This window comes from Canis lupus, chromosome 21, assembly GCF_048164855.1.
Source record: "Canis lupus baileyi chromosome 21, mCanLup2.hap1, whole genome shotgun sequence".
Lineage (NCBI taxonomy): Eukaryota > Metazoa > Chordata > Mammalia > Carnivora > Canidae > Canis > Canis lupus.
In genome coordinates this window covers 46,365,514-46,477,610 of record NC_132858.1, presented here as the reverse complement: position 1 = coordinate 46,477,610, position 112,097 = coordinate 46,365,514, and the positions used below count along the sequence as shown (strand labels likewise).

General features: G+C 42.4%; 1 protein-coding gene, 1 non-coding gene and 2 pseudogenes across 6 annotated transcripts; 2 read left to right on the top strand and 2 right to left on the bottom strand.

The window, feature by feature from the left end:
- Positions 1 to 22,698: 22,698 nt before the first annotated feature.
- Positions 22,699 to 22,802, top strand: LOC140613689 (U6 spliceosomal RNA). Its single transcript, XR_012014578.1, has one exon. It is a non-coding gene; the product is annotated as a U6 spliceosomal RNA (small nuclear RNA).
- Positions 22,803 to 32,722: 9,920 nt separating this feature from the next.
- LOC140613143 (AP-3 complex subunit sigma-1 pseudogene) lies at positions 32,723 to 41,670 on the top strand (annotated as a pseudogene).
- Positions 38,259 to 111,434, bottom strand: RALA (RAS like proto-oncogene A). 5 transcript variants are annotated; one of them, XM_072791635.1, is made up of 6 exons: positions 111,185 to 111,416; positions 90,549 to 90,610; positions 54,795 to 54,950; positions 52,521 to 52,729; positions 46,806 to 46,980; positions 38,259 to 40,265 (listed from the first exon to the last, which is right to left on the bottom strand). In XM_072791635.1, exons 3-6 carry the CDS (start codon positions 54,906 to 54,908, stop codon positions 40,143 to 40,145), a joined length of 621 nt encoding a protein of 206 aa, XP_072647736.1. In that variant the 5' UTR covers positions 54,909 to 54,950; positions 90,549 to 90,610; positions 111,185 to 111,416; the 3' UTR covers positions 38,259 to 40,142. The 5 variants fall into 5 exon arrangements, with proteins under 5 accessions (XP_072647736.1, XP_072647735.1, XP_072647734.1 ...); XM_072791634.1 differs by lacking the exon at positions 90,549 to 90,610 and adding an exon at positions 63,214 to 63,367; XM_072791633.1 differs by lacking the exon at positions 90,549 to 90,610 and having other exon boundaries at positions 111,185 to 111,434.
- Positions 73,585 to 75,673, bottom strand: LOC140613532 (aspartate aminotransferase, mitochondrial pseudogene; annotated as a pseudogene).
- Positions 111,435 to 112,097: the final 663 nt, after the last annotated feature.

Below are 112,097 nucleotides of genomic sequence, written 5' to 3'. Positions count from 1 at the left end.
AACTCCATTTAGGAATGAACACATGATCCAAAGGGGCAGTTTGAGCTTAGATACTTTTGTCTCCATCAACAACCATGTTTAATTTAAGTAAAAAATGCCCCCCTGCCAAAAATTACACTGCATCATCCTCATGCTTTATTTCAATGTTTTTAAGCTTTAGCAAAAGAACTATTCGTGGGCATGACTGGTACTTTTTAAAGGATGAAATAGATTAAGAAAGAGAAGAAAACATCAGGGTGCATCACAATAACATCAGGAAACTATTGTTCTGTGAGACTTTTCTTTCAGTTTTATACATATAATGCCAGTGATTCTCAGAATCTCTTCAATAGCCTTAAAAAATAGATAGGACCTCCCAAAGTTTTTGCTTATGTGGAATATATCTGTTGATATTTGCTGTATTAGAAATTAAAACTGAAGGCAGCTCGGTTGGCTCAGTAGTTTAGCACCACCTTCAGCCCAAGGCATGATCCTTTGAGACCCAGGATTGAATCCCACATCAGGCTCCCTGCATGGAGCTTGCTTCTCCCTCTGCCTGTGTCTCTGCCTCTCTCGCTCTCTCTTTCTCTCTCACTCTTTTCTGTATCTCTCATGAATAAATGAGTGGAGTCTTAAAAAAAAAAGAAATTAGAACTGAGGATTTAAAAAATTATATAAAATGAAATAATTATTAAATTATTTTAATAATAAATAAATATATAAAGTAAAAATAAATAGATGTATATATGAATAAAATATAAATATATAAAATAAAATAATAAATAAATATAAAATAAAATAAAAAATTATATCTATCTATATCTAGTGTAGTGAGAGGGAGGAAAGAGTAGAACAAAAAGTTCAATCTGTAACTGACAGTGAACAATCATCTGAGATAACTCACTACCTTCGGGCCAGCCTGGAATATATTAGCTTATTGGAACGCCTGGGTGGCTCAGTGGTTGAGTGTCTGCCTTTGACCCAGGGCGTGATCCTGGAGTCTGGGGATTGAGTCCCACATTGGGCTCCCTGCATGGAGCCTTTTTCTCTCTCTGCTATGTCTCTGCCTCTCCCTCTGTGTCTCTCATGAATAAATAAATAAAAATAAAAATATATATTAGTTTATTAATTTTTATATTAATAGCTGTTGTGGTCACTCCAAGGAAGAAGGATGAGCCCAACAGTTGTCACAATGAATGGGGTGTTTAGGTGGTGACTACCATTGAGAGTCTCTCTTCTCTTGCTTTGGCTTGCAAGCTGGCTCTGCCGCCCACTGCCCAGCACGTATTTTGAGCTGCTGCCAGCTGAGGAGATTGCCCTTTGAACTGTGCTACTTTGTGCTGCATTTGCTTGTCCTATCAAGCCTCTGTTATATAGATGTGACCAACCCAAGTGGAAAGTTTTGATAATTAGTGTTTAGGGCCTGGATTGAGGCCCTCTTTGAAGTAGGCCCGGATCATATGTCTCACCCTTTGCCAGTCTTTACCATGCTGGAGGACCCCTTGACTACCTGGGGAGCCGCTGGGGATCAATAGAGGGAAGAGCAATGGGAGTTTGAACACTTTCCAGACAATATCATCATCATTATACAGGAAGGAGCTTGCTGGAGAGTTGCTGTTTTCCATCCCTTTACTGGGACATCCTTATTAAGGATGGACACAAGGAATTGGCACAATTAGCTATACTACAGGCAGTCAGCTTAGCGCTGGTCCCTGGCCAACAACAGACCCCATCTGCACATTTTAACAGGTACTCGGGCTATTTGTTGCCAGTGGTCAGCCATCTGGTCCAGTCAATGGCAGCAACGATTCCTTATCCAAGGCTACATCCCTATGGATAAAGACCTTTGGAAATCTATTGCTAACAGACACCCAAATTATAAACCAAGGTCACACATATCTCTGTACATACTAAAACCACAATATGAGGGTTCACCAAAACACTTCTTTGCAGTTCCAAACTTTACTGATAGTGACCAAGGCACACATGTCACTTTGCCAAATACACGTGCCTTGAATGAGGTCTTCAACTGAGCTCCCTACCGGACTCAGGCTACAGGTTGCACAGAGCATAATAGTAGCTTAGCTGTTATGAGTTCAAATTCAATTAAAGGAATTGTGGCATTTTCAGTCATCAGTCAAATATCAGGGGTGAATTTTAATAATCAGTCCAACCGGAGCACCTGGGTGGCTCAGTGGATGAGCAACTGCCTTTGCTCAAGTCGTGATCCCAGGGTCCTGGGATCGAGTTCTGCATTGGGCTCCCTGCATGGAGCCTGCTTCTCCTACCTATGTCTCTGCCTCTCTGTGCCTCTCATGAATAAATAAAATCTTAAATTAAAAATAATCAGTCCAACTTCATTTTTGATATTTGAGTTCTGACATCTTTCAATCTCTCCTCCTCATGTTTCCATCTTGCCCACATCTGGGAAGGCAGTAAGAAAGCTCATGAGCTCCTTCCCTTGGTGTCAACAAAAAATTCAGACCACATAAGATCTGGCCCATATGAGGGAATGCTTGCTCCAACCCCTCCTCCTAACCATCATAAAACTCCAAGCCAGTCACCTCTCCCTGATTTCTCAAGCCATTTATAAAATATCTTGAGAATCTGCCCTGCTTTTCCCAGAAAGCCTCATTATGTGAGTAATAAATTGCTTTATGCCCTTTTGGTATAAGTGTGATGCTGAGCCAAATTTTGGGTGTGGGATCTATATATCTCCAAGGGGTGACCACAGCAATACAATAATAAACCCATTACATGTTAAGTAAATTAAAAATTAAAAAATTAAATATTTTTAAAAGCAGGAAAACATTCAGTGAGGAGAATTGCTTTTTTTTTTTACTTTTCTTCTTTTTGCAAATCTCTTTGATGTCTAGTTTAATAGAAGACACTTTGATTCTCATATTCTTCATTCAGTTTATTGCAGTGCTTCTGCTCACCTTTCTTTAAAGTATTTAAAGAAAATTCATCCTCACTGTTAAACAGTTGGAAAGAGGAAGAGAATTTTAATAATGCCTTTAGATAATCATAGCTATTTTTGACACTGCCCCAAACTTGACAAGTGATAGTCTCCTAGGTTGCAACGTGGAACCTGAAACCATATTATTGTACTTTTCATACTCTGCTACATTAAAATCCATCCTGAATTTTTAAAAGATTTTATTTATTTATTTGACAGAGAGAGGGAGCAAACACAAGTAGAGGGAGTGGCAGAGAGCGAGGGAGAAACAAACTCCCTGCTGAATAGGGAGCCCAATACGGAGCTCAATCTCAGGACCCTGAGATCATGACCTGTGCAGAAAACAGACAACTGACTATGTGCCTCTCCATCTTGCATTTTGAATGGATCTTTTACCCATGCATTTTTTGCAACATCATGCATTGATCATTTGGAAAATATTGATTAACTGAGTTATACAAATCTTACAAAAGGTGACACATTTCATTATGTAGTATAAAAAAATCCTCTTTGTTAATATGACTACAGGTCTTATCAGAAAAATCTTTAAATGTTGGGAAACTATCAAGTTCACACTGGTGGGTACAAGTTTTCCAAAACTTTAATTTTTACTTGCAAATTCAAATTGTATCACTGCCAACAAATACTGTCAATCATTGTCCTTAAAATGACAGGCTCACTTCATTCATTTTGGAGGAAATGCCTGCCAAATATTCAAGTGTGAAAAATGTAGTTTGTCTGTTAGGTGTTCTTTCAGAAAGTAAAAAGGGTGCTCCATGAAAAGTGCAGCTAGTACAGTCTGCAATTCAAACAGTGGTTCAAATTCTCTTCTTGGACAACCATTGGATGCAGGATGCAGCAGAATGCTTTATGCATACTTATTTCATACATAGGATATTAAAAAGACGTGTATACAAGAAATAAGATTTGACATAATGAGTGACTTTTTACTGCGTTATCAAGAATATTCCTTTTTTAAGATTATTTATTTATTTATTTATTCATAGAGACAGACAGAGAGAGAGAGAGAGAGAGGCAGAGACACAGGCAGAGGGAGAAGCAGGCTCCATGCAGGGAGCCCGACGTGGGACTCGATCTCGGGACCCCAGGATCACACCCCGGGCCAAACGTGGTGCTAAACCACTGAGCCACCCAGGCTGCCCCAAGAATATTCTTACATGATATTGGCTTTTAACAACCGCTAGTGCATGGAGATGAAGAATGCCACCATGACATACAGTTTGGTGCCTCTGCCTTTACTGATACGGAGGCACCAACAAATTTACTGCCACTGTTTTTCACCATAAGTCAACACAGTATTTAAAAAAAAAGTCAGGGATCCCTGGGTGGCGCAGCGGTTTGGCGCCTGCCCTTGGCCCAGGGCGCGATCCTGGAGACCCGGGATCGAATCCCACATCGGGCTCCCGGTGCATGGAGCCTGCTTCTCCCTCTGCCTGTGTCTCTGCCTCTCTCTCTCTCTGTATGACTATCATAAATAAAAAAAAAAAAAAAAAAAAAAGTCAACACAGTACAAAGGCAAATAACATCTGATGTTCAGAGGCAGGTGATAAGAGGTTGTAAGCTGAAACAGTATTCTGGGTTTTGTTGTTTTTAAAAGATTTATTTATTTTAGAGAGAGAGAGCATGAGTAGAGGGAGTGGGAGAGGGAAAGAGTCCCCTCTGAGTGCAGAGCTTGATGTGGATCCCATGAACCATGAGATCATGACCTGAACTGAAATCAAGAGTCATATGCTTAACCAACTGAGCCACCCTGGCACCCCTGATATAGCATTTTTATTTTTTTAAGATTTTACTTACTTATTCATGAGAGACATAGAGAGGCAGAGACATAGGCAGAGGGAAAAAAGCAGGTTCCCTGTGGGGACCCCGATGCGGAACTCGATCCTGGGCCCCGGGGTCACGACCTCAGCCCAAGGTGTACAGTCTCCTACATTTGGAAGGTACAAGTGGGCACAAGTGGTAAAACCCTAAAGGATGCTCCCCTATGTGTGTGCATTTCTGTAGGGGAGCAGAGCACATGGAGACCTTGCTGTGCCAATTCCACCTGCGGAGGAATATAATTTTCTGTTCTTTTTAAACTGCTGTCAGATGGTCGGCAACATCCATTAAAATCTTTACACAAGACTCCAGTTCATTTGGAGCTAGGGGGAGCTAGTGAATCCAAGTCAAATGAAAAACCAAGAGGTATACAACTGAATCGAGAAAGCATCTGTTCTGGGTTGAATAGGGTCCCTACCCTGCCAAATCCACGTCTGTCAGAAACCTATGAATGTGACTTTATATGGAAGTCAAGTCTTTGCAGATGGAATCAAGTTGAGATAAAGTCATAGTAGATCTAGGTAGGCCCTAAATTCAGTGGCTGGTGTCCTTCTAAGGAGGGATATTTGGAGACAAAGATGCAGAGACCCAGACACAGAGAGAGGAAGGCCATGTGGCCATGGAGGCAGAGACTGGAGGGACGGAGTGCCCCAGCCGCCAGGAACTAGAAGAAGCAAGGAAGGTTTACCTACAGGTTTCAGAGGCAGCACGACTCTGCTGCAACCTTGGTTTCAGACTTCCAGCCCCTAAACTGAGGCAATTGTACAAATCACCTTTGTGGACCTTGGTTACAGCAGCCCTTGGAAACTAAGACAGGATCTTACAAACCTTCCGTTTGAGAAAATTTAACGTCAGTAATTGTGAAGAGTTCTTGGACATCTTTAGGCCTAAAGGTGTGCATTCGCTGGGGCTTGGGGCTGTGACTGGTAATTAAAGATAGCAGTTTTAAAAAGGTAACAGTGAAAACCCATGTCATTTAAACCAGGAGGCCTTAGAGGTGTGACCTGTGTTTTTCGGATGCAGGCCACTGGTTCCCTCTCCCTAGGAAGACACAATTTTCCCACACAATTTTAGGAGACCCCAGAGCAGGACCCTGACTGGGGTGAGGCAAAGGGGTGACATGCGTGTTTCCCTCAATGCTGCACCCCAGGGCTGGCTCTTACACCACCTTCAGCTGTGCCCCAGTGTGCCCACAGTGCGCACAAACAGAAGGACATATGGTGAAACCATATCGAAGACACCCTGGGTAAGACTTCCCTGGTGGACAGGTGGACTCTGCATTTCATGAAACTCTCCAGGTGACTCTAAGGATGCTCCAGGTGGTGCTGGTGGAAGGGGTCACAGCCAGGCCCAGGAATATGATTTAAAAAAAAAAAAAATATATATATATATATATATATATATATTTGCTTTTTGCCTTATGCCTGCTATGTTCATATGGGTTTAAAATGCAAAGACTCCAAGGGATGTTAACACAGTCTCACACTTTGCAGAGGAAAGTGCTGAGAAGCTAGAGAAGTTGGACATGGCAAATGAATTAAAGACCAGAAAGTCAGGACAGTAAAGGATGATTACATTTGAATAGGCAGATCCATAGAGACCAAAGGTAGATCAGCAGTGGCCAGCGGTCGGTCGGGGAGAGAAGCATGGGGAGCGAGTGTTTAGTGGATACGGAGTTTCCTTTTGAGGAGATGAGAAGCTTCTGGAATCTTTAATAGGTGAATGGATAAATAACCCCTCGTTACAACATATGGTGTTACTTAGTGCTAAAAAGAAGTGAACCATCAAGCCATGGAAAGACGTGTTGGAAATTTAATTGCAAAGTGAAAAAGCTCATCTGGGTGGGCTCATCTGTGGGATTCAAGCTCTACAACGATGTTCCAGTTGCCGGGGAGGAGGGAGGCGGGAGTGATGGCCCTGAGCGAAGCCCAGAGGATTTTTAGGGCAGTTAAACTGCTCAGCTGGATACTGTAAGTGCGGATGTAGATCCTTATAAACACGTCAAACCCACGGAGTGACGGCGGCCAGAGTGGACCCCAGTGTAAGCCATGGACCGAGGTGGCTCTAATGCCTTGGTAGTCTACGTGAATAACCCCAAACCTAAGCCAGAGTCAGTGCACCCAGAATCCCAGAAAACCAAATTTAAGGACAAACAGCCAACTCATCTATCCCAAATAAGGCAACTACTCAAGCTACCTCTCATCAAATCACTGCTTTGCTCTGCTCGCCTGTCTTCTCCAGAAGGACCTTTCCGCCGCCTCCTGCCCACGGAGTGCTCCTGCCCACGGAGTGCTCCCGGCCACTCTCTGCTGGTACTGCCTGATTCAAATGATGCCTGCTCAGATAATCCCCGGCCTCAGTCTATCTTTTACTGGTCACCGCGGGCAGGTGTGCGCACCGCAGGGGCAGGATGCTGTGATGGGGCCACCCAGCTCGGCTCGGCGGAGCTTAGACGAAGTCTCGGGTTGGTCTGTCCGTCCTGAGCCCACAGACACTTTCTCTGCCCACCTAGGGTGTTGTGGCGCTTTATTTTCCTGCACCTTGCAGCGTATCACTTGACACTTAATTTTAGAGGCGTTTCCGCATCAGCACATCCTTCCCGACTGCGGTAGAGTCTTATAGCAGGACACACAGGTTTGCTACAAAAAGCGCCCAATTTAGCCCGTGCAATTGATACCGCAGGGAACTCTCGGAGCATAATGGGAATTTCACACGTGCTTATGCGTGATTTCCTTTTCAAGAAATGCCAGGTGACGCAGAAAGCTGCTGGCTGCTGCACGGAGCCACGACAGGACCCGTGAGCTGCAGGCAGGTGCATACCTCGGGCCCCCTCTGCGGGCAGGTGCACACCTCAGGCCCCCTCAGGGCCCCCTCAGGCTCGGGGGCTCGGGGGTGTGGCCCTTGCAGGGAAATGTCACGCCCCAGCCAGAAGAGAGCCACCCAATCTGCATTTCACTTTTGCAAACCAAACGCCCCGAGCCTCTGTGTCTGGCTAGCTCCTGCCGAACCACCAGAACGGTGAAGTCACAAGTGGTTGAGACATTTAAAGAGACACTGAAACTTCTCGGATGCAAGAGAACCACATTCCCTTCTGACACTAAAAGGGCGTGGGAGGACCTGATTAACACAATGGGGAGAAAAGTAACAAAATTGTGAGGCCAGGAGGTGGCGCCTGGCACACAGCCGGTGGGCAGCCCAGATGTGGCCTCCTGGAGAAGTGAGGCTCCCCCAGCCACGGGGATGGGGCGGCCTGGAAGCAGGGCCCAGCACAAGGGGGAGGATCTTAATGACCCAACAGTCCAGACCAGAAACCGGCAGAATGACTTTTTGCCTCTCCCACTCACCCCCCACCCAACAAATGCTAGAGATTCACAGATGCCTTGGGCTGTCCAAGGAAATGGACCCAACCCAAGATTCAGACCAACAAAACCTGCCTTATAAGCAGCATCGTGGAGATCCTGGTGTGGGCGTGACCCTGAGGTCGGGGCTATAATGATTTTTGATGAAACCAGCACATTTTACAATTTCAGGTTTGAGCACATTAATAACTAGAATCGAATCTCAGCTCTCCAGTTCACACAAGGCTTTCAGTCAAAGGGGGGTTTTTTGGAGACTCAGAATTACCTTTATAAAAAGGAGGAGGAGTCAGGCCAGCCCACCACCAGAGCCTTCCCTTTGCAAAGCACAAGAAACAATGTTTGCAAGGAACAAAGTTTCTTCCTGGGCTCCAGGCAGCCCCTCCTCCTAGTGCCCCGGGTCAGGGCCAGACCAGGTCTGGGTTACCTGGATAGTTCTCCCAACTTGAGAACCAGATCACCTGGGAACCTGCTGCAAGTGGAGTTTTGTGGGCTCCCACCCAGACCTATGGGTTGGGAGACTCTGGGGTGGGGTCCAGCAATCTGTGTTTTAACAGGGGCTGCTGACATTGAGAACCACTGAGCTACCTCGACCAGGCCCTAAAACCTGATGGCATCCTCAGTGTCCAGCGTCTCCATCACGCAGCTGAGTGAAGGAGGGAGGGATCACAGATGATGGGGGGTCGGGGGGTGGGGTGGGCAGGCCTGTTTCTAACCTTTCCCTCCAGGCCCGCATAACCTGGTCCTTGGGGCTTGCCTATCCGTTTCCTGCTTCTCTAAATAGCCACCCCCCACACCCCCACCCCCACCCCACTCCCCAGGAAGTTTATCTGAGATCAGATAAACTGCATCAGGGCCCTCTCTGCCAAGTAAATACATCAAATCTTAAATAAAATAAACAGAATGCTTATCACTAACTCACTGCATCAAATTAGAGGGGGAAGTTATTCCCATCACAAAGGGATTCCCCATTTTTCAAAAAGGTCCTTTTTTTTTTTTTGGTGTTCAATTTGCCAACATATAGAATAACACCCAGTGCTCATCCCATCAAGTGCCCCCCTCAGTGCCCATCACCCAGTCATCCCCACCCCTCGCCCACCTCCCTTTCTACCACCCCTTGTTCGTTTCCCAGAGTTAGGAGTCTCTCATGTTCTGTCTCCCTTTCTGGTATTTCCCACTCATTTTTTTTCTTCTTTCCCTCAAAAGGGTCCTTTTAAGAAGCAGCTTCTCCCCGCACCCTCGCAGACTAACATGCCTAACAGAGGGAGAAACCAAAGGCTGAAGTGTTCCCGCTTGCTGCCTATTAAATAAAATTAGGCATGGCGATCAGTGTAATCTGCCATTATGATGCTTAAAAAAGTATTTTTTTAGAAAGATTGTATTTATTTATTCATGAGAGACACACACGGAGAGAGAGGCAGAGACACAGGCAGAGGGAGGAGCAGGCTCCATGCAGGGAGCCCGATGCAGGACTCAATCCCGGGACCCCGAGGTCATGACCTGAGCCAAAGGCAGACGCTCAGCCACTGGGCCACCCAGGTGCCCCTGAAAGAGTATTTTTATGTGTTTCTCCCTCAATGGTCCTTTCACCAGTTATGTGTTTTACTTCACTGGGAAGGAAGCTAAAGCGCCAGATTGTTCTGCTCGATTTTGGCCGCAGAGAGAGGCAGGCGACTGGCAGAAGGGGCAGACCCGGGACTCTGACTCAGTCTCCCCAGGCCCACCCACCTCCAGCCAGGACCACCTGCCCACCCACCTCCAGCCTCCAGCCCTCCGCCACCCCCCGGGTCCCTCAGGTCAGCCGAGTGGGGAGGGCACTGCCTCCACGTGATCCTGCAGGACTGGGCCTCATCTCAGGACAGCCCCTTGCCCACTGCATCCGGGCCGCCAGCATCATTCCCCCTGAGTGCACTCAGCCTCTTCCCACCTCAGGGCCACTTCCCAGGTGGTGGCTGGTCTGGAAGGTTCTCACCTTCACTGGATCACCTCCGGAATCTCTCCCCCTCCCCCTGTGGAAACTGAAAGCTCTGTACGTGCGTTTGACATCATCTGTCTGGTTTATGGCCTTCCTCAGCCTTAGTTCCTGCATGTAGGGAGTATGGGTGAAACGACCCCGTCTTTAGACCTCCCCCGTCAGCTGGAGTAGAAATTCTGCAGCAACTCCCCAACTGGGAAAGCTTCCAACACCACCAAGCAATTTCAGATTTCTCTGGAATTTTATGTTATCTTTTACCACCATGCAATTAAAAGCCAAGGGGACATGTTATTAAGTCCCTGTGAGCATTCTAAATGGTTGTTTACAAACAAAAGAGACAAGTAAAATTTCTGTAAGATAACTGAGTTTCTAAGCAGTACTCATTTATTTCTTTGGCACAGTGTCCTTGAAAGACCTCCCTGGGAGAAGCTCCTATTTACAAAGGCAACCAAAGATTTAAGGTACCGGGGCATAAACTTGAAAAATAAATGCATCAAATGATGTGAAGGAAATTATAAAAACTTCACCAAGAGACATAAAGATCTTAATAAATAAACACTAAATGAGGGGTGCCTGGCTGGCTCAGTCGGTGGAGCGCACAACTCTTGATCTCACGGTTGTGAGTTTGAGCTCCATTTTGGGTGTAGGGATTGCTTAAAAATAAAATCTTTAAATAAAATGAGTACTGAATGAGAATTCTCAAAATTATGATACTAAATTAACCCTGTGCTCTGCGTTATCCAGATCAAAACACTAACAGTTAACTTTTCTGAGGTTTTTTACCAAATGGTAGGAAAGAATATATCTACATGGTATAATGACACACAAAGCCCAAGAATTCTGAAAAGGAAAACTACTGAAGAGGGACATTTCCCCTCCAAATGTTAGAGACATGTACAAGAATGTTCATGTAGCGTTATTGATAATAACCAGAAATTAGACATAATCCAAGAGCCCAGCAGCAGTAGAATGGGTAAATAAATCATTGTATATTCATGAAATTATACAGCAATAGAGAAAGAAGTCCTGCTGTACCCAACAATGTGGTGCATTGGAGAGAAATAACGATGAGGGAATTAAGGCAGTCATCAAAGAGTACACATACTATATGATCTATTTATATATAAAGTTCAAAAATAGACAAAACAAATCAAGCATGATCAAAACCAGAAGAAGGGTTACCTCGGGGAAAACATTGACGGGTAGAGGGCACAAGAGAGGCTCCTGGCATGATGGTTACACATGAATACACACTTTTTATTTGTTTAGTATAATTATTATTAAATATTTTGTTAAGCAATCTCTATACCCAATGTGGGACTTGAACTCACAACCTCGTGATCAAGAGTCACATGCTTCATTGACCGAGCCAGCCAGGCGCCTCGAATATACATTTTTTAAAACTGCACTATTAGAATATACCAAAAAATACATCAGTAAAAATGAATGAACTGCTGCTGAACCAACAACATGAATAAATTCACAAAGATAATAATGAGTGAAAGAGATCAGACACAAATGAGTGCACACTTGTATGAGTCCATTTATGCAAAGCTAGAAGAGCCAAAATCAATCTTTGATGTTAAATGTCAAGAGTGGTTATAGGCCGCCTGGTGACTCAGTTGGTTAAGTGTCTGCCTTCAGCTTGGGTCATGATCTCAGGGTCCTGGGATTGAGCTCCACATCTGGCTCCCTGCTCCGTGGGGAGCCTACCTCTCCCTCTCCCTCTGCCCCTTCCCCTCCACTTGTGCTCTCCTTCTCTCTCTCTCTCTCAAATAAATGAATAAAATCTTTAAAAAAAAAAAAAAAAGGTTACATCCAGAAAGGTGAGAACAGGAAAAGGTGGGGGGAGGGATGAGAGCTGTACTGGTTGTTCATATTTTTCTGTTTCTTGATTTGGGTGGTATTTTTTTTTAAGATTTTATTTATTTATTCATGAGACACACACACACACACACACACACACACAGAGAGAGAGAGAGAGAGAGAGGCAGAGACACAGGCAGAGGGAGAAACTGGCTCCACGCAGGGACCAGGGTCTCCAGGATCACGCCCTCGGCTGAAGGCAGCGTTAAACCGCTGAGCCACCCAGGCTGCCCTGTTTGGGTGGAATTTGCACAAGTATGTTCTCTTTGAGATTATTATTTTTTGTATATTTTTAAATTGGAATTCAATTTGCCAACATATAGCATAACACCCAGTGCTCATCCCGTCAAGTGCCCCCCTCAGTGCCTGTCACCCAGTCACCCCATCCCCCGACTCCCCTTCCCTTCCACTTGAGTTTAGATCAAACTATCCACTGATGATGTGTGCCCTTTCTGTCTACAAGATATACTTTAATCTGTAAGTTTGTCTTTTATGAAGTATGTGCATTCCCTTTGACCTTGCAATTTCCCTTTTATGATTTTCTTTCCTAAGGAAAGAATAATAAAATCATCCAGATGTACAAAGAAATGTATCAAAGCACTGCTTCTAAAGTATAAAAATAAGAAATAATCTAAATGTCTAATGATAGGGGAATCAGATGAATAATTTAGGAAACATGCATACACTGAGATACTATCCAGTCAACCATAGGTGACACAGATCTACATTTATTGACCTAGAAAAAGTGTCACTACAAAGGCTCAGATGGCGAAAGCTGGTAGATATACTGATGTTTTCAGATATAACACTAAAATGTTTTCTGTGGTAACTTTGGACAAGGGATGATTATTTGATTGCGTTTGTATTTGCCTCAATCTATTTTCTGCCTTTCCTATAAAACCCATCTCTTTTCTTTTTAAAAATTTGTTTATTTAAGTAGGTCTTATACCCAGCATGGAGCCCAACGTGGGGCTTGAACTCACCACCCTGAGACCAAGACCTGAGCTGAGCTCAAGAGCCAGGCACTTACCTGACTGAGCTGCCCAGGTGCCCCGAAAAACCCATATCTTTAAAAAGACCTTTAGTCATTTTATTTACGTCAAGATGGCCCAGCCATTAGCAAACAGATGACTTGCCTCCCTTAAGAACATAGACTCTGTGGATAGATCCAGAATGGCGTTCCCGGCTCAACCACTTATGAACCACGCTACCTTGGAGGTATTGCCTCAATTTCAGAGCTTCCTTTTTTAGGCCAACAAAACTGAAGATAATTGTATTTAGAGGATTTTAAATATTTCAGTATCTGTAAGGCATTTATCAATGGGTGACACACAAAGACACTAATAAATGTCACTGCCTTGCCCATAGTCAGGGCTCTTAATTTCAGAATTTGGATTTCAGATACAAGGATCCTTTCAACAGACGCTCAGTTTCCAGGGAAATAAGAAATAGCCTACAGTCTCTTCTGTTCTTGTGAAGTTGTTTTTTGACTTGTGTTAGCAGCTTTTGATCAAAACTGTTGACAGTTCCCGGACCCCTTTCCTTTGGGAAGGCAAAAGAAATGACATGACCGGGCCAGAGCAGAATATTCTTGTTCACCCGTGTCAACAGGTGCAGTTACTGCACTTGCGCTCCGAGTTTGATATCTGAAGGGTCAGCAGCCCAAAGGGCTGGGGAGGACCTCTGGTGACACAGCAGACCCAAGGTGGCAGAGAGGTCAGGATCCCGGAGCAGAGCTGCTGGCTCCTTGACGGTGTCTCTCCATCCAGGACCCATAACCCAGGGACTTCACGCGGACAGGGCATGGCACGCCCAACGGTCCCTGCCTCTAAAGTGTCAGCCTCGGGCGCCTGGGTGGCTCAATTGGTTAAGCGGCTGCCTTTGGCTCAGGTCATGATCCCAGGTCCCCGGGATTGAGCCCCATGTCAGGCTTCCTGCTTAGCTGGGGGTCTGCTTCTCCCTCCCTCTCTCTCTCTCCCTCCCTCTGCCCAATCCCACTGCTCTATCTCTCTCTCTCTCTGATAAATAAATAAAACCTTTAAAAAAATTGGGAAGATAATTTCTGATGTTGAAACCTGGCTTTAACTTTTCTTTATTTTTTTCTTTATTTTTTAAAAAAGATTTTATTTATTTATTCATGAGAGAGCAAGGCCGAGACACAGGCAGAGGGAGAAGCAGGCTCCATGCAGGGAGCCCGACGTGGGACTGATCCCGGGTCTCCAGGATCACACCCTGGGCTGAAGGTGGTGCTAAACTCCTGAGCCACCCGGGCTGCCCTAACTTTTCTTTAAAGGCAGTTTGGTTTATATACAATAAAATCACCCTTTCAAAATAAAGTCTTAAGAAAAAAAGAGAGAAAGAATGAAATGCCCTCTCAAACATGGCAAGTCCTAGTGTAAACCCCAGCGTCTTGCTGATGTTCCAAGGGAGGAAAATGCGATGATCGAAGCTCCCCAGAACACGAAGCACGTTAGTAAAAGACAGCTACATGCCGTAGAAACCGAAGTTCACCTAGGCTGCGTAAACACTGCCGAGTTCTCATTACGAGGAACTAGAGACAAAGTCGCTGTGAACAGCTTCCTGTGAGGAGACCCCACGGGTAGGGGCAGGGGGCTCCTATTTTATCCACTGAATCAGGTCCCCCACTTGCTCACCCCTCCACGCAGCAGTAATCGTAGCTAAGGCTTACATCCCACTTGGTGCCACTTCACTGCACACACTCGTTTATTCCCCATCGCGACCTGTGAGGCAGACGACCTTCCAGGTGTCAACCCTTTAGACTGGGCAACGCAGCCTTGCTACGTCTCTTCATCATCCAGCTCTTTCAGCCACTTTCGGGCTCTGGCTAATGACCAGTCTCCCCGAGCCAGGCCTCTTGGTGATAAGCTCAGAGCTGCCAGACCTTGAAACACCCAGAGATGGCTCCCTGCCATCCGTCGACATTGGTGACACTGGGTTGGGTGTAGTTGTCTAGGGCTGCCAGTACTGAGACTGCTGGTCACACTGCCAATCCCAGGGATGTGCCACCCAAGTGGAGTCTGACTCCATTGTCCCACTAGGCCGCTTCCACCACTTGAGCAGAAGGGAATCCTGATGATGCCTCGGATCTAACAGTGATTCTCAATTTGAGGGCTGCACATTGGAATCACTTGGGGGAACTTTAAAGAATCCATTGGCCAGGGACAACTGGGTGGCTCAGCGGTTGAATGTCTGCCTTTGGCTTAAGTCATGACCCTGGGGTCCTGGGATAGAGTCCCACATCAGGCTCCCCACAGGGACCCTGCTTCTCCCTCTGTGTATGTCTCTGCCTCTCTCTGTGTGTCTCTTATGAATAAATAAATAGAATCTTTAAAAACAACAACAACAAAAATAATCCATTGGCCAGCTGCACGCTAGGCTAATTGCACCAGAATCTTTGGGGGTGGGGACCAGGCATCAGTATTTTTTAAAACTGCAGGTGAGCCCCAGCTGAAATCCACTGTCAGCTGTTACTGACCTCAGTGAAAACAGTCTTGGAAAAGACTAGAAAGTCTAGAAAACCCAATACAGAACTGTGATCTGGCCCTCCCTTCTTTTCAATTTATTAAAAGTATAAAACTTCTAAATGGGCTAGATTTCATTTTCTTATTACAGAGAACAGAAAGATAAGCCTTCTGTAGTAAACATATGGACCCATTATTTCCCCAAACTAGGAAGGCCTGAAGAGAAGAACCCTCTTGGCTAGACCAGAAAGAACAGTCAAAGAATGGCCACTTTCAACAAACAGCTCTTGAGCAGCTACTCTATGCCAGGTATTGTGCTTGACGCTGGGGAAGACAGGCGGGCAGACAGACAGACAGACAGGCGATCACAGTTCAGCACAATATCTATGATGCAGAGGAATACTATGAAACTGTAGAACAGACAAGATAAACTTTTGTCAGTCAGTCAACTGCATTAGGGACGGCTCCCGGGACCGGAAGGTCAGAGTGTGTAGGCAGGGCGGTTCGCCTTAGACTTCTGCAGGGGGAAGGAGACAGGTTGCAGGGGTGGGGGACTTAACAGTGGGGCTGTTTGGCAGTTAGGGGAAGTCTCCAGCTAACTGGGGAATGTTCATCTCTGTGTCTATCTAGTTTCAAGGGGACAAACAGTTCAAACTAATCACTCATGAGACACAGAACAGGACATTGGCCAAAGGCAAAAGGGTCTATGTCTGGCCTTGTCACTCCTACCCAAGACTTTGTGTATTAGTGTATGTGTGCTTTTCTTCTCTCTCTCTCTTTCTCCCTCTCTCTTTTAGTTGGTAACCTTTCAAATATATGCAAAGGAAGAGAGAATAGTATAATGAATCCTCATACAATAATCCCCCAATTTAAGTATCAAAAATTGGCCACTCTTGGTCATTTAGCCCTCTTTACTTTTTTCAACGTATTTTAAGACAAATCCTAGACAAAGTGTCACTTCACTTTGATATGCATCCGTCAGTTATCTTTAGCCAATTTTTTGACGTTTGGGAAGTTTTCCTGGACGAAGTGACGTCTAAGTTGAGATCAGAAGGACAAGCTGCAAAGAGCCTGGTGAAGATGTAGGTGGCGGGGCGGGACAGAGGAGCAGGAATGTTCTACTCATTCATTCTACCCAAGAGCATGTGCTAGGACTTCATGGTAATTTTGAAGAGAAGGGGATCCGTGGGAGATGGGTGCACATAGGTAAGCTGCGGCCCTTTCATACAAGGTTTTGTGAGCCTCAAGTTCTGGAAGGTCTAAGTTAACTAGAGGAGGAGGAGGAAACAGCACGTCCAAAGATTTCCCTACCCCACTAGCTCTCTCCAGCTTTGTTCCTCTGGGGTCCGCTTTCAGTTTTTTTTTTTTTTAAGATATTTATTTATTTATTTATTCATGAGAAACACAGAAGCAGAGACACAGGCAGAAGGAGAAGCAGGCTCCCCATGGGAGCCCGATGTGGGACTCAATCAGGGTACCCTAGAATCATACCCTGAGCCAAAGGCAGTTGCTCAACCACTGAGCCACCCAGGCGCCCCGTCTACTTTCAGTTCTTGCCTGAGGTGGGGACCATGGAATCTAGTGGGTCTCAAGGCATCCGACTAAGCAAAATGCACAGAGGGGGCTTCAGTTCTCTCCCTTATCATCCCTCATTCCTGCCTGCCGAGGCAGGTGGGCTCTGGCCTGGTCCACCCCCTCCCAGGCTGTTAGGTCAGAATGGGGGCTTGTCTTTCACTGACTTGATGCTCCTGAGCCCCACTCAGAGAAGTGGGGAGCTCCATGTTCTTGAATGAAAGATTGAGGACGTTGCACAGTACACAGCTGAGTCCACATGTCAGGAGAGACCTGAGCTGGCAACAGAGATTTGGGTACCGTCTGCACAGATGTGCTGGAGGTGGAAAGGGAGCCTAGGCCCGTGACCAGAGCGAGGCCAATATTTAAGTGCCCAGCAGAGCAGTCACATGACATCTTGGCATAATTTTCTTAAGCTGCATAAGTGCATTGGTTCATTATTTCTCTTGTAATGTGTTCCTGTGTGAAAAACAAAACTATGAATTAGGGTCACCTGGGTGGCTCAGTGGTTGAGCATCTGCCTTCAGCTCAGGATGAGATCCCAGGGTCCTGGGATCAAGTCCCACATCGGGCTCCCTGCATGGAGCCTGCTTCTCCCTCTGCCTGTGTCTCTGCCTCTTTCTCTGTGTCTCTCATGAATAAATAAACAAAATCTTTAAAACCCCCAAAACTATGAATTATGGCAAAGTCTATGCCTTTTCTTTGGAACCAGTAAATCTATGAGATGGCAGCAAGTTGGGGTACAGCTGGGGGTGGTGGAGGGGATAATGAAATGATTAGGAGGAGAGAGAAGCAAGCTGAGTCCCTGGGAATAATACGTGAGGGTTGGGGGATCCCTGGGTGGCGCAGCGGTTTGGCGCCTGCCTTTGGCCCAGGGCGCGATCCTGGAGACCCAGGATCGAATCCCACGTCAGGCTCCCGGTGCATGGAGCCTGCTTCTCCCTCTGCCTGTGTCTCTGCCTCTCTCTCTCTCCCTCTGTGACTGTCATAAATAAATAAAAAAAAAAATATTAAAAAAAAAAAAAAAAAAAGACGTGAGGGTTGGGGGAGGCAAAAGCACCGGAAGCCACACCCGCCAAAGGGGCAAACAGTTAACAGAATGAGCCTGGGGACCCCACGCAGAATACACATTTAACAAAAATCCATTTTCTTTACTAAAAATTAGACATCATAATGACCATTTCTTAAGAGCCAGGGGCTTGGCATCTTCTCTCCGTGGTTTCACAGTCTCCGCGACACCCCACCGCGGAGGGATTCACCGTCCTGTCTGCAAATGAGGCGCCGCAGGGGGTGCCTTGCTGGCGAGAAGCGCTGGAAATGACCCGTGTTCTGACTCAGCCACTCGTCCAGCTGTGCCAGCCGGGGCAAGTCGCTTCATCTCGAACCCCTTAAAGACACCTGGCAGGTGAGAGACCCCCGCTGGAAGCGCCAAGCCGCAAGGGCTCCAATGCCCCTGCACCCCGAAGCCGCGGCCCGGACCCCAACATCCCCATTTTACAGATGCGGCCACGGAGGCCAGAGGCAGAGCTGGGTCTGGGATGCCCGCCTCCCGGTTAGTGGGAAGCTCTCGTCGTGAAGCTGCAGGTGCCCGCGCAGCGGCGCGGACAGCCAGTCCCTTCTCTCTGGGGTCCTGGGATCGAGTCCCGCTCGGGATCTCCCGCTGCCTGTGTCTCGGCCTCTCCCTCTGGTTCCACATAAGGAAAAAATGCGCAGAGGACGTGCCACAGCGAGAACAAAGCTGGCGGGGCGCACTCGCAGCGGGGCTGCAGGCTGGGGACCCCCGCCCCCACCCGGTCCCCGCCCCCACTCCTAGCCCCACCCCACCCCCATCTCCACCCCGCCCCCACCCCGCGGCCGAGCCCGAGCCCGAGCCGGGGGGATCCGGCTTCCGGCTTCCAGGCCCTACGGACGCAGCCGCCTCTGCCCCGGGGACCCCGTCTCCTGGAGCCGGGGGAGGCCCAGGTCGGCCCTGGCTCGCGGCCCGGCGGCAGTCGCCATGGAAACCGCCGCCCGCGTCACCCGGGACCACAGCTCCCCTCCTTCCCACGCAAGGGGGAGAGAAATTTCGACCAATGAGATGGCGAGAGCCTCGTGACGTCAACAGTCGCTGGGTGGGCGGTCGGGGCTGGCGCCTCGGGCTGGGGGTTGGGCAGGAGGGCGGGCGCGGGGCGAGGAGGAAGGGGGCGCGGGGCGGCAGGGCTCCCGGTCCCCCGGACGTCCTGCAGGCACCTCCTCTCGGGTTCTCCCGACTCACCGCCCCCCCCCATCGCATCCCTCCTGCTCCTCCCCGGGAGCAGGGCCGGAGAGGTCTGGGCGGGGAGTCGGGTCGCTGACTTGCGGGGAAGGTGGGGCTCAGGCGCAGGGGGAGTGGGGAGAGGGGAGGGGAGGGGGGGAGGGGGGGAGGGGAGGGGAGGGGGGGAGGGGAGGGCGGGGCGGGGGACGCCTGGGGGCCGGGGGCGCCCGCCAGCCCCGCGGTGAAGGACGGAGCCTGAATGCCCGCCGTCTCCTTCCTCTGCCGCAGACCCCGAAAGAACCTGGGTCTCTAAGCCGCGGAGGCCGGCGTGCGCCTTCCTCGTGGCAGGCATCTCCTCCCTGGTATTTGTGGCTGGGGTGAGGAAGGCGGTGTCCCTGTCAAGGGTTCCTCGGCCCAGAAGGTACCTTAGCAGGCCACAGAACCCGGCTCAACCCAGCCCCAGAGGCTCCCTGCAGGGAAGCCCCTCCTTCCTCCCTGCGTCCCTTGCTCAGCGCGTGCAAGGGCCACCTGTGAGCCAGGCCCAGCTCCAAGGACTGCAGGTGCGGCCGTGCGGGAGACAGGAGGCTCCTGCCCTCCGGGGGATGGCACTCGGGGCGGCCTTCGAACCTGCATTCTCCACTCGAGACCAGGACTGCGCTGAAAGTGGCCCTTTGTGCTGAAGGCAGTGAAGAGATCATGGCCAGACATGGCCCTAAAAGAGGGTAACCCTCCCCTTAAAAAAAAAAAATTAGCTTTGTTGAGGTATAATCGGCACCTACAATTATAAGATATTTGAAGTGTACATCGCAGAGATTTGATATACATACACGTTGTGGAAGGATTCCCCCCACGTAGTTAGTTAACACATTCATCACCTCACATGCTTGTCTGTCTTCTCTCTCTCTCTCTCTTTTTTATGTGAGAACATTTACAGTCTACTCTCTTAGCAAACTTCAGTAACACAATACAGTGTTTTCAATGTGGTCACCATGTTTTACATTTTTTAAAAAGATTTTATTTATTCATGAGAGACACAGAGAGAGAGAGGCAGGCTCCATGCAGGGAACCCAATTCGAGACTTGATCCCAGGGCTCCAGGATCACACCTTGGGCCTAAGGCCACGCCAAACTGCTGAGCCACCCAGGGATCCCCATGTTTTACACTATAATGCTCCTCAGATCCTATTCATCTTAGAGCTGAAAGTTTATATCTCTTTACCAACTCTCCCTATCTCCTCCTACACCCCAGCTCCTGCAGCCACTTTTCTACTCTGTGTTTCTATGCATTTGGCTTTTTTTTTTTTTTAAGATTTTTTAAGATAAGAGGGGTGTCTGGGTTCATTAAGCATCTACCTTTGGCTCAGGTCATGATCCCAGGGTCCTGGGATGGAGCTGGCATCAGGCTCTCTGCTCAGCGGGAACTCTGCTTCTTCCCCTCTGCCCCTCCCCGCGCCTCTCTCTCTCTCTCTCTCTCTCTCAAATAAATAAATAAAATCTGAGGGACCTGGGTGGCTCAGTTAAGCATCTACCTTGGGGTCAGGTCATAACCCAGGGTCCTGAGATTGAGCCCCACATTGGGCTCCCAGTTCAGCAGGGAGCCTGCTTCTCCCCTTTCTCTGGGCTTATTCTCTCTCTCACTATCTCTTTCTCTCAAATAAATAATAACATCATTTTTTAAGAAATCTGATAGCAAGTGTGTGTGTCTGGCTTTTCACTAACAAGTGTATCCTTTCTTGATGACATCCTGACCATATCCCCCACACTGCCCTTCCCTGGTACTAGGTAGGGACTGAGGCCTCAGGGCCAACTCTCCGGGCCCCTGTGTAGTGTCCATCCTCTCTGCCCCAGAACAGTCTCTCCCCTTTGGCCTCAGATGGGAAGATTCACCCAGGAAGAATGAGGCCTCAGTTCGAGCCTCAGCCCTATCCTGAGCCGCCGTCTCAGGAAGGAGTAAGAGGGGTATGGTGTCGAGGTTCAAGGAGTTTGGGGGCTGGCCCAGGGAAAACATGACCATGAGGGGCAGTAACACACAAGATTTAACAAGTTTGCCCTCGGGAGGCGGGGCAGGTGGGGGGCGGTGACCCTCTCATAGCATGAAACCAGCAGAAGCTCTAAGTGAGCTCAATGAGCCACCATCCAGCAGAGGCAGGCAGGGGAGCCCCCAGGGATGTGGGACTCACAGAGGGGGCTTCCTTGTCTAGCTACTGGTGCTCAGCAGCAGGGTGGAGAGTGCCTGGGTCAAAGGGCAGCTTGGGGTCTTATAACTATCAGACTGTCCTCTCTCTGGCTCGCAGATATGGGGTGAGCTGTGTCTTGCAAAGTGTGCAAAAGCAGGCCAGCTTTAAATGGTTTCTTTGAGCTATTTTTGAAGTAAGTGGATGTGTAAAAAATTTGAGTTTTGCCCCAGGGAGGGGGTGGGCTTTGGAGCTGATGGGTCTCAGCCCACAGCCAAGGAACAGCAGCCTAGGGACTGACCTGTGGAGGCCGTCTTTGGCCCATTTGTGTAACACACAAGCGGAAGGAGCCTAGAAAGATCTGCTGATGGTGAGGGCATCTCATTGTGGGTATTTCCCACCCTCAGAGGACTCGAGAGCCTGCTATTCAGGGTGCTTCAAGATCCAGCCCTCACTGGCTTCTACACCAGCCGCTAAGTATTGTAATGGTACAGGGGGAGACGGTCTCCGTAGAACCACCCTCCTCACATCATTTTCCCCTCGAAAGCCACCGTGGCCTCCCTATTGTCCACTTTGTCCCACAGGCTGGGTGGCTTGAAACAACCAGATTTATTGTGTTAGAGTTCTGGAGGCTAGAGGTCTGAAATCAAGGTGTCGCAGGACCCCATCCTCTCTGTGGAGGTGCTAGGAGAGGAATCCTTTCTTGCCTCATCCAGCTTCTGATGCTTGCTGGCATTCCGTGAGTTCCTCGGCTTGGGGGGGAAAGTCTGCCTCCAGCATCACATGCTGTCTTCTCCCTACGTGTCTCCCACTGTCTGTGTCTCTCTTCTTACAGGGCCATCGATCACATGGGGTTAGGGTCCACCCTTAATGACCTCATCTTAACCTGATTACATCTGCAAAGATCTTATTTCCAAATGAAGTCATACTCACAGGTGTGGGGATTAGGACTTCAACGTATCCTTTTGAGGGATACGATTCAACCCATGATACCAGGTGACTTACGTCCTGTTGAGTGGCCGTGCTGGAGATATGCAGGTGCTTCCAGAGACCTTTCTTAGGTGACAGCCTGTGGGTTCCCTTTGCTTTGTCACTGTCTCTTCCTCCATCCTGCCACCCAGCACTTGGACTCTGATGTCGAGGCCACGGGAGACGAAGCAGCAACATAGGGGAGCCTGGGTGCTACGTGGCGTGGAGTACGCTTCCAGCCCTGGACAGCCAACCTGGACTTTTACTTTTAAGGGGAAATAAATTTCAGGCTTTGCTTTGCTACACTAAAAGTTAGAACTATATTGGGAATGATGCAGAGAAGATTAGCACGGACCCTGAGCCAGGATGATGCGCAAATTTGTGGGGTTCCATATTTTATGGATGTACCTAGAGAGTTTCATGCTAAATGAAATATGCCAGTCAAAGAAAGACAAATACTGTATGATTTCACTCATATGTGGGACTTAAGAAGCAAAACAAATGAGCAAAGGGGGAAAAAAATACCAACAGAGAGACAAACCCAGAAAAAGACTCTTAACTCTAGAGAAGAGACTCATGGTTCCCTAAGGGGAGATGGGTGGGGGTGTGGGGTCCCAGGGGAAGGGGCCTAAGGGGTGCACTTGTCAGTGGGGAACACCGGGCGGTGCGGGGAAATGCTGGATCACTATGTTGTACACCTGAAACTAACGGAACACTGTATGTTAACTACATGGGAATTAAATTTAAAAAAATTTTTTTCAAAGCATGTAAATCCCTTATTGGGGAGAAACCCATTGCAGCAGAATCCTGTTCCAGCGAATACACTTTGTGCCACCCTGGACTTGGGGCTTGGCCGTGGGGTTTGGGTTCCCCTCGGAGTTCCCAAGGGGGAGATGAGCCTGGGTCCTTTCGCTTCTAGATTTCCACACTTGCATGGGGAGTCCAGCCCGTACCACTCCCCTTCTCGGGGCCACTCAGCTGTGCCCCGTCTCCCTTTGTGCTTCTTTTTGATCCCTTCCTCAGTGCAGAGGGTCTCCCGGGGCAGGGAAGAAATTACTCCCTTGCATTCACCCAAATCTCTGGTTTCTGCCATAAGCTGCCTGCCCTGAGTCCCTTGGGGCTTTGGCTTTTGAAACTCAAAACCTTTATCTCTCGTCCTGTTGCCTCCAAGATGTAATCTGCGAGCCAGAAATACAGGATGGATATTTTTGTGTTGCTGCTGGCCTCCTCCTTTCTCTGGGGTTCTGAGCCCAGGAGGCTACAGCTTATGCTCTAATAGGGGAAAGGTCACGATGGCCTAGGAATGGCCAGGAATGAGGACACGCTGGCTAATTTATCAACTATGACCCTGCTGGCATGAGCCTTTGCCTATATGCGGTGTCAGAAACTGCCAGTACTAGAAGATGCCTTTACGGGTCCTCCTCAAGGGCGCCTGGGAGGCTCAGTCGGTTAAGCATCTGCCTTCGGCTCAGGTCATGATCCCAGAGTCCTGGGATTGAGTCCCGTGTTGGGCTCCCTGCTCTCTGGGCCTCTGAGCCTCCCCCCTGCTTGTGCTCTCACTCATACATGTGCACTCTCTCTCAAGTGAATAAATAAAAATTTTTTTAAAAGAAGGAATCTCTGAACACCAATAAAAAATTTATAAAAATAAAAAATAAGGTAAAAAAAATAAAAAGGAATCTCCCCCAAAAGAGCAGTTCTGGGTTCAAATAAGTTTGAGAAACGGAGCTTTTACTATGCAAATACACACTGTGCAGTAGACACAGTGCAGTATATCCTAAATTTATCCTCTTTTCCAGAACCATACACAACACACCAAAGCACACGAGAGTTCTGTCTTCTAAAAATGCATCTCCACTAGGAATATAGGCGTGTGCTGTCCAGGAGGGAACATAAGCTGGGACCAAGGGTGGCCTCTGGGGATCCAAGGTGGGAAGTAGATTTCCTGTTCACCGTACAACTTTTGCTCTTTGGGGTTTATGCTTTCCGTGTGTCTCTGTTACCAACGGTCTATAAGGGGCACTAACTCAGGACGTGAGCGGGTGAGCCCTGGCACTGCCAAGGCGAACTGCCCTGTCCTGGAGAATCCCGGGAGCTGGACAGATCCAAGCTTAGCTCCTGGCTGGGTTTGCCAACATTGTGGCTGACCAAACTCAGATAAGCTTGTTGCAAGAGAAGCCAATAACTCAAGAGACAACAGTTTGGAAAAGAGAAAGGGAGAGACCTATTTGGGGTGCTGGCATCTGGGACAGGTGCGACAGAGAGGGCAGAGAGCAAGGAATCCCAGGTGAGGGTGGGGGGTATGTGTTCAGCATGCGATGGAGGGCAGGGCAGGGGACGTGTGGGGTGTGGTCTTCCAGGCATTCCGTTGCTACTGGGGCTTTCCTGAGCTGGCCATTGGAATGTTCGGGTCATTGCAAAACATCTTCGGTGCCTCAAGAAGGTGCAATGAGACATAGGAACACGTGCGGGCAAGCCCCCTTGCTCTCCTATAGACCCCAACCATTGAAATCAGAAACAGACGAGACCGCTTAACTCATGCTTTACCTGAAACCCATGGCTCTCTTTCTCTTTCAAATAAATAAATAAATATATAAAATCTTGAAAAAGTAAAATAGATGGAATAAATTGATGGAAGCTTAGGTAAGCCGAAAACTGGTTATTGAGTTGACATCAATCACATTTAACCAAATCCTCCTGGGGATTGATAGCTGCTGCCTTTTGTCATTGTGGGAAGCATCCTTCAGATGCTCACCACTGGGGCTGAGTGATGTCAGAATGACATTGAGGATGCCGGGAAATAGGAAAGCAAGAAAAACAAGAACAAAATCTATTTTGACTGCTCTGGTGTGGAACTGGAAATAGCAAATGTTTTCAAAGCTGGAATGTGTAGCAGAGTTGAGACCCATTGGGGTCTGAGAGTAAAATTAAGAGGTCTTCTTCCAGAAGCCATTTCTCTTGTTCTGGATAAGGCAATGGGGTGAATTTATTTATTTATTTATTTATTTATTTATTTATTTATTTATTTATTTATTTATTTTTATTTTTAATGGGGTAAAATTTAAAAAGTGAGTAAAACTTGGCCACTATCTTCAAATGGCTCCTGGAGCTGGAAGTTGCTCTGTGTCTTATCAGAGATGTTTCTGGAAAGAGCCTCTCCCCGGCTCCCTGTCTACCCCCAGCTTCATTACGTAAGAGCTGAGGTTGGGGCTGGGTTTGCTCAGAGAGAGCTGACCTGGGGGGTTGTGTCTGCCTTGGGAGACAGCGAGCTTTGGGACCTGGAGCACTGAGGGCAGCTGGTCCTTCCAGGAACTTCTGGGAGAATTCCACATTCCAGGTCACGTGCGCAGGCCAGGAAATCCAGGCCGGGTCCCTTGGCTTGTAGAGAGACAGATCCAAACTTTGCTCTAGAAAAGCCTTTCTGATAGCCAGCCCTAGGACGAACTAATGATATTTCTTACCAGCCTGGTACAGAGTCACACAACCTTTTTCCAACTCTAGCAATGGAGAAATCATCATTTCTCAGGAGAGAGCATTCCAATTTCGGAAAATTCTATTTTATTTTAAAATTCTTACCTCAACATAATTATAGGCTCGCAGGACACGGCACAATTAGTACAGAGAGTCCTGTGTGCCCTTCACCTCACCCCCCTCCCCCACCAGTGGCATCTTATTGGGTGTGACACAGTTTCAAAGCCAGGGGATTGGCATTGCCTGTTACCGTTCTATAGGCCTTACTCACTTTTCGTCACTTTTTAAATTAAAAAAAAAAAAAAACACCCTGCATTCACTTGTGTTTGCAGCTTGTATAGATCCTGTATAGAAATTCCTGTATTTGAGATATAGATTTGTTTCATCACTAAAAAAGAACTCCCTCCCGCTACCTCTTTGTGTTCACACCCACCCATTTCTAGACGGGGAATGTTCTATAAATGGACTTGTACAGTACACAGTCTTTATTTTAACTGTAACAGTGTGGGTGATATATAATTCACAAACCACTCATTTAAAGTGTACAGTTCAGCGGCTCTGAAGATACTAAGAGTTCTGCAACCATCACCATCGTCAAGTTAGAGCCCTTACGTCACCCTGAAAGGAAACTTCCCACCAATCAGCAGTTGGTCTCTATTTCTCCCAAAGCCTCAGCCCCAGGCAACCACTAATCTGCTTTTTGTCTGTGTGGATTTGCCTGTTCTGGACAATGCATTCAAATGGAATATATAAATATATATACATAAATTATATTTATAAATATATATAAATAATAAATAAATATGTAAATAATATATTTATAATCATGTATTTGTAGTCCTTTGTACCTGGCTTTTTTCACCGAGGATGATGTCATCAAGGTTCATCCATTTATCGGTTGTTTCCACTTTTGGCTCTGATGAATTGATTGAACTGATTGGCTATTTTATGGATCGAACTGATTGACAATTATGAATTAACTATTTCCGCTTTGGGCTATTGTGAATAGTGTTACTATGAACATTTACATACAAGTTTTTGTGTGGATGTAGGTTTCTATTTTTTTTAGGTATATACCCAGGAATGGAATTGCCAGATTATATCATAACTCTGTTTAACCGTTTCAGACACTGCTAATGAAGGATAGTTGGAAGAAAGGCAGGCAGGGACAAGGGGCCCCCAGGCACCCCGAGAGGAAACCACCCTTAAAAGGGTTTTACTTCACCCTGGCAGGAGCCATCCACCTTTGCCCACGTGATAGGTAGATGACAAAACCTGATGGGGTGACACGCTTGGAAAGGGTTGATGAGATTAAACCAGCCTGCTCCCAAGCCCGTAAAAACCCCGAGACTTAGGAACTCTGGGGACAACCCTCTTGGGTCTCCTCCCTCTTTGGGAGCTTTGTACTATCGCTCAATAAACTTTGCATTGCTGCCCACCAATCTTCATCTGGTCGGCCTCTTCACTCTTCCTGTGACCAAGAAGCCCTGGCACTGAAGGAGAAGGAACCCTGTAACATTGCCAAACTGTTTTCCTAAGCAGCTGTGCTATTTTCCATTCTCAGTGGATGAGGGTTCTTACTTCTCCAAATCCTCACCAACACTTGCTATTGTCTGTCTTTTTGCTTCTAGCCATCCGGGTGGGTGACGAGTCGGACCTCACTGTGGACTTCTTCAAAAAAGATTTTGTTTTGGGGGTGCCTGGGTTGCTCAGTTGGTTAAGTGTCTGACTTTAGCTCAGGCCATGATCCCAGAGTGCTCATGTTGGGCTTCTTGCTCTGCGGGGAGACTGCTTCTCCTCTCCCTCTGTCCCTCCCCTTGCTCTTGCTCTCTCTCTCTCTCAAATAAATAATTAAAATATTTTTAAAAAGTAAAATGAAAGACTTGACTTTAAATAATCTCTACACCCAACATGGGGCTCGAACTCACAACCCCGAGATCAAGAATCACACACTCCTACCGACTGTGCGGGCACAGTGCCCTTCACTGTGGTTTTGATTTGAATTTCTCTAATGACTAGAGACATTGGGCATCTTTTCCTGTGCTTGATGGCCTTTGCAAATCTTCTTTGGAAAAAATGTCTACTTGCATCCTTTGTCCGTTTTTAAATTGGATTATGTCTTTTTATTGTGACTGTTCTCATATAATCTAGATACAAGTCCCTTAGATTTATGACTTGCGAATGTTTTCTTCCATTCTTTATGCTTTCTTGATGGTATTATTTGAAGCACAAAATATTTTAATTTTGAGGAAGTCCAATTTATCTATACATTTTTCTTATTTTTTTTTTTTTTTTGTCTTATAGCCTAGAAGCCTTTGCCTAGTCTAAGGCTATGAAGGTTTATCTCTGTATTTTCTTCTAGAAAAGAAGGACTCTTCTAGAAAAGAGATTTGTAGTTGTAGCTACGTCATTTGATCCATTTTGAGTTAAAGTTTATGTATGGTATGAATAAGAAGTCTGATTTCTTTTGTACATGGATACCCAGTTGTCCCAGCACCATTTTATTGAACAACCATTCTTTCCCATTGAATTGTCTTAGCACCCTTTTCCAAGATAGATTGACGGTAAGTGTAAATAAAGGTTTGTTTCTGGACTCTTGATTCTATTCCATTGATCTATTTGTCTATTCTTATGACAACACTACACAGTCTGGATTGCACCAGCTTTGTAGTACATTTTAAAATCAGGACTGTTCTTTTGCAACAGTGTTTTGGCTACTCTGAATTTCTTGGCTTTACATATGAAGAATCAGTCAGTTCCTGCAAAAAAAAAAAAAATCAGTAGGAATTTTGATAAGGATTACATCAACTATGTAGATCATTCTAGAAAGTATGGCCGTCTTAGCAATATTAAGTCTTCCACTCCATGAGCACAGGGTGTCTTTCCATTTATTTAGGTCATATTTAATTTCTTTCAACAATTTTTAAAAATTTTTCAGACCATACATGTTATATTGCTTTTGTTAAATTTTTCCTAAGTGTTTTACTCTTTTGACACTATTGTAAATGCTTTTTTTTTTCTTGGAATTGTTTTTCTTAATTCCAGTTTCAGGTTATTCATTGCTAGTATATTGATTGATTTTTGTATATTGATGTTGTACTCCCTAATCTTGCTGAACTTATCGGTTGTAATCATTTTCAGTGGATTCCTTAGGATTTTTTATATACAAAATGTCGTCTGCCGGTAAAAACTTTTCTTCTCACGCATTTTTATTTATTTATTTATTTTAGAACGAGAGAGAGAGCGAGCATGCGCAAGAGCAGTGAGAGCAGAGGGAGAGACAGAGAGACAGAGAGAATCTCAAGCACACTCAGTGCTGACCATGGAGCTGGACACGGGGCTTGATCTCCTGACCCTGAGATCACCAGCTAAGCTGGAATCAAGAGTTGGAGGCTTAACTGACTTCACCACCCAAGCGTCCCTCCGCGTGTTTTTAAAATAGACTTTATTTTTTAGAGCAGTTTCAAGTTCACACTAAAATTAAGAGACATATACCCTCTGCCCCTATACACATAGGCTCCTTCATTTTCAACATTCCCCACAAAAGTGGTGCATTTACTACAATGGGTGAAGCTACACTGGTGCATCATTAGCACCCAGAATCCACAGTTTACATTAGGGTTCACCCTTGGTGTTGTACCTTCCATGGGTTTTAACAAATGTATAAGGACATGAATCCATCATTATGGCATCACACAGAATCTTTTCACTGCCCTAAAAATCCTCTGTGCTCTGCATGTTCATTCATCACTCCTCTTGAAACCCTGGCAACCATTGGTCTTAACTATTCCCATAATCTTGCCTTTTCCGGAATGTCATTTAGTTGGAATTATGTAATATGTAGTCTTTTCAGGCTGGCTTCCCTCAGTTAGTGGCATGCATTTAGCTCTTTAGAGCCGAACAATATTCCATTATTGGATGGATTACAATTTATTTATCCATCCCCCACCAAAGGACATCAAGGCTGCTTCCAAGTTTTGGCAATTAAAAATAAAGCTGCTATAAACATCCAAGTCCAGGTTTTGTGTAGAGGTAAGTTTTCAACTTCTCTGGGTAAATACCAAGGAACACGATTGTTGGATTGTATGGCAAGAGGATACCTAGTTTTCTAAGAACCACCAAATTGCCTTGCAAAGCGGCTGTTCCATTTTGCACTCCCACCAGCAACAAACGAGGATTCTTTTTGCTCCACATCCTCTGCAGCATTTAATATGGGCAGTGTTTTGGGTCTTGGCCATTCTAATAGGTGGGTAGTGGGATCTCATTTTAATTTCCTTGATGACTTATGATGTGCAGCATCTTTTCATATGCTTATTTGCCCTTTGCATGTATCTGTTAAGCTCTTTGGCCCATTTTTAAATTGAGTTGCTTGCTTATTGTTAAATTTTAAGTGTTCTTTGAGTAGTTTTGGATAATAGTCTTTTAACAGCTGTGTCTTTTGCAAATATTTCTCCCAGTCTGTGACTTGTCTGTTCATTATCTTGACAGTGCCTTTAATTTGCATTTTTCTAATGGCTAATGGTGCTGAACATCTTTTCATGTGTTCATTTGGCAGTTAGTGTAATACCTGTTTATGCCTTTTCTCTGTTTCTTAATTGGAGTTTGTTTGTAACTGTTGAGTTTTGAGAGTTCCTTACGTATTCTTGACATAAGGCCTTTGTTGGATATGTGCAATCATATACTGTAAAAAATTAGTTTCAACCATGTAAGTAGTACATGAATGCATTCTTTTTTTTTTTAAAAGTAGGCTCCACGCTCAACACGGAGTTTGAACTCATGACCCTGAGATCAAGACCTGAGCTGAGATCAAGAGTCAGACACTCAACCAAATGAGCCACCCTGGTGCCGCCCATGAATGCGTTCTTTATTTAAAAATAGTAAAACAGGTTTGATAAAGTTTAAACCCCCAAATCCTTTCCTTTTCCGCCATCCTCCCAGGGATGACCATTATTATGGATTTGAGGCATATCGCATCTAGGTTTTTTAAAAATACTTTTCTCAAGATACACAAACTCACAGAATGTATATGGTGCTGTTTTGTATCTCAGTTTGACAAAAAGGTTGTACTGTTTGTATCACAGTGCAACAGATGCATTTTTGAATTAAGGATATTTTAGAGACTTTCTTAGTGTTGATACATATCTCCAGTCTGTTCCTTCACATTATTGTAAAAGCCCTGCATTGTAGGACTATGTTATGTTTAGCCACAACTCTGCTCCTCGACTTCCAAGTGGTTCCCAGTGCCTCTCCAGCAAACAGTGCTGCAGTGAACCACCTCATACAGGCCTCTGGGCATGCGTGGGAGTGTTTCTTTAGCAAGATATAGAGAAAGGGAATGTTGTGAACATTAAGGTATGTGCTCTATCTTTTTATGTAGTATATATATATATATATATTTTTTTTTTAAGGATTTTATTTATTTATTTTAGAGAGGAAGGGACAGAGAGAAAGAGATGGGGCAGAAGGAGGAGAGAGTCTCAAGTAGACTCTGCGCTGAGCATGGAGCCAATGTGGGGCTGGATCCCACAACCCTGAGATCATGACCTAAGCTGAAATCAAGAGTCTGGATGCTTAGCCGACTGAGCCACCCAGGTGCCCCATGCTTTTTGTATTTTCATAGATCCTGCCAAATCGCCCTCCAAGATGTGCATTTTCCCCACACCTTGGCCAACAACCAAGAAAACCACATCTTCTGAATGTAAGGCACACTATTTTGTAGGCCAATTGCCTACCAGCTGCAATGAAGAAGGCAGTCCGAGGGTGGGGGAGAGGAGTGGGGTTCAGAAACGCTGCCGCCGAGGGTAAGGGGGCAGCTCTCACTGGGCCTTCTGTGCCACGGGGCCTGCGCCCACACACTTCCAGCTCCTCTCTACGAGGAATTGTCATTGAGCAGAGGAGACAGAGGAGACATGAGGACTAAGTTCAGTGCGGATTCTGGATTAGAACGTGAAATAGGAGAAGTGAGAACACTGGTGCGACCCCACAAAGTCTGCAGTTTAACTGTTGTGCACCAGTGTCAATTTATTCGCTGTGACCAGCGTGCCCTGGTGATATTAGCATCAGGAGAGGCTGAGAGAATGAAAAACAGGATGTCAGATCTTGGCAACAGGCCTGTAAATCTAAAATTATTGTAACATAAAAATTTGTAAAAGAAAAGACTTGAACGTGCAATAAAATACAATGTGTGGACTGTACTTGGATCCCAATGGAAACAAACCAAAAAGAGACTTTTAGGGGGAGGAAACAGCCAATATTTGAATATAGACTGGGTATTAGACAGTATTAAGTAATCATTATTAATTTTGTCAGGTGTGATATCATGTTTTATGAACAAAAATTACCTACTGAAGGTGCATGCTGAAGTGTTTATAGGTAAAATGATATAATAGCTGGAACTTGTTCTAAAATATTCAGAAATGATGGGGGTGCCTGGCTAGCTCATTCGGTGGAATATATGAGTCTTGATCTCAGGGCCATGAGTTTGAGCCATGTTGGGTGCAGAGATTACTTAAAAACATAAATAAAATATAAATGGATAACTCTTTTTTTAAAAAGTGAAAATATTCAGAAACAAAAGAGAAGTACTTTTGGGTAAAGTGGTATAATCTCTTGGGGTTACTTTAAAATAGCCCAGAAAAATGGGGCACCTGGGTAGCTCACTGGTTGAGCATCTGCCTTCGGCTCAGGATGAGATCCTGGGGTCCTGGGATCGAGTTCCGCATTGGGCTCCCTGCAGGGAGCCTGCTTCTCCCTCTGCCTGTGTCTCTGCCTCTCTCTCTCTCTGTCTCTCCTGAATAAATAAATAAAATCTTAGAGAAAAATAGTCCAGAAAAGAAAGTGTAGTTGGGAAAAAAGATGAAAACCGGTTGGTAAAATGTTGCTACTTATTGAACCCGGATGGAAGATGACAGCCTGTGGGTGGGTGTCTATTGGCCTCTTCGCTCTGCTCTTACGAATGACTCAGGTTTTCTGCAAGAAAAGGCTAAGTAGACAACACTGCCCCAGGATAGCAGTGACTTAGGGACACTCCACTTTTTCTTCTCACCAGACTTTTTCACACTTCCATAGCGCTTCCCACGTTGTTTGACTTCGTCCATAGAACTTGTCTCCTCTCCAGTCTGAGGGATCCTCGTGGCTGTTTCCTCTCTGCACCAACCGCATCCGCCCCGACAAGTGCTTGCTGAACATTAATCTGTACCAGGCCCTCTGCTGCCCTGGGGGGTGCGGGCGGGCAGGATGATAAGGAAAAGTAACTGTTGCCAACTCATTGAATCTATCATCCAGGGTGGCTCATGTCCAGGGGCCAGGGCCCTGAGTCACTTGGCTCTCAGCTTGTTGTCCTACTCGTTTTCTCACTTTGACTTTTCTGCCTCCAGCTTCTAAGGACCCTTGTGGTAACACTGGGTCCACTGAGATAATCCAGGATGATGCCCCGTCTCGAGAGCCTTTACTTAATCACATCTGCCAAGTCTGCTTTGCCAGGTAAGGTAGTGATGTATTCACAGGTTCTGCGGGTGAGGACGTGGACATCTTGGGAGGGGTGTGTTTCCAGCCTGCTACATCTTTTTTTGGAATTCTATGTTTAAAAAAGACTTGAAGTCAATGAGATGGTTTAAGTGAAGGGAGGACCTGATGGGATCTGACCTCTGCTCTGACTATTGTATCCAGGATGGACTGGGTGGGGGGTAGCAGGGGAACAGGGGTGGGAACAGTGTTAGGAGGCTGTCGGGATAGCTTAGGTCAAATCATCCAGCTTGGATGAGAATGGAAGGGTAAGGATGGGGAAGAATGAAGAATCATGTTTGATGGATGGAAGGAAGGATGGATGGAAGGATGGATGGATGAGCCAACAGCCTGTCTTGGAACAAAAGGGACCTGCTTCCTGGCTTTCAGTTTCCACTCTAGAAGCACAGTGCGCTCCTCTGCTGCTGGGACGTGCAGCCCTTGACCATCACAGGATGGCCCTCTGAGGCCCACGTGGCTGATGACCTCAGAAGGCTCCTCGTGCCTTCTTTCCTGGAAACTTTTATCTTTGGCTTCAGAACCATGACCCAGCTGAGGCCTCTCCCAGCAGGGGAGCAAAGACACCCAAGCAGTTGCTCGTAGTCGTGTTTCCACCTCCGTTCGAGCTGAGCTGCCTTCCCAGGTCCTGCGCTGGAAACAGCCCCTGAGTGTTAACCTCAGTTTCAGAATAAACAACCATGACTCCGGTTTCACAATTTATTTAACTGATCTGTTCGTGTACTGAGAGGTCCGGCACTTTCCTTCTGGAACTTCAGGCGTGTTGTAGGCCGGCGGCCAGAGCAGCCAGAGGCAAGGTGTGATGTGTGTACAGTGGGGCATGTGCCCATTCCACCCCTTCCCTCATGTGTGGGCCCCTCCAAAGACTGCCTTTGTGACTGCAAGGTGACCCCGAAATGGAGGGTCAAGGTGGAGGCAGGTCATTCTATTTTGGTGTCTGAGTCAATGAGCCAGCCCCCACTTCCCAAAAGGCCACCTGACTCAGTCTATGAAGTGGGGCCGGCTCGTTCTACCCCACGAACTCTTGGAGCTGGTTCCTCGGATTGCTTTACAAAAATTCTTGGGGCGGGCAGTGGTGCCCGGCGGGCTGCGGCGGTGATCGTGCAACTCTTGATCTCCGGGTTTTAAGTTTGAGCCCTGTGATGAGTGTAGCGATTACTTAAAAACCAAAAACTTAAAAAAAAAACTCTTTGGGAATGAGACTCTTCAGCTGTGCTCAGCTGTAGCTTCCCGCAAACCAGACGTCAAAATGTGGCATGTTTGGACGGCCCCAGGCTCAGCCAAGGAGGAAGGGGGGGCTCGCGCAGGCCCCTGCTAAGGACCCGGCCTTTGCCCCCCGCGGTGCTCCAGGGGGGCCGAGGAACCAGCAGCCCTGTGACCTGTCCTTCCCCCGGGGCCCTCCGACCTCCCGGGGAGGAATTCCTGACCCTCGAGGTCGGGAGCCCAGGCCAGGGCCCAGCCCGCCCGGCAGGCTGCTCTGGTCCCGCCCCCCCGCGACCCCAGCCGCCCCCCCACCGTGACCTCGGCCACTCCCCCCGTGACCTCGGCCGCTCCCCGCGACCTCAGCCGCCCCCCCCCCCCGTAACCTCGGCCCCTCCCCCCCCGCGACCTCGGCCGCTCCCCGCGACCTCAGCCGCCCCCCCACGTGACCTCGGCCCCTCCCCCCCGCGACCTCGGCTGCTCCCCGCGACCTCGGCCGACCCCCTCCCAGGCCCTGCGGCTCCCCCTCGGCCGCCCCCCCCCCCCGTGACCTCGGCTGCTCCCCGCGACCTCGGCCGCCCCCCTCCCAGCCCCTGCGGCTCCCCCTCGGAGGCCCCTCCCGGCTCCCGGCTTCCGGGGCTGCAGCCCGGGGCTCCCCGAACCCCGCCCTCCCGCAGGCCCCCCAGTTCCTCGCACACGGCCGGGGAGGGGGTGTTTGCCCGCTTCGATCCGGGCCGAACAGGACGTGGCCCGGGCCGGCGAGGACCTTCCTCGCGTCTCGAAGTCCATCCTGGGCAGCGGGGTCGGCGCCGCCCTCGGCCCGGGGCGTGACCCTGGGTCCCGGGATCGAGTCCCGCGGCGGGCGCCCTGCAGGAGCCCGCTGGGTCTCTGCCCCCCCCCGGGTCTCCATGAATAAATAAATAAAATCTTAAAAAATATATAAAAGAAAGAACGCGTGGCGCCCCGCGTGCGGCCCCGGCAGGCAGCCCGGGGACCTGGGGACCCGCCCGCGCCCGCGTTCCCCGGAGCACCCCCGGCGGCGCCCGGAAGGGGGCGCAGTGCCCGAGCCGTGACCCGGGGCCTGGCGGGGTCCCACGCGCAAGTCGCTGCCCGTCCCGGCGGGTGAAACCCACGGAGCGCGGGACCCGGAAAGGACACGGACGAGCCACCGCGCCCGGGGCCGGGGTCCTGCACCCTCCCCCAGGGGCGAGCTCGGCGGGCGCCCCGGAGGCGGTGGCTCCCACCCCCCTCCCCTCCGGTTCACCCCACTCGTGTTCCTCGGCCTGGGGGAGGGAGCGTCGGTGCTGGGTGCTTGCGAGCACCTGAACACCTCGGCCCTTTCTGTTGGGGCTTTTGAGCTTTTATTTTTAGATTGTATTTATTTATTCATGAGAGACCGAGAGAGAGAGAGAGAGAGAGAGAGAGAGAGAGAGAGAGAGAGGCAGAGACACAGGCAGAGGGAGCAGCAGGCTCCATGCGGGGAGCCGACGCGGGACTCGATCCCGGGACCCGGGGTCACGGCCTGGGCCCAAGGCAGCCGCTCAGCCGCGAGGCCCCGCCCCCAGAGGGGCGCCGCTCCTTCCTGAGGTTCCAGTCGCCCGGGAGGCCGCCCCCAGGGTTGAGGGGCGCCTGTCTCTGGCAACCAGGCTGCGCCCCAGCGCCCGGCCGGCTCACAGGCAGCCCGAGCGGTCCCGTCCAGGACGCTCGTCAATCAGCACGCGTGGCCCCGGCCCGGGAAGCCTGGGGGTGGGGGTGGGGGTGGGGGGCTCCCACCTTCGTGCGGCCGCCGAGCCTGCCCTCTGCTCCTCACCCTGCCCCCCTTCCGCCCCCTGCGCCCCAGGGCCGCCACCTGGGGCTTTGGGGCCCCGACACGGGACCTCACTGCTCTTTGGCGGTTCCTTCGTCTGCAAAGTAGGGGGTAATGATGGCACCGGCCTCATGGGAGGAATATGAAATTCCAACACGTATAGCCGGTGTCTGGCATAGAGGATGCGCGGTTTGCTATCATAACATTATTTTTTTAAGTAGGCTCCATACCCAACGCGGGGCTCGAACCCACGACCCTGAGACCAAGACCTGAGCTTCGGTCAAGAGTCGGATGCTCCAGAGTCAGATGCTCCACCAACAGAGCCACCCAGGCGCCCCTTATTGTTGTGATTGTTTTACCTGTTGACAATCAAGAAATAGGGGGTGTAGCCCAGAGTAAGGAGCCCTGATCTTTTTTTTTTTTTTTTTTTTTTTTGACTTCCCCTCCTTCCGCAAGGGGCAGAGCTCCTTTCTGCAGCATGGGTCTCCGGAATGGCACTGGTGCCTGTCCCTCCCCTGCTGCGTTCCCAGCAGCGCCCGTGCCCACGAGGTGGACACACTATGTACGAAAAGCACGCAGGAAACCCTCTATTTACCCGCCGATCCTGACTTCCCAAGTCAGCGGCTAAAGGAGGCTTCAACCACTGGATTCAATCCAAAGGATTACCTCGACTACCTCGACAACCTCGCAGGCGCTTTTGGTAAACACTTCGAGGCTTTTATTCTACAGGTAGTGATACAAGGTTGCCAAATACATTTTACGTTCTTGTTGCACAATTTTGAGACATGACGCTCTGATTTAGGACCGGAACTTAACCTGACCTTTATTTGGTGTACATTTAGCATCATGCCCCATACTGGTGTTAAAAGTGGGCCCAGGGGCTCAGTCGGCTAAGCGTTCAACTCTTCTTGGTTTGGGCTCAGGCCATGATCTAGGGTTGTCGGATTGAGCCCCATGTTGGGCTCCAGGCTTAGCGGGGAGTCTGCTTCTCTCCCTTTGCCCCCCATCCCACTCGTGTGCTTGTGCTCTCTCCCCCCCGCCAAAGAAATACTTTAAAAAAGATGGGTCCAGCGAGGGAGGTTAAAACTACATCAGTTATAACTTACATGTGCTTATGAATTAAGAAATTAAGATCAACTGGATTTTGCAAGGCAGTGCTGGGTCAGTACGGGGCCAATCGGTTCTAACCCAGGCTGGCTGACAGCTTATATACCATTTCCCACCGGACATGCGACGCCAGACAGAATGAATGATTTGAAGCTTGATGAAATGACAGCAGGGTGGGGACTCCTGCCACAATCTGGAAATTAAATGATACATGAGGATCATTCTGATTAGAAGGTGCATATAAAACCGTCACCTAGCCATTCGGGACTTTGGGAGTATTCTGAAAGTACAGCACACACCGTGACCTTCGGGACCACCCAGGGTATCTCCCACGTAATTGTGCAATAGGATTTGCCTGCTTCTGAGCCTGGGCTGCCGCTGACCAATGATGCTGCTGTCTAGGAAATCTGGGGTTACACAAAAGCAAACCCTAAACTGAGAGCTCGAGATTTAGTGTTTGTTTGTTTGTTTTTTAAGATTTTATTTATTTGACAGAGACAGAGAAAGCGCACAAGCAGAGGCAGAGGGAGAGGGAGAAGCAGACTCCCTGCTGAGCGGGGAGCCGGATACGGGGCTCGATCCCAGGACCCCGAGATCATGCCCTGAGCCGAAGGCAGATGCATAACTGACTGAGCCACCAGGAGCCCTGAGATTTAGCAGTTTTAAGACCTCTGGTCAGGGTGCCCAGGTTGATAAAGCTGAACGCTACATGTTATATATATTATAGACATCAAGTAACACCACAAGCATTTAAAAAAAAGGAAGTTTATTGGTCTTTAAATGGCTCAAATTGCAAATAAACCAATCGGGTAGTGGCATCAGCCTAAGACATGTGATGCATCTTTGTCAGTTGGCTTCATAGCACCTCAGTACCCAGGAGAGGAAAGGTCTCAGAGCGAAGTCACAATGTTAGTGGTTAGGACCCCTGGTTAAATAAGACTGCAATGAGTACACGTGGAGATCGCTGGGCCCGCCGGGCCAGTGTTACATCGGCAACTTTAATTCTGCACATGGCATAGCCTATGAAAAAATACGAAATGAAAGATGTACATCTCAAACCCTTTAAGGACAAATATTTAACATGACAAGTCAGATGTAATATCTAAAGAGCTGAGAGTTCCTAAAAAGCCTATTTTTGTTAACTTTACGTACACACCTGTTACCTGGAATGCCTGAACACACCTTTGACTTGTGGAAATTAGGACTGAGCGAAAAGAAAGACGAACTTTGTTGAATCAACTGCCTTAGTCCCAGTCCGAAGAAGAAAAGAAACCTCTTGACAGTGGTGTATTTCCCATTGAAACTACGTCCCCGAATAGCATGCTAGAATTTTCCCAGTGGGCACACCACACAATAGCGACACAAGCTAACTTCTGGCCTGCGTGTGCCACACGTGCTTTCCGCACTACACTCAGGCTGCCCGCCGGCTGTTAACTCTAGGGAACCGTGCTCTGGCGTTCTTCATTATGAACGCGGACCAGAGAGACTCCCGAGCACTCCCCGAGCCCAACTGCAGCCTCCTGAGCGCACACTGAGAAATGGCCAGGTGGCAAGCACCCAGGCTTTCCCCAAGTGTTCCAGTGCAAAGGGCCTCGGCTCTAGTGACGTTCTCCGTGTGCCCCGTTCCGGAGAGACCAACGACCTCACACAGGCTCACCACTTGTGGAAGGGATTTCCAGGGACCGGCGTCTTAAAGAAAAACGGGCTCACTGAAACAGAACTGTGCTGAATCCTCACAGTCTAAAATTATCTTACAAGTAGATGCTGGCCCTTCATTTCACACTACCTTACAGTTAATTAAAAGCAATCAAGGAGCTCTGGAACATTACTTTCAAGAACCAGAGTATGGCACACATTTTAAATTTTGGACAGACTCCTAGCAGACAGGTTATTTTTCAAGAATCTTCTATACAAAAGTTGTACTTCATACCAAGCAAGCATTCTCTCACCAGGACACACGCGGCGACAGGCCCCCGGCACCAGTGAGGACACACCCAGAATGATGTCACCGGGTATTTTTCGGTTTCTAAATTAAGGCATATTCAAAAATTTCCATGTACAAGTTTACACCACTTTTCTACGTTAATCACCAGGTAATTAATGCAGGTTCACAGATGAATTACTCTCAATTTAACTATATGCAACAATCATGCCAATAACTTTTCTTCTATGTTTTGCATAACAATGGTTAAAAAAAGTGGTACAGTTTAACTACCATGTTCACAATTGTCATTTTTCAAGGCAGTAGAAGACCAAGACATTTTAAAATGATATAAAATTTAAGCTTTATAATAAACCAGAGGAAGTAGCCTTTCCTCCCATTCCCCCCACCCCGTCTCAGCTCTAACAGTTCCAGAAAGACTGCCCGCAAAACACAAGCCCACACGCTACATTCGGGACTGCAATAAATGTAGGCAATTATGAAAGAAGTTGAACTTTGCTTCTTGGTGAAGCCACATTAATTTCTTTTTTAAGTGAATTTGACTTTCAGTGCAGTTCCAATTCATGCTTTTAGTGATACATAACAATTTCCAAATTGTTAAAGTAATTTCAGTCAATTGAGCCTTCGATGGCAATGCTTATAAATTATATTTATTAGTATGGTCAAGATAAGAAAGGAGTTTGGGCTTTGATTATAAAATGCAACATCTTTCTCTGATTCTCTTGGCTAAACTTTTCCTCTTCTTTTTTCCATTCTTTTCTTTGCTGTCTTCCATCTTTCTGGCTCGAATTTCTCTCATTAAATCAAAAAATACCTAGAAAGAAGAAAACAGGGTAAATAAAACCAACATATCAAATGAGCTTGGTACTTCTTGGAACCAAAGCAGCAAACCTTGGAAATAAGCTAAGAATGACGACTTAAGGGTTCCTGTTTGGGGAGCACAAGGAGAAGATGACACAAAACCAGAGAGACTCGGTGGGAGGGGGCCGGCGGGGAAGGATCGCCGTTGAGATCCCGCCCGGCCCCCACTCAGTCCCACCCGGTCCGCCCGGCTCAGCCATGATCAAGGCGATCCTCAGCTTCAACAACCACGGGAAGCCACGGCTCTCCAAGTCCTACCAGCCGACAGTGAAGATACACAACAGCACATCAGCAGGGAGACATTCCATTTGGTAGCTAAGAGGGATGGAAATGTTTGTAATTTCCTAGACGGAGGACTGTTAATCGGAGGATCTGACAACAAACTGATGTATAGACATTATGCAACATTGTATTTTGTCTTCTGTGTGGATTATTCAGAAAGTGAACTTGGCATTTTAGATCTAATTCAAGTCTTTGTGGAAATATTAGACAAGTGTTTTGAAAATGTGAACTGGATTTAATTTTCCATGTGATAAGGTTCACAATATTATTGCAGAAATGGTGATGGGGGGAAATGGTATTGGAGACCAACATGAATGAGACTGTTACACAAATTGATGCACAAAATAAACTGGAGAAATCTGAGGCTGGCTTAGCGGGAGCTCCAGCAGTGCTGTATCAGCTGTAAAGAATATGAATCTTCCTGAGATCCCAAGAAATATTAACATTGGTGACATCAGTATAAAAGCGCCAAACCTGGCCTCTTTTAAATAAAACATTAAAAAGGCCACTCCCAGGTAAAATCCAGGGGGAAAAGTCATCTAAGTTTACCATGCACTTGTTTACCAAAAATAAGAGGAAGAGAGTCTTAACTTTTGCTCTGGATTTAAGTCAAGGTACTGTATAAAAGTTGTGTAAAATCAGTATGGAAGTTCAATGTTGCTTTTCTTGCTCAGTGATTTTGAAGAAATTGAGTAGTTCCAGTGTGATATTTCTCTTTCTTTTCTAAACCGCATTCCTGTGCCCACCTGAAAGCATGCCTCTATGTATTGGCTATTACAGTATTTCAAACAGTGCTTGAGACATTTCTTTAAATTATGTACAATCTACAATATTGGTGTATTCTATGGATCACAAGTGCAGCATCCCATAATCCTTTTGTTGTCACGGTTGTCACAACCAAATATGTATTGCATGAAAACATTATGACCTTTCCTCCTAGTTTAAATAAACTCCAAGGTAACTGGACTTCTAAAGTACCTTTCTACTATTTGCCTGATATCTACTTTAGCAATAATTTTTTTACGACCCTCTGACTCAAGAAAGTAAATAAAAGTATATTTTATCACTGTTAAAAACAAACAAACAAACAAACAAGCAAACAAACAAACCCCAGAGACTCCTTCCCCAAGGTACTGGGAAAACTGGGAACTTCCCTGTATTGCACTTTTCGGTAAAATTGTTCCCATCATTAACCTAATCTTCCCATTCCAATTTTCAGGGGGAAAAAAAAAAAAAAAAAGACCAAAGCCCTACAAATGATGATAGCTCCAAAGTTAAAGCTCAGTGGATTCCATCTGAGTAACTTACAACGAATGAATGTATTTTACTAATTCACATTTAAAAGTAATTAATTTAATAAAATTTATAGTTAATAACTATAGTTTACATATAGATATACATATAATATCTAGTTAATAACTTGACTTGCTTTTCTTCAGCTCCATTTTTAGAAACAAAGCTAAGGAAAACAAGTGCTTCCTTTATCATTTTGATACCAGATGCGAAGAAAACAATTTCTTTCAACATATCTGAGAATTTATCAATTCTGATGCCTAGAAACTGGCAAATGAGAGATATTCGCATAATCATTTAAAAATTACTAGTGTAACAACTCAAAAGTTAAATGTCAGTAACAAATGTCTGAGGGCAGACAGGTCTACAGGGACGTGGGCTCACACTGCTCAGTCATGAGTGTGTGTGTGTGCGATGCCTGGAAGAGTGACTTTCATGGGTTACACTCTAAAATTCTGAATTTAAAAAAATTGTTATAATTTCTATTTTATTTTTCTCATAAGCATGAAATAAGATGTGACATCACACCGATGTATTAAGAACTCACTCAACTGAAATCAGAGATTTAAAAAACTCTAGTTAGCTTGTGCATTGTTGAGTGTTGTAAGTAAGCAAACGTATGCTATGGAACGGCTGCTGGGCCTTTTCAAACATTCCTCCAGCTGTCTAAAGGAAACACTAACTGGAAAAGAGAGGTGCTATCAAGGATAGCAGAGAACTACCTGCATGTGTGCTGAACAGGAGTTATGTGGATTTGCCTGCATTTGAAATGGAAACAATGAAATGATAAACCAAACACCAATATTATTTTCAGGATGAAGAGAACAGGGGACACGGAACAATGAGGCATCTCTGAATATACCTCGTCATACAACTTCTACTTTGGAAATGTAAATGTTTTACAGCTTAAAAAACGAAAATAAACACAAAAAAGCAGCTGCCCAAAACTGAAAGTCAAACTAAAACAAGACTAACTACATGTTCGTAGTTATATACAAGATATATACAAGTATATATACAAGAATAAAAAATAAAACCTCAACAAAAAAACAAAACAAGAAAAATCTTAAACTTCACTTTGTAATTTAGTGGTTGATAGTAACAGTGGTATTACTCTTTTGGAAGAATTTTATATATACGCTGCAGGATAGTGTATGAGCAATTATGTGGGTTAGGAATGACGATTTTCAGTGTAAGAGAGAAGATACATCTTTCTTATATCTAAGTAAGATATAAAGTCAAAGAGGTAGAGAATCCTGAATGCTAAAACTGAATTAGCAGTAACAGTATGATCTCATGATTTGTTTTCTTTCAATCATACGCATTTCCCAGCACTTCACTGAAAGGCCATGAAGCAATGACAACCCAACAGCAGTAAGCACATTAGTCCTCAGGCTGTTGCTGCTAAACACCATTCCTCCCAAGAGAACCAGTGTTCCTTAGATAAACGGCTGATTCCTGATCTGAAGCAAGAAACAGAAAGTAAATCAGAAGGCAAGGAAACTATTGGGGGGGAAAAAAGGCAAGGAAGCAACCAGAGACTAATGGCTTAAGTCAAACGGACACAGGACCAACACACAAAGGGGTGTGAATGGTTAGAACAGGGAAAAACTGAGCAAAGCAAGCCCACAGAGAGTGCAGGAGACTGAAACACATGGGTAACACGACCCCTGGGGTCTCTGCCCTCACTCCTTGCATCTTGGCTTCCCTGAGGCGATTTTAGAATGTCTGTGCTTGGAGTGCACAGCTGGCCAGCTCGGGCGGAAAGCTTCCAAACTAGCTACATATAGTATCAGAGGACTTGCTTGTGGCTTCCTGATGCACACAGATCACTATGGAGTGAACTTCAGAAGGTTTTTTTTAAAGTAGGCTCCACACCCAGGATGGAGCCCATCACTGGGCTTGATCTCATGACCCTGAGATCACGACCTGAGCTGAAATCAAGAGTTGGACGCCCGAACAACTGCACCACCCAAGCGCCTGTTATAAAATTTAAAAAGCAAACTACAGAAATGGATGATCTTCATACACAGAAATATTTTATATATATACAACATATATGTGTGTATTTATATAAATAAATGTACTATATATAAAAATCCTATTTATACAGGGAAACACAAGCAAACACAAACTTTCCCTTAGACTCTATATATTGGTCTTTAAATGCAGATAAACGTCTGGAAAGACATACTTAAGTTAGTAGTGGTTACCTTAAAGGAAGGGGAGTGGAGTGGAATTTGGGTGAAGAGTGACTCACATTTTCTCCTTGCTACGAATTTCTCTTATACAATAAGCAGGTGTTCACATTTTTAATGACAAAAAAAATTAAAAATACAGTACATTTCTTCTAAAATTCTTTTCCCAACATAAAATTGGCTCTTTATGTAATAAATCATATTCTCGTTTTTGACATCTACTTGTTCAATGTCTTTCCATTCCTCCAAGGTGTTCCTTAAAAATTAAGAGCAATCTTGGAGTTATGCATTAAAGAGCCAGGACATTTAGCCAGAAGGCCACTAACAAGGTCATGAAGTGAACCTGGCACCCAGTGAGTCTAAAAGCAGGTTTGCCAGGTGGACCCTTGCTTCTGGGTGACTCCCCTGTGACAGGCATGGCCTCTGAGACAGGCGAGGCCCTGGCTGGACCACTCAGATGATCATGAAGCTTTTTACAGGGTGGACTCAAAATCTGCCTCTGAAACTTCGATGTGATGGTCTATTTGGAATCCAGATGAGGACACGGCATGAGCCCTTAATGTCTCGTAGGGGAGTTGAGCATTTATTTTCTGTGACAAAACAAGATACTACCCAATATAATAGAAGGAGACAATATTAACACTCACTACCCCAGAAAACTTGTACCAGGCTTTCATAGTGGGTGACGTACGCCCTGGGAGATACCACAGGTACTCCAACTGTTGTGTGTTGTAAATAGTCGGGAGATGACACAGGCACTTGAGTCGGCCACACCCAGAACCAGCAGATGCCATCACAGGCCTTTTGAACTTGAATTGGGTATGTAATCTCTCTGCATCTCAGTTTCCTCATCTAAAAAAGTGAGCATGGGAAGAGTACTTACACCTTACGGGGCTAAAGATACCTGGTTAGTGCTGGCTACAGTGCCTGCATCTTATAAACACAAATGAGTATGTGCTCTTCTAACTATTAACATTATTTCCTTAGCAAGAAACCAAATATAACCTAATTCTAGAAACTGGATAATTGCTGTAAGTTACTTTTATTTAGCCACTGAGGTATTTTATCTGGCATTTACACTCTTCGGGCTGTTGTGGTACGTGAAATGACAGTATTTATAAGCCGCCACATTTAATGTTATTTTGCTTTGGAGAGGTGACCCCTGACTACAGTCTACATTTCCCCAAACTGGCCACAGCAACAACCCCCTTCCCGCTTTTCCAGCACCTTGCCACCCTCATCAGGAAGTGGAGTGGATTCCCCTTCCTCCTGAACCTGGGCGGGACTCTGTGACCACTGCAGTTAACAGGACAACGTGGAAATAATGCTGCATAACTTCCGAGGCTAAGTCATAAAAGGTGATGTGGTTTCTGCCTGGTTCTTCCCTTGTGACGCTTGCCCCTGGCGCTCACCGTGCCACCCTGCTACAGGGACGGGTTTTTGTTTGTTTTTGTTTTTTAAAGATTTTATTTATTTATTAATGACAGACAGAGAAAGAGAGAGAGGCAGAGACACAGGCAGAGGGAGAAGCAGGCTCCATGCAGGGAGCCCAACATGGGACTCGATCCCGGGTCCCCAGGATCACGCCCTGGGCTGAAGGCAGCGCTAAACTGCTGAGCCACCTGGGCTCAGCATGACGCCTAAAGCACGACACGTGGAGAAGGTCCCATGGTGAGGAACGGAGGAGTCCCTGGACAACAGCCAGCATCAACTGGCTGACTCAGACACGTGTGAACAGTCTTGTGAACCTAAGCGGAGACGCTTCCAGCTGAGGCACCAGATACTGTGGAGCAGAGACAAGCCACCTCCACTGGGACCCGTCCAAATTCTTGGCCCAGTGGTTCTCAGAGCATAGTAAACGGTGGTCTGCTCGTGACACAGCCAGAGTAACCAAAATAGCCTATACCCAGCCCTGCCCTCGCCAGGGCCGCAGTCTGCACCACTGGGGAGCTTGCAGAAAATGCAAATTCTCAGCTCCCACTCATAGCACATGAATCAAAATCTCTGCGGGTAAGACCCAGGAATCCGTGTCCGTGAAGTCTCAGAGACAATTCTACAGCTAGAGTTGAGAGGCACTCGGCACAGCCTAGATGCCGGGGGCTGGCAAAGGCCCCATTGCAGGGCTCAGGGAGCCTGCCCCTGCCTCAGCTGATGGGCAGTCTTCTGGAAGATGTGCGTCTCCGACAGGAGGATGAAATAACGCACCTGGGCTGGCTCCTAGAGAGGAGGCAGGACTCAGGGAAGGGCCACCTGAATGAAGGCGGAAGATGGGATAGAGGAAAAAACAGGGTGGGGAGTGGAAGCGTAGTAATAGATTTCGAAGCCCTCTTCTCTGGGGCTCCTGTCTTGGGAGGCACCTTTACTTCGGAGAACCGGCATGGGGTTGGGCAGGTGTTAGCTCAGAGGACTTCTACCACGCCTTTTAAATTATCCAGCCGATCAGGATTAAGAAAAAAATTTTTAAAAAGGCAGGGATTCAGGTCAGAATCCTGTCAGCACGAGGAAAAAAGTCTCATGTTTCGGTGTCTCTCGGGAACCTGAGGACAAGGTGAAGTAGGAAATTCCTCACGTGCTGCACTGGAGCATTCAGGGCGGATACAAATCAGCACATGCTAAATCACCATTTGCAAGTTTCACAAATCTCTAGACACAGTGGAGCTGAGACAAAGCGAATCAACTTATTGTTAACATGATGTGCAGTAAGGAGGGCCACCCTTTACCTTGTCAACATTAGCTCGGGTTTTCGCAGATGTTTCCACATAGTTAACATTCCACTGGTCAGCTCTGGTTTTTGCCTCTTCTACAGAAACCTGCCTTTTATCTTCTAAGTCTGATTTGTTACCAACCAGCAGAAATGGAACATTCTCATCTTCTTTTACTCTTAAAATCTGCTCCCTGGACAAGAGAAAATAAGAAAGAAATATTAAAATTACCCCATGTTATACTAACAAAATAACAAAACCCATCTGCAATTAGCATTTGTTTACATGTTTCTTTACAATAGCAACTAGCTCATGCATGGTAGGAAATGAGCCACGCTTCCTCCTTATTCCACCATCGATCACCTGAATTACATACTCACTTCACAGATGAAGGAAATATGCACTAGCGAGGAGAACATAAATACGGCAGTAGAGGCACAAAACCCAGTGTCAAATGCAACTTTCTCTGAATGCTTCTTAAAAATCAACTTCTACTGGAAGGATGGTTTTAGATGTGTAGGACAGTCGCAAAGACGCTAGAGTTCCCATACCCTCGCACCCAAGTTCCCCTTACAGGCAACATCTTACGTTAGTGTGGTACATTTATCACAACTAATGAGCCACTCTTGAGACGTCTTTATTAATTGAAGTTCGAATTTTATTCCAATGTTCTTAGTTTTTACCTAATGTCCTCTCCCTGTTCCAGGATCCTGTCCAGGATCCCGCATGACATTTAGTCATCACATCTCCTCAGATTCCACGTGGTTCTGACAGTTCCCAGACCTCCTTTGTTTCTGATGACCTTGACAGTTTTGAGACATGCTGGGCAGCTACTTTGTAGAAAACCTCTCAGTTGGGATTTGGCTGATGTTTCTCTCATGATTAAACTGGGGTCACAGGATTGGGGGAGGATTGCCTCATATCACCGGTCCCACTAAATGTTTCTAAAAACTCCACACAGGCCAGACATCTCTCGAGTACAGATGTTGTTTATTATTATTATTATTATTATTATTATTATTTAAGATTTTATTTACTTATTCATGAGAGACAGAGAGACAGGGAGAGGCAGAGACACAGGCAGAGGGAGAAGCAGGCTCCATGCAGGGAGCTCAATATGGGACTCGATCCCGGGACTCCAGGATCAGGCCCTGGGCTGAAGGCAGCACTAAACTGCTGAGTCACCCGGGCTGCCCAGATGTTGTGTTTAGAGAGAAGTTATGGGCCATCACCAGTTTTAAAGGTGTCATGGTTCTCGGCCCTTCCCAGTCATGTGACTCTGGGCAAAAATGCTTCTTTGCCCTGGTCTCCTCACATGGAAAATGGGGCTAACCACAGAACCTTCTTCAGCCAGGTGCTATGAGGATGAAATGTAAAGTACCTAGACTTGTGTCTGGCACACAGTGAATCCTCAACGAATGATAGTTGCTCTTAGTGATTGCTGGAAAAAGACCTTTTCTTCCAAAATCAACACTCTCTGGCTATCTTACTGACGCCCCTCCTTTGAAATTATTAAGGGATTTGAAACTACAGGAACAATATTTTAGACTAAGAGAAAAGGAGATGAGTAATGGGGTTATTAGCATGACAGATTAGCAGAGGACACGGACTTTGCAGCGATCTCTCGTGATGTTTGAGACGGAATACGAATCTTTGCCAAGCCTTAATCTCACATTTGTCTATTCTGTGCTTCCTTGACAGCATTGCCTGAATACCACCACCACCTCCACTGCTGCTAGCATTTTACTGAGTGCTCGCAATGGCCATGGGCTTTAAATGTCACTAACTGCACGCGTTATGTTATGCACCACTAAGAAAAACTGCTGCCAGTCATAATGAAAGATGTTCTACTAGAAGACATGGGCCTGATTTTAAGAGATGATAAGATGTAAAAGAATGTGTGTTTTAGAATCTATGAAATTCGCTAGTATCCAGCTCGTCTTGTTTATCTTGTTCACTGAGAGCAGCGCCTGGTGCGTGGTGAGCACTGTGTATTAGGCAGTGTTATTTTTAGTATTCCTTCATTCACCTGGTTACCAATGTTGTCGTAAACATTCCAACAGACTCAGCGCTTATAGGCAGCTGTCTGGACCTGAATTCCTAGTTTTCTAGCATGAGCAGATTATGGACCACACAGTCACCTCCATCTTTCACTGATCTGTACTTACCTTAACCACCCTATGAGGAAGGAACCAGGTCAGCTGGGCCCAGGAACTGGGGGACGTGTGCTAAGCTGTACAGGACAGGAGGGCTGTGATGTTTTCCTCCACTCATGTGACCTCTTGCAAAGACCATGGCCACACCACCATTACTCCTATTAAATTTACGTGTTTGTGAAGAGGACATTGGCCAGTCATAATCTTTTTCCAGTGTTGGTGACAACAATGTGCTGTTACCTTCTTTTTTTTTTTTTTTTTTTAATTTTTATTTATTTATGATAGTCACAGAGAGAGAGAGAGAGAGAGGCAGAGACACAGGCAGAGGGAGAAGCAGGCTCCATGCACTCCATGCACCGGGAGCCTGATGTGGGATTCGATCCCGGGTCTCCAGGATCGTGCCCTGGGCCAAAGGCAGGTGCCAAACCGCTGCGCCACCCAGGGATCCCTGTGCTGTTACCTTCTTAACCAGGTTCCTTTGTGATCAACAGCCTCAACGAAGATGTCAACAATAGACTTACGACTTGATCTCACTAACTACCAGAGACTGACTGGTTTCTTTGACTCTAGTACTTCTGGTCATATGTATACATAGTCATTAATTTATTTCTTAGTAAATACCTACTAGGTTTTCTGCATCAGGGGCTTCAGGAAGACCAATACTTCCTGTTACTGTGTGATGAATGCTACCACAAATATGGCCGTGGAAAGCCCATGGACTTCCTAGGTTCAGGGATGAGAAGACATTATTTCTTAGAGTGAATTAGTTGGTTTTAATTAGCTACCTTTCTGGATGTCAGAGAAAGGCAATGCTAGTCTTCATTCACATTTTACTTAATGTGATGCTCCCTTTAAATAGAATTTAAAGGTAACTATAGAATTTTAGAATAGGAAAGTACCTTTACAAACTGGTCCAACTTCTTCATTTTTGACATGCGAACTAAAAAAAATAAGAGAGTTTTCTAACATTTCTTTCTTTCTTTTTTTTTTTTAATTTTATTTACTTATTTGAGAGAGAGCCAGCGTGAGAGAGTACAAAAGCAGGGTGAGGGGCAGAGGGAGAAGCAGGCTCCCCGCTGAGCAGGGAGCCTGATGTGGGGCCCCATCTCAGTATCCTGGGATCATGACCTGAGCCGAAGGCCAATGTTTAACCTACTGAGCCACCTAGGTGTGCCTCTAATGTTTCTATCAAACGTTTTTATCAAATGTTTACTAAGCATGCCCTGTATGATACATGCCAGGAACTGTGCCAAATATGGGTACTAGAGATACTTGGCTAAGAAACAGGTCCTGCTCTCAAGAGTTTTCCCCTTGTCAGAAAAAGCACACAAATCAAGGTGATTCTGAGAGGGTAGTAAGTGTGCTAGTGGTGCTGTTGCAAGCGTACCGCTCACGCAGATGAGGAAACGGGGGCTCTGCCTCGGTGATGGGAGGCCCAGGAAGGCTCAAGAGAGGCCCTGCCACTGGTGCTACACCCTGTGGGCGAGACCGCATGGTGTGTAACCATTCAGATGGTCTCAAAAATGTTTTCCTGTTGCTGCTGAGTCACTGGGACTATTTTTATTTATGGGAAGGGGAACACGTCGGAGGTACAATAGAAGAGTAATGAATGATTCATTTATTTTCTGTCACAGCAGTGCCTAAGATTCTTACTCTTGGTGGAAAAATATTCCCTTGAGATACCACTTTGTCTTTGGCAACTATGGTGACAACATTTATCCCATTACCTAGACCAGGACTTGCTGCATAACAAACACTCAGTTATTTGCTAAATGAGTGAATAAGCACCGACATTTAAATTAACTTTCAACATGTCTCCCAAGATTATAAGTTACCAGGGCCTGCCACCCTTTGCACTTTATCATATATGAAACTCTTTCCTTAGAGAAACCAACAAAATTAATTTTATAAATTAATCTGCATTTTAAAAGTTTCTCAATGACTTTTGTTTTTTCTACAAAGAATGCTCTTTTAAATTCCTTCAGTTCTGGGACTTTCAAGTATATGTGAAAAAGAAGCTTTATATAAAGCCAGGTTCAGTTTTTGCTCAACCTCCAGAAAACTTCTTTCCTTGTCTGTGGAAATCCTTCTTATCCTTCCGGCTCACCTATGTTACAAAAGCCTCCTGGATCCCTGTAATGAGCACTGTCTACATCTCCTACTCTGTTACTACCTTGCTCTTGGTTTTATGGTTTTTACAGCTAGGCTGTATCAATCTTTAAAAGATACACTACAGGGGTGCCTGGGTGGCTCAGTGGTTGAGCGCCTGCCTTTGGCCCACGGTGTGATCCTAGGGTCCTGAGATCAAGTCCCACATCCGGCTCCCTGCATGGAGGAGCCTGCTTCTCCCTCTGCTTATGTCTCTGCCTCTCTCTCTCCCTGTCTTTCATGAATAAATAAATAAAATCTTTAAAAAAAGAAAAAGATACACTACATGCTCGCTTCTTTTGCATCCCTCATACCAAGGCAAACTTGAAACAAACAAACAAACAAATATATATATAATTAAAAAATACTTTTTTGGGGGGGGGACCTGGGTGACTTGGTCAGTTGAGTGTCCAACTTGGTTTCAGCTCAGATCATGATCTCAGAGTTGTCAAATCAAGCCCCGCACTGGGCTCCATGCTTAGTGCAGTCTGCTTGGGAGTCTCCCTCTGCCCCTCCCCCTGCTCACACTCTCTCTAAAATAAGTAAATAAAATCTTAAAAAAAAGGGATACTTTTGATTACACACGTAATATTTGAGACTATTCAAGAACTTATTTTTGCTGTATTTCTCTTAGAACCTCTCTCCCCTTTACCAACTGCACCCCTGCAAACCACATGGATGACAGATTTTGATTAAGCAAATGGTAAGATATAAAAAATACTATATAACACAACCTCGTGTGCCAATCTATGGTATTATTTCTATTAAAAGAAATCAGGGGTGCCTGGGTGGCTCAGTTGGTTAAGTGGCTGCTTTGGGCTCAGGTCACGGTCTCAGGGTCCTGGGATTGAGTCCTGCATCCAGCTCCCTGCTCAGAAGGGAGTCTGCTTCTCCCTCTTCCTCTGCCCCTTCCCCTGCTTGTGCTCTCCCTCACTCTCAAATAAATAAATAAAATCTTAAAGGAAAAATCAGTGTGTGCTGTCAGGGGATCTGTGTTGTGAGGAGGATGGCGATGTGCCTGCTGAACATTACACAGGGGCTGTGAAACTGGTGACTAACACAGAAAGATCTACAATCTGGGTCAGAGCTCTATGATGTGATCCAAATGTCAACCATTACGGCAGCAGTAGTATTATACTGCAAAGAGAAATACTTCAGAAATGTATAAGAGACCTTTGGTACTGAGGCTCACAAACTCACGCTCCAATACAGCTGGCATTGCGACAGCTATAAGATTACTCGAGGTATTCCGAGTATCTGAGTCTAAGTACACCGTGGGTGGAGTCACAGACTGCCATCAAAGACGGAATAAGCACAACTACACACAGGGTGAAAGACTAACAAGTAACAAGCTCTAGTTGTCCACTTGTTTCTGGGGACGACACCACTGCATGGTATGCTGGTGCAAAGGCATGAGTCCCTGCCATACCTGAAGTCGGCTGTGGCTGCAAAGGATTCCATTTCTGTAATAGAGAAGACACAGAGGAAACCCTCCCCACTCCGAAAGTAGTTGTCTCTAATTGCAGCATAATCCTCCTGCCCAGCTGTATCCAAGATATCGATCTGTACTTCCTCCCCATCCAGCACTACCTTCTTCCGATAGCTGTCTGCTTTGGTAGGCTCATAGTCCTCCACAAACTAGAAGAGAGGAAATATAGATTCATGTGAAGTTGCCAAAACAGTACAGAGAGGTCCCATGTACTCTTCCTTCAGCTTTCCCCAATGGTAAAAATTACACTATTCTATATTTCATTTTAGATAATTTGGTGGCTTCCACTTTTATAAAAAGCAAGGGTTGAATGATGAAGTCTAGATTGTTTACAGCTTGAAAACTGTGCCTTTCCCTTCCTGAAAACACCACACCTGCAAAAGTGATTATTTGTGTATTTAATCAAATATATAACAACTCCTTTCAATGTGATTCTCTATATAAATTTTCATGCCAGAATTGTAGAAATAACTTGAAAGTGAGTCAATTGAAAGCTGCTGTGAAATCTCTTCTCTAAAATGAACCAATTCAATAAAGTGGCTTATGCTACTTACTTAGTAGAACAGCAAATCACAAACCTTGAGGTCGCTCTCTACATGCCTCATTTTTTAAACAGTACTATTAAACAACTTTACATTCCTCCATCTATCTTCAACTCTGTAAATCTCACCTTGATATTTTTGATCAGTGTATCATTGCTACCATGTGTGTATGTATACATACTTTTGCATGTTTTTAAAATTAGTTCCTATAAATATTTTCATTTTCCTTATCTGATATTTTCTTATTTATTTGCTCAATGTCCATATCCCCCTACTAGAACATAACCCCTGGGAGCAGGGACCTTGACTATTTTACTCATCACTCTAGCTCCCCGATCTACCTGGTACAGGGAGGATACTCAATATGTAATTATTTAAAAAAAAAAACGAACACAGTGTATTTGTAACCATAAAGGCTACAGAACAGTCTACCCATATTTACATACTAATTTTATAAGTATTACACATGATGATTTAACAAAGACACATATTTTGATACCAGATACTACTGTGAATATTAATATTTATGAATACTAAGTGAGAGCTTAGCCATTTATCACTCATCAGGTATGTGAATAGTCTTACTTTTGACCTCTTCCTTATTGTTAAGAAGGGGCCTGACTAAGCGATTACTTTGAAAGACTATCTATTAAAATGAGTAGTATGGAAAACAGATTGAACACTTAAATCAGCAATTTCATTTCAAGTATCATTTCAATCTTCTTTCTTTCCAAATGTTTTATTATAGTCACCATTGAGCAAGAGAGCTGATTAGATTTAGGCTTTTTTTGTGTGTGCCAAAAATGCTGATGAACAGGCAATGGAAGGAGACAATGGGTGGTAAGATCTGCAGGATTTGTTATCAGGAGACCAGGCTTTGGTTACTCATTAGAGATCACTCCTCTTGGGCAGGCTGAGAAAACTCTCTGAGGTCCTGTTTTCTCATCTGTAAAATGGGGATATCACCTACCATGCAGGATTGTTTGGAGGATTAAGTAAAAAAGAGTAACCATAAAACCTTGCTTCTCTATTGGAAGGAAGAATTGAGAATAAATGCTTAAACCAGATTATCAACTCTTAAATTATTTAGGCTTGACAAAAGTCTTCTGGGGAAAGAATATATTGCTGTATATAGGCTATGACCTTAACTCTGGGCGGTAAAGTCTGATATAAATACAGGCACACAAATCTGTAACCTTCTCTTAATTATATTTTAGGGACACAGCTTTTTACCTAATGGTGAGTGTAGTGCCATGCCAGATACTACTGATTTTTTCACTATTATTAAAATCATTACTGTTAAAGTTACTACAGGACACCTTATTATGCTAACTTTAAGTCTCGATTAGATACTATATCTACCACTTCTATTAATTCAAGATGGGAACCTCCATTAAACATTTGAAATGAAAAAGCCAAAAAGTTAGATTGCTTAAAAATAGGTACCGTTTCCAGTTTTATTTTGTTTTTAAAGTGTAAGTTCTTAAGGATCTTGAGTTATTGATTTGTTAAGTCAAGATGTGTACAAATGCTGGCTCTAAATTTAAAAATGGGAAATACAATGAGTAGCTTTCAAGGATTCAGGTATACATTTAAAAGAGCACCAAAACTAAACTACTGAAATACTCTCTACAGCCCGAACTTTGATACCCATTATAAAACCGGCACTTACCTCATCATACATGAACTGTAGAGTCAGTGCGGACTTGCCCACACCACCACTGCCCACCATGATGACTTTGTGTAAGGCCAAAGAATTCTGACCCTTGGGCTTGTTTGCAGCCATCTTGTGTCACAGAGTGATTTTCAGCAAAGGATGAAGAAGAACCTAGAAAGAATGAAAAACTAAGTACCAGCCAGTACAATCTTCTTCAGAGTTCCAAGTGTAGGAAAGAGATACAGTGTCCTTGGGCTTCAAGATACTAGTTTTCATTTTCATAAAATCATTGTGGCGATTTTAAACAGAGAGCAAAGTATGCTCATTTAGAGGAAGAACAACTTATCAGAGAACACCATGACGATACAAGTATACAAGTCAAGGGCATTTCTCCTATAACAGCTAGCTTTCAGTAATGAGCTGTGACCCAAAGTGAAGATTTCCCAATGCAACCACATGCAGACAATAATGGAGTATTCAATGTATTTGAACAGAATCACACAGATTATGAAAACAGTCTCAACAATCACTTTGTTCTCACATTAACCTTTATGGGCAATAATAAAAGAGACAGTTCTTCTAATTCTAGTAAGAAATAACTGATTCCCCTGCACCCTGCCCTCCTCCAAAAAAGGTTGCTGATTGAAAGGTTCGCTCACTGTCAGTTTATAAATGAAGAAATCTCATCCCAGGAACTTGGCAGTAGAATTACAGACAGAATCCAATGCTGTCTATCACACCTCCCATGGGACATCATGGAATGGAGGGCCAACCTAACTTAAATACCTGGATCCTGCATGCCCTCATTTTCTTCAGAACATGCGTCTGTTTACCACTTTTACATGCTCCATGTGGGAAGACCAGGTTCCTCCAGAAGCTGGAGTGCCGCCGTGTGCCAAGGGCACCCAGGACCAGGCCTTAGAAAGAGGCCGTAAGGTGGTAGCAGCCAGCCTGTGTGCAGCCCGAGCTAGGAGACTTTCTGTTATTAGAGGTTTGAGGGGGTTGGGTTGCAGCAGCCTTTCCTCCCGGCATCTTCTGACTATTTGGTCACAGCACAGCTTTCCCAAACTGCAGCTCCTGGAAACCACATCTCATCCTGCCTGCCTCTCTGTCCTGTGCCAATGTCTCCCAGCTCGGCTGCATCGGGCTCTCACCCGGCCTCCTGTAGTCCTTCACGTACTCTTCTGTGCCTCTTGGTCCCTGCCTTTTGGCATCTTCTCATTCTGTCTGGCTAAGACCTCTCAGTTTTGGGGGTCTCAGCCTTACCTGAAACTCTCAATCTAAATTAGTTAGGCTCTCCCCTGCCCTGTGCTCTCATATACCATCTGATACTCTCCCTCTCAACCATTATTACAAGTTGAAACTACTTGAATGTGTTAGTTGCTTATTATGAGTCTTCTTCCCTAATACACCAGAAGCAACCCAAGTGCAGGGGGTCATGTCTGCTTGGGTTACTTTATGTTGATTGTGACTACCATGGCTTGGCAAAATCAACCATTCAGTACACAAGTGTTGAATGAGCAAATAAATGTTCTCAGTCTGACAACCATGGGGAGTGATTTAGACTGTACTAGTAATAAAGCCATCATTGCTACTAGAAATTCAATCACAGGTATGGGCAAGGATAGTCTGCTGTGGGTCTCTGCCTCACACAATGGCTTAAAGGCACCCAAGAGCTGGGCAATTCTTGGGCTGTGCCCAGAAATCAGGCCCTTATGACTATTTGCCCGAACAAAAGAGTTGGTTGTTGTTGTTGTTTTTTAAGATTTATTTATCTTACAGAGAGAGAGAAAGCACGTGCTGGTGAGTGGGGGTAGGGTAGGAGACATTCTTCGAGCATACTCCCTGCTGAGGAGTCTCCCACAACACACAGAGTTTGATCTCACCACCTATGAGATCATGACCTGAGCTGAAACTAAGAGAGCCTCATGCTTAACTGAATGAGCCACCCAGGTGCCCCCTAAACAGAAAAGTCTTAAGGAAAAAAAAAAAACAGCAATCCATAATCTTATCTATTTAGCAACATGAACATGTTATACTTTGAGACTGCTTTCAATCTATAAGGAGCATAACTTGAGCTGACACTATATATGCAATTTCTGATCCTGTTCTTATTTTGTAACAAACATTTTAGCAGAAGCAGCTTGCGCTGTCAAGTGTACTGTAAAGAATCTATACTTAGAGGCTAGCAATTTGATCGATTTAACAAACAAGAATTGAGCCCTCCCTTTTTTTGGGTACCAAGGACATGATCATTAGATTATGAATGACTATCACTGCTCAGAAATTGAAAAAGAATAGCATATTTCAGGTAAGGAACTAAAAGCCTGAAGTCTACCAAGCCTAAGCAGTTGATGGAACATGATGTTCCTACATGAATCAGAAAATGACTTCCCACCATTATGATCCTTACTTAGCTGTAAGTAACTTCATGACTATGTACCTACTGTCTTATTTTTAAAACAATTAAGTATACTCTAAGAGCTGTGTGTGTTTTGAAAGCAAAACATTTAGCAGTCACACCAACTGAGAACACTTTTATTTCCAGAACAATTTAAAATACTGTTTAAATATCTGAAGTATATAAATATTTACATTTATTTCATATAACTATTTAAATATGTAAAATATTTAAATGTGATAAAATAGTGACTTAGATATAAAGAAGGAAAAGTCCCAGAGATATTTTTCCAAAGTGCAATCAGTCCCTAATAATTATGAGCTGCATATCCCATACTTTCAAGAGGCAATGCAAGACAAGAAGCTCCCACGGAGGAGACGCTCCTCTCTCCCCATTTCAAAAAGTTGGCATTCTACAATTTAGCTCCCAATCCCTAGTTTATATGTTGTTTTGATGGTAAACAAACTGAAGCCTGTGCCTACCTAAAACTGAAGGCAAACAGATACATAAATAAGAAAATTCCATAGTGCTAAATGCAATAAAGACGATGACAGGCACAAGATGAAGAGCAAGGGATGGGCAAATTGAACCAGGCCAGTCAAGCATGACTCCTTCTCAGAGGTAGCATTTGAGCTGAGACCTGAATTTTATGAGAGAACCAGGCAACTCTGAGGGAAGAGCATTCCAGAGGAATGACAAGTGCAAAGACCCAAAATGGGAGAGTTCGGCATGTTCTAGGGACCTGGAGGAGGCCAGAGTACATGGAGACTTGGGAGTAATGGTGGGGAGAGCGAGAGGAAGGGGAGGCCAACTGACAAAAAGCTTTGCAGGCCATGGAGAGGTGTCTGAGTTTTATTATAATTTTAATGGGAAGCACCAGGGAGTTTTTAAGCAAGACAGTGACATAATTTCACTTATATCTTGAAAAGATTAGCTTGGCTGGTGTGTGGAGAGCGGATGGTGGAGGAGCAAGAGCAGAGGAGTCTATCTAGTCCATGCTATTGAGGGCAGGGGGCTGGCCTATAGCAGCTGCAGCCCAAATGGTAATAATATTAGTTTCCATAACTAGTACTTGCATAACTATCAATACTACCTGTATTGGGGGCAATGACAATAAATTTAAGAGCTTTTCTTCTTCTTCTTTTTTTTTTTTTTTTTTAAAGATTTTATTTATTCATAAGAGACAGAGAGAGAGGCAGAGACACAGGCAGAGGAAGAAGCAGGCTCCATGCAGGGAGCCCAATGCGGGACTTGATCCTGAGACCCCAGGATCCTGGGCAGAAGGCAGGCACCAAACCACCGAGTCATCCAGGGATCCCTAAGAGCTTTTCTTCTAAGATCAGGAACAAAACAAGGATTTCCACTTACCACTTTTATTCAACATAGTACTAGAAGTTCTAGCCACAACAATAGGACAAGAAAGGGAAATAAAAGGCACCCAAATTGGTAAGGAAGAAGTAAAACTTTCACTACTTGCAGATGACATGATGCTATATATAGAAAATCCTACAGTCCAACAAAAAACTACTAGAACTGATAAATGAATTCAGTAAAGTTACAGGATACAAAATTAACTTACAGAAATGTTTCATTTCTGTACATTAATAATGAAGTATCAGAAAGAGAAATTAAGAAAACAATCCTATTTACAACTGCTTCAAAAACAAACAAATACCTAGGAATAAACTTAACCAGAGAGGTGAAAGACCTGTGCTCTGAAAACTATGAACCACTGATGAAAGAAATTGAAAATGACACAAATGGAAAGATATTCCATGCTTATGGATTGGGAGATCTAATGTTATTAAAACATCCATATTGCCCAAAGCAATCTACAGATTTAATGCCATCCCTATAAAAATACCAACATTTTTCACAGAACTAGAACAAAGAATACTAAAATTTGTATAGGACCACAAAAAAACACTGAATAATCAAAACAATCTTGAGAAAGAACAAATCTGGAGATTTCAAGATTTACTACAAAGTTGTAGTAATCAAAACAGTGTGGTACTGGCACAAAAACAGACAAATAGACGGAACAGAACAGACAGCTCAAAGGTAAACCCATGGTTATATTGTCAATTAATCTTCAACAAAGGAAGCAGGAATAGAGAAAAAGGAAAATACAGTCTCTTCAACAAATAGCGCTGAGAAAACTGGACAGCTACATGTAAAAGAATGAAATTGGACCACTTTCTTCAACATACATAAAAATGAACTCAAAATGGAAAAAAGAGAACCCCTCAAAATGGATTAAAGACTTAAATGTGAGACCTAAACTAGAAAACTCCTAGAAGAAAATATAGGTAGCCATCTCCTTGATATCAGCTGTAGAACCATTTTTCTAGATGTGTCTCCTGAGGTAAGGGAATAAAGGCAAAAAGTAACCATCAACAAAACAAAATGCAACCTACTTAATGGGAGAAGATATTTGTAAATGCTGTATTTAATAAGGGGTTAAAAACCAAAACATACAAAAAAGTTATACAACCTAACACCAAAAAACCCCCCAAACTATCTGATTAAAAAAATGGGCAGAGGACCTGAACGGACATTTTTCCAAAGACAACAGATGGTTAACAGACACATGAAAAGATGCTCAACATCACAAGTTGTGTCAGGGAAATGCAAATCAAAACAACACTGAGATACTACTTCACACCTGTTAGAATGGCCAAAATAAAAAAAAACGTAAGACAAGTGTTGGCAAGGATGTGAAGAAAAAAAGCACCCTCATTTCACTGTTTTTAAGAATGCAAATTGGCACAGCCACTCTGGAAAACAGTACAGAGGTTCCTCAAAAAATTAAAAATAGAATTACTGTATGATCCAGTAATTCCACTAATTGGGAATTTACCAAAGGAAACGAAAGACTAATTCAAGAAGACAGGCAACCCCTATGTTTACTGTAGTCTTACTTATAATAGCCAATATATGAAAGCAAGCCAAGTGTTCACTGATAGATAAATGGATAAACGTGTGCTAAATACACACAATGGAATATTATTCAGCCATAAAAAGAATGAGATCTTACCATCTGCAACAATATGAATACACAGAGGATATAATGCTAAGTGAATAAATCAGTAGGATAAAGACAAATACAAATACTCTCAAATGTAAAATTTAGGAAACAAATGAATAAAGAAAAAGAGAGAAACAAAGAACCAGACTCTTCTTCTACAGAGAACAAACTGGTAGTCACCCAAAAGGACATGGGTGGGAGATGGATGAATAAATAGACAAAGGGGGTTAAGAGTGTACTTACTGGGGCACCTGGATGGCTCAGTTGGTTAAATGTCTGACTCTTGATTTTGGCTCAGGTCATAATCTCAGGGTCATGAGACGGAGCCCCGTGTCCAGCTCTGTGCTGGGCATGGAGCATGCTTAATATTCTCTCTCTCTTTCCTTCTGCCCCTTACCACCCCCCCGAACACTCTTAAGTCTTAAAAAAAAAAAAAAAAAAAAAAGAGTGCACTTAATGTGATGAGCACTAATGTATAGAATTGCTGAATATTATGCACCTGAAACTAACATAACACTGTATGTTAACGATACTTCAAAAATAACTAAATAAAAGAGACAGAAATTAATGATATAGGAGAGAGGGTGCTTCTAGGAGCAAAGTGCCTTTGAGAGTGGGACAGAGGAGTGGAGATGGGTCATGCATGAGGAGGGCCACCTCTTCTTTGTAACAGAGGTGAGGGGAAGTGAAAAGAAGGGGTATGGGTGAAGGTTGCAGACAGATCTGATCATTTATTTATTTTACTGAATCTATAGTTCCTCAATGAAATATGATCACACAGCAATTCAGTGCGGGAGTTGTAACTCAAAAGCAAAACCTTGCCTAGATAGATCAATGGAACAGAATATATAGCAATAGATCTGAATATATACTATAGTGTGTAAAAAAGGTGGCATTTCAAATGGAAGTGGGGAGGGAAGCATGGAGAATATCTCAATAAATGGACTTGGGACAATTGGTGAGCTATCTGGAAAAAAAATAAAGTTGGATTCATTTTCTTCACACCAATATAAACGTCAAGCGGATCAAAGATTTAGATGATAAAATCACAGTAGCACTGGGGTGCCTGGGTGACTCTGTTGGTTAAGCATTCAATTCTTGATTTCAGCTCTTGTCTTGACCTCAGGGTTGTGGGATCAAGCCCTGCAGTGGGCTCCTCGCTAAATGGAGAGTCTGCTTGAGATTCTCTCTCCCTATATCCCTCTCTCTCTTTCTCAAATAAATAAATCTTAAACAACAACAACAACAACAAAAAACCACAAAACACCAGAGGGGAAAGAAAACAATCCTGAAAGAGTTGTTTGATAATTTCAGAATGGGAGGGCCTAAAGTATTACATAATACTCATCAGCAAATAACTAACAAATTTTACTACTCGGGCAGCCCCGGTGGCTCAGCAGTTTAGCGCCGCCTTCAGCCCAGGGCCTGATGATCCTGAAGCCCCAGGATCGAGTCCCACGTCGGGCTCCCTGCATGGAGCTTGCTTCTCCCTCTGCCTGTGTCTCTGCCTCTCTCTCTCTCTCTCTCTCTCAAGAATAAATAAATAAAAAATCTTAAAAAAAACAACAAATTTTACTACTCAAAACATTTCTAGTGAACAAAATCTTTTATGAGTAAAGTAAAAGACAAAACTGAGGAAAATGTTTGCAATTCATTTCAAAGAGATAATTTCCGTATATAAAATGTTACTATAAATAAGACCAATAATTATAGGAAAATGGGCCGAAAATAGGAATAGTCATAGAAAAGGAAATATAAATGGCTCTAATATGCTCTACTGATAAGAGAAATACAAATAAAATACATTGGGACACTATTGTTTTACCCATCAGGTTGTTAAGTTTGCAAAGGTCAGCAAACTATAGCTCCTTTGGCCCACTTTTTGTATGGTCCCTGAGCTAACAATGGTTTTATGTTTTTGAAGGCTTATAAACAAAACAAAACAAAGAATATGCAACAGAGAATGTATGTGGCCCACAAGTCTAAAATGTTTACTTCTAGTCCTTTTACAAAGTTTATCCCTGGTGTAAAGAAATAGGCACATTCATTCATTGCAGTGAAGTGTAAACTGAATGCATGGAGTAACCCTAACTACAAAAAACAAGGATGGTCTTTACCCAGTGATACGGAGGGAGCTCAAACATACTGTTAAAGTGGGAAAAAAAAAAAAAAGACACAGACAAGATACAGAACAAGCACAGATGAGGAAAAGGCTTTTTTAGGAATTCACTTGTTTATTACATCAGAAACGATATAAAACAGTGGTTAACAACACGGTTGCCAGTGAGGATGGAAAGGAAGTCACTGGTGGATAGAAGTGGGACAGTGGCTTGTAATGTATACCATTTTGTACATTCTGGTTTTTGTATCATGTGTACATATGTTTTAAGCAAAGAACTAGTCATAAAATAATATAAGCTTGTTTATTTCTTGCACTCACTTGACACAAGTGCAATTAACTACCTTGTTGGAACTTTCATTCAAATTAGGAATTGGGGGACTGAATCTCCATTTTAAATAAAATATGACATCTCCATGTATGTGGATTCGTTTCCCTGCCTCAACTAATGAGACAAGAATCCTTGAATTTCAAATGGTGTATTTGGTTTCTCAGTTATCTTCTACCTTTTACTGTTTAATTTTTTCAAAGTGATATCCTAGAATAAGACTACAGAACATATTCAGTTATGGGTGGGTTTCAAGTTTTCAACCTTACTGTTTTTCTGCTTCATTCAGAAACCAGACACCTATACCATGCTCAAAATATTTGTGTGAAATATGAATTCCTTGATTTTCCCTCCCTCCCTGCCTTCCTTCTTTCTCTCTCTTCCTCCACAAAGACACTGTTCTCAGGGCTGGGGCTGTGGAGTCGAACTCCACAGGTCAAGGCCTTGCCGCTGATGTTTAGTGGATGGGTAGCCACACTGTAGGAGTTTCCTGTGGCCGCTGTAACAAACCGCCACAAACCTATAGTAGCTTCAAACAACATATATTTATTGTCTTACAGTTATGGCTGCCGAAATCCAAAATGAGTCTTAAGGCTCAATCAAGGTGTCAGTTGGGCAGATTCCTTTTGGAGGCTCCAGGGAAGAATCTGTTCTTTGCTTTTTCCAGTTTTTAGAGACTGGCTTTCCTTGGCCCTTAAACGGTCTTAAATCCCTTTGCAAAAAAAAAAAAAAAAATTTAAATCCCTTGGCTGAATCATTACAATCCCTGCTTCTGTGGTCATATCGCCTTCTCTTCTACTGTAGTCAAAACCTTCTCTACCTCCCTCTTAAAGGATACTTGTGATTACACTTCAGGCCAAATTCTCTAGAATAAGCATCCCATCTTAAAATCCTTAATTAACTTTTTAAAAAGATTTTTGTTTTGGGGAAGGAGAGAAAAAAGAGTGGAGGGGGTAAAGGGAAAGGAAGAAACAGACTTCCCAGTAAGCAGGAAGCCCAACCTGGGGCTTGTTTCCAGGACCCCAGGGCTATGACCTGAGCTGAAGGCAGACACTTAACTGACTGAGCCACCCAGGTGCCCCTCAATAGCCTTAATTTAATCAAGTTCCTTTAGCCATAGAAAGTAACATTCACAGATTCCAGGGATTAGGTATAGATATCTTGGGTTTATTCAGCCTACCACCTACAGAAAGGGGGTCAAGGTGCTTCAGACCACAAATCTTCAATCCAAATTCTGCTCTGTATTTTCAACTTCAAGAAACTTTCTAACAATCAATCAATCTAGCTCTCCAATACTGAATAGAGAATACTCTTACCAAGTAAGATATCAAACACTCTCTGCCCACCAAAACCGAAAATGCTAACAATCTTAATATTTCCAGAGTTCATTATTGTCTTTAGACTTTCCTAATAAAGGCACTTATTATTAGGTTTTAGTCTAAAAAAAATATCAGCTGTGAACTTCTTAATGAGAGATTCCTTGTAATAAAGAGGTTAAATGAAGTATTTACTTCCCCTCCAATTTCAAAACTGCATTAAAGGTTTATGATCACTAAAGTTTAGTTCCTATCAAACCATTACTAATCACAAGTAGGTAGACGTCAAATTAGTGACTCATTCTCAAAAAAGTATTTCTTTTCGGGCAGCCCGGGTAGCTCAGCGGTTTACCACCTCCTTCAGCTCGGGGTGTGGTCCTGGAGACCTGGGATCGAGTCCAGTGTCGGGCTCCTTGCATGAAGCCTGCTTCTCCCTCTGTCTGTGTCTCTCTCGAATAAATAAATAAATCTTTTTTAAAAAGTCTTTTTTTTTAAGATTTTATATTCATCCATGAGAGACACACAGAGAGATAGGCAGAGAGATAGGCAGAGGGAGAAGTAAGAGATAGGCAGTAGGGAGCCTAATGGGGAACTCAATCCTAGGACTCCGTGATCACGACCTGAGCCTAAGGGAGATGCTCAACCACTGAGCCACCCAGGCGGCCCTGTAAAGTATTTCATACAAACAACTCACCCATGACACTCCCTATCTGCATTAAGAGTATCTGCTCAGTAAAAACAAAAACAAAACAAAACAAAAAAACCCCACCAGGAATTTAGTATAAAATTAACAATTTTAGAAGAGTTAGAGTATACTTGAGCAAGGAAACAAGACACACTATTCTTTTTTGAAAGGGATTTAAGACTATTTAGGTTTATACCAGGCACAAATAATACCACTGGTACAATTTTCCAGCCACTTCAGGAATGGGTGAAGGAATTGGGGCACCCAGGTGGTTCAATCAGTTAAGTGGCTGCTTTCGGCTCAGGTCATGATCTCAGGGTCCTGGGATAGAGCCCCACTAACCATCGGGCTCCCTACTCAGCGGGGAGCCTGCTTCTCCCACTCCTCCCTGCTTGTGCGCTCTCTTTCTCTCGCTGTTTCTCAAATAAATAAAATCTTTTTAAAAAATAAAGAACGGGTATTATCAATACTATTTAATGTTTCAGAGAATGTTTCCAATTATCCTCAGAGATCTAGATTAACACTGATGAAGTCTTAACAAAGAGACTAAAGGAAATGTAGATTAACTGACCTATCATGTGAATACAGGGCAAAACTTTAAATAAAAAATGTTACCATATAGAATCCAGCATGTTAAAGAATAAACCAAAGTGACCAAGTGGGGTTCAACCAGATATTGCAAGAATAGCTTTATATTTTAGGAGGTCAATATAATTCCTCATATTAATAGATGAAAATAATTGTATTAGTATATTTATAAGGTCTAGAATATTTGATAAAATTCAAAGTTCACTACTTATAAAAACATAGTAAAGTAGAAATTTATTGGTACTCACTTAATACAGAAACTGGTGACCTTAAAACTAAACCCTAAAAAAATCTCATCATGCTTCACAATAAAAGCATTTTATAAAAGCATTTCCATTAACGCTTTTGTCAGGAATAAGATAAGAATGCCCAGTACCATCACTCTTTTGCATTGTCCTGAAAGTAGCACCTGATGACATCAGAAAGAGATATAAGGAGTAAATGATCATTATTAATTGGTAACATTTAAGTCAAAGGAATCAACTAAAAAACTGCTCTAACGAGATTTCAAAGGATAGATGATTCTATTAATAACTTTGTTATATAAAAAATAGAATTCTTCTTTTTAAAATTTTATTTATTTATGATAGACATAGAGAGAGAGTGAGGCAGAGACACAGGAAGAGGGAGCCCGACGCGGGACTCGATCCCGGGGCTCCAGGATTGCGCCCCGGGCCAAAGGCAGGCGCTAAACCGCTGAGCCACCCAGGGATCCCCCAAAATAGAATTCTTTCAAAGAACCAGTTAGAATGTATAATGGGAGAAGGGGTCAAAGCAATTAGATGGTGGGAATGACAATCTGCAACAAATGGTCCTAGAACAATTGTATAAACCTTGGGAGGAAAGAACCTCTATGCATGTCTCACACTACACCAAAAAATTAATTTGACATGTATGAAAGACTCAAATGTTAAGCTAATATATGAAATTTTCAGAAAATAGGAAAATACCTTTGAGACCCTGAGGGAGAAAAAAGATTTCTTAGAGAGGACACAAAATATATTAAGTACAAAAACAAACAAACAAACAAAAAAAAACCCTGAAAAACTGAACTATTAAAACTAAAATCCTCTGCTCATCAGAAGAGATTGTTAGGAAAATTAAATGATAAGCTACAGGCTGGGAAAAAATATTCACAACATATATGTCTGTAAAAGGGCTTGCATCCAGAATAGATAACTCCAACAAATTAATGAAAAAATATAAGCAACCCAATAAAAACTGGGCATAATACTTGAGCTTCATAAATACTTCATAAAAGGTTATTTCTTTGGCCAAAAAGTTCATAATAAGTTGCTCCACATCAGACGGAAATTCAAATTAAAGTGACAAGGATATCCTACTTCATGCCCACTAGAAGTTAAAGTTAAAAAGACAATATTGAATGTAGGCAAGGATGTTGAACTATGAGAACTCATGCTTTGCTGATGGAAGTATAAGAATGGTACAATTGGGGATCCCTCAGCGGCTCAGCGGTTTAGCGCCTGCCTTTGGCCCAGGGCATGATCCTGGAGTCCCAGGATCCAGTCCCACATCAGGCTCCCTCCATGGAGCCTGCTTCTTCCTCTGCCTGTGTCTCTGCCTCTCTCTCTCTCTCTCTCTCTCTCTCTCTGTGTCTCATGAATAAATAAAATCTTAAAAAAAAAAAAAAGGCACAATCATTTTCAAAAGTGGCTATTTCTCAAAAAGCTAAACATATACATATCCTACGACCCAAAGTTCTACTCCTACAATTAGGTACGTGACATGAAGACATATGTCCACAAAGACTTGTACAAGAATGTTCAGTTTTATTCACAGTAGCCAAAACGGGAAACAACCAAATGTCTAACAATTTAAAAAAAAAAGTTTATATATAAAATGGAAGAAAAGCCTGAATTTACAACAGCTTTCACAAAGGGTACATAACAGAATAAGATTAACAAAATTGAAAAAAAAATTAAAAAAAAAAGATTAACAAAATGGTCTAAGATATATATGAGAATTTAATAATGTACCTAGGTAACTTTATAAAGGGTGACTCAAATAAATGAAAATAAGATCCTGTTTTGGGGGCAAGAAGATTGTATGTTGGTAAAGGCACAAAATCTGGTAATGAAAAATACTATTTTTTTAATATAGAAGAATTTATTAAAAAAAAAAAAAAAGACCACTAAATCAAAAGACAAAGGACCTGATTTAGGAGTCCTCTGATCTATGTCCTAGAGTTTTCTTTACCCTTAATTTTGTGAAGATACAGGGGCCTGGGTGGCTCAGGTGGTTAAGCATCTGCGTTCAGCTCAGGTCATGATCTCTGGGTGCCGGGAGTGAGCCTCATGTCTGGCTTCCTGCTCAGCAGGGAGTCTGCTTCTTTTTTTTTCTCTCTCTTCCTCTGCCCATCCCCACTGCTCATTCTCTTGCTTGTTCAAATCTATCTATCTATCTATCTGTCTATCTATCTATCTATCTACTATCTATCTTTAAAAAAATTGTGAAGATAATTTCTGATGTTGAAACCTGGCTTTAACTTTTCTTCAAAGGCAGTTTGGTTTAAATACAATAAAATCACCTTTTTAATGAATTTGGATAAATGTATAGTCATGTAACCAACCACAATCAAGATACGTAACATTTCCATTCCCCCAAAAAGGTTCCTCTTACCCCTTAGCAGTCATGCTTCCCTTCTGACCCCATCCCCTGGCAGCCACTGATCCAACTTTAGTTCCTATCACCTTTTCCAGAACGTTATATAAATGGACCATATTATACATATAGACTTCTGTGCCTGGTTTCTTTTTCTTAGCTATGGCTTTTGAGATACATCCATATTGTTACATGTACCAGTGGTGCATACATCTTTTTTTAATGTTGGATGGTACTCAATTGTCTGGAAGTAGCACAATTTGCTTCTCCATCTACATTTATTTGGGTTGTTTCCATTTAAAATATGTTAAAGATGAAGAAGCTATAAACATACAAGTTTGTGTGTGTGCGCGCATATATGTGTATGTGTGTGTGTTTCCACTTCTCTTGGGTTAATATCTAGGAAAGAGACTGCTAAACTGCATGGTAATTTCATGTTTAAATATGTTTTCCAAGTTGCTATGCCCTTCTCCATTTCCACTAACATGTATGTGATTTTTAGTTGCTTTCTATCTGGGAACTGTCAGTCTAATAGTTTGAGTAACAGTATTTCACTGTGGTTATAATTTTCCTAAAAACTAATCATATTGAGCATCTTTTCATGTGGTTGTCTACTATCTATATGTCTTTGGTGTTCAAATCTTTTGCCCATTTTTAAAAATTGGGTTTTTGTTTTTTCAGTGAGTTGTAAGAGTTCTCTATATTTTCTCGTATAAAAGCCTTTATAAGAAAATATTTTCTATCTGTAGCTTATCTTTTTATTTTCCTTACCTGTTTTTGGAAGAGAAGAAGCTTTCAATTTTGATGAAGTCCAATCATTTTTTTTATTTCATACTTTTGGAATTCCAATAAATCTATGACAAATTTTAAGTGACAAGAGAAACTACTGTTTTGAATATTTATAAGCAAAACCTTATTAATTAGTCATTATGAAAAAGAGAAGGTGGAAGAAGTCCAGGTGAAATAATAAATAACATTAGTAGTAACTGACGCCCTAAACTCATAGGAGATCTTCATTTTAAAGTATACAATCAAGCTCTAAAGATCAATATCCAAGTTAGAAAGTCCCTGAGGCACTGTTTTATTTTTGAAATGTAACGACATAATATTTTCCAATTCAAGCTGCACTGAATAAGGAGGATACAAAATTACAATAAAGACTGAACTAAGGAAAATAATACTGTTATAAGGGTACAGTAGCTGGAAACTGCTTAAAGATGGTCTAACATTTTGCTTTGTCTGAATAAATTTATATGACTTGCCAAACATGAGAGATATCAAATTACACCCTTAAAATCACAAAGGCTCGAATTACTTTATCTCCCTGGGTCTCTGCTCATTTGCAAAGCCAAAGTTAACATGAACAAAACAGCATTATGTAAGATGTCTAATATGGTAAGTATAGGAAATAAACATTCATCTTTTTAGAAGATCCTACCTTTATATGCAGCATATATTCAGCCCAGGGCAAAATTACTAACAGCACCACAAAGGTAAAGCCCTTGCGGCAGTTAAAACTAACAAAAATTCTCTGGAACAAATGAGGAAGGCTGAGACTTGAAAGACAAAGCATTAGCTGACCAGGTGACTCCCAGAGCGAGAGTGAGAGATGAAGCCAGAAGTAAAAAGGGACAGAAACAGAAAGAAAATGTACTAGGGATGTACTAGGGATTTAGATTCCTGTCCTCCAAGCAGTGGAGACCCACCACGAGTTTTGAAGCGAGAGACTATGACTCAGAGGCAGGCAGATGGCTGGAAGGCTACAGGCCCACGTGGACTTGACTGTGGACCAGGGAGAGGGTATGGATGGATTCAAGAGACACTCAATATGGGGACAGATTAGATATGAGAGGTGAAGGAAAGGAAAGTTCAACCCAAATCACCAAACTTTCTGCCTAGAATGGACATGGGTAAGAAAAAAGAAGAGGAACAAGCAGCTTTTTGTGGTGGGGAGGGGTAGGTATTAAGAATTCATGAAAGGAAATTATGAAAATCAATACTGATCTTTTAATAGATCAAAATAATTTAAAATAAGAATCTAAGTATAGCCCAAGTATAAGTGTTTTTTTCACCTTGGCCTCAGTGGTTTTGTTACCACCTCATGTCTTGATTCAGTAATGCTGAGAAATAAATAACAGGGTGGAACCCGAAAGGTAAAAGAGTAAAATAGCTGTAAATCACTATCTACAGCTATTTTAACATCTGTCTTTGAACACCTAAATGTGCTTCTGAAATAAGATTATGTAGTTTATTAGGAAAACAGCAAATAATTATTATAAAGAATATACATATTGCTTCTGTATTCCTATGCTAACTCTGGAAGGATACACAACAGAAAGTAATCATTTGAATTTTGAACCATGAGAATGTTACTTATCTGAAAATTAAATACATTAAGTGTTATTTACTGAATTTACCAGCTACAAAATTGGATAAAAAAAAATATTCAGAGCCTGGATGCTTAACAACTCTAACAAAAAAGTATAATTTGGGCAACTTATATTTGCTTTAGGTTCTACTGTGTGTGAGCTATAAATTAAATATATATATGTGTGTGTGTATATAAATATAAATATAAATAATATATACTGTTATAGTTTCTCTTGTTTATAGACTTATGAACTTCATACTGTCTATGGAAGCTTTGCTAATTTAAAAAATGCAACCAGAAAAAAATAATTGAACTAATTATATCTAAATAATCCTGCTTAAAAATTATTCAACTAAATAAGACTTATATCAAACCTTAGTATTAGAGGGGTGCCTGGGTGGCATGGTCAGGTGACCAACTCTTGGTTTTGGCTCCAGTCATGATCTTGGGGTTATAGGATTGCGCCAGGGTCAAGCTCTGTGCTCAGTGCAGAGTCTGCTTGAGTTTTTCTTTCTCTATCCCTCTGTCCCTCTCCCCCTACATGCGCATGCTCTCTCGATCTCTCTGAAATAAATTTCAAAAAAAACCCCTTAGATATTAGAAGAAATACTGACAAAAAGTTTAACAGTAAACAATCATTAGCACATGAAATATTTTTAAGGAATTTAAGTGCACATGAAGACATCTGTTAAATTCCACTTCTTAATGCATGTTTCATTAGTAAGTTAGCTCTCTCTGTGTAAAGTGGCTTCTCTCATCTTTTGGCTTACTTTTGGATTTCCTTCCTGTTTTTCCTATGCCCATCTTCTGAGCCAACATATAATTACTGAGGGTCAGGTACCATGCCAAGGCATGGGGTGGGGGGCAGTAGTGGGTGGGCACAAAGATAAGCAAGTCTGGATCCCTGACTTCAAGGATCTCACAATCAAGTACTGAGACACCATGGGAAGAGGTTATAAACACACAAGTTTGCCTTCTGCATCCCTTTCCACTTAAGTCATACTTGTTCTTCTGGGTTGTTCTATTGATTTCCTGGCTATAATTCTTAATGGCTATTTAGTATGTCATTCTGTAGATGTATTATAGAAGCTTACTTACCAAGACCTGTAATATAAAATGTTATAGCCGGTTAGAATTATTTAGTGTAACGATGAATGACCATCTATTTCTACATTTAAAATGTTTTCATGAGGTAGACTCCAAGAAACAGAAATGAATGAATGGACTGTTTAAGGTTTAGCAGACATAATATTCAACTCCTTTTCAATAGGACTGTATAATTAACTGTTCACAACATTCCTATTAAGCAATCAGAATTCTTTTTAAAAAATCTGCTTTTATATTAGAAAAAAGATCTCGTTATTTCTATTCCATCTTTGATTACATGAAGAGGGTGAATATTTTTTCCATTTACTTAGTTATTTTGTGAATTGTTAATTTACATCCTATACTAATCTGGCAATAATAGCATACTACATTTTATTTAATTTCAAGTCACCACTGGCTAGGCTTTCTTCCTCTAGCTTCCTCAGTCCAGCAAAGCAGGTTTTTCTGGTGGTGACTAGATCTCCTTCCCATGACAGATCTGGAGACTTCACGTTCACTGGCATTTTCAGAGGAGCTCACTTCAAGGTTCACGGGCAAGGAACAGGTTGCCAGGTTAGATTCTTCTCCAAAAACCAAAACAAGCAGAGGTTACCTTCAGTCACTAACACTTTCACTGGAACTCCCAGTCCTCCTCAAAATGAGAGTTTAAAAAGAAACTTTTTTCAAAAGTAGATTTCCAAAATTAGCACAGGAACCAATGTTACTGCAACACTTGTATGGGCTGGTATGTGGGTAGGATATCCAGTTAGCTCTTAATATACACATATATAATACCTTGTCCTATCATCTCTTCTGCTCTGTTCCTACGGCCTCAGCTTAAAGGCTCTTCAGCAATCTATGGGGAAGAAGAGATTCCACTTGCAGCTTTCCTCATGGGTATGCCGGCCTGGGGCTTCTTCTACCCTGGTTCACCCATCGATGCCATCTGCTTTCTGTCTTCTAAAACCTGGAAAGTCTCTGCTTTGCTGATGGTCACTCCATCTGTTCTCATTCTCAATGCTGTTATGAATTTACAAACTTCTGTCTGTAAATTTTATTTTCCTCTGTGTTTTCACTGGGAGCTGGGGATACAGATGAGTGAGCCTATGGCTTTCACTACAACCTGAGTTAAAATCCTCAGTTGGCTTATTTGAAATCCCAAAATATTTCAAATTCAGGAATTATGAAAATCTCAAAGTCATCTAATTAAAATTAGCCTCAGTTTTAAAAGATTATGTATATATTTACTTATTTGAGAGAGAGCAATTGAGAGTACACGACTTAGGGTGTCGGGGCGGGGGGGAGAGGCAGGAGAAGGACAAACAGAGTCCCCACTGAACAGGGAATGATCCCTGGGCCCTGACACGGAGCTCAATCCCGGGATCATGACCTGAGGCAAAGGAAGATAACCAACTGAGCCATCCAGGCACCCCCAAATCAGCCTCAGTTTTAAAGAAAACAATTATTCAGTACCAATTTTAAGACTAAATAGGTTTCCTGAAATGAGTGGCCAAATCATCATAAATAAGGAAAAAGTTAAGATTAGGCAATATCTGGCACAGAAAAGGAGTAGGAGTGAGGCACAAGCGGGAGAAAAGAGAAAGGAGAGCCAATAGTCTTCACTGCTATAGAGAAGTGTTGAAGTGATTTTTTTTTTTAAATGTTTTCTTCATAGCACTGAGGTTGGCTAAAAGTAAGAATTTATAAGGGCCATAGTGATCAGTCATGCTCTGCAAATTAAGTACTGAAACTATTTTTATAAACCAGGAATTTATTTTTTAAAAAGATTGATTGATCGATTGATTGATTGATTTATTGGGGGGGGGAGAGAGTGCGCATGTACAAGCGGGCAGAGGGGGAGATCCTGGACTCCAGGATCATAACCTGGGCTGAAGGGAGATGCTTAACTGCCTGAGCCACCCAGGCACCCCATGAAACAGGACAGATGAACTCTACAGCAATAAAGAGAAATTCCCTTTGTACCAACTAACCTCTACTATAGTCTTTAGTTGATCACTTGCTGAGTTTCTATTTTATGGAAATGTGGTTGAATAGCCAATGCTTTTTATTTTTGGGGGGCGGGGGCTATAGAAACTTTATTATAACAAAGAAACCAGGCTGTAATAAGTCTACATGATTGGAGCAGACGGTGGTGATCTTTCCAAAGGGTGAAGCCTGAGTCCAGCCGGCAGCACACACAGGTTAAAACCAAAGCCCAGATACTCCTCTGCCCTGGTGCTGCCCTGCCCTGCCTGCTGCTGATGTGAGATGAGAGACTGAACTACTGCACTGAATGGAGGAAGAGGACCAACAAGGCAGAGGGAGCATCCCGACAGGAGACAATCACTGAAGAGGATGCTGAACTAACCCCTATAGGCTGGGGTTGATGGTCAATCGAGCAGTAGAACAGGATGAAAATTGAGGCTGGTTATAAAGCTCTGTGCTGAAGGGAAAGAACAGCAACACGAAGGGAGAAGAGAAGAACATTAAAATGCCCGAAAGCATTAAACAGCAGAGCTTTTTCTTTTTCTTAAATAAGACAGGAAACAGCATCTTTTATTTCCCTGGCTGCAGCGGCAGCACACTTGCTGGTTTTCATGAAACACGATTTCTGTAACGAGGTGTGTGGATAAGCTTGCTCAATCACGAGCGGACAAACACGAGGCTGCCTGCTAATGTTAGAGCCAGGTCTTCCCGCAATGCCTCTCACAGGTGCTATTCTCATGCTGGATCTACAGAGGTGTCCCCAACACCACAATGTGCTGCAGTTAAAGCTTCTGGAACTTCACAATGGCATGATCGATGGGGTTTTTTGGGCCATGTCTTTTTTGTAAGCTCTTCTGGAATAGCTGGAGTTAAAGGATGAGCAGGAGCTTGGTTTTGAGCCACAAAGTTCAGACACCCACCACAGATGCCTCTGCCCTATTTCACTACATGTTCTTTTCTGAGAAACTTATTCAGTGGTTGAGTGTTTAAGTACTGTGGTTGAAAGAATGACCTGCTTGCCACCATCCACCCTCCTTCTTCCGTTTGAATCTCACAACAGTGGAGGCTGTAGACAGGAAGGTCGGCTCTGGTCCCTCTCACAGGGAAATTACTCAGTGACCTGGAGAAAGGCTTGGGCAAGGAAGCCCCCTGCCGCAGGGGTGTGTCCATCCTTTGTCATGCAGATGAAGAACTCCTTGGCCTCTCCACCAGCTCAAGCTTTAGTCCCCTGAAACAGAACATGGCAGTCATGGCAGTCCATTCAGTGATGTGCTGTCACGGTGTGGAAGGAGCCCTCCCTTCTTGAGGCTGGAGACCAGCTGAGTCCACATGATCGGGACTTGGTCAGCCAAGCCTTTTACTTCCTGCCACCGCTGTTTTTGTAGGTCAGGGCTGGTCTGGATGGTCAAAGCAATCTGGCCTCCACTGATTGGGAAGGGCTGGAATACATGGGACAGATCAAGATCTTCAACTGTGACTCTACCCTTCTGGCTTCATCAGCATCTTTGCTGACCACAGTGAAGGCTCCCATGTGCTCACCAGATAGGCCCATGATCTTGGCATAGGACTGGCAGGGACCAACATTAATGCCCTGTTCCATGAAGTGGCATACAGTCCAGGCATCTTTGTTGCCATCACTGTTGGCAAAGCCTTGGGAGGCCATGTCAAAGAACGTCAAGAGACTGTTCCTTTTCATCACTGTTGCCACTTCCTTCTACGGCTCATGGCATTGGTCCACTCCCATGGGGCAGTGGGCTCAGACAGGAAAGCAGGAGAAAATGTTGTGGCATTTTCAAAATGTCCTCCACAGAGCCTGTAAAGTCAAAGCTGCAAGTCTTGGGGTTATTGTATCAATTAACCTTGTAGCTGCATGCCAGCATCCCTGAAGATGGGTGTGTGATTTCCCCAGGGTGGTTTGGACAGAAAGACACTTCGGCTGAACTTAAAAAAACCTCTGCAGAAAATTGGCTCCAGTCCTCAGGCCCTAGTTGCAGAAATGGTCTGCAGGGTGACATATCTGCTGCTTTTCAACCTTTAGTTGTTCTCTCCTGGGGCTAGTTTTGGAGCTGCCTTACAAAATTCAGCAAGTCTCACGATGGGTAGGTATTCTTTGTCCATATTGTTTGCAGCAGTCTGGGCTTCTGCCTTCTGGATGCTGGGGAGCACATAGGCTTTCCATTATCATCTCGGTAGGCACCAACTCCCAGATTCATCTTTTTGCTGTTGGTGTTTCTCTTAAAGACTTTGGGGATTCCCAGGATGGGATGTGAAGACCCTATTTCCACAAGGTCCACCATGAGCTGGATCTGGAGGAGGCTGCAGAGCGAGACCTGGATGGAAGGCCGTATTGAACCCAGACAGCATGTGGGGTGGTCAGAGTGCAGTAGGGCTATGCTGGATGAAGAGAAGGCAGCAGGTAGCTGCAGGGCAGAGGGGAGGGCCAGCAGCCAATTCTTTATGTCCAATTCTTTTTAAATAATAACAGAAAATGTAAACTGGTAACCTCTAAAATTCTGACTTGATATTATACATGGCACCAGGCATCCATCTAATCACATTAAGCTTTTGGTATGTGCTCTATGATGCTTACTGTGTAAGTATGGCACAGCAAAAAGACAGGAGATATCACTGTTTTTAATTTTTTTAAAAATTCTTTTTTTTTTAATTATAACAGTGAATATAAGAAATATCCAATCTGAACTTAGGTTTAATAACAACTTGAGTATTTATCAACTAAATTCTCCATTGCAAATCTGTTTACTACAGACTCATTTCTGAGGGTTATCGCAAATGCTGTTGAGTACTCTTTCTTTTTTTTTCTTTAAAGATTTTATTCATTTATTCATGAGAGACACACAGAAAGAGAGACACAGACAAGGGATAGGGACAGGCAGGCTTCCTGTGGGGAGCCCAACTCAGGACTTGATCCCAGGACCCCGGGATCACTCCCTGAACCAAAAGCAGACACTCAACCGCTGAGCCACCCAGTCGTCCCTGTTAAGTACTCTTAATGTTATCATTAGCGTTGATCACCCTCCTGTGCACACATACGTGCGTGTGCATGCACACATGCATACACATACATGAGACATGAGCTCCTCCTTCACTCAGTTTTTCATGATGATTATAAAGTAACATGTACTCATCATATAAAACTTGGGAGAGTAAAGGGACAAAGGGAAAGTTTACCTGTGTGGTCCTATTACCTAAGGTTAATATTTTTAAATTTTTATGTTCTTCTAGGACTATCTTACAGAGCATTCAGCCAAACATGGTTCAAGAAGCTGGGAGAGGGGCACCTGGGATGAAGCCCTGTGTGGGGCTCCTTGCTCAGATGGGAGTCTGCCTCTTTTTTTTCCCCACTTGGCCTGCTTGTGCTCTCTCTCTCTCTCTCTCTGTCAAATAAATAAAATCTTAAAAAAAAAAATAAAGAAAGAAGCTGGGAGAAAAATTCCAAGGAAAGTAGGAAAAAGGGGGGGGGGGATAAGGACAATTAAAAAAATACCTGGAGATAAGACAATAACATTGGAGGAAAATATTTTCATCTATTGAGTATTTATATTAGACATTTTTCCAACTACTTGATTAATCTCAAGACTATTAAAGGACATTAAAACCATTACCCACATTTTACAGCTCAGTCACACAGAGTTTTTAACAGGTGTCCAAAGTCACACTGCTGGTATGAATCTAGGACTTTAAAAAATATAGATCCTAAGTGTTTACCATCTAAACTTTACTATCATTATAGAAGAAACTGGCAAGAATGATCTCTCCACCAGGCTTGAGCCCGAGACAGTTTTTGTTTGTTTTATATGTACTCTACGATGATTTTATTTATTCATTTGAGACAGATTTTATTTATTCATTTGAGAGAGAGAGACAGAGAGAGCAAGAGCACGAGTGGAGGGTGGCAGAGGGGGAGGGAGAAGGAGAAAGAATCTGAAGCAGACTTTGCACTGAGCACAGAGCCCAATGTGGGGCTTGGGGCCTGACCCAACAATGGCAAGATCATAACCTGAGCCAAAATCATGAGTCAGAACCCACTGAACCACCTAGGTGCCCTGGGACCCAGACAGTTTTAAAGGTAATTTCTCTTAAACATGAAAAGATAATTCTCATGGGTAGCACAGAAAAGCTACCCAAAACACTTCATTTGGGTAATAAAAGTCAGTAGTACCAAAATAGCAATAATCATACAAAAAAAAAGGTCTCATTACAATTTCACTAATAAAGAGACATTTCATAAAACACAAATACTTGGATTTTATCTCTTAGTAAAGAAGAACACATTACAGTTAAGTATGGGTTTTTTTTTTCCCAGCTAAATGTGTTTTATCCCAGAAATATTAACAGCTTAATATTAAAAATGCCAGAATACAATAAATAAAATATGGTCACATGAATAAGCCAAATGCGAAAACCCATGTAATCAACAGAAGAGAGAAGAAGACATTAGGTAAAATTCAAAATATATTAAAATGAGAACACTAAATATGTGCACCTAAATTCAAACTGGGGGTTAGAAGCAAAGTTGTAGCATCTCATTATCATGTAAGACTCACAGGCTTCAGTATAGAGGACAATCTGATAATCAGAGAGAACATCTGGAAGGTCCAACCCCCTCAGAAAGTGAGATTTACCTAGGGACCTCATCCAATACAATATCCCCTTCAGTATACTAGCCTATTTCTTCCAATTTTACACATGATAGGGTTTAACAAGTTATTTTCATTCTTACCTCAAAGTTTCACTGTGAGATGTTAAGTCAAGTAAATAGAATGTCACTGAAAACCCACAGAAGGAAGTCTTAAAATAGTCTACTCTTCTCATCTTTCATAAAAAGAAAGAAAAATTAAGTCACTTACAAGAAATTCCGCAGAAAGTTGTGGCAGAGGTAAAACTGGAACTGACCCAGGATGGTATGAACCAGCAGAAACTATGTGTCTGTGTCAGTGTGGTTAGAGCAGACATGAAATCACTGTGTATTCACAAATGACTTTTGAAGCCAGTATTCTAATCCTCATTTTTTCACTCTATCCCAAAACCCAGGGTTCAGGTCAAGGGATGGGCTGAGCATGTTTACCAGGAACTGGTACCTACTTCTGGGCTTCCACAGCCACCAATCCATCATACTGGAGGGCTGAGTTCAACTAACCTCCTGAAGAACTGGTTTCATATGCTCTCTAGTAGTTTTGTGTTAAGCCAGGTGTTGAAAAACACGGGCAGTGACAGGTGCTGTATGAAGACAAAGAAACTTTTAATAATAAACTTTATTTTGCAACAAAGCATTCCAGTTGCCAGAAAACTGGCTACTGCTCATAAATTACCTTTATCCTTTCTGGGTTCTTGCCATCTCTTGCTGACATCAAGAATCAGTAGTGCCTTACAGAGAATCATATCTAACCAAAATTAGTGAACGTTGACTCAAAGTTTGAAAGGAAGAAAAATAAAATATTAAAACCTCTCACATGCCCTTTTTTTTAAGATTTCATACTGAAAAACAGTAAGGATGAATACATGAAGCCTGTATTTTATTCCAGTAGACTAAATTCTTAAGCCTAAATATAGTTGTTATTCTCATAAACCCAAGAAGCAGAAGCAGGAAAATTCAGTTAGTTCTGAACTCTGAATTGCTAGTCATATTTCAGTAGATGGGATGCAACTATAATGTACAAAGCCTGGGAAAAATTAAAGTATTGGAAGAAGAGCTTTGACCCTGCCACCCCAAAAAACTATATATTAACTAAAATACCAAAGCGACTGATACGAAGCCCCTTACTGTTAATATTGCCTGCCTTTTTATGTAACCACACTTATCACATTAAAAGGGAAATTAGTTTGACATGGGTTAGTTAAAATTTTCAAAGACTCCATAGTGCTCTAAGGTTAAAATCTAAGTTCTGTAATACCGTCTCCCTTTGTCATCTGCCCCTGATCATTCCTTTTTTACACTTCTCCCCTTAAACCTTATGTATCTTGACCCTCTGCATTTTTCAGTTTCTACTAGTGAAGTATGTGTGGACATTTAGGGGAGTTTGAGTTAAATGGATAACAAAGTGTGTTGTTGGTAGTTGAACAATGGTACCAAGGAAAGACAAAAGACTATAGAAACTGGCATGACATAAGGACTTAAATAAAGAAGTAGAAGGTATACCTGAAGTGAGTTTACAATGATCACATTTTCTGAATGCTATGTTGAGACCTATACACCATTTTTTAGTAAGAAGAAGAAAATGGAGGCTATAGTATGAAGAAAAAATTAAGGAATAAGAAAGAAAAATTTTAGATACAAAAGTTTATTGTGGGGGCACCTGGGTAGCTCAGTCGGTTAAGTGTTCCCTTCAGGTCAGGTCATAATCCTGGGGTCCTGGGATCGAGCCCAACACTGAGCTCTCTGCTTCTCTCTCTCGCTCCACCTATGCTAGTGCTCCCTCTCTAGCTCACACTATCTCTCAAATAAATAAAATCTTTTAAAAAAAAGTTTATAGTGTTATTCTATAAAATTTAAAAATTTTATTTGTAACAGCTTTATTGAGGTATAACATATAATAAACTGGACCTATTTAAAAATCTGACCCAAAAAAAAAAAATCTGACCCATTGTAATCTCCCCTTCTATTGCCACTTTCCTTAATACATTGAATTAGATATATTATTTTCCATATAGACTAATTAGCATTTTCTAGAGTTTCTAGAATTATGCAGTATGTATCCCTCAGGCTTTTTTCACTCCACATAGTTTTTTTTTTTTTTTCACTCCACATAGTTTTGAGATGTATCCCTGTTGTTGCCTGTATCAGCAACCCTTCTTTTCCTTCTATTAAGCCCAGGACTCCACTGTATGGATACACTACAACTAGTTTATCCATTCACCTGCTGGTGGAAAAGTGGGTTCTTCAGTTTTTGACACCTGTTGAGAAAGGTGCAAAAGGCAATGTACTAAAAGAAAGGATGGTCTTTTCAACAATGATATTGGAACCATTACGATATCCATATGTAAAAAAAAAAAAAAAAAAAAAGGTATACCCATACAAAAGTTACCTCAAATTGGACCATTCTTTTTTTTGTTTTTATTATTTTTTAAAGATTTTATTTATTTATTCATGAGAGACACAGAAAGAGAGGCAGAGACACAGGTAGAGGGAAGAGAAGCAGGCTCCCTGTAAGGAGCCCGATGCAGGACTTGATCCCAGGAATCCAGGATCAGGGCCTGGGCCAAAGGCAGACGCTCAACCGCTGAGCCACCCAGGCATCCCAAATTGGATCATTCTTAAATGTAAAGCCTAAAATGGCAAAACTTCTAGAAGAAAGCATAGAATTAGGCATGTGGCCTTGGATTACGCATGTGACCCTGGGTTAAGTAATGATTTCTTAGAATACCAAAAGCAAAATCCACAAAAGAACAAACTGATAAATTGGGCAACAAAATTAGAAACTTCCACTCTTAAAAGACAGTTAAGTAAATGATTACACCGTTATCCACTATATTCCTATGGTGTGCCTTTTATTCCTGTGATTTATTCATTCCATAATGATGACAAGTGGTAGCTACATTTGTGGTGAACAAAGCATCACACAGACTTGTTGAATCACTATGCTGTACAGCTGAAACTAATATACTGTTGTGCATCAGCTATACTCAAATTAAAAAAATTTTAAGAAGTATTTTCTGCCTTCAAAACATAAAAGACAGTTAAGAAAATAAAAGGAGGGGGGCTTGGCTGGCTGAGTTGGTAGAGCACGAGACTCTTGATCTTGGGGTCATGACTTTTTTAAGCAAGCTCCATACTCAGTGTGGAGGTTACTTTAAAAAAATGATGCAGGTGGAAGAAGAAAGTGAAAGATTCTATAGAAAGGTCCCAGTGGAGAAGCAGAGGTCAACACAAAATCTGAAATTTTCAAAATAGATACAAAACTGTCTCAGTACTGTAGACAAATAAACAAGTGCATTGCTGTGGGCGATGGTGTCGCTGGAAAGACGTATCTCCTGATAGCCTACATGGCATATTTCCATCTGAATATGTACCAACTGTTTTTGACAATTATGTAGTCATGGTTATGACTGGTGGAGAGCCACATACTCTTGGACTTTATGTTTTTCACTGTTTTCTCTGTCCTCATTCAAAATGTGAAAGAAAAGTTGAGTGCCTGAGATAATTCACCACTGTGCAAAGACTCCTGTCTTGCCTGTTGGGACCCAAACTGATCTCAGAGATGACCTCTCTACTACTGAGAAGCTTTAAGTACAAAGAGAAGCCTATCACTCCAGAGACTGCTTGAGGGCTATCAAGTATGTGGAGTGCTTTGAACTCATACAGAAAGGCCCAAAGAATGTGTTTGACCATGCAAGACTGGCTGCCCCACAGCCAGAACCAGAGGAGCTCCTGGTGTGTGCCACTATGAACTTATCTCCAGAGCCCTTGCCGCACAGCTGGTGTAACATCCTACTAAAGCCATTTTTAAATCAGACTAAAGATGAAAAATTAAAATCTGTCTTTCCAATCACAACTAATAATACCCTGAACCTTGCCACATGCACTTGTGTGAGACTAGGCCCATCGGTTTGGCCCCTTTGCCTCCAATACTAATTAATTCTGAGTAGTTCTGTATTGCCAGAAAAGTGATCAGTACTAGTTTTTGATCTGTTGTTTCCAAAAAAAAAAAAAAAAAAAAAAATTTTTTTTTTTTTGTCATTGTTTAAAAGGCAAGTCATACTTGTGATGACTGTTAACAGACTACTTTGGATTGCTGAAGCTGCTTTTTGATTCTGCTCTGGGGAATAACCAGGGATATCTTGGTGGTATTTGTTTCTCTTCCATTTTGGGGGTGTTTGGTTTTTCTTTGATCTTTAAAAAAAAAACAAAGTTATTAACCAGCGGACAGCCCTTAAGGTGTAGAAGATGACTGATTCCATTTCCTAGATCTAGTTTAGAAAACCTGTCTTCCCCACCCCACTCCTGCCCAAGTGCTCTTAGGAAGGTGTGTAGTAAACGCCTCACATATTCCTTTTTGAGAGCTGACTTTTCTGTCCACCCTTGAGTAGGCCCAGTATTTGATGAATCTCATAAAGGCAGGTGGTATCCGATCTGTCCCTCCTCTCTTCTCTGTATGTGACTGTGACTTCCAAGGAGATTTGTTCACCATTTGCTGAGTTTTCTTAAAGCTGATTTCTAACTTCTTTTACTGATAAATGAAGAAAAGTATTGCATCTTTTGAGAGGTATCAAATGGATTGAGTTCATACTTTAAACATTTTTTTTCCCTTTCAAAAAGAAAATGAGGGGTGCCTGGCTAGCTCAGGTGGTAGAGCGTGTGTCTCTTGATCTTGAGGCTGTAAGCTTGAGCCTCATTTGGGTGTAGAGATCTCTTAAAAATAATATCTAAAAAAAAATGAAAATGAAAGGATAAGCAACAGACTGGGAGAAAATGTTTAGAATTTAAAACTAAAAATATTGAAGAAAAGATAAAGGCAAATTTTGGCTCACTGGAAAGTTCTTTCTGATTACTTATTATGGTAAAAAAATGAACGAACTGTCTATAAACTCCGAAAAAAGGATTCAGAGTAGGAAAGAGGGTGGTAGAGATTCAGATAATTAAACTTAAATTGCTTCTTACTCTATAAATATACTTTTTAGTTATTTCTAAGGTGACTAATTTAATGCATATTTGATACCATATTAAATTAAGGGTGAAAAAAAGCTCCTGATCCATACAACTTGATCAAAACATTTTCAATGACAACACTTTGGCCTAACAGGGTGATGTGAAATGTGGGTAAAGAAAGCTGTTTAGGGCAGCCTGGGTGGCTCAGCGGTTTAGCGCCGCCTTCAGCCCAGGGCCTGAGCCTGGAGACCCGGGATCGAGTCATGCGTCAAGCTCCCTGCATGGAGCCTGCTTCTTTCTCCCTTTGCCTGTGTATCCGCCTCTCTCTCTCTCTCTCTCTCTCTCTCTCATGAATAAATAAATAAAATCTTAGAAAAGAAAAGAAGAAAGAAAAGAAAAGAAAAGAAAGAAAAAAAAGAAAAGAAAAGAAAGCTGTTTAAACAGAACCTCTTCTGTGAAGCATGTCAAGCATTCTGACTGCTTTCTGGGCCTGAGTGGGTAAATCCTTGCTGGTTCCAGAGCATTCTGGACAAAACCTCTATCAGTGCTTCTCACCACATTAATTACTGGGGGCTTTTAAACAGCAAAGAGCTTTTTGTTTTCAATTCTGAAATCCTAGCACCTAGCACAGTATCTAGCAAATAACTAATACATATGTACACTTTTGAAAAAGAAATTAAACTCTAGAAAATGATTGGAGAACAGGTCATCAGTATTGGTAAAATCCTGAGACATTTCCCCAACAAGAAAAGGAACTCCAGGTTAAGAACTGTTGATTGAGGGGAGGGGCAGAGAAAGGAGAGCCAGCAAAGGAGACAGACAGCCTACTCCCACATCTGATAAGATGACGTTGTATTACTTGGAATTACAATGTATTATGCATTATGGGCAAATTAAACACTGGTCTCAGAAGCTAAGTTAGTTTGTTCAAGATTAGTGTTCCAAAAAAAAAAGCCTCAGAAAAAAATGAAACGGAATAGTCAGAGATAATTCTAAGTTCAGCAGATACTTCATGCAATTTTCTTAATAAATTAATATAAACATGTCAATGTTATATAACATCTGACTACAAAGCAATTCAATCTGCTGATACTGAAGTCATTTACTAAAATCACTATAGCAAGTGGCAAATCTCTGCAAACATTTTTTTGGTGCTTACCTTACATATATAAGATTTAGGAGTTTGGGGGGCATTAGATGTACCATGCTTTTATATACAACTCAAGGTTTATGTAAGATAAGTTTATAGTTATGGTAAGATAAGTCTGTAAGGTAAGTTTATGTAGGATAAGTTTATAGTCACTGACCTATTTCTACAAACTGACAGAGGACGTGAATATCCCAGCCACTTCTGAGAACCTAATAACATCTCTGGACCCTCAACACAGAAACCTCATCATGATCCTATTTAAAAACTAATTTATATATAACAAAGTTTATACTTACAGTTTTTGCTTTTGTTGAATTTGTATGTGAATTATTAGTATGAACTGATACTTGAAAAAAAGGATATCATAATCAGGGTTGTATAAAAGAAATATTTACTGTAACATTGTTCATAATAGTAAAAAAAATGAAGAATTAAATTATGGATAGCCATAAAATGGGATTACGAAACAATCATTAAAAATGACACTGAGTACTGAAGGTCGTTGAAAAATATTCACAAAATATGTGAAAGCAGCTCACAAATAATGTGAAGTATGAAAACAGATTACGTATTAGTACAAATAGGAAAAACAGCAGATAGCAAAGTAAAATCTCAGTAGGAGTAATCTAAACAGAGGCACATGAAAAGTGTTTAATTTCCAGAGCTTTTTACTTATCTGAATTCCAGTTTTCTATCATGAATGTTTCTTCTATAACCAGAAAAGAGAAAAGCTTAGGAAAACAGAAAAAATATTTAAACCGTGTTTGTGGCTGGGCTTTAATATAATCAAACTGTCACTAATAGCTGCTGTGGGCAGTAATGAAAACACTGGTCACACCTGGCAAAGCTGGAGGCACATGACATAGTTCTCTAGACATTCAAGCTGAGTCTGTGTAGTCAGCCTCCAAGTTAGCCCCCGACCATCCCCACCTCCTGGTACTCACACCCTTTGGTCCTATCTTCCAATTAAGGTGTCAGGGTTGAGCTGTACGATCATTACAATACAGCAGAGGTGAAGGCATGTCACTTCCAGAACTATGTTAAAAGATTAAGGCTTCTGTCCTGGGCACTCTCTCTCATCTGTCTCTTGGTGGGGTGCAGTGGGGGGACCACGTTGTGAGTCCCTAGCCAGGCGTGGAAGCCTCCTGCCAGCAACCATGCGAGTGTGAGAGGAAGCCAGACCTCTAGACCTAGCCAAGTCTCAGGTGATGGCAGTTCTGGCTGACACCTTGACTGCAGCTTTGGGAGAGACTGGGTCTGAACCATACCCCTAAGCTGCTTCTGACTCCTGACCCACAGAAACTGGAAGATAATACATATTGGTTGTTTAAAGCCACTGAAATTGGGGTCATTTGTAACATAGCAGTTGCTGCCTAGATGGTTAGCTTACACCCCTGGAGACTGTGGTCCTTCTAAGAACCCACCTTAAAAAAAAGCACCTAGGCTGTAACTCATTTTGCTCTAAATGCAGAGTTCTGATTTCCTTCTCATCTGACCCAAACCAGAAAAGACATTTGAATACCTCTTACAAAATGTTCAGTTACTTAGATCTACCTTCTAATTCCCCTCTCCCACTCATATTTCATCTCTTCTTTCAGTTACCGTAAATCTAAGCAAACTCCTGCAAAGAGCCAGACGGTAAGTATCTTAGGCTTCTCTGTAGCAACTTTGCAATTCTATCACTACAGCTTGAAAGCAGCCACAGATGATATCTAAATAAACTGGCATAGCTGCATTCCAATAAAACTTTATTTCAATAACAGGCTGATTTTAGCTCCAGAGCTGTGGCTTGCCAACCTGCTATAAATGACAACTAGTAAGACCAATGCTCCAAACTAGTGCAGTAGATCCCATGCCCTTAAGCTGACTCCAGATATTGCTCCAGGAGGCCCAGAAAACCAGTATATTTGTCTGTCTCTACTGAATGTAATCACGTATTTCTTTCTTAAAAAACAAAATTAAAACAAAAAAACACAAAAAATAAACACTCTCAATCCTGATTCCATTTCTCCAACTCCCTAATTTTCCTCCACTCGCCTACTCTTACCAGGCTTTTGTTAAGATCATCAATGATCTTCATGTTGCTAAGCCTGACTGTTAATTCTCAACCTTCACTATATACTTCACTTAGCAGCAGCTGGCCCAGATGATTACTCCCTTTTTCTTAAAACACTTTGATTTCCAGGATACCATAATCACTTGTTTTTCCTTAAATTTCTATGGCTGCTCCCTTTCGATCTCCTTTGTTCAAAGTGTGGTGGATCTCATGGTTCAACTTGAACCTCTGTTTTCTGTCTCTAGTCATTCCTTCATAACCACACTCAGTATACTTCTGTATGACACCCAAATTTATTTATTTATTTTTTAATATTTATTTATTCATGAGATACACACAGTGAGAGAGGCAGAGACACAGGCAGAGGGAGAAGCAGGCTCCACGCAGGGAGCCCGATGTGAGACTCGATCCCAGGACCCCAGGATCATGTCCTGAGCTAAAGGCAGGCGCTCAACCGCTGAGCCACCCAGGCGCTCAACCGCTGTTTGAATCCCAACATTCAAATTTATAACCCCAGATTTTATCACTCCCCTGAAGCCAGACTTACATTCAGCTGCCTACTCAATATCTTCAACTGGTTGTGTTCCAAACTCCCAAATGTCCAAAACTAAACTCCTAGTATCACCTACCTCAACCTGCCTCCCTCTCTGTTCTCCCCTTATCTTAGTTAACGGCAACCCCATTCTTTGTGTTGCTCGGGCCAAAACCCTTGAGTCATTTTTGCCTCCTTTTTCACAGCCCACATCTGATCTGCTGGCAATTCTGTAAGCTCTACCCTCAAAATAGATCTACTCCTGAGAAGAATTTCCATGTTACTCTGAATAACACAGTCTTACAATGAAATGTAAGGTCCTAAGTTATCCTGCCATCCCTTCTAACTAGGAGATAAACACGTGGCTTACTCCCTCACATCACTGAGGCCTCCTCTGCATAGAATATGAGATTCATGGGGGCAGGGAATTTTTCTTTGTTTATCGTGTCACACCTCCATTATTTTATATAGTGCATAACACACAGGAGTAGATCCTTAAGTAGTATTTATTGAATGAGTGAGTTAACCGTGAAAAGAGATAAAAAAAATACTTTCTAAGTTGATGGTAAACTTACTGGTAAAACAAATTGGGTATGTTAACTTTTTTTCATTTCCTACTTTCATAGTGTTTTTTAAACATAATCAAAGTCCCTGGTAACTTACGGCACAAAAAAGACTAGAATATGAGTCTGTGGTTCTAGGTTCCGCCACACACTAGCCTCTAAAGTCTTTAGTTTTTTTCTGAAGACCATGTATACAGGGACAGATACTCTCCACACCCACAGGCATCTGACCACAGCCTCTATAAAGGTGTGTTGATAGGGAAGTGTAAGGCTGACTTCCTGGAAAAAATGTCATGCTGTAGAGGAAAAACATCAGCGCAGCTGATAAGCTGGTGACTCGAAGGTGAAACACACACTTATTTAAGGGCTTTAAATGTCCAAAGCTTTATGTTAGATACCATAGTAACAGGAAAGTAGATCTTCTTGGTTTATTTATTATTTTTAAAGATTTTATTTATTTATTTGAGAGACAGAGATAGCAGGAGTAGGGGGAGGGACAAGTAGACTCCATGCTGAGCAGGGAGCCCGACATGGGGCTTGATCCCAGGACCCTGATATCATGACCTGAGCCGAAGTTGGATGCTTAACCCACTGAGCCACCTAGGCACCTCAGGAATTTTCTTTGTTTAGATTTTTGTAACAGATCATGTAAATGAGCCCCCAAAGTTATGTAACATGTCCAAGGTCACACAGCTAATAATGGCTAAACCATTTATTCAAATACAGGTTTATGAAATTCCAAACCTACACTATTCCCAATGTATCACACACCAAAAGTTTTAATTACAGGGGCACAACATATCTGAGATAGCAACAGAAACCAATGAAATATTTTTATCAGAAAGACAACTAGCTGGACTCTACCTCTACTATATTTACAAAAATTACCTTCATAGCTAGAGTCATGGGTTGAAGGGTAGTTCTAGAATTCCCAGAATAAGCCCCATAAGGTAGAGGCTATGTAGATTTCCTATTAAAAAGAATCTGCTCATAAGCAAACAGGGACACTCAGTTATATTTCTTAATGCAAACTAATACATATTCCTACTTATATTTTTTCTACTTATTTTTAAAGGAAAGGAAGCTAAATTTTGTGGATGAATACCTGCAGTGTTCTAGTACTTTGCAGTATTTATCAAATGACCTTATAAGGCAGGGATCACATAAGTGCAAAAAACAAGACTCAAAAGACTGTGTAAGAGATTATGAATCTTTGACATTAACAAACTGAGTGGGGATGTGAACAAAGCCCATCTGTTTCCAATATGTTACTCATATTTATTTGGGTATTCACAGACAACTGAAACTCAAATGATGTTGTTTTTCCTTCTATCTGCCCCATTTCAATGAATGCCATCCTCGTTCATTCAGGCTCAAGGACTCATACCAGAAACTAGTTATTCTTGATGCCTCTCCTTAACTTTCCATGTGTAATTAACCACTCAAGCCCTACACATTCTACTTCCTCAGTATTTCAAATCCAGCTGCTTTTCTTAATCCCCCTGATCCTATTTAGGACATTATCCTATCAACCTGGGCTGTTCTAAGAGTCATATCATCCCAGTCTGGTAGCCTGACCCCTTCCAGCGCATTCTCTAGAACACTGACCTTGAGAGTAGGCTTATGTGCACCCTAGCATGCATATAAAATGAGCCACCAGAATATGGGAAAATATTAGAACTCGTATTTACATGTGTTTCTAACCTTTAAAAAATGAGGAAGAAATTAAGCTTTACTAATAGCCAACATACTGCCTGACACTGGCATCCTCACTGGGCCTCTGTCAAATGGAGAAGGTACATCTGGAGTTTGAGCAGTCGGACCTATGGGAAGAGTGAGCAACCAGAGAGGTGGAGAGCAGTGCTCTCTCATAGCTATTCACTAACTGTCAGGATATGAGGGTGTATTTTAGTTTACATGACCCAGGTAGGTAGAGACAAAAAATATTATCTTTTACCTAAAACATTTTTGCCAGATAGATAATTTAATAAAGCTTCCCGAATAGACACCATGAATTGAAAAGATTCATGCAAGCGCAGGTGAGCAACAAGACAATGGCAGAGGGTCAATTCATTTTTACTTCTAATATAAGCTCTTCATCAGTTTCATGCAAGAAAACAAGGACAGTAAATCAGATCTGAGAGTAGGCCAAATGCCAAACTGAAATCAAAGACGGAAATGGTAATATGGATTTATGTATCTAATTCTGTGTTAGGTTTATGTCTGGCTGCTAATGGCAGAAAACCCAAAATAACAGTTAAAAATAGAAATTAATTTCCATGATGATATAAGTATACAGAGATAGGCAATCCACGGCTGACAATGTGGCTCCCAAATGATTTAGCAGTCGGCATGCTTCCGTTTTTTTAGGTGGCCACTATCCCCACAGAGGATTCCTAGTCATTACAAGTAAGTTTAAGTGTGCAACCTTCTCTCTTTTTTTTTTACTTGTTAAAGATTTTATTTATTTGACAGAGAGAGAGCACGAGCAGGGGGAGCAGCAGAGGGAGAGGAAGAAGCAGGCTCCCCGCTGAGCAGGGAGCCAGATGCGAGGCTCCATCCCAGGACCCCAGGATCCAAAGGCAGAAGCTTCACTGACTGAGCCACCCAGGCACCCAAGGTGTGTAACCTTCTCAACTTTAAGAGCCCTTCCTGGAGTTTCACAAATCATTTCTGCTTGAGCTCATTGGCCAGAAATTAGTCACGTGGCCACAGTTAACTGTAAGGGAGAGTGCGATTCACAGTGTTATTCTGGGCAGTGGCATGCCCTATTAGGGTCTGAGAGGAAGGGGAATGCCGACATCAGCGGACTCTAACTCATATACAATAACCCTCACTGCTGTTCCTCACTGTTAACCCAACAGTGAGCTGTAGTATCACAATACAAAAAGGTCTGAATAATGAAACTTTTTCCAGGTAAGTATGGTGCAAACTGATGTGAGGCCAAACCTAAACTGAACAAGAGACTATTTGTACTATTGATTTATTTAGTGTGAACAGTCATACATTTTGCTGTAGAAATATTATTTGATTAATGGGTACTACACCAAATTATGAAAGTATGAAATATTTAATATATGTATAAAATTATCTTTCTTAAATTCTAAGAATTCCAAATCCTAAAACATATTCATTTTTGGATAAAAGGATTATGGAATGGTCGTATGAAACAATTAGAATTATGAAGGTATTTAAAAACTAAGTGTCTAGAACAAGAAGAAAATCTCCATGTTTTTTAGTCATCTTTACAGTAATGCAATGCTGAATCAAGACTTCATATAATTACTCTGAACTTAATGATAAAGATTCACAAGCATCCGTTAAGGCTTCTTACCTAATAGCAAAATCCACATGATATTCTACTAATACTTGTTCTTCCTGCCACAGTAAAAACATCTAAAATAACACAAATAACAAAAGGCAAAATTAAAATGCAAATACTGCTGGAAATCATATAGGTTTTAGGGTTAACATGAACAATATTCTTGGACAGGTTAGACTAAAGTGCAAAAGTTTCTAATGTGTCAGCTAAAATATTTTCTGGATTCTAGAATAACATAACACACAAGAGCTGCTTTTTATTTGCTAAAAAAGCAAGAGGTACCAGAGAAGAAACCTCTGAAATTAAATTACTTCTTTCATAAAAACAACGTGTTACATGGAAAACTATGTAAATATGTTACTGATGGAACTAGTAGGACGAATAAGAGGAGGATTCTAGGATAAGCAGACATAGGACCACATCTGAACTTTATTCTCTGCATAATTCACAGCTAGTGTGAAACAAAACTGAAACTGGAAATGCACAAAATTTTATGCCATTTATATGGTTCGTTTTATAAAAAGAAGACCCTTAAAATATAGAAGAGAAGAAGAACCATATCCCCATTTATTTTGTAATACCTACATAATCTTGATATGAAAACCTGAGAAGGAAAAGAAAGACAATTACAGGCCAATCTCTCATAAACACAGATATAAAAACATTCAAAATTATTAGCAGACCAAAACCAACGATACATCAAAAAAAAAAAAAAAAAAGTACATCATGAGCCAACTGGATTTATTTGAGGAATACAAGTGTCACATTCACAAATTGATGTGTAATTCACAAAAGGGAACAAAATCATATGATTATCTCAACAGATGCAAAAATATGTATCTGACAAAATTCAACATTCATTCATAAGAAAAGCCTTTTAGCAAACTAGAAACAGAAAGAAACCTCTTTATACTGATAAATAATATTTACAAAAACTTTACAGGTTAAATCGCAAATGTATGCCCCATAAGACGAAGGATAAGACAAGACTGCTTACTATCATCACTGCCAGTCAGTAAGGTCCTGGAAATTCTAGTCAGTGCAATAAAGCAAGAACAGAAATAAAAGGCAGAAGATTTGCTTTGTCCTAGGAAAAAGCAAAATTGAGATTATTTATAGGCAACATTCCGAAAGAATCAAATTATCAATATTAACAAGTGAACTTAGCAAAATTGCTGAAAATGTGGTCCTAACTTACAACATTATATTTCAATTACTTTAAAAAGTAATTACAAGATCAAGGACCTAAATATAAGACCTAAAACAATAAAACTCTTGGAAGAAAACAGGGCCAAAGCTTCACGATATTGAATTTGGCAATGGGTTCTTGGCTACAATGGCAAAGGCACAGGTAACAAAAGAAATAGACAAAATGGACTTCATGAAAATTAGAAGATTTTGTGCAAAAAATAAAAAATAAAATAAAATAAAATAAAATAAAATAAAATAAAATAAAATAAAATAAAATAAAATGAAAGATTTTGTGCATCAAAAGATGCTATCAACAGAGTAAAAAGGCAACCCACAAAACAGGAGCGGCTCAGTCAGTTAAGTCTCTGACTCCTGATTTCAGTTCAGGTCAGGATCTCAGGGTTGTGAGGCTAAGCCTTGCATTACGGGACATGGAGCCTGCTTAAGATTCTCTCTCTCTCTCTCTCTCTCCTTCTCCTTCTCCCTCTGCCCCTCCCCTGTTTTCTCTCTCTCTTTCAAAAGAAAGAGAGAGAGAGGGAGAGAGAGAAGAGTAAGTTGCTGATATGATGCTTTGTCTCACCTGAATAGTTCTGAGTTTATCTCCAACAAGAACAATCCCCTACAAACCATAATAGGGTCATAATAGGGTCATCACCATTGGGATATGAACATTAACACAGTCCTATCATAGAATCCTCAGACCCTATCCAAGATTCCGCACTGGCTTAGAATCATGTGTTCCATTTAGTTGTTGCATCTCTTTGCCCTCTTTCAGTTGGGAACAATTCCTCACACTTTGACTTTCATAAATTCAACAATTTTGAAGATTACTAACCAATTATTTTATAGCATGTCTCTTAATTGAGTTTTGTCTGATGATAAGATTCAGATTATGCATCTTCCATAGGAACAACATAGAAGTGATGCTGTTTCTTCTGTCCACCTTTCTTTTTATTTTTTTTTATTTTTAAATTTACTTATGATAGTCACCTTTCTTTTTAATAGACTTTATTTTCTAGGGCAGTTTTAGGTTTATGGCGAAATGCTTCTTTTTGTAAATAAAGTTTTATTGGGACTTAGCCACTCCCATCTGTTTATGTACTATGGCTGCTTTTTATTACAACAGCTGAGATGAGTGGTTTTAACAGAGACCATATGGCCTGCAAAGCCTAGAGCTGACATTTAGACCCCTTGAGAAAACCTTTACTGATTCCTACTCTACTGACGATGAAGACTTCTCATAAAGCTAAAGTAATTAAGACAACATGGTATCAGTGAACGGATACATCAGGAGTTCAGCAAGCTTTTACTGTTATGAACGTAAATGTACCCACTTTAAAAGATAATCTCACCTGACCACCAGCTTGAAAATTTCTAACCTGTTTAAAACTGTAGTTTCACTGGATTTTGAAAACATTTACACACCAAAAATACACACCAAAAAGGAAACTCATTCTGATGAGTTTCCAAGAACTGACATCAGAGAACACGGAAATCAGCAAGACAAATTTCACTAAAAATCTGTCCTTTAATTGTTAGATAAAATTAAAAACTGAGGACTATCATTAAGCCGATACAATCAACATCATTCTCCTAATTTTGATCTACATCTTAAAGAGGCATCTATCTCAAATGGGACATGCATGAAAACAAACATAAAACAGACTGCACCTAAAACCAAGCCTTTGAATCACCATTTCACAAAGTGTTGATTTTCACTAGAATGAAGATAATATAAGCAGAGACTTTTTTTTTTTTTTTTTTTTTGGGTATATATTATGGTCTACTGTGTCCCTCGGCACCTAAATAATACTTGTTTTTTTACTTATCTTTTTCCACCTTTATTGAGGTAAAATTTCTATTTGGAGAAACAGTATGCAACATGATGATATAATATACTATTTATTTATTCTATGAATGAACCAAGACTTGTAAAGTTTTAATAAAGCACATTTGACCACAGTGCTTTCACTAAGCAATGTTTTAGTATCACCGAAAAAATTTTATACTATTAAAATTTTTTCATTTTTTTAATTTTTAAATTTAAAATAGCTTATATAACCTCCCATTACTTTCTATTTTAAGATTTATAATGTATATTGTATAACCACACAGCAGTATATGTGTGTGATTTAAAAATAAATATACACATGGGAGTTTCTAGAATTCTATAGAGATGGAGTATATGATCAAAAGGAGGTAACTCCTCTGTAGCAGAGGTAGCCAGAACTTAACTAGTTAATGACCAGGAAAGAACAAATCTGAGAGTATATCTTTGGAAACTTATAGTGAAACTTAGAAATAATTTTATGTCTGTTCTAACTTTTGATATGGGCTTTTGTTCTTAAAATTTCTTTTTTAAGTAATTCATCTGTATTGTATTTTAAAATCTTCTCAGTCTGATACATATTGAAAATTTTAAAAATAGTTCTTCACCAAAGATAATTTCAGAAGCACTGGTATAGAGAATGATCAAAACACAAACCTGATCATAATGCTCCTAAATTTATTTGCTGGCTCCCCAGGGGCCTGAGATGAAGGGCCTTGTGATCTGTCTGCAACCGTTCCGTTTCCCCAGGGCCTTTTCACATGCTCCTCCTTAGCCCTCAGGAATACGCCACATTCTCTCAAAATCCATGGCATGGATCTGATTCCCTGGTCCTGAATCCCCAATGGCCAATTCAACCCAATCCTGATTTCTTTTACCAAATTCCTATTCATCCTCCTGGTGGTCACTTCAGAAAACCCCTTGTTCCTAAGCCTAGGTTGAGTGCCTGTCCTTTTATGCGTCCAGCACAGTACCTGCATACAACAGGTGCTTCTTCAACAAGTACTTTATTAAATGAAACCTACGCTCATGTCACCACACCATACGGTCTCTCCTCAAATCTTCTATACTTCTCTTCAAAACATTTCATTCTACGGACAATAAATGGATGTCTACCAGCTTCAAATGTTAAAGAATAAACAAATTATAATTTTCTAAAGGGAAAAAAACCCTCAACTACTATCAATCTTCCCTTTCTTCTTTCATTTATGAAACATTATTGCCAACCTGTCCAAGTTTTGGAATGAAGAAGACACATATTACTAACCACTTTTATCTCAAAATTACTTTCATATGATTGCCTTAATAGGAAATGCTTCCTGGGGCACCTGGGTGCCTCAATCAATTAAATGTGTGACTCTTGAGTTCAGCTCAGGTCAGGATCTCAGGATCGTGAGATCCAGCCCCATGGAGGGCTCTGCTCTGGGCCCCAAGTGTGCTTAAGATTCTCTCCCCACCATCCCTGGGTGGCGCAGCGGTTTGGCGCCTGCCTTTGGCCCAGGGCGTGATCCTGGAGACCCGGGATCGAATCCCACGTCGGGCTCCCGGTGCATGGAGCCTGCTTCTCCCTCTGCCTGTGTCTCTGCCTCTCTCTCTCTCTCTGTGACTATCATAAATAAATAAAAATTAAAAAAAAAAAAAAAAAGATTCTCTCCCCACCTCCTCCACCCTCCCCCACTCTCATAAGCTCTCTCTCACAGAAAAAGGGAATGCTTCCTTCTAAACCCTCCTGCCCCACCTTCCACATTGTGACACAGACCTAAAACAGGTTTATTGACTAATCTAGCAAAAATAAACTACAAAAAGGAAATCTGCTGCTGTTTATCCTTGGCCCAAACTTTCACTTTACGTGAAAATATTTTATACTGACAGTAAGCCAAAAAAATGAGTCCTGAGTTCTGAATCCAAATGATGTTACAATTACAGTCTCAGTACTTAAAAAAAAAAAAAATTTATTTATTTATTTGACAGAGAGAGCATGAGCTGGGGGGAGGAGCAGAGGGGGAAGGAGAAGCCGGCTCCCCACTGAACAGAGAGCCCAAAGCAGGACTGGATCCCAGGACCCTGGGATCGTGACCTGAGCTGAAGGCAGACACTCAAGCGACTGAGACACCCAGGTGCCCCACAGTCTCAGTACAAGATGCCAAAGAGCACATCACACTTTTAGGAAAGTTACTGAAAAGTCTGGATGTATCATACTTCTTAATCTATCAACATAAAGAAATAGCACAAAGTAATTTATAAACAGAGGTTGGTTTCCCCACATTTTTCACGCATCTGTCACGTAATGAAATACATTCTATACTGCATGACAAACTGTTCTTAATATGAAGTTACTAAAATTTCACTGAAAGCAGAGATAAGTTTATGATTTTATACTTCTCAAAGGTAGCAATGTTCTGATAAGATTGCTAGGTTTTAACCAACCAAAAGCCAAAAATCCCACAATATTTTGGCACTATACATTTTAATCTTTCTTTGAAGAATAAATTGTCAATATGTGCATCAAAGATTTAAAGATGTAGTAAAATTAGAGATAGTTGAAACTTATAAGAATAAAGGGCAGCTGACTACTTACATCAAAACAGCAACCAAAACAGCTGGGGTTTGGAAGAAAAGGAGAAGGAGGATAAAACCTAAAGTATTTTTGGAGTAATACAACATTATACTCTTATTTCCTAATCCAAAAGAATGCAACTCTTAACTAGGTAATTTTAAAAGTACTCACATACATTTTTATATGAAAATTTGAACTGTTTTTGCTTAGTCTAACAAGCAGGGGAAGTGGACCAGAATGTGCTAACCCACAAAAGGAAGACAAATTGTAATGAACCGTAACACATCCAAGATGGAAGAACCTTGCTTATTCAGCTAAAGTTATAGGAAATGACAAATTCTAACTGTACAGATTACCTCTTGCAATCAATCATCAACAGATGAACAGCTACTATTTACTGAGTGCCTTATTTTACTAAATGCTTAACATAAACACATTAAGAAAATAATCAAGAAAAATAAAAAATAAAAAAATAAAAAAATAAAAAAAAAGAAAATAATCAAGAGACTTTAGTAAAGGGGATAATGGATGAGAAACAAGCAATTTAGCCATCAGAAGTAGTATCCAGGTAGGATAGTATTTTAATTTTTAAAGTGTATTCAATAAAGATTTTGAATTCAGAATTGTATGTCTTACAAATTCTTCAACTTAACTGAACAGTTTTTTTTTTTTTAAATTCCTTGATAACCTAGAATCATAACTAGCAACTATTCTCCTGCCCTTAGGAGCTATTATGAATTGCCCTGGAATGCGGAACTCTGAATTCTCATATGGTCATGTTATTAAGTCTTTCTGCCTCTTGCCTTCCTTTCACAGTTGTCCCTCACTGATCACTACTGCCTGCGGTGCTTGCCTTCAGCAGCATCCCTTCACTCCTACAAATTGTTTGGACGCAAACTACCAGGCTTATTGTAATTAGATATAAAGTAAGAGTTCTGAAAGATGGCCTAATTATTCTCCTGAACATCAGATGTTAACAGCCTTTAGTGCCAGGACCTCACATTTCTACTTTGGATGTTCAAAGCTATGCTGTTTTTTCTATTTCTTTATTTTTAAGCTTTACTTCCTGATTCTTACTGCCTTTAAGTTTCCTCATCTACCTCATCTAAGTGAATCTGGATAATTACATGGAAATAATAAATCTGAAATTGCTTAGGGTCAGGGCCTGGCCACAGAAGGAATCTACAGATTCTAGTTTCATCCTTCCTCTTTCGATGTATTTCAGATTTTAAGTTGTAAAATTTGACCTCAAAATAAGTGTCTGTTACTGTCTTATTTTTGGAAGCCTGTGATCAAGATAGTCAGGAACTAACTAAAGAAATGAGGGATGTTTGGCCTGAGCAGGCAGGCGATGGGGAAGCTGGCAAAGGAGTTGTATCACTGCCATCTTCAATTACTTGAAGAAAGGTATCTGTAAAATGACTGTTCTCGATTCTGTCAACAGATGTACTGTTTAACAAGGGCTCAAAATAGGTTTGTGTAATAAGTTCTTCTTCAGAGAACAAACCAGGCACAAAGAGAAGTCACAGGATAATACACTTCAGTACAAAACAGGAATGAATCTTTAAATGAAAACATCCAAAAATGACCCAGATTTCCACAAGATCACTGCAAGTGTTTAAGCAATGGCAAGTGGTTGGGTAGTTTTGAGGAGATTTTTGCAAACAATGGAAGAATACATTAGAAAATCTTTCAAGGCCCATTCTTCTCACTGTATTTATAGATGATACATTTTATACAGACAGCCCCCAAACCATAAGTTCTTATTTCTGCATTCAACTTTCATACTGAAAACAAATCTTAAAGAGTACTGGAAAAGTATGGAAGCAACACAAGAGCCAAATAGTATCCAGAGTTATTTGTTTAATTTCATGACAGTATTTATATAGCAGTTATATCTATCAAAGACTTTAGATAAGAAACATTTTAAGTGATAAAAATTATTTCCTTTTTAGAGCAGGAAAATCATAACTACATCAACAGCATCGTCACCCTCCCCATACACATCATACACCCAATGTCATGAAAAGGAATTGGGAACTATCTTTACTTAAAAAAAAAAAAATCACTTTGAAGATGAATCATACAACATATGGACACTGACAGAGCTTGAGAATCCAAGTAAATGAAAGAGGAGAGGAAGGAAACTAATTATAAAAAATTGATTTCAGCAATCTGTAGGAATGTAGGAACTCCAAGACAGTTGGATATAACCCCACTCAGAGAGCTAAAGAAAACTACATGAAAGAACAAGTACAGAAAAATCAGACATGATTACCAAGTTACAAGTTACCACTGTTTTTTTTTTTTTTTTTCCCCAAGTTACCACTGTTAATGTTAGTTGTTTCCCACCTCCACTGGAGAGTGAAACAGGTATATGGAATGTTTTAGTTTAAAACTGATATCACATCCGTTTGTTTAGATAAGGAAAAGTACTACCAGTAAAGGCTCATTTAGCATTAAAATTAATCAGATAACAAATGTGATTTTTTTCCAAAAGCTCCAGATGTCAACTTTCTACGTATTACTTTTGGTTTAAGTTCATAAAAGTGGGCAAAAAATGCATGTTACCCTTAAGGTAGCAGACATACGGTTTGTCTGCCCCGCATCCCTTCTCTTGGAGGGAACCATCGTCTCTTTACTGCATTACAACAGGACAGCAAATCTGGATGCTCTGCCTCTCTCAAAAGTGGCCAAGATACGCAGGCTGGCCAGAGTGCTCCATTCCCTGGGCTAGGAAGAAAGACTGGCTCTTTCCACTGAGCTGGGAAAAACTGAATATGGAGATGAAAGTGGCCACCATGTGAAGAGTCAGTCAACAGAATGAAGAAACCAACAGGTAGAGCTGGAGGAGGGAGAGAACACCAAACTTCTGTTTTGCTGAAGACAGTCTAAACTGGATTTCTGGTTCTTAAAACTGAGAGAACCCTAATATCTGTAGTATCTCTATTTGCTTCTTGTGGTTCAGAAGGAGTTTCTCACTGCTTAATTGTAGAATGAAGATGAAGGTGACTATCATTGTCTTTAATTATTTACTCTGCTTCTGCACTAGCTAGACATGTGGAAGAATTAAGAAAACATTTAGCTTTTATTCCAATTGTCTAAAAAAGCCCCGTGGCAAATTATTTGAAAAAGTAAGCAAGGCTCATGGTTAACATCATTACAAAAACAAAACAGTGTTCTCTGGGAGAAAATCTTTGCAAATCACATGTTTGATGAAGAACTGTATCTGGAACACATAGAGAACTCACAATTCAATAACAAGTTAGATAACCCAGTTTAAAAAAAAAAAATAAGAAAAAGATTTGAGTAGACATTCCACCAAAGAAAATTTGTGAATGGCTAATAAGCACATGAAAAGATGCTCAACACCATCAATCATTAGGGAAATGCAATTAAACTACAAGATACCAATTTATACCTACTGGAATGGCCATAATAATTTCTAAAAAGACTATAACCACTGTTAAAGATGCAGAGAAATCAGAACTCTCAAACACAGCTGGTAGAAATGCAAAATAACATGTAGCCACTTTGGGAAACAGTTTAGCACCTCCTTAAAAGGTTAAACATAAACATTCCATACAACTAAGCATTTCTCCTCTTAGGTATATACCCAGGAAAAATGAAAACATATGTCCACACATAGGCTTGTACATGAATGTTCATAGCAGAATTATTCATAAAAACCAATAAAGGGAAACAATCCCAATGTCCCATCACCTGGTAAATACATGAGCAAAATGTGGTATATCCACTTAATGAAATACTTACCTACCATTCACCAATGAAAAGAAAAGTTATGGGCCCATGCCACAACATGATGAAGCAGAAAAAAACCCCAAAGACTATTTCTGGAATGATTCCATTTGCCCAGAAAAGGCAAAACTGTGGAGACAGAATCTAAGTTAATAGTCGCCTGAAGCTGGAGGTGGAAATGGGGATTATTAACTACAAATGGTCAAAGGAATTTTGTTGAAGTGACAAAAATGTTTTAAAACTGGATTATGGTGATGGTTACACAACCAGCTACTAAAAATGACTATAAACTTAAGTGAATTTTATGATACGTAAATTATACCTCAAAAAAGTTTACTAGAAAAAAATGAAATCAAGGGGTAAAGAAGACATAATAAGGAAACACAAATCACAAACCTTGATTAGACCCTGGATCAGAGGAAAAACAGCTATTAAAGGCACTGGGTGGCAACTAGGCCAGGAAATCTGAATCTGGGCTACATATTAGATGATGTTATGGAATTATTACTAATTTCCTTATGTGTTAAAATAGCATTATGACCATACAGGAGAATGCCTTCATTCTCAGAAGATGCAAGATAAAATATACAGAGGTGAAGTTTCCTGAGGTTTCCAGCCTTCTTTCAAACAGTAGAGAAAAATAAAAACATCTATACTTAAAAAGATCAAGCAAAAGGGGCAAAATAATTGGAATTGGTGACTGGGAAATACAAGTGTTCGATATAAAACTCTTTTAACTTTTCTGTAAGTTAGAATATTTCAAGATACAAAGTTGGGGGTGGGAAGGAGCTCTCTTATTTTAAAATGTAACCAAATGTAAAAGAATCACCAATGTAGTTCTTTACGCATTTCAGAAAGAGGCATATAGTTGAGATATAAAGACTGTCATCTTTATTTTATAACTGTGTTAACATACAGATAATAACAGGGAACAGATGGGAACTAAAAGTATAAAATAATTATGCAGAGAGACTTAGCAAGTCAGAGCTTTATGAACATACTAATGCTAACCAATACTTCTTGAAATAATCGTTTAAGACAAAGCAACATAGTTACTAGCTGATGTGGAAATCTTTAGGTTTATAGGTATATCCAAGAAAACACTGTTGAATGCAGGTCAATAAATTTTCCCATCCCAAAGAGCACTCATCCCACCTATATCTTTTGGCTGATAGAAAGATCAAATGAGATTTTATATATATATATATATATATATATATATATACACACACACATACACACACACACACACACACAGTTTCAATTTAAAAAAATTTAGTCACTTACACTTTGAAACTTACTGGTAAGAACAGGAATACAAACAGGATTAAACTTAGTAATTTTTGGTTACTCTTGTATATAACTGGTGTTCCTCAATTTTGTAGTCAACACTGCACCAACAAATCTTCAAAACACTGTCAGTGTTCATTATGAATGATTCCCCTTCACTCTCTAACTTAAGGTATTTTGTCTACTTCTAATGTCACAATTTTTAACAGTGTGCTTGATAACAATTTAAAGTTATAACAGCTTGAAACTCATCAGACACACTAATGGAAAACAGAAATCTTGTTATGAATCAAAAGCAAAGTTCACCTGGAAGTTCAAACAAAAAGCCACGTTTATTGTTTTTACAATAAAGAAAACATTCCAGAAATTGGACCTCAAGTTAAAAATGTCTAAGAAGAAAAAGACATAATACACTAAGATGTACATTAGTTCACATACACTGGGCAGCTCAGACAAAGTATTCCAGCAGATGAAAGAAGATAATCACACTCACTAGGATAGCTGTAATTAAAACTATGGGCTATAACAAATGCTGGTGAGGATGCAGAGAGCCTAGGAAGCCGCATACACCGACAGTGGGTAGAAAACAGTTTGGCAGTTTTCTCAAAATGTTAAACATGGAGTTACAACACGACTGAGTTTTATATATATATATATATATGGAATATATATACACAAAATTGAGGAACACCAGTTTTTATATATATATATATACACACACACACACACGCACATACACACACATACAGGAGAAATGAAAACACATGTCCATGCAAAAACATGTACCTCAATGTTCATGGCAGCATTATTCAACATGAGCCAGGTGGAAATACCCAAGTGTCCATCAACTGATAAATGAATAATCAAAATCTGGTATATCCATTCAATGTAACATTACTCAGTCTTAAAAAGTAATGAGGTACTGATCCATGCTATAACCTGGACAAACCTTGAAAACATTATGTTGAGTTAAAGAAGCCAAACACAAAAGGCCAATGTTGTAGGATTCCATTTATGGAATCCAGAAATGTCTAGAATGGGAAAATCTGTACAGATGGTAAGTAGATTATTAGTTCCCTGGGGCTAGGGGTGGAGGGAATCAGGGGTGATGACTAATGAGCATGGGGTTTCTTTCTGGTGTTATGAAAATGTTCTTACATGAGACAGCAGTGGGGCACCTGGTTGGCTCAGTTAGGCATCTGCCTTTAGCTCAGGTCACAATCTCGGGGTCCTGGAATCGAGACCTACTTCGGGCTCTATGCTCAGCAGGGAGTCTGCTTCTCCCTCTCCTTCCCCCTCTGTTGCTCTCTCTTTCTCTCGCTCAAGTAAATAAATAAAATCTTTTTAAAAAGTCAGATAGTGGCGATGGTTGCCAGTCACAATTCTGTGACTATATTAAAAACCACTGAATTATATTTTAAGAGAATACATGTTATGGCATGGGAGTTACATTTCAATAAATCCTTTATTTTTTAAATCCAGCCCCTACATTCCCCACAAATAAGCAAATGACATAAAAAGACAATTTACAGAATTAAAAATATAAATGACAAGTTACTGTACAGTTTAAACAGCTGTACCAAATAAACTTTAAAAAACAAAAGAAAATATAAAGACAAGAATGAGTTTTATCTGAGCCAAAGCAAAGATAATAAGAAGAGATAAACAGAGCAAATGGCCAAGTTTTGTTTATTCTGAGTGATCAAGAAAGTTACCAAAACCCACAAGCAGCAAATAAGAATTAATGAAGTAGCAGACACATAGAATTATCTTAGTTGTAGCATGCAGACATGGAAATAGGGACACCTTACAGACCAACAGGGAAAAGTAGGAAAAGTCACTAATAATCCGAGCATTAAGACTAGAGCAACCAAAGACCTCAGGGAATGAGGATTTTTTGTCACAGACATAATGTCTTAGGCAGAAGGACGGGGGGAGACAGACTGTCCTCAGACTTAAAAGACGAGGATAGGTGAAGGAACCTTTTTACCTCATTACTTTCCCTGTGAAGGAACTTTTTTCCTTCTGAAAAAAAAGGAACAAAAAAAATTTGCTTCCTCCCCAAGCTCTGCTATCAAGGTGCCATCAGTGTACTGGAGGGTGGGACTTGAGGGTCTTCAAGGCAGGACAATCCCTACACCCCCTCGAGGTTGAACTGCATATCAGTGAGGCAACATGGCCCAGAGAGAAAAAGGCAACAGTCCTAGGAAAGTGCAGATGGCCATAGACTACTCACCTGGTGAGTGAGAGCTCTTCAACCTAGGGAAAAGAAGAGATTACAGCTACCTACAAGTGTTCCTGGGACAGTGAAGATGGCAAACAGGCCATGGACCAAGAGTTGTAGAAACTTCTGGGGAGGAGCTCCTCAGCGTAACAGGCAAGAAATTAATAATATCCTATCTCCCAGCACTCCTGGGAAAGGAAGTACTTACAATGACAAAGGTAACACCATATGGATTGGGAGTTCACAAATGGACCTAGATAATTGTGAAATTATAAGAATCTACAGAAAATATGCTAACTTTTGGGGTGAATTAGATGGCAGTGAATGAAAGCAGCCTCTAGAACCTGGGAAACAGCACTGGTGTGTATCCTAATTGACATGTAGATGGAATGTGTGCTGATGTCCAACACCTGATTCCGCATAAACATACACTTTCAGCTAGAGGACTAAGTCTTCAAAAATGAATTCTGGAGAAAGAAGAGGTTCCAGGCCCTACAAACTTGTCTGGAACCACCCCACATCTGTGTACTTTAGGTCACCCCCATGCGTAAACTTGTCTAATTACAAACCTGCCTTGCCATATGAACTACTGACCCAAGAACCCAAGCAAGCCATAACCACATCAATACAAGGTAAGCCTAATTTACGTGTCTATAACATAAAGAAACCACCTGAGGCTGCAAAAGCCTAGAAGGGAGCCCTCAGATTGTCATAGATCCACGGCAGCTTTAGTCTAGAGAAAATGAGGTCACCCTGTGGCATCCATGACTGGCTGAGAGATGACTGAAATGAAGTTCAACAGAACTGTGTGGCAAGATAAGAACAAAACTTAGGACCTGCTGTGTGAACTGGGAAACTACAGATCAGTCCTTACCTTGCTTATCTTTGTACTTTGCCCACTAGCAAAGTCCATCTTTCCTGCCTCTCACCATAGGCATCTCCATTTAGAATCTCTTACAGAGACAGCAAAGGACTGCAGTCTCTGAAAGGCATTACCATATCTAAGTTAATATCTAGTACAATGTACATCTCTGTTTATCCACAGAAAAAAATAACAAGGCAATCAGAATCGCTCTTATTAAAGACTTGTTATACTGCAGTTTAACACTGTTCTAGAGATATTAATCAATGCAATTAGATAGGATAAACAATTAGAAGCATAACCATTGGAAAAGAAAGGATTGAAATCTCTATAGGTGACATGACAGCATATCTGAGCCTAAAAGAAGCAATGATAAAAATAACTCAAATGATAAGAATTTAGCAAGACAGCAGGAAAACATGCAAAAATCTGCAATATTCATATAATGAATAATAAACAGTTAGAAAATAAAATGTATAAGAAATTCTATTTATATAACAGCAACAACAACGATAAAATGCTGTGGAATAAATTTAACAAGAAATGTTCAAAGCCTATATGAAGAAAACTATAAATCATTCCCCAAAGACACAAAGGAGATTTTAAAAAATGAAGAAACATTGCTTATTCTAGGTTAAGACATCTTAAGATGTCTCCATATCATCAAGAAATCAGTTCTAAGTTAAATCGTAAGTTCAATGCAATCTCAATAAAAACAGAAATGAGCTTTTTAATGAATGGACAAATTGATGCTGAAGTTCATATGGAAAAATAAAATATGCAAGAATAGCAGGGACAATACTGAAGAGGGTGAGCTACAATGGGGACTAGGTCTACCAGCTAAGAAATCACATGCAATGCCTCTCTGATTAAAACAGTCAGGGTGATGGAATAAAATAGACCCAACTCCATACAGAAATCTAGTGTATGATAAAGGGAGCAAAGATTTAAAAAAAAAATGGCACTTGTGGTAACATTACATCCATTCTTCACATAATCTACAGAAATATACTCCAAATGGATCAGAAAACTGAATGTGGAAAATGAAACTACATGAACACTAGAAGAAGACATGACTGAATTCCAGATAAAGAAAGGCTCTTTGATAACTAAAAATCCAGATGTAATAAATATAACAATATATTTGACTACATGAAAACAAACTTTTGCATGTCCAAAGACACCAGAAGCAAAGACAAAAGATGACTGGGCAAAATACTTGCAACATATATCAAAGTTAAATGGTTAACATTCTTAAATATAGAGAACTTTTTAAATCTGAGCGGAAAAAAGGCCAAAAATTATTTAACAAGTGGGCAAGTAATGTGAACAAATTATTTTTTTAAATGTAAAAAATGGCCCTTTGATATACAAAAAATGTTTAATTCACTAATTAAAACTATACTGAGATACTATTTCTCACCTATTAGGTTGGCTGCAATTCAGAAGCTTGACAGGGTACTCGGCCGGCGAGGCCATGGCACTCTTACGTACTGCTGGTAGTATTCCAAATAGTACAGCTCCATTAAGGAGAAGAATTTGGCAATATCTAACAAATTTTATATATGCATTTATCCTGAATATTTACCTCCAACAATACAAAGACACAGATACATAAAGATTTTCATTATAATGTTATTTGTATTTGAAAAATATTGGAAAATACTTAAATGTCCAAGTACAGGAGGCTGGTTGAATAAACCATGGAGTAATATGCAGTTAACAAAGAAAGTTATCTAATTTTTGTTTATTATTTTTTCAAATAGCTACTAGATTTTTAGGAAGTAAATACTTATGAAGTTGTTTGGGCCTATTTAATAAACCGTTAGGTGTTTCTTTTGATCTAGGGATGTTGTGAAAAAATTATTGATATGATAAGGATGTCATGAACTAAGAAAGTTTGGGAACTTCTGATAAAGCCCTGTGAAGGCTTTTAAGAGTATATTTATGTGTGTAGTTATGAGTTATGTGTGTAGTTACTGTGGATTGTGGTCAACAAATTTATAATAGACTAATGAACGCATTGCCCATAGTGGTAAAAGTCCTATGTTGGATTTTATGGCAGCCCATAAAAAGAGCAACTAGCAACTTGAAAGTTGTTGGGGTTTTTATTTGTTTGTTTTTTGTTTTTTTGTTTCTGAGGGATGAGATCAAGAAAAAGGATCTAATCAAGATTGGTTTTGGAGAGGTATACCCTACTCTGAGTGCTGGAAGACAAGCCAGCATGTATGAGGTTGGGGTTAGGAGAAACAGCTACAACCACAAGAGAAAACAGGGCACTAGAAAACACTAGCATTGCAGAAGCTTGGTGTTGCTGGAACAGAATATCCTGGAAGAGAAGAGATGGGGCTTGAGAGTTAGGTAAAGAGTAGGTCTTGGACGTTTTGTATATGAGATGAAGGACTAAAGGAGTTTGGATTTATTAATAGGCAAGAAGGGATCTGCAGAAGGGCTGTAAGCAAGGGAGCATCACGCCTGCCTTAACTAAGTGTGGAGAAGAGATCAAGGTGGGGTGGGCAACAAAAGGCCAGCAGACTGCTGCAGTAATCCAGAATAGATCTAGACAGGGAGGCTGAACTAAGGCATTTGCAATCAGCAGTGGGCAACCTTCACTTCAATGAGTTACTATGTTAGCTACTCAACCGCATTAGAAAGCAGGGATCCCGTGGCTTGGAAGACTACAATCATGATCTTTGTGGAAAATGGAGGTCTCTGCCCACCCTTCGTGATGCCTTTGGGAGTAGAAATCGTTTCATAATCTTGCTATGTTTTATCCTCCAACATGACATTGTCAAACCTTGATATTTAGTTTCAATAAGTGAATTCAGCAACCCAACTGGAACCCAGACTTCAAAAAGATTATGTGTGTCAAGCATTAGGGGTGTTAAATCTTTTTTTTTTTTTTTAATTTTTATTTATTTATGATAGTCACAGAGAGAGAGAGAGGCGCAGAGACACAGGCAGAGGGAGAAGCAGGCTCCATGCACCGGGAGCCCGATGTGGGATTCGATCCCGGGTCTCCAGGATCACGCCCTGGGCCAAAGGCAGGCGCCAAACCGCTGCGCCACCCAGGGATCCCAGGGGTGTTAAATCTAATAGAGAATTCTAACTGAAGGCCTTTAAGAATAGTATCCTAATATTTTTATGTAAGCTTGCTGTTTTGGGCTTGCACAGACTACCCTATTGATGTTGAGGAATTATACCTTCAGGTATAATCACATCAAAGATTCAAATTATCTTCTAAAATTTACTCACATGACTCTTAAAACTCATAGAACTTTAATTTCATTTTTTCTATATTGTAACCAAATCCTTTTAAGTGTAATAAGGTAGTAAGAGAGGTGTCTTAGAGCTAAAGAAATAAAACAAAGAATAAGTGTAACTAATGGGGGCTGGAGAATGAGCCATTTTTTACTTAGAGCTACATACCTTTTCTTCCCCCCTCTTTTTTTTAACCAAGAGATGAACACATTCTTCAAATTAAGCCCATTAAAAGTGCATATTTCAAAAAAACTGCACAGGCTTGGAAAGAGTAAAGAGAATTCCAGCACTGAACAGAAATTAGACCTTTACAAGAGCTCTGTCGCCTTTAAGCCTCTATATTAAACCCAAAGAGAAAATGACATATGGTTTGAAATGGTAAAAACAACCCAGGATACCTCTACCTCTCTTACCACTCTTCACAATTACCCCCACAACCCCCCCCACCCCCGCCATGTCATTTAGTGAAAGAACTAAAAACAAGATTTCAGAAAAGGTCACTACAAAATAGGTTTTCCAAAGTCCCCTCAAGTAGGGAGCATTCACGTATTTCAGAGGTAAAAAGCAGTAATCAACACCAACTGCTGAGTTCCTAATACTCTACTCCTCCAGGACACCTATCTGAATCATACCCAACCACTTTTTCATCATGGCACACATAGTGGATGGTATCTGTAGGCAAGCTGGAGATAAAGAGGGTAACCCCAGGGCCCACCTGATGGTCAAGAGTGCTGAGATCATTAGATCGATGTTACTGAGGCTCAGCTCAATCAGAAACTTGTTTTTCCTGAGCCTTTTAGGATTAAGTGCAATATGCAATGCTCTCAGAAATCATTACTTTCAAATCCAGACTCTCCTAATACTAGCTTCCAGCCTCTAGCCAATCACTTCACTTAGCCTTAGTGAAGTATGGAAAAACTACCTATCTTACAGAGGTCCTGTGGAGATTAAAAATAATAGAACTAAAGCTCTTATCACAGTGTGTGGCAGGCAATCAGTGTATACGGATTGTTATTACCAAGACGGTTGCTGAATTAAAAAAGAGAAATCTGACCTCTGTACAGTGGTGATGTTGCTGATATAAGAAACTGCAGACTTCCCACTATGTCTAAGAGTTAAAACACTTTATAAAACAAGAAAAACCATAAACTGTCTCCCTATATCATAATGTTTTTCTCCACTAAAAATATATACTGTATCAAAAGTGATTGTCCTTGCCACCCATCTACTAAGGATTACAAGTGTGGGTAACACTGATACACACATATATACAAGAAGTGATTCTGGTACATTCATTCATATCCCGCAGAAGCTAAGCTCGGAAAACCAGTACAGGACCACAACCAGACATTCGGAAAGGAAAGAAGGTATCAGCACTTTTTTTTGGGGGGGGGTGGGGTGGGGGGGTGGATCTCTAAATTGAAAATAACCTAACCTTCTACAGACAAAAATTATTCCCCCACACAAATGGTAAACAAGATTCTTCCCTATAATTAGCCCTTTTTTTCCCTTGAAAGCCCTGCAAAGAAAGGATTGTACGAAACTACTTTAAAATAAGTGATACAGATAACTGCATATTCAGCAGACACATTAGGGAACATCTGGATCTCTGCAAAGAAATGTGAAAGTGGCTACTGGTAAATCATGCCAAGGTCCTATCAGGATGTGAGAGGATTTCACATACCCAGGGGAGAAATAAGCCACTATAAGCAATTCTGGGATGTATCAACGGTTTTCCAAACAGTGGTGACTCCCAATTTCCTCTTTTTGGTTAAGATAAGTTACGGTTATCAACCTCCAAACATAAGCTATCACTAGGAAATCTCTTTAATAACCCGGGATATGGGCAGCCCAGGTGGCTCAGTGGTTTAGCGCCGCCTTCAGCCCAGGGCGTGATCCTGGAGACCCAGGATTGAGTCCCGTGTTGGGCTCCCTGCACAGAGCCGGCTTCTCCCTCTGTCTCTGCCTCGCTCTGTGTCTCTCATGAATAAATAAATAAATAAAATATTAAAAAAATAATAATAATAACCCTGGATAAACTTGCTTAATTGGCAATTATTGAAGACTGGAATACACTGCCCAATCACAACACCCTAAATATAAATTTTAACCTTCCAGGGGAGGATAGTTTTGGAAGGACAACAAAGGATTCTTCTTGAATTGTCCTTTCACTACGCCAAAAAAACATTTAAGACAAAGCATAGTCTTTGCGCCAAGAAACTGGAACACAACAGAAAACCCAAGAAATAAATGACTCCTGAGGCAGCTGTGGCATCATCTCCACATTCATTCATTCAGTGAAGAAATACGGGAGAGCTCCTATGTTCCAGTAATCACTTGCGAGCAACAGGGATGCATAAGACACGGTTCCTGCCCTGAAAAAATTCAAAGCCTAAAAATAATGTCTGAAGAGTCACAAGAATCATTTTACAATAATACTGTATTCACAGACACAGAAACGAGTAAGATATACATTTAAATATATTAATAAAGGAGCTGGAAACAAACAAAAAACAGGCCGTCCACTGCGAGTTTATTAACAAATTTTGTTATATGAGTTAAGGGAACGTGATGACCAAAGTTGTAATGTACTTTCAGGACAAAAATTAACTTAGGGCACATGTTTTACAAAGGCCTCCCTACTCCCCCCACCCACCCACCCCTCGACACACACACACACACACACACACACACACACACACAGCGACCACAATCTGCAAATTGGGTGCTTTTCAGCTTGACACGTCGGGCGTGGCACTGGAGATCTCACACAACCCCGAAGACACCTGGATAAGCTCGCACAAGCCTGGACATTCAGGTTTCCCAGCAGAAGCCAGTTAACTCCCTAATTCTCCCTAAACCTTGAAACAACACTGCCACCTCTCTGTGCTGTCATCCCTGCCCACTTACACACAGACACCCAGGCTAAAAGCAAACCACAAATCACATCTTCCACTCCTTCAGGAACAAATCTCCAAGAGGAATTACCCCCTCACTCAAACAAAACAAAACAAAACCCCCCAAAAAAAACCTATATTCTCTCCCTCGCTTTACAGGCTAGGTGATGCTAATAGGGGCAGACAGACCTGTGCAGTTCAAGGCGGAGCACCTAAGGACTTCAGTCTGAAAAAGCCATTGCTTTAACTGGCACAAAACCCTGGCGGAGATGCCTCAGAAGCAACTGCTCTAGTACAGGCGCGGAGTGGAGGAAAGGGAAGGAGGGGAGAGGGGCGGAGTGAAGCGCGGGGACTGCGGCGGGGGCCGGCGGGTCCCCCCGGGTCGCGGGCACCGCCCAGGCGGGGACCTCGGCGCGGCGGCCAGAGATGCAGGGTGACCTTCCGACGAGGCCGGCTCGCGGAGAGGCCGGGCTGGGAGGACCACGCCGCGGCTCGCGGCCCCCGGCTCCCGGCTCGCGGCCCTGGGCTCCCGGCTCCCGGCCCCCGGCTCGCGGCCCCCGGCCCCCGGCCCCCGGCGGTGCGCTCGCCTGGCCCCGGCTCCCAGCCCGGGCTCGTCCCGCAGCTCGCTCCCGGGCGGAACGCGGGACGTGCAATCTCGGCGTCCCGGCCCTGAGCCTGGGCCTCGGGCCGCCGCCGCCCGGACACACCCCCGCCGCCGCCGCCGCCGCCGCCCCGCGGCCCCGACCCCTCCCGCGGCGGCCCGGGCGGGCATCGCTCACCTGCACCGCAAGCCGGTCCGCCGCCCCGCGGGCTTCGGGCGGACAGAGCTCGGCCCCTGTCGTCTGGGAGGCTCCCCGCCGCGGGCGGCAGGAGGACGAGTCCGACGGGCGGCGGCGGAGCCTGGGCGGCAGGAGCGGGAGCAGCAGCAGCAGCAGGAGGAGGAGGACTCGGGGCGCTCCGCTCTCCGGAGATCCACCCTCCTCCTGGCCGCTCTGCAGCAGCCGCCGCAGATCACTTCCGGGGCGCCGGGGAGCGGGGCGGGGCCGGCTGGGGAACTACTTCCGGTCCGTGGGCCGAGAGGAGGGGGCCGGGGGCCGGGGCTGGAGAACAATGGCCGGCGGGGCGCGGACTGGCCGGCGTCGCCCCGCTGCGCTGCCCCGCGGGCGGCCCTACCCAGGCCCCCCGCGCCCGGCGAGGTGGGGGTCGCCGCAGGCCTCGCGGAGGTGCCCGCATCTCGGCGTCCTCGTCTCTCTTGTGGGGCCCGGGCGGGGTTCGCGGGGAAGGAGGGGACGCGGAGGCCGCCATCTTGCTCTCGGCGGCGGGGGTTGGAGGTGGTTTGGCGGGTGGCCGCCCGGCTGGCGGGCTTCGGAAGTGCGGGGCCTCGGTCTGCGGAGGGCGGAGCGGACGACCCGCGGGTGCCTCGGGTCTTTCAAGGTCAGGGCCCCCCGCCCCTCCCCCCCAGCACCAGCACCGGGGACGGGGCGGGCGCATCCACGTCCCCACAAAGAGGACATGCGGCACGCGGCGAATCGCGCGTCGGAGCGTGGGCAGTGATTCCAGGACTTAAAAAGGTCAAGCCTGGGTTGCTGGGGACAAAGGTGATGGAGACGCAGGGACCAAATGTCTTCACTCCTCGGTGAGGCAAGGAGGAGAGGAGTGACCCTGGACAGCTTTAGGGGAGGAGTGGGGCCA

Bases quoted from the DNA above. Each gene is read 5' to 3' on its own strand.
- RALA (XM_072791633.1), bottom strand. From the start codon at position 54,908: ATGGCTGCAAACAAGCCCAAGGGTCAGAATTCTTTGGCCTTACACAAA. The intron at 52,730-54,794 runs GTAAGTGCCGGT...CCTCTCTTCTAG, and splicing joins TACAGTTCATGTATGATGAG to TTTGTGGAGGACTATGAGCC. The intron at 46,981-52,520 runs GTATGGCAGGGA...TCTCTTGTCCAG, and splicing joins GCAGCCACAGCCGACTTCAG to GGAGCAGATTTTAAGAGTAA.